At 37.7% G+C, this 122,031-nt stretch overlaps 5 protein-coding genes across 7 annotated transcripts; 2 read left to right on the top strand and 3 right to left on the bottom strand.

The window, feature by feature from the left end:
- Positions 1–3,202: 3,202 nt before the first annotated feature.
- LOC109159699 lies at positions 3,203–5,625 on the bottom strand. 2 transcript variants are annotated; one of them, XM_019307794.1, is made up of 6 exons: positions 5,453–5,625; positions 5,140–5,190; positions 5,016–5,055; positions 4,754–4,794; positions 3,728–3,787; positions 3,203–3,622 (listed from the first exon to the last, which is right to left on the bottom strand). In XM_019307794.1, exons 1-6 carry the CDS (start codon positions 5,516–5,518, stop codon positions 3,572–3,574), a joined length of 309 nt encoding a protein of 102 aa, XP_019163339.1. In that variant the 5' UTR covers positions 5,519–5,625; the 3' UTR covers positions 3,203–3,571. The 2 variants fall into 2 exon arrangements, with proteins under 2 accessions (XP_019163339.1, XP_019163338.1); XM_019307793.1 differs by having other exon boundaries at positions 3,261–3,622; positions 4,983–5,055.
- Positions 5,626–13,291: 7,666 nt separating this feature from the next.
- On the bottom strand, positions 13,292–15,070 carry LOC109159799 (zinc finger BED domain-containing protein RICESLEEPER 1-like). The gene is made up of 3 exons (XM_019307910.1): positions 14,927–15,070; positions 13,625–14,270; positions 13,292–13,572 (listed from the first exon to the last, which is right to left on the bottom strand). Exons 1-3 carry the CDS (start codon positions 15,068–15,070, stop codon positions 13,292–13,294), a joined length of 1,071 nt encoding a protein of 356 aa, XP_019163455.1.
- A 3,998-nt stretch (positions 15,071–19,068) lies between these two features.
- LOC109159676 (rhodanese-like/PpiC domain-containing protein 12, chloroplastic) lies at positions 19,069–24,970 on the top strand. The gene is made up of 8 exons (XM_019307756.1): positions 19,069–19,369; positions 20,435–20,551; positions 20,732–20,823; positions 21,839–21,939; positions 22,021–22,131; positions 22,461–22,569; positions 23,333–23,383; positions 24,660–24,970. The coding sequence occupies exons 1-8, from the start codon at positions 19,135–19,137 to the stop codon at positions 24,738–24,740; spliced, it is 897 nt and encodes a 298-aa protein (XP_019163301.1). The 5' UTR covers positions 19,069–19,134; the 3' UTR covers positions 24,741–24,970.
- A 25,973-nt stretch (positions 24,971–50,943) lies between these two features.
- On the top strand, positions 50,944–54,891 carry LOC109160097 (calcium-dependent protein kinase 17-like). The gene is made up of 8 exons (XM_019308250.1): positions 50,944–51,793; positions 52,122–52,265; positions 52,368–52,520; positions 53,015–53,130; positions 53,325–53,492; positions 53,590–53,717; positions 54,486–54,585; positions 54,680–54,891. Exons 1-8 carry the CDS (start codon positions 51,109–51,111, stop codon positions 54,782–54,784), a joined length of 1,599 nt encoding a protein of 532 aa, XP_019163795.1. The 5' UTR covers positions 50,944–51,108; the 3' UTR covers positions 54,785–54,891.
- Positions 54,892–58,618: 3,727 nt separating this feature from the next.
- On the bottom strand, positions 58,619–101,705 carry LOC109160096 (proteasome-associated protein ECM29 homolog). Of its 2 annotated transcripts, XM_019308248.1 has the most exons (35): positions 101,410–101,637; positions 100,464–100,631; positions 100,245–100,334; positions 100,025–100,161; positions 99,845–99,935; positions 99,576–99,658; positions 99,333–99,439; positions 98,310–98,462; positions 97,709–97,773; positions 96,917–97,004; positions 96,748–96,826; positions 96,537–96,645; positions 96,400–96,459; positions 96,191–96,309; positions 89,188–89,572; positions 88,888–89,072; positions 88,709–88,781; positions 87,570–87,720; positions 86,789–86,958; positions 86,072–86,419; positions 85,677–85,844; positions 84,631–84,924; positions 84,156–84,332; positions 77,940–78,203; positions 77,021–77,119; positions 76,669–76,853; positions 75,504–75,839; positions 74,407–74,560; positions 74,162–74,272; positions 65,013–65,180; positions 61,894–61,993; positions 60,174–60,326; positions 59,976–60,088; positions 59,830–59,889; positions 58,619–59,046 (listed from the first exon to the last, which is right to left on the bottom strand). In XM_019308248.1, exons 1-35 carry the CDS (start codon positions 101,635–101,637, stop codon positions 58,843–58,845), a joined length of 5,475 nt encoding a protein of 1,824 aa, XP_019163793.1. In that variant the 3' UTR covers positions 58,619–58,842. The 2 variants fall into 2 exon arrangements, with proteins under 2 accessions (XP_019163793.1, XP_019163794.1); XM_019308249.1 differs by lacking the exon at positions 96,400–96,459 and having other exon boundaries at positions 101,410–101,705.
- Positions 101,706–122,031: the final 20,326 nt, after the last annotated feature.

Raw genomic sequence — 122,031 nt, 5'->3', positions numbered from 1 at the left:
ATTGAAGAGACGATGAAAGAAAGGAAGAGTACGAAAGATGGTTGAGGGCTTGTGTTTGCAAAATGGAAGTGAGTAGACTAGGGAAGAAAAGTTTATTTTTTCTTATTCACTGGACACTATTTTTAAGGTTTGGGTGTATGACAGTTGGTGGGCACTAATAAGTGTTGAGTAGTTGTAGTTAAAGTTAAGGGTAAAATTGTAAAAATAAAAATATATTGATGTTTATTTTTGGAAAGTGGACAATATTTTGGGACGGACAAAAAAGGAAAGTAAGACAGACAAAATGGGACGGAGGGAGTAATATTTTTTTATAAATGTATAAAATTAAAAATGTTACATTTTAACTTAAAATTATTACATATATGTTCAACACGAGACAGTCTTATATAAGATTTACTCAACAATACACGGATAGGTAAACAAAAATTGGATCATTTGATATTTTCAGGCGTGTAATCACTTTCCTATAAGCTTTAAATCTCCATCTATAAAAGCAACAAGGTTCAAGATTTAATCTTATGAGATACAAGAAGATGAATGAAATTTCAAGTTTTTGTTCCCTGTTGTCTTCTGTAATTTTGTTGTATTTCAAATGTATTACAGAATAAAAGCATTTTTTCCAACAAGGTATTATTTGTCTTATTTTATGTTTTTTCTTTCTTTCTTTTTCAGGTTGTTTCTTTCTTTTTGGTGGCGATGGATGCATGGATGGTGTTCTAACCGAGTTGGGGTAGACAGCAACGGAAGCTTTGAGGTTGTTGGAGCTGGAGTCCCCGTTTTGCCCTTTTGCTGCTGTCTTTGCCTATTGTTTGTCGTGTCGATGGAAGGCTTATTTGGTAAAAGTGCTCATAATGTACTCTGAAATTCGCAACAACCAGTCATATTGTAAATGTTCTGTCTTATTTGGCAGTAAACTTTTGTGTATGGTATTCAACTTGAGCCAACAGTATTAATTTTGATGAAAATGTGACTGTCACAATATTACCAATGGAAAATGGTTTGTTTAGTGATTAAGTTATAATAAATTTAGTCTGTGTTATAGGTTTTATCATTTTCAATCAATGACGGAATTTCAACAATTTTATTGACGAATGATTAAAAATGGTCACGTTATGATAATACTAAGGAGTTAATACCTCTAATGGTCCTCCGAGTATTAGCGATTTACCAACTGTGGTCATTCGAATTTTAAATGACCTCTTGGTTCTCTATGTTTTAAAAAATAACTACCTGTGGTCCTAATTCTTAAAAAAAAATCCGAGTTTAAAATGATCACGAGACGTCCTAAAAGGACCAGGGGTGGTTATTTTTTAAAACATGGAGGACCATTGAAAGTCATATAAAACTCGGATGATCATAGCTTGTAAATCGCTAATACTTGGAGGACCATTGAGGTTATTAACTCTAATGCTAAGACTAATCATTAAAGGGGATGTTTTGAAAAAAAAAAGGAAAAAGGGTTAAATAGGCCCTCGAACTTTAGCTTAAAAGTCAATTAGGCCTCTAAACTTTTTAAAGGTGCAATTACACACATCAACAATTCATTTAGGTGCAATGAAGCCCAAAAACAAGTTAATGACCTGCTATCACAGGTCATTAGGATTCATGCCACCTTCTGGCGAATTTTCCGACAAAAAAAAAGTGACCAGCAACCGACCCAGATTTGCCGAAAATTTCGCCGGTCACTTTTTTGTCAGAAATTTTGCTGGTCACTTTTTTTTTTTTTACCGGAAAATTCGCCGGAAGGTGGCCTGAACCCTAATGACCTGTGATAGCAGGTCATTAATTTGTTTTTGGGCTTCATTGCACTTAAATGAATTGTTGAGGGGTGCAATTGCACCTTTAAAAAGTTTAAGGGGCTAATTGACTTTTAAGTTAAAGTTCGAAAGACTATTTGACCCTTTTCCCAAAAAAAAAATAAATTTAAAAGTGGATCAACCACCATGATCAAGAATGTGAACACCTTGATATGAGACTCCAAAATTTCATACATGAACCAAAGAGGACACGACTAATCTCAAGGTCACCATAAAAAAGGAAATTGAGGAAGAATTTGCCGCTTTCAAAGTGACACTTTGCAACCACTTAAGAAAATGGAGGAAACTCTTGCCTTCATGATGAAAGAGCTCACAAAAAGAATTGAGATAGAAGCCCAAGCTATCGCTTCAAGAAGTGGTAAAACACTCCCGGAATCAAAAAGTGTCGAGAATGATCCCATGCTAGATAAAACTTCCGTACTTCAAGAGATTCCAATTCATGAGTTGAAAAATAAAAAAGGGGTAGAAGAAGAGAGTGAAAGTGATGAAGAAATTGAGGTAGTGTGAGAAGATGAAAAGCCAAATACTGACGACATTAATTATTCATGTGGTAAAATTCTTGATCCTACTTGTGTCACTACATTTGAAAATGAGTTAATACCCAAAATCGTCCTCGACTATAGTGATTTTTCTCAATTTCGTCCTAAACGACTTTGGTGACCTAATATCGTCCCAGACTTTTGTGTTTCGCTCAATTTAGTCCTCCATTTGTTATTCCGTCAAATTGGTGTTAAATAAAGGGACAATTCAGTAATGTCAATATTGATCTCTCTTTACTTTCAACTTGTGAAGTGCGAAATTCATCTTTCTTGTACGACTTACACCCAGAATTACTCCCGGACCTGCAAATCAAATTTTATATTTGCAGTTTTAGGAGTAATTCTGGGAGTAATTCGTAAAAAAAAAAAGATTTCGCAGTTCACATGTCTATGAGTAAAGAGATGCCAATATTAAAATTACGAAATTGTCTATTTATTTAACACCAAATGGACAAAATAACAAATGTAGGACTAAATTGAGCAAAAACACAAAAGTCTGGGATTAAATTGAGCGAAACACAAAAGTCTGGGACGATATTAGGTCACCAAAGTCGTTTAGGACGAAATTGAGAAAAACCACTATAGTCGATGACAATTTTGGGTATTAACTCATTTGAAAATATATGTGCTCAATCTTGTGATGATAATACTTGTGATTCTTGTGAGGATGAGTCCCTAATGAAAACCGGGCACACAAGTGTTTGAAACGCACAAATGGTCCTCACTAAAATATGCCAACAAGTGTTTCGATGGTCGTATAATTGACTAGTATTCTTATACTTTGAGAAGTCTGATTCAGAGGTGACGGAGAAAATTCACAACCTCTACCCCAAGGTATCTACTAGGTAAACCAAAGTCTAATTCATTGTTCTTCTATTGTTACCATATATAAACGACAACACCATTTTGTGCACAAGGTTCTTGTGTCCCATTTTTCCCACTCACCAAACACAAGACTCTCAAAGCATTCAGACTGGGAAAAATACAAGGTCAGCTAATACAGAACTAAACTGCGAAAAGCACCAATACAGACCTTTTTTTTTTTTACTAATAGTAAAAGATAAAACAGTAAAGTTTACATGTGATAGCCTAGTACAGCTATGATATGAAAGAGTAAAACAGCAAGAGAATGAATAAAAAGGATTGAAGAGCACACAAACAAATAGCTTCCGGAATTCTCGTCCCTAACAAGGGAAAACAGTGTCTAAAACCATATCATGATTTTAGAAAGCTATGAGCAGCATCTGAACTCAGTTCTTCATAAACCTGAACGCAACAAATAAGAGGTTGCGTCACTCTTACTGAGGTAATAATGTCCAAAGATTCCATAGTCAACCAAATAGCAAAAGCACTATCATGGAGTATACTTACAAGTTTCATGTAAACTTGCTGAAATGCCTTGCAAAACTTTTCTGCTTCCGCTGTGCCAACCTGTAAATTGCAAGGACAACTGCAGTTAAAGAGCCATTACATCTTCATCACATCATTTCAGTTCCATTTGCCAATCAATGGAGAGCTTGAATAGGTGTTTCTACAATAGACAATATGGATTGCAAAGCAAAAGCAAGAGGGAAGGAAATCAGGAAAATATTGCTTTTAGGTCAGGTGCCAGTGTTCTGTGTTCCTGCTACAATGAAGAGTGCATATGCACTATGTTCTGGTCTACTGCTAAGGAAGATGGAGTTGGGGTGAGTGTCTAATTTGATTCTTCCAGGGGTTTCTCTAGTTTTAAGTTTGAATGGTCATTTCTTGTATGGATCATGATGGGTTCTCTTCTTTGCAGGTAGACCTCCATCTATGATTGTAGATGGGTTTCACCTCAGTTTTGTGTTTTTAATGAAATCACATTACCATATCAGAATCTATGGAAGTATTCATTAAACATAATATAATAGAGAGACAATTCTGAGTTGACATAAGGAAATGACTACAAAGAATTAAGATATCATTTATAATTTTTTGCACCCACCCATTTCTCTTAGATGCCAAAAAGTAACACCCTGCTCATCAACGTTTATCTTTTCTCTGAATTAGAGGTGGTAGCATTGACTTATTCAAGTAGGAAAAAGAAACAAGGAATCTATCCCAGATTTACAACAAAGTATAACACAAATTGGAAAATCATAGAACGCAAAGTAGCAGATCATGATAACAAACAGAACTCATATCATCTGGTGGAAACCGTGGAATGCCTATAAATGAACAAGTGATTCATAACCATAAGAGTGGAATATGTTCTGTATATTGGACAGCAAAAAGTGATGCATTAAGAGCTAATGGTAGGTAATCAAAATAAGTTCCCCTATTTGCTAGTGAATGTTGGATTCACCTGTATTCCATAAAGACATAATTCCATTCATCAACCAAGGAATAAAAATAATGAGTAATAAGACAAACCTTTTGCTCTGCAACTGCCTTCAGTTTGTTCCAAAATGCATCTGTATCATGTCAATACATCTAGTTAACAAAAATTTCCAATTCATATGATTAAATGCTCATGTAGGCATTTTCAGTATGTATTCAAATACAAAGCAACAGTAAAAAACTAAAAATGCAAATACTTCAGGTTCACTCTAATTTAGAAAATAGAAAAAGAAATTGAACCCTTAATGGTTTACAAAAATACCATGGTAGTCAATTTCCCGAGTCTTAGAACTACCTCCATCAGCTCCATTCCCCTCATTGAGTAATTTCCTTCCCTAATGATGAAAATTTTGGAATCAGATGCTATAAAGCTATAATTTAACCAAGCTCCATACCGAAAGAATTCTATGTTTATCTACCTCCAAATTTCGCACCGACTGAGAAGCTGATGGCCTCGTCTCAGATTCAAGCTGAAAGTAAAAAAAAAAAACAAATGAATAAATAAATAAATAAAATTGTTTCAAGCAACTAAATATATCAATTACTTCAGCAACTAATTCTTTTCCTCTATAATCTAAACCTAAAATTTAACTTAAATTCCTGGAAAGTTAATATCAGCTAGCAGAGGAAAATCAAAGAATATGGAAAAGAGAACAGATAATAAAATATAGTGTAGTCTCGGAGAAATTTGTGTATATACGGTTGTATCTATCAGAGAGTTGGGAGGTTTACGTGAAAATCGCGAGATCTGACGACCGGGAAGAGCTCAAGAAAACGTCGGAATTCAAGCTCATCCATGGCCGAACTCCTGCCTTCTCCGAGTTGAACGCTCGAATTTCAACTCAATAGTCCTTGTCCTTTCAAATTGTTTTCTTCTTTAGAGTATTTTTTTTGTCTTCAATGGGTGATGAAAATTTTTAACTTTTAGGCCCTTAATAATTATAATAAGAATAAGAATATAATAAACTTCAACTTCTCAATTTATCAACAAATGATACATATATTTGAATGAAATTCCCGTGTCATAATGTTATTGATATAAATAAAATTAATGAATAAAAATTATGGTCAATAATTTTCTAAACGATACAAGCAAATCACATAAACAAATAATACAAAATATTATAATTTATAACACTTTTATTTGGTATTGATGAAGTGATTTTTTTTTTTTTTTTTTTGTATATTGATCGTTTTCTTTCAATACATCTAGAAAGAAATAATTTATCATACATTAATCAATTAACTTCGAGACTTAACACCAAACGAAATTAGACTCTCACCCTCTCATTGCAAGTAAATTTTAGAGTTAATAACTGAAATGGTCCCTTTACTATAGCGAAATTACCAATTTGATCATCGACTATTATTTTTACCCGATTAAGTCCTTAACTATGAAAACTTTATCCAATTTGATCCTCTGTTAGGTCAACTGTTAATTGACTGTCAAAATTGAGGGTATTTATGGAATTTCAATACATGCACCATTTCCACGGTCAAAACTCTTACTTCCAGTGCTGCTAGGAGCTGGATCACCATGGCCTCCACTTCACCGCCATCGCGCCCCGCCTTCCCCGGCGGCGTAGGAAGCACTAAGAAGCCTCTTGGCCTTTTTGCCAACGCAATGAAGAGAAAACACAACTTCATTCAATTCTTCGCGATGACCGGAATTCTTCTCTTGAGCGTGCGCTCTCTGGGCCAAAAGTACCGAATCAACGATCTCCAAGCATGGAAGCGCTGAAAGAAGAGCAAGAAGAACTTACTAAACGCATGAATCACATCAGGCAAAGCCTTCTAGCTGAAGCTGCCGTCGAGCCCACCGGCCGCTTCGCCTCCCGCCCCCGCCTCTTCTTCGCCCAAGACAAGATTAGGGTAGCGATTTCCCAAATTTCTAAATTTATTTATTATGAGTTTGTTTGAATGTTAGAAGAGAGCAAGAAAAGCAATTTGGGGTTGTTGTTTGTGCCACCATACAGAAGGTAGAGGGACCAGGGTGGGTGCAGACTGCAGAGAGATCCACTTGGGAAATTCTAGTGTATTTGTAGTTAGGCGAAGAGTGAGTTTTAATGGTTGGATGATGGAATATATTGGAATAAACATTTAAAAAGTATAACAAACCAACAACACTAACAACTGGTAATTGGTGAGCAATCTACTGTGGATTGGATACACAGTCGCCGAAGGTTTTACGATGCTAAATGGGGAAGGAGAAAAAGAGCCAGTAGAATTACAATTTTGTCCTCATTTTTGACGGTCAACAAACAAACAAATTAACAGAGGACTAAATTAGGTAAAAATTGTATAGTTAAGGACTTAATTAGGTAAGAATGATAGTCGATGACCAAATTGGTAATTACAGCATAGTCGAGGGACCATTTTGATTATTAACTCTAAATTTTAAGTAAAGTTTCTTATTCACTACTAATACCCTATGAACATCAATTTGTGTTCTTTATAGGAACGAACGAACTTCACAAGTCTTATTCAAGTTTTTTTGTGATAATGTGTATATGTGTCTAATTATAAGTATATGTAAAAATATAACTATATCCCCCAAAAATTAAGTAAGAAAAAATCAATTTATTATTGATAGAATCTAATATTAATTTAAATAATTTACAATCAATTGGTAAATGCAAAATAATTACAAATAATTGGAGTTGTGTTTCTCGGAAACTAGGTTAAGGGTAGGATTATCTCATTTTTGAAAGAGTTAATTTCATCAGAGGTCCATTGTCTTTGGTGGTAATTCAAAATTTAATTCAAAATTATTGTTTTTGTCATTTAACATTATAGACTTTTATTTTTTGGACATTTTTAGTCATTCTCATGACTTTTTCTTACCCCAAATACTTTTTCTCATGACTTTTTCTATTTTTAGTAAGGGCATTTTTGTCTCTTCATATTTTTCTTTTGTCATTTTTCTTGTTTCTGGTCAGCGCAGGGAGGTGACTTCACCGGCAGGAGTTTCGCGGCGAACGACGCCGATCAATGCCCACTAGGCTCTGATATCATGTTAAACAATGAACTCACCTTGTATTTCTATATATTTTGTTCATATGTACGCCTATCAATGCCCACTAGGCTCCGTTCGTTTGTGTGTTTGTCGATCGTTCCAAAACGTTACGGGCCTCTTCCGGTACATCTACGTAGTTGTCGCCTCTATTCTTCCTTGCCCCGTACCCTCTGCGTCCTTCCGCTGCTTTCTCTGTTACGAATAAGATTAACTTATACTGAAAGCTGGTTGCGAGCCGTTTCTTTAGGGCACCTATTCACAATTACAAATCAAATAAGTATGAGTTGAACATTGGTGATGATGCTTGTGACTTAAACTGCAGAAGTCTGGATGTGGTAAAATTAATTTAGTTGTATAGTCTATGAATGTGATGTATTAAGATTTAGGATTTAACAGGTTGGTGTTAATTTTTGTTTGTACAATAATATTGGATTTCTTTTGTACATTATTTTTAATATTATAATAAATATTTTTTATATTCTAAATAAAACAATTAAAATGTTTAATTATATCATTATACTTATTTTCCAGAAAATGGATCAAACACATTAAGACAGTTTTTCAGAATGCAACCAAACAATGAATATTAAACTATTTTTTGAAAAAATGACTCATTTTTCAGAAGTCATTTTCCTGATTTTTAAACACACCCTAAGAGGGCAATTTCTTCCCATTTTAAATAAACATCAGCTTGAGGACCAGTATATAATACATAACAGGTAAATGACTTTTTCTTTAATTGTTTTTCGAAGTGAAAATAATTGACCAGAGCATTTAAAATAGGAACTTTTCTGGGTTTGTTTATTTTTCTGTAGATAAATCCCAGATGTTGTCTATGAGGCATTTCTCATCTTTTTGTGGCCCGTTTGGTTCACGGAATAGGCCGAGAATTGCATAACATTCCCAGTAATAGGCCTATTCCTTTGTTTGGTAACCCTTTTTATTACCAGGAATAATATTCCTGGTAATAGCCTATTACCTCAAATGAGGTAATAGCTATTACTAGGGCCCCCCTGGTATTAGCCTATTACTGAACGCTCAGGAATAGATTTTAGAATCTATTTCTTTTTTTTTACCCATTTCTTTAACCTAATTTTTTTTATCCTATATATAAATTTATCCTATTTCACCATCGTCGTCACCACCACCACTATCGCCGCCACCACCACCACCACCGCCACAACCGTCGCCGCCCCCACCACCATTGCCACAACCGTCACCGTCACCACCACCACTGCCACCGCCACCACCACCATTACCACCCCAGCACCACCACCACCGCCACCACCACCATCACCACCACCACCGTCACCATCGCCGCCACCACCACCACCAACATCGCCACCATCACATATTCTTATAAGGGTATTTATGTCTTTTAAAACATATTTCATTTCTATTCCTTAAATCAACCAAACACTGTAATATAATTCCTAAAGTCTATTCCTTCCGCGAACCAAACAATAGAATACAATTCCTATTCTATTCCTTGCCTATTCTATTCCTTATGGAATAGCATTCCTATTACCTCAAAATTCATTCCGTGAACCAAACGTGCTGTTGGAGTTTGTCTCTTAAAGAGTTCTTAAATGAGATTTTTTTAGAGAAAGTCTTTAATTCGATCGAATTTGAAAATTTTCTCTATCTGAGAGTCTTAATTTCTTGCAAGACTCTATATGAATGAGTTATTCACCTAGTAGTTTTCTAGATAATAAATTAAAAATTTTATTTTCTTTTCCTTTAATATGTTCTTATTTGATTTTAAATCTTCTATTAAGAACAAAATATTTAAAAATTAACCGTCTATATTTTACATCAAAATATAAAATCATTACATTTGTCCTCAAAATATTACATTTTTCGTTATTAAAAAAATTTATTTCTAATTCGTATTACAATATAAATATTATTAAATTTTTGTATTGACTCTACGGACAAAATTTGCGACAATCTTTTTAAAGATTGGTTTCAAATTATTAAAAAAAAAAAAAGAAAGAAAGGAAAAAAACGAATGGTTTCAAAGAAAGAATAAAAGTTGAAGAGTGAAGAGAGATGACTTAACATTAGGAAACTAGGTAGTTAGCAGCATGGAACAAAATTTGCCCCCAATGGAATACTTTGACAACATGTCTAAGCTTCATTCTACTGCTACTAGGGGTGTGCATTCGGATAGATCGGATGGCGGGGAGGGTATTCCGATCGAATTTCAAATTTTAGTTTTGACAACCCAATTCGTTTTATTTTGTTGACTTATCCGTTCGGTTATAACATTTTTCGGATTGTATCGAATCGGTCGGATATCCGTTAGTTTTTCGGTTTTAAAACAATGTACAAATTAATTCAAAAATCAACATCATACGTTCATTGATAGAAAAAGTTAAACAGCTACCAATTTAGTATCTAACTGAGTAAATAACTTCTAGTGTAATAGACTAATACTATAATACTAACTTAGTAATTAATATTACTAAGTAGTCTATTAACTAACACTAACAGCATGTTTGGTTCATGGAATGAATTTTAAAGGAATAAGAATAGTATTCCATAAGGAATAGAATAGGCAAAGAATATAATAAGAATTGTATTCTTTTGTTTGGTTCGTTGAAGGAATAGAGTTTAGGAATGTTATTTCAGTGTTTGGTTGGTTTAAGGAATATAAATTGAATATGATTGTAAAAGACATAAATACCTCTATACAAATGTATTATTATTATTATTATTATTATTATTATTATTATTATTATTATTATTACATATGTTTTTTAAATAATGTTATTCTATAGCAACTACACTATTGTATAAAAATTAACATATATATATACACAAATATTACTGATAAGTGAAAGAACAACTGAATTTGAAAGCATCAGGGAGTTTTGTTCAAGATAAGAGATTATCCTTGATTCAAGGAGTCTTTCTACAACAACTTGTCAGATAATTAAGAGTCCTATCTTCCAAAAAAGGCTGAACCCCAACCCTAAGAGCCCCCCCACACCCCGGCCCGACAGAGCATTTGGGAGGATGTAAATCATGGTGACTCAACTGAACATGAACCACAGAGGCTAGACCGGTGCTCACTGCGCACAAGGAGCCCCCCTCACTTTGAGAGGTTGCTCCCCACTGTCGCTGGTGAGACTCGATCCCTGGTCATTCTTAAGACTCCTATCTTCACTATACAAGGAGATGTGATTAGTTCAAGCAGACGAGGAATTACAAGTGATTAATTTATCTATCTCCCTCATGCCATTTCACATAATTATCTCTAAAAGCAGAATTAATTTGTTTAATCATTCTATCATTGTTAGTGATCGAAATATATATATTAGAGAAGTCATGGCTATGTAAACCACTTGAAGCGGCACGGCGAAAGAGGACGACATGGTTCATCGGCAGCATTAATAACGGTGCTTCTGAGAATAGGTGAATTGTGGGTTGATGCAAATTCTTTGGAATTTAAGAATTTTAACAAGAAAAGAGAAAGACATTAAAGAGAGAGTTCATTGTTGGAAGAAGCTTCTGTTCAAGGACAAGAAAATTAGGCACTTGATGTGATCTTTGTTAACGATGATTTTGAACAATGCGGGTTAGCTTTCTGGCATTAAAAAAAAAAGTGGCTCACAGAGTTTTTTGTTCCCTTCTGATAATTATATATTTTTTGTATGCTTTCATGCAAAACAATATTGTTATCACCATCTTCTGGCCACGAGTAATGAAACGCATGGGATTATGAGTATTCTTTATTATTGTTGATCAATTTACTGTATAATAATCATTTGAAAATGATATTGTATGAATTGATTGTTACAAATTTCTTGATGCAGTGCTAATTTAATTTGCCCAGGAACATGGATTACTTACTATGAATATTCAGTATTAAATATCAATAATAATTAATTTGTAAAAAATAATTGATGAATTAATTTGTAAAAAATAAAATTGAGAAAATTACCTTTGTTTGAAGCTTTAATTTGATGTTGATGTAGATGATAGAAAGAATTGCAAAGATTGATGCAAAGAATCGAGGAAGGAATCGTAGATGGGGGAGAGAACGCAGAAAATGATAAAGGTTAAAATTGAAAAAAAAAATATTATATTCCTGAGGACTCAGGAATAAGTTAATACCAGGGGGGGCCCTGATAATAGCTATTACCAGGTAATAGGCTATTACTAAGAATATTAAGCCTGGTAATAGACATGGTTACCAAACAAAGGAATATGCCTATTACTGGGAATGCTATGCCATTCCTGGCCTATTCCGTGAACCAAACGGGCCGTAAGAGTCTTAAGTGTCTAAGACTCTAACAAAACTTACAAAAGTAAAGTTGATAGTGTTAACTGTTACAAAGTACAGACCAAAACTCCAAAATGATCAAAACTCTACACAAGTGTTAACTCTTAAGTGTAAATGATCAAATTTACAAAATACATAACTATTGAACACTTGAACAGTCTAAACTCTAAACTGAACTACTGAAGCACCAAAATCGGCAAAATCAGCAACAATCAGCAAGTGTCAACTCCTAGACTTTTAGACAATTTGAGGCTCTTCTTCCTGTGAATTGTAACACAACTGACAAGTTAGTGAAAATAATTATTACACAAGCAAGCATTAGAATTCTAAAAAAATGAAACACAGAGAAGGGATTATATCAATTTTGGCTCATTAAGCATTTTTTCCATATCATTTAGATTAAGGGCAAATTGCTTCGATATAACTTAAGTATAGAGCAACTCACCAACTTAATCCTTTTCTTTTCAGATTAAAGGTGGAAGCTTCATCCTTACCAAATGCCAACTTAAAGGAAACAAACATAATAAAATAGACAATAGTTCATACATTACCAGCCAAATGCCCAAGGGACTGGACTACTTGAGGCATCAACTTAGTAAAAGTTACCAGACCTTCATACTTACAGAGTTACAGTCTTACAAATGTTCAAGCATTCAAGCATTCAAGCTAGTAACTAATAACATCAGTCATTCAGTCACAGTGGGCTCAAAAAATACCAAGTGAGATTAGTTTGCAATTGAGTCAAATACTGTAAAAGATTGCAATAAAATCAAGTAATGTCAAGAATAACATTACAGGAATTGTAGCAAGTGTAGAACCAAAAGACTTCCCACTTCCACCATCACCACTTTAACTCTGCAAAATAAACATACAAGTATTAGTATAAAACAGTAAAAAAACTAATGACTAAACTACTAAAGAGTAAAGACCTAAAGTTATACCTTTTTCAAACCTCTCCAACTCTTCTAGATTCTCCTCAATACATAAAGGAGTATTTTGCATTCTAAGCCAATCTTGTGTACACACCAATGCTTCCAAAATTTGTGGAGTTAATGAACTCCTAAAAAGATCCAATACTCTCCCAGATGTACTGAAGGCAGATTCTGAGGTAACAGTTGAGATTGGAATGACTCGGACATCCCTAACAAGCTTAGACAGAACTGGAAACCTAGTAGAGTTGATCTTCCACCATCCAAGTATATCAAAAGATTCTTCCTCTTCAACTATTGCCTCACTCAAGTACATATCCAACTCAGTTTGTTTCTTACCCCGAGACTCCAATCTTTGTTTTTTTAATTTGGGACTTGAGTAAATGTTGTGGCTTCCCAACAGAAACAGAAGAGGCAGATATAGCATGAACAGAAATAGGCACAGAAGAGACAGGCACACAAGGGACAGAACTCACACTAGAAGAGGCAGATGTAGAATAATCATCAAATAATTTATCCAGAGCAGCAACTACTTTGTCATAGAATGGTTTACCCTTTACCTCACCATAGAGATGATTAAACTGAGTAGACATATACTCTAACTTGTCTCGAGGGTCTAGAATGTTTGCAAAAAAAAAAAATCATTAGATTCATCTGATCAACATCACCCCAATACTTCTCAAATTTTGCCTTCATATTTTTCCCCATATCACCCACTGCCCCACCAGCTTCCACCATGTCTTTCAATAGGCAGTACAAATCAGAAATCTCAGTAAAGAATGTGTTTGAGGTGACATATAAAGAACCAGAAATCCAAATGGTCATGTCATAAAAACACTTCAGTAACTGGACCAAACTGCCAACAGATTTCCAGTCCATAAAATCAGGAATTGAATTACCCAAATCAGACTTGAAAGAACAATCAGATTCCAAAGATTCAAACACTTTCTGGTAAGCTAATGCAGACTGCAACATCAAATAGGTAGAGTTCCATCTGGTTGGAACATCTAAACACAAAGAAGACCTTTTTTTAATACTCAACCAATGAGCCAAATCCCCGAACTTCTTAAGCATAGCAGGAGAGTTTCTAACATATCTGACCACCTCCCTAATCTTCTTAACAGAACTATCACAATCTTTCAGACCATCTTGAACTACCAAGTTCAAGATATGGGCAATGCATCTCATGTGAAGATACTTTTCCCTCGTAGTAGATGATCCCCAAGACACTAGTTTTTTCTTCAGAAACCCCATAGCAGTGTCATTTGATGAGGCATTATCAACAGTCACAGAAAACACATTTCTAATCCCCCACTATAGCAAACAATTTTCTAGGGCTTTGGCTAGATATTCACCTTTGTGAGAGGTAACAGGGACAAATGCAAGGATTTTCTTATGAAGCTTCCACTCAAAATCAATGAAATGGGCAGTTACTACCATGTAGTTAATTCTTTGGATGAATGTCCAAGAGTCAGTAGTGATACTAACCCTATGACTGCTTCCACTTAAAAATGACTTCAATTTTAGTCTCTCCTCTTCATAGACAACTAGGATGTCCCTACTTATAGTCCACCTAGATGGAACTATAAACCTAGGGAAAGCAATAGCTATGAACCTCCTGAAACCTATTCCATCCACAAATCTAAAGGGGAGTTCATCAATATTATCATTTCAACCAAGGCCCTCCTAATTGACTCTTGATTAAATACCAGGTCCCTATTTCCCCCACAGTATGTCGTGCAGAATCAGATGATGTAACAACTTGAAATGTTAAAAGAGATTGCCTAGTATCCTTAGAGTGAGGATTTTTTAGACAACTCATCATGTGGTTTCTACAGGAAGATGTAACATGTGTTTTTGACTCACCCAGATACACTTTTGCACAGTAAATACACTTGTCTTTTACAGCAACACCATTACTGTCAAGAATTTTCTCAAAAATGATCCCATACTAAGGATCTAGCCTCAACCTTCTTCCTCTTCTTTTCAGGAACTGCAGCAGGAGGTTGCACATTCTGCTGTTCATTATGCTCAACAGTTTGGGCTTCCACCCCTGAAGGTCCCTCTATTGAAGAGTTGGGAGGTTGACTACTAGGCATACTGATATTTTCCATCTAAGAAATGGTTAACTATCAATACACATAAGTATGGTTCATATTCAAGAGAATAAATGAATAATAGACAGTCTCAGTGTCTCACAGTCAGGTGAGTAAGCCATACAATTACACATTTTTACACAATTACACAGAAGCACAGAGCATGAAAGCAGAAACCATTCCAGAATCAGACACATTTTGTGTCATCATTTTCAAAGAATACATAATTATTTTTTTAAGTAATTTAGTTTGTGTAATTGTGTCACCATTTTCAAAACCATTAAGGGCATACATCCATAAACTTGACATTTTTTTTTTACTGAAATCCAAATTCAGGGTTTTAATTTCCCTTTCAAGAGAGGCAGAGACTGTTATATAGCTCATGGCCTCATCTTCATCACTCATCAGGCATCATTATCTGGATTTCAAAACTTGGGGACTTTCACCACATCAGTATATCACAATTTCTTATACATTAGGGGCAATTAAGTGAATGACATGCAATCTGCAAGATTGGAACTTCTCAGTTCTCAAGTCTCAATAGATGCACACTTCATAAAAGCTCAACATTTATATGGATTTCACACACATGGGCTATGGGCTTCCACAAAAAATACAGAAAAATCATACAATCACAACTAAGTGATTCTAAAAATTCATAAACAAGGGACAAGTGAGTAGTGACATGCAATATGGAACTTTTCAACAGATTCACATATTCACAGTCCACATAATTATAGATTCATAGAAACCCGAATCAAAATATCAGAAATTCACAAACAATGGACAAGTGACATGCAATCTGGACCTTCTCAATAGATTGACATTATCACAGTCCACAGAATTATAGAAACCCTAATCAAAGTATCATAAATTCACAAACAAGGGACAAGTGACATGCAATCTGGAACTTCTCAACAGATTGACATTATCACAGTCCACAGAATCATAGAATCACAACTAACAACAACGTATCACAATCTATAAGACTATAATATAATTATGTATAAGATTAGGGTTTAGAGATTACTTCGTTTTTCCAAATTAAACCCTGAGAACAAAGGGCTTCGATTCCGAGCCAGCAATCTACAATCCACCGCACCGGTCGATAACACACCGAATAACAGAATAGGGCTTCCACCGAACAATATTAGCTTCCATCGGAGACTCACACTCTCAGTCTGTAAGTCTAGAACTCTAGAAGAGACTCAGAGAGACCGAGAGAACTCAGAGAACTGGAGAAGAAAGAAGTAAGAACTAGGGTTTCAGAGTAGAGAGAAGAGAGAACGGGACTACGAAAGTCGAGAGAGTTCTTAGGAAGCTGGGCAAATGACAAGGGTTTCAGCTACAAGCTTTAAAACGCAACATATATACTAAGTTTACACGACGTCGAATACCTAAGGGTATACAAAGTCTTAACCCTAAATCGGTTTGTCGGATGGGTTCGGGTGGAATTTATAACCCCCAAACCTACTTCTTATAACCGGCTTCTGAGAACGAGATCGGATCGGGTAAGCTTCTTCGGTTTCAGATTCCGCACCATTGCTTCTCCTCTGGTTCGGGTCGGTCGGGTTAATCGGGTTTCTCGATTTCTGCACACCCCTAACAACCTTTGTTACTCCAAATAAAAATGTTGCTTCTAGGATTCAAACTTGAGATCACCATTCATGCTACTATCTTTTCTACCTTGTTTGACTTTACTTTGGGTATCCTTTGCTACCAACTTTGCTATTCCAAAAAAATCCCACACCATATTAAAAACAATTTAAGAAAATTATTTTCCTTTCTTTTTCTTGTCATGAATAATTTTTACTCTCCCCCTTTACAATTTAAAGGCTCTAAATGACTCTAGAAATCTTCTAAGATACTAAAAATAAAATTAGGGATTCTAAATATTTCTTAAGATACGTTTTTAGATAATCAAAATTTTACAATTATTCTTAACACGTGTTGAAATTCGAATAAAACAATAAAAGCTTCCTTGAATAAAAAACATATGGCTATAATAGACTAAAATTAGTAGATAAGAAATAATTATACATAAAATTATAAAAAACATTTTAAATAAAATATAAGTTAACTAATAACATATCAAATAAGTTTTGAAAAAAATAAACTAAAATGCTCAAATGAACTCACCATTTCTCACAGAAGATATTGATCGGTGGGTACAATTCTCGACCATTTTACTACAACTTGAGTTTTTTTATCGAGGATGTATCAAATGGGTAAAGAATGGTTGTTTGAACCAATTTCACATTTGAAGATATAAAAATTTGATCAACATATTGAAATTCAATTTTACAATTAAAATACACTATGATATACTAACCATTAGTCACCATGCTCACCGGAGTAGATAATGAACCTTGAAAGACACCATAAATACATCGTTGACTTGTTTTACAGGGTACAATATTGGATGAAGGATAACAATTTTTTACAAAAAAAATATTAAATAAGTTACAATTAAGAATCAGTAGATAAATAAATATAAATAAATAAATAAATAAATAAATAAATAAATAAATAAATAAATAAATATATATATATATATATATATATATATATATATATATATATATATATATATATATATATATATATATATATATATATATACACACACACAGAGACACACACGAGCCTTGTTTATAGGAATGAATAAAAAAAAAGACAACGCAATAACAAAGTATATGGCAAATTATACTGTGGGCCACGGTCCACAATGCATTATGGTACAGACATCAAAACAGTGTCGTTTCTTTTAATGAAAAAAAACGGCACCAGTTCCGCGCCGTCTACAAAAAGTAATTTTGATTGTATAATATATTCAGTTTCATTTTGTATACACTGCAGTTTCATTTCAACACAACTACAGTTTCATTTTGTATACACTGCAGTTTCATTTCAACACAACTACAGTTTCATTTTCGGTATAACTATAGTTTTATTCAATATTATACACTCAAATATGTGGAACTATTATTCAGTTTCATTTTATATATACCCTAAAGTTTCATTACAACACAACTACATTATCATTTCGATATAACTACAGTTTCATTGCACAATATACACTCAAATATGTGAAATATTATTCAGTTTCATTTTATATACACTGTAGTTTCATTTCAACACAACTACAGTATCATTTTGATATAACTACAGTTTCGCTGGAGAATATACACTCAAATATGTGAAATTGTTATTCAATTTCATTTTGTATATACTGCAGTTTCATTTCAATACAACTACAGTTTCATTTCAATTCAATTGTAGTTTCATTTGATAATATAAAAATAATATGTAAGGCAGTGTCAGTTTAGATACACTGTAGTTTCATTTGGTAATTAATACACAAAAATACGCGCTCCGTTAAGTTGTAACGACTGCTGTTTATTTTACTTAAAAAAATGGCGCCGTTTTCAGACCATGGTCCATAAAACTTTGTGAACCGCGGTCCAGAGTATAATTACTGCAAAATATATATAATAGTCTATTTAGTTTCTACTAGAAATAACTATTCGAATAGAAAAGTTGCACACAGAAAATTTATATAATTTAAACAGGTATAGAAATTCAAATACGAACTGAAAAGTTACATACAATAATTTTTTTTTTGTTTTTTTTTTTTACATGAACAAACTAATTGAAGGGAAAAAACCCAGACACTTTACAATAAGATATTAACACTATTCTGTTAATACAAATCTAGGCATACCTCTTGGTCATGAAACACACACTCCTTACATTTGATCTATTCACTACCTCTCCTTTCTGAAATTTCATAAGTCCGCACACACCAAACCTTGATAGCATTGCTAGTTTTCAAAGGAGTGATTTCACGTGCCAAAATGTATAGAGGTACCATGTTTATGGAAGTTTGAATTGGTATTGTAAAGTATATATACTTTTTTGGTAATTTTAAAAAAACTTGTGACTTTATCATAGTAAAGGAAAGGATAGGAAGTAAAAATTTATCTTGAATGAATATATTCTTTCTAATTTTACCGCTTTGGACGTAGAAAGTTGAAACCATTTCGGCGAGTCTTCTTCTTTTGTGCGGTCGGCAAGGCAAAATGCTAAGAGCTGCAACTTCTCATTCACCGGCGATTGCCATTCCGGCGGCTCTATTGGCTCTCTCTGCTGCCAGAATCTCGCCCTCTCCATCCTTTCCCAGGCTCTCCACTTTCGCCCTCGCTCTTGCCGGAAGAGCCTCCTTGCACTGTACACTCAGTCGCCGTTTTCCCGTCCCCGGGAGGGTCAATCTCTCAGTCATGTCAGACCGGCTTCCTGTTTCTAAAGGCATCAGAGGTGCTTATTTTCTCCGACATTTTTGTGTGATTCTATCTATACACTTGTGTTGCAGTGATGATTTGCTTACTCCATTTTATTTGTTGTGAACAATGTTTTCATGGAAGCCGGAGTTTTGTATGGGTCAGGGTTTAATAGGTGAAAACCTTCCTGTGTATTTCTACGAAGTTTTTGGCTATTAGAGCCGGTTATAGTGGAGTACTTTTTTTTAAAACCTTCCTCCTGTGTATTTCACTATTTCTTAACATTGTCTGTGAAAGAAAACTCAGAAGAGACACGCTGCCGACATTCTGGATATTGCAAGTTTATTATTCGGATCAATTTTGGCAATTGTTGAATTAGTCTATGAGAAAAGTATGATCAGTTGTTTTCCTTACTCTTTGTGCAATGCCTTTGTTAGTATTGTCTCCTGCAAAGAGATGAAAAATTACAGTTGCAATGCTTCTATTCCATTTCCCCTTCAAGGCTTATCTTTAAATTGAGTGAAAGAAAGCAGAGTCAGAGTTGTGGATCCTATTTTTGAGAATTACTTCTTGTGTATGAATAATTGAAGAGACTGAGCAGTGCTTAATTCCTATCATAGTCTTAACAACAGGCACATTTCAAGAAACAGGCCAGCAATAAAAATGCCTCTTACACCCATGTCTCTTTGCCAAAAATGATATCAGGAGGGCATTTTTGTCACATGACACTTTTTTTCTTCTTTCCTGAACCAATTGTATATAATCAAAATATCCCACCCTTTTCATTTTTTGTAAGGAGGCACGAGAGTAAGATCCATTGAAAATTTCCTTACACATGCACAGATTTGGGTATGGGTATTTTTGTCACTTGATTGTTTATTCATTTTTCATTCCTTAAACCAATCTAACACTTGAATATAATTCTCTTTGTATTATTTTCTATGAACCAAATAATGAAATAGTATTTCTATTTTAGTCCTCCTCTATTTCATTCTTTATTCAAACCTATTTCTATTCCCTCTGTTTTCGTTTCACAAACCAAGATTAAAGTTTCTTATCATTCACTTATTGCTTATACTATATGAAACCACATACTTGTCAGCTTCATTTAGTTCTGGAAGCAGTTCAGAACACAATAGGGAAATATTAGTTCAGCATTTGCTCGTGAAAGAAGATGACCAGAAGCTTTTGCTGGAACTTCAGAAAAGAATTGCACAAGGTTTGTTTCCATGCATTTTTTTATACTACTGAGTAAATAATTGGTAACAGTGTTCATGTGTTAGAGAAATTTGAGTTGTACTTCTAAACTTGGGTTATAAACCCTGGTTACTAGATCCAATCTTCTCTTTTTTCTGGTCCATGCAAGGTTTTTGCTGATGGAATAACTTGTTATATGAAGGTGAGGATCTTAGTGATTTGGCTGCTGAATATTCAATTTGCCCATCAAAAGAAGGAGGAGGAATGCTTGGTTGGGTGAGAAAGGGGCAAATGGTATGCCGCATTTATTACTTGTCTATTTTGATTTTTGACCTTTTGGAGCTATTTTCCCTCCTAGATGGTCCTTGTGATTATTGAAATCAAAATGTTTTCAAGGCTGTGCTTTAGTTTTAAGGCTTAATCATAAATTAAAATGTTTCATTTGGAACTTGCAGGCTCTAAAATTTTAGAAACCAAGACTGCAGATGCCTCACAATTTATAATTTACTCTAAAAGATGATGTAAGAATGCTATTATGAATTATACACATATTTGGGTTCAGGAGATGATTAATCAATTGTGGTTTTATTTTCCCCAGATAAATGGGATGCCAAACTTAAAATTCCAGTTAACTTTCAATAATTTTCTACGTATTTCCTTATCCTTTTCTATTTCTGAATATTGAACTTTTGCAATTGTCATTCCTTTAACATCTGTCATGGTTTTGTATCTGGTAAAACCTTTCTGTTATACCCATAGAACTACATTCTTCATATACAAGGATGGTTCAATGTGAAAATTTGACAGAGGTTGTAGAAATCTGTGTTGCTTTGTTTATGCTTTGTTTATAAACACCCAGAAAGAATGGCCTTCTCTTTCCTGTTGCCAGAAAAGGATGCCCAGGGATTAAAGGGGCAGTTGTTTGAAAGCTATTACCTTGCAGATAAGCTAGTTCTGTTTTAGTAGCACTAGTGGTTTTAAATGGTTTTTGGCTGGTAAAACCTTTGCTCCTGGGTTTTGAATGTTTTATCTTGTTTTAAAGGTCAATGGTTTTGTTCATTGTTAGTGCTAAACAATGTTTAGCCTGAGAGTGAAGGATTGGCCGATTTGGCCCTAGCTGTTCTTCTTTACCAGAACAAGGCTTTATTCTCTAATTGGGAGTTTGGGGCTTTTATTAGTGTTTCCATTTCTCTTGGATCACATGCTGCATTATGCAGTCCTACATGCCAAAATCAGTTGATAACCTTTTTTTTTTTTTTGATAAGTTTCTACTTGATTGATGTTTCTTAACTTGGTAACTTATATACAGGTGCCAGAATTTGAGGAAGCTGCATTTGGTGCACCCATTAACAAGGTTGTCAGATGCAAAACAAAGTTTGGATGGCATTTATTGCAAGTCCTATCTGAGAGGTAATCTGAGGACTCGTCATCAATTGAAACTCCTTTAGTATACACATCTTGTTTCTTACTTTTCTGTTTTATTATGTCCAGGGAAGAATCCATTCTTGAGCATATCCAACCCAATGAGCTTTACGTGAAATTGCACGATCCCACTTTCATGGAAGATGCTCAATTGGTTGATGTTCGGGAACCAGAAGAAGTGTATGAGCTGACTTTGTTAATTCAGAGTGATTTCCAATTAAAGCTATTTTGTTTCTGCATTTCAAATATCAGAAGTAACTGTTGAAAGTGGAAATATAATGAAGAAATAAATATTTCTTGGAAGAGGCCTTAATCATTGAAAAGTATAATGTTCATATGTTCACATGAAATTGATCAAAATTTTGCAGGACTAATTTCTAGTTTTCTTTTCCTAACTTCAGCAACCCCCTCTCTATTGCTTGTTGAAGTCTGGAAGAAAGTAGAGAAAATGTGAAGTACTATTCTTATTCACTCTTTTTACTCTTTCTGTTTTATTTTTTCTTGCACAGAGCCAAAGCACATCTGCCAGGCTTTCAGGTTCTTCCACTTCGCCAATTTGGAGAATGGGGACCCGAAATTACAACTAAGTTTGATCCTCAGAAGGATACATATGTCCTGGTTCGTACATATTTCTTAGTAAAGCATAACATTTGGACTTAGTTTGGTCTTTGCCTAGGTTGTTGCCAGGTGGCAAGCCCTTGTGGGAAGGGGATGTTAACAGCACTTTCACCCACTCCAATGTGTGAACTTTCACTCACTTGATTGTCACTCTTCAAAGACCAGTTGGTCTCTGAATTAAACTGATAATGTTATCTTGCATTAAACTTGTCATCTGACATGCAACACTTGCCATTCTTCCTCCTCTTATCTTTTACTACTCTATGTCTCTGTACAACAAGGATTCTTATCTGTATTCTTTCTGTACTTGCTTCATTCTTCATATGTAATTGATAATATGTGGTAATGGCTTCCAATTTCAAGCTTTCGAGATCTCACTGTAACCAAGTAGTTTCTTCCACGGTTCCACCGCTGGACTTGGGTATTTGATCATAACGATTCCGCCAACCTGACTGGTAAAAAGTGGGCCTAATCCTTGATAAAGTTGTAATACATCTAAGAAATTATTTCATCAAAGTTATTCCCCTTGGGGTACCTAGCAACATGTACTAAATTCCCTGTCCAAGCAAAGGAGCTTATGCCAAAGAGTCTTGACAAATGATGACTTAGCTGAAATTCAGCATGTTTGAACCATCAACCATGAAAAGCTTGCTTTCAACTTTGATTGCATGCTCATTTCTTTGTCTTCTAACTTTGTAATTAATGTTTGTTTCTGAATGTTGAATACCCCTCTTGTTAAAACCAATATCAATCTTTTCTGCAGTGTCACCATGGCATGCGGTCTTTGCAAGTTGCCAAGTGGTTGCAGACACAGGTAAATCAATTGGCATTTGCTTATAATTTAAAAGATAGCATAGTTTATCTTCCATGTAAAAACCTTTGCTCATTTGAAAAGCAAATAATTGTCACACACAGGAATACATAAAACATTAGTTTAAGGAAAACTGTTAAAGTTGCTCAAGACTTATAACATCAATTAAAATGACTAAAATCTGAAAGCTGCTCAAGTCCCAGGTACCGTCTGCCATGGGATAAAAGGGCCTAATATTTGAAAGAATGGAACTAAAAGAGATGGTATTTGAGCCTATAAAAAATGGCTGTAGGCTTAATAATAAGTGCAGTATCTTTTATTTACTGATATGATGAATTCAAATGGAAATAGCAGTTTTGTGAAGCATGTTGAACCTAACTTGCTTGAGCTCTGCAATCATTGGTTAACTTTCACTGTTCTCTTTAAATGCTTTTTCTAAGCATGAAATCCCCATGTTGGGATGTTTAACTAGTAAACGAAATAATCATTTATATTGTGTATGTGTCATGCACCTCTATCTGCATTTCCATTCTCTCAAGCCTAATTGTGTCGATGCAATTGCTCTATTGGTTCTTTTATGCGGATGCTTCAAGTATCTATCACGAATACTTTGATTTGCTTTTCCAAAACTTATTTTGTAACTGTCAACTAAAGGGAAAGAAACCTAGAGAAAATTGAGTAGATTATATGATGCATTGACATTGAAAATGGATTGCTTTTAGCCTTTTAGAGTAAGGTGGAGTGTTTGTTTTAATCAAAGCTTGGAACTTCCTAGATGTTCTAACTTGAGGGAGAGTGTTGAAAAACAAAGAGTTGTGTCTGTCCTATGTCTGTTTATGAATAGGTGCTTACTTAAGAGTTATGTGTCTCTATATATATGTATGATGTTTCTTCATTAGAAATATAGACTTGTAGAAATATATTGTAACCTTTTAGTATTATAATACATTGTCTCATTCTTTGATTCTTCATCTTTGCTTTTGTCTAACTGGCGGGTGGTTGTTATTTTCAACCCGCCAGATCTTTTGATCTTTCAAATTGTACACATTTTTTTTAGTCGTACTCTAACCTTAGATAACTTTTTTTTTTTTTTTTCAAAACCCCTTTGCTCTTATATCTTGTTACATTAAAGAATATAATTATTTTTCAATTCGAAAGTACATGTACAACATGGGAGTCCATTCACATAGGGTTATACTTGTATACTTAACAGTACCCATTTCCTTAATGTATCACATTGACAGATTTTTGTTTGAGCTTCTGAATATTGTGTTTTCAGGGTTTTAGGAAGGTGTTTAACATAGCGGGAGGAATTCATGAGTATGCTGTGAAGGCTGATCCATCAATCCCAACTTATTGATGCAGGGCTTTTCTCCCTACCTATCCGGTTTTCATTTTTTGGCGGAAATATATTAATCAGATCTAGAACAGTTTTTATTTTACCAAATATATATTTTTTTGGTATTATGATCCCAATCAATTTTCTGAGGGAGTGCAGTCACACAGTGGTATACATTGTAGTTTTACTGTTTTACATTTAATATGATTTTCCCATCTTTTAATAATTATATATTCTTGAAATGATTGTGTCTGTGATAGAATGAGATCATTTGGAGTTCAATGAAAGTCCTTTCATTTTGGCCATATTTGGTTATTAGCGGATCCCTTAAAATTTTAATGAATTTGCCAACTTTGACGTTTTGACTATAGTTAAAAGTTAAAACGCCAAAGTAGATGGTTGGTTAGCCAGCGGATTGCTCTCGTGTTTGAGCTTAGTGTTTTGGGGAAGATATAATTTTTTTCAAAACGCCGTCACTTTAATTTATTAAAAAAAAAAAAAAAAAACTAAACGGAGAAGCCTTTTTAAGGCTTTTTAAATGAGAGCCTTTCGGCTTCTCAATACACAATATATTCTTGTTTTGTATTATTATTATTATTATTATTATTATTATTATTATTGTTGTTGTTGTTGTTGTTGTTGTTGTTGTTGTTGTTGTTATTATTATTATTATTGGTAGGGAATATCCCGACCGACATAGCTCCACCACGACCGAGGAGTCTTTGTCTCTTTCTCCTTGTCTTTGCAGGTAAAAGGTCGGGCTCCTTGAGAAGAACCCGGTCGGGAACCGACCGGGAGTTGCCCGAGCGATGGTGTCAACCCCGAGCGGTAGTCCTTCGGCGAGAGAGCTGACTAAAGACACGTGGCGGCTCTTTACATCGACAGGCAGGGCACCCAGGAGGATGGCACGTGGTGGCTACGTGGAAGACATGCCGAGCGGCTGGGATCTTGTCTCCGGCACAGCGGCTATAAGTGCCCACAGTAGCTACAGCGTAGAGGACTTTTGGACGATCGATAGGTTGTAACTAGAGACTCCCGACCGCAGTCAGTCGGTACTCAGTGCAACCAAGTAGATTGTACTTAGGAACTCTACCTTGATCAATAAAGATTTACTTGCTTTACTTGGTCTTGTGTTATTTATATTGCTTACGTAGAATTAGCAGTATCATTTTGGCGCCGTCTGTGGGGACCCGTGCAAGAAAGCTACGTCTTGACGAGCACCCGATCACCATACCAACATGTATCCGTGGGCACACAACAACTTCGCCGACGACCAGGCGGATGCGGCAAGCTCCTCCGACCACTATGCTACCCAACAGCAGCGTCAGACGATGGATCTCAACCTCAACCTTTCACCACCGCATCCGTCAAATGCATACCCGGCCGCCCAGCAACCGGTAAATTACATACAACCGGGATACCCACCACCCGGTCTGCCATACCAGCAGCAGCCGATGATGTATCCCGCCCAGTACCCGTACCCGGTCCCACCTCCACCATACGGGTATTGGCCAGGTCAACCGATGTGCTACACCTCCCCGGTTGGTTATCCACCATATACGCCTGCCTATACAGCTCCAGCCGCCGCCCCTCCAGTACAACCGACCACACAAGTAGAGCCGCAGCGTCAGTCCACTTCCCGGGCTCGACGCTCGGCTCATTCGCGGTTGGAGTCGGGGGGTGCTGATGCGATGGAGGCACCAGCTCAGGCCGTTCAAGCGGAAGACCCTGAAGAGGTTGCCCGAGCGGTAGCTTTTGATCGTCTTCGACCGGAGATGCGCCAGCGTTTGGGACCCCAAGACCCGAACCGCGGGCAAGAGGACGTACAAATGCAGGAAGCTAGCCACGAGGCCTCATCCGGGTATAGCGGGTCGAGGTCTCACCGACGGCGACGCGCTCGGGATACTGCCCAAGCCGTTCAAGCCGCCGAGCTCAACGAAACCCGAGGATTGCTTTACAACCTCCAGGCGGAAGTTGCGCAGCTCAGGAGTGCATATCCTACAGCACCCCCGACCGACCGATCGACCCTCCACCAGACGCCTTTCACAGCAGCGGTAATGGCTCAGCCTTACCCGCTCGACTTAAAGGTCTCGGGAGAGAAGAGCTACGACGGTCGGACAGATCCTGAGGCTCACGTGAATGATTTTTTCAGCAATATGATGCTGAAGGGCGTTTCAGACGCCGTGATGTGCAGGGCCTTCTACTCAACCCTCACCGGTCGGGCGGCAGAATGGTTCCGAACCCTGCCCCCGGGATCGATCGACAAATTTGAGACCCTGGCGATCAAGTTTGTACGAAAGTTCATTACTTCCAAAGTGGTGAGGAAGTCTTATATGTACCTCGAAAAGGCCAAGCAGCTCGAAGGGGAAAGCTTAACCGACTTCCTCATCAAGTGGAAGGCAGCGGTCGGGGAGGTCGAGCCCATGGATGATGCGACCGCCACTCACATGCTTCACATCTCCCTCCGGGCGGGGTATCTGTACCAGGATTTTATCCTCCACCCCCCGACCACATATGAGGAGGCCCTCCGAAGGGTCACTGATTATGCTAACGCAGGTGAGGCGAATGTCGTCAAGCGCTCGCAGGAGGTCGGCTCTTCCTCCCGTAAACCGGCCGGCCGGGCGGAACATCGATCGGGAGATGACAATCCCCGACCCCGCACCAGGCATGGCGAGTTTACGGCCTTGAACCGATCCGCAGCGGAGGCCATGCAATATGCCCAGTCCTGCAACCTCATCAAACTCCCCCATCCCGATCGAGATGGCCCTGATAAGAGTAAGCACTGTGCCTACCATCGATGCGCCGGGCATGATACCGAGGAGTGTACCCACTTGCGCCAATTGTTGGAAGATTTGCTCAATTTGGGAAAATTGGACAAGTGCGTGGGAAAGAGAGAGGAAAGCAAGAGGAATACCGATCGGAGGGAACACAGGCGATCTCATCACCGCTCCGATCGGTCGGGTCAGGACCGAAGAGACGATCGAAGGGACGATCGTCATGAAGACCGACGGGACCCTGATCCCCCGACCAGCAGTCGCCCGGTCGGCAAGCCCACCATCCATGTCATATTTGGTGGCCTAGAAGACGCTTCCCAGCCGAGGACGAATTGCCCGGTTGCGATCGTGGACTCCCGAGAGACCGGGAAAAGACAAAAAATGGAGCCCATAACCTTCACCCTAGAGGACCAACCTAGCAGCAGTGACCACGGCATGGAAGCGCTCGTGGTCACGATCGACGTCAAGGGAACGGACGTCCAGAGGGTTATGGTGGACACGGGTAGCAGTGTGAACGTCCTATACTTGGACGTGTTCGAGAAGCTTGGCCTCGACAGGAAGGAGCTGACTCCGGTCGGTGTACCACTGTCGGGATTTACCGGGGCCCTCATTTACCCCGAGGGCAAAATCACTCTCCCGGTCGAGATCGGCACCCCCCCGAAGTCGATCAAGACAGAGCTTGAATTCGTTGTGGTCAACCTCCATTGCGTCCACAACATCATCCTAGGCCGACCCGCCATCATGAAGATCGGTGGGATAATTTCCATGCCCCATCTCTGCATGAAATTCCCCACCCCCAATGGGGTCGGCGTGGTCCGTGGCGATGTCCAGTCCGCCCGGAAGTGCTACACCCGAGCGGTCAACAGACGCGATTCCGGTCCGTCTTCCCGGGTGAATACTATAGCCAAGGAAGAGGCTAAAGAACGGAAGGAGCAACCCGAACCTTCCGAGGAGATAGAAGAAGTTTCCCTGTCCGAGGACCGCCCGGATAGGAAGATTAAAATTGGCCGGGCCCTCACCCCCGAGCTCCGAGCAGAGGTTCTGAGCATACTCAGGGAGTATGCTGATATTTTTGCGTGGGGACCCGAGGACATGCCCGGGATCGATCGATCGGTCATTTGCCATAAGCTAGCCGTCGATCCCGCAGCGAAGCCGGTCGTGCAGAAGACACGACACCTATCTTCCGATCGCCGCGAGTTTGTCAGAGAGGAGGTCAAGAAAATGGCGGCGATCGAGCACATCCGCCCGGTTATTTACCCCGAGTGGGTGGCAAACATTGTTCTAGTTCCAAAGCCCCCAGCTTGGAGGATGTGCATAGACTTCACGGACCTCAACAAGGCCTGTCCGCTCGACCCGTATCCACTACCAAGCATTCATCAAATGGTCGACGAGACGGCCGGGGCCGAGTTGATGAGCTTCATGGATGCCTTTAAGGGGTATCACCAGATTATGATGCACCATGAAGACGAAAGCAAGACAGCCTTCGTGACCCCGGACGGGCTGTATTGCTACCGAGTGATGCCGTTCGGCCTCCGGAATGCAGGAGCGACCTACCAAAGGATGGTCAATATGCTCTTCACCGATCTATTGGGCCGGACGATGGAGGCTTATATTGATGATATGCTGGTCAAGAGTCGGGACCGATCCGACCACCCTCGAGACCTCCGGGAGTGCTTCCAGATCATGAGGAAGTACCAGTTGCGGCTGAATCCGACCAAGTGCACATTCGCGGTTCAGACCGGCAAGTTCCTCGGCTACATGATGACCAAGAGAGGAATTGAGCCCAACCCGGCCAAAGTTAAAGCGATTCTGGACATGCAACCACCTTCTACCGTTCGGGAGGTCCAGCAATTGACCGGTCGGTTGGCAGCCCTTAGCCGGTTCCTCTCCAAGTTAGCCGAGCGCGCTCTACCTTTCTTCAAGGTATTGCGAAAAGTTAATGGGTTCGTCTGGGACGAAGAGTGCCGAGCAGCTTTTGACGAGTTGAAGGAGTACCTCATGTCACCTATTGTGCTCTCAAAGCCCGAGCTCGGAGAAGAGCTAGACGTGTACCTCGCCGTCTCCGATCGTGCAGTAAGCGCAGTATTGTGCCGAACCGATCCGGAAGGGGTCCAGCGACCGGTGTACTATGTAAGCCACGCGCTACATGGTCCCGAGCTCCGGTACTCCCGGTTAGAGAAGGTCGTCTACGCCCTCTACGTAGCCGCGAAGAAATTAGCTCCCTATTTCCAAGGTCGAGCGATCCGCGTTTTGACCGATCAGCCGATCGGACCAGTCCTCCGAACCGCTTCATCATCAGGCCGCCTAGTTAAGTGGGCGTTAATGTTGACCCAGTACGCGATCGAATACCGACCGAGACCAGCAATCAAAGGTCAGGCTCTGGCAGATTTCTTGGTCGAGTGTACCGCCCGGGATACCCGACCCCCCGAGGTTGAGGATCCCGAGGCCGAGTGGTGGTCGCTAGCTACTGACGGGTCAAGTAGCAAAAAAGGAGCAGGAGGAGGAGTGGTAGTCACGAGCCCAGAAGGATTCAAAGTCTATTTTGCTCTCATGTACCAGTTCCACCCGACCAACAACGAAGCCGAGTACGAAGCATTCGTGAATGGCTTGCAATGCGCTCGGGATTTGGGGGCTGAATACATCCGAGCCCAAACAGATTCTGCGCTCGTGGTCGGGCAAGTTCTCGGAGATTATGAGGTTAACGGAGAACGTCTACAACTATACCGAGACCTCGCCATGGAGAAGCTTGCACAGTTCCGGGGGTACACCGTCCGACATATACCCCGATTGGATAACGCCGATGCGGATATCTTGTCCAAATTGGCCCAAGATGCCCCGGAACACATGTCGAAGATAGCTCGGATCTTGGTGATCCCCAAACACAGTATCCATCGCCTGCCGGTCAATCCAATCCAACCGGTGGAAGATAGCTGGATCACCGATCTGAAGGAATACCTCGAGCACGGTCGACTCCCAGACGACCCGCAACGTGCTCGAAAAGCCAAGCTAAGAGCCCCGAGGTTCCAAGTCGTGAACGGTCGTCTCTATCGGCGATCGTATGGAGGCCCCCTTATGCGTTGCTTGACCGCATTCGAAGCCGAGTTAGTCATGAAGGAGCTGCACTCGGGAATCTGCTCCTCACACCAGGGAGGTCGATCCCTGGCCCGTCGTATCATGCTGATCGGGTACTATTGGCCGTCCCTCCAGCTAGACTGTGAAAAGTTAGCTCGGGAATGTGAGACGTGCCAACTGTACGCCCGGATGCCTGGGCGACCGGCAACCTTCTACCAGCCAGTCACGACCGCAATTCCTTTCGCTAGGTGGGGGGTAGATATCTTGGGCCCCTTTCCTCAGCTGTCCGGTCGGAGAAGGTTCGTGATCGTCGCCGTTGATTACTTCTCTAAGTGGATAGAAGCCGAGCCCTTAGCCACGATCACATCTCAGCAGTGTGCTCGGTTCCTTTGGCGCAATGTCGTTTCCCGTTTTGGCGTGCCCGTACATCTCATCAGCGATAACGGTCGCCAATTCGTAAGCCAGTACTTTCAGAATTTCTTGGCCACGATCGGGACGACTCACGTCCGGTCGTCGGTCGCTTACCCGCAGGGAAATGGACAAGTGGAGAATGCTAACCGGACGATATTGGAAGGTCTGAAAAAGAAGTTACACTCGGTCGGTCGTAGTTGGGCCGATGAGTTGCCATATGTCTTATGGACTTATCGGACGACCCCGAGGGAGGCTACTTTGGAGACCCCTTTCGCCCTGGTTTATGGAGCTGAAGCCCGACTCCCGATCGAGGCTTGGATCCCGACCGATCGAGAGAGAACCTACAACGCGGAGGACAATGAACACGCCATGGCTGTGGATCTCGATGCGGTCGAAGAAAAAAGAGAGCTAGCCGCTCGGCGTATGGCCGAGTACCAGAAGCGCGTCAAGAGTTCGAAGGACGTTCGGGTCAACCCTCATTATTTTCAAGTCGGAGATTATGTCTTACGACGAAGGGAGGCCAGTCAACCTTTAGAAGGGGGAAAGCTAGCTCAGAACTGGGAAGGGCCGTACATCATCAACGCTGTCATCCGGCCGGGAACGTACCGACTAGAGACAACGACGGGTCGGCTAGTAGGGGGGACTTGGAATTCCGAGCACCTCGTTCTTTTTAGGCATTAGCCTATTTTTTGTATTTTTAGACGAAGTGGGGGCTAGACCTGCGAGTTAGTCCCGGTCGTTATTTCTATGTAAATTTTATGGTTGTAAAATTAATTCAACCGCCTGCGAGCGGGAAAGTCAATGTATATACGATCGGTGATTGCTCGACCGCTTGTATGCGTCGGCCCGATCGGTTGAATCTCCTATCTTTAAGTGCATGCAGATCAATTCATCTTCAAGCTACACCGACCGGGCGAGTCTATCGACCGGTCAGATGCGGTCCACATCGGCGGACATTAGAGTCACGCCACCGATCGGGGAAGCTAGGAGCTCTCAGCATAAATCCCCGATCCGTCCAACTTCTTTCCACGACTGCACCCACTCGTGCCTCGAGCGCACAATCGTGTGGGGGCTGGGATGAAGGAAGTGTTTGCAGGCCCGTCGCTCGGTTACATCCCGACCGAAGAGGCTTGCGTATTTTTCAAAATTTCGTCAAGGCCTAAGAACCGGGTAATCCCGCTCAGGTTGGCCAATTTGACGGCGAGTACTTACGGGCCCGTCGCTCGGTTATAGTCCGACCGTAGGGGCTTATGCATCTTCACCATCCTCGGCAAAGGCCTCGAGATCGGGTAAACCCGGTCGTGTGGCCAAGTTGACGTCGAAATCTCAAAGCTCCGATCGGGCCGTTGGGCCATAGGATCGGGTCTCGAACAAGTCGAGCTATGCAAGACCGGGCCATAAGGCCGCAAGGTCGAGCATTAAGGATCGACATTTCTACGTTGTTTAAAAGGAAAAGTACGAAAGGGAAGGCGAGCGGCGTAGCTTAAGCAAAGTAACTTTGCATTCATAAAAAAGATGCCCGGTACAACTCGGGACCGGGCTCCCGACTAAGGTCTCTTACAAAAAGAAGAAAAGAAGCCTAAATCTACTTCTTCGCCTCCTGAGCACTGGCGGTCGCCTCTTTCCCGCTCGAGGCAGCCGCTGACGAAGCCCCAGGCTCGGTTGCCTTGGCTTTCGGGGTAAAGGGTGAGGGACCGGGATCTGCCACGTCCGGGGGTAAGGCCGACAAGACCAGTTGGAGATCATCGGCGTCGAGGGCCTCCTCCAACCGCTTGCGGGTGCGTTCAAGCATTTTCTGCTTCCCGGCCGTAAAGGCCCACTTCCCGAACGAGACGATCAACTCGTTCCCGACCTCGTCTCCTCGGGCTGCTGTTAGGAAGGCCGTGCCCAGCTCCTTGTCCTTGAAGGCTGCCCGCACCAGCTCGCTCGGGTTCTCGAGCTGAGCCTTCAGCTCCCTGGCCTCCCCAATCGCCCGGCTGGCGACCTTCTCGGCCAGCACCCGCTCCTCGTCACCCTTCTTCAGGGCCTTCTGCGTTTTCTCCAGCTCGGCCTGGAGTTCCTTGATCTCCTTTAGACGACGAGCAGCCGTCTTCTTGTGGTGATCAGCCTCCTCGGCCAGCATAGCTTGACCCTGAAGAAGTTGGGTCGCCCGGGAGATCTGCAATACAAAGAAGGGTATTCAAAATTAGCCCGATCAAAGATACTAGGGCAATAAAAAATTAAAAGTTGGGACTTACCTCAGCAAGATCGTAGCCGATCCGCTCAGCAACCTGGGTCGGGGTCATCTTCCCCAGGTCCGCTCGGGCTGGCGCGGCATTGCCGATCCGTGCCAGCACGGATGTAGGCTCCCTCTCCCGCCCGACCGAAGGGGTCGGGCTGTGCTGTTCGCGGCGGCGCTTCAGGCTGCCCACCTCGGTCGCTCCCTGGTCGGCGACCTTCTCCTTTCCCCGGGCGACCTCCACCCGAGTGACCAGGACGTCCGGCTGCTCCACGATGAAGCCCTCGCCCGACGTCACGGTCGAGGCGCTCAGCGGTCGGGCAGATGGAATCTCCTTCTCCCCGGCCACTTTGGTCTTGGCCTTCTTCTTCCCGCCGAGGGAGATCTTGACCGGCGGGGGGAGGGCGGTGTCTTCATCGCCGAACTCGGCCATAGCTGCAAAGCAAAAAAATTAGTTAGATCGAGGTAATAAGCCAGGTCGAGAGAAGTAGCTCGTGCCAAACCTTTCTTCTTTCGTTTTGACGGCTTGGCGACCGTCACGCCCATCGGAACGGGCAGGTACTTCTCCGGCAGCTCGTACGTGGGGGGCGGGAGCATGGCAGCTGCCAGACTGTCAGCCGTCCGGAAGATGGTGTACTCATGAATCTCGCTCGAGATCCGAGCAACCGTTTCCTTGAGCGCCTGAGTCTCGTCCGGCACCACTTGTTTCCGAAAATGTGTGCTCCAGACGCGATCGACCGGGAAGATCCAGGGCTCGTACTTAAGGGAGAAAATCCTGTTTTTCCACCCCTTGTTGTTCCCGGGCAGCCCCTTGATTGCACACATGTCGGCCCGGGATTGCAGCATCAGGAACCCACCCCCGTAGCGGCCCGGGAGAACCTTGATCTGGTAGATGAAGTTAAACAACTCCATCGTGCACTCAGCCTCGTGCCGAGCGCATATCTGTGGGAAGCAGGCCAGGATCCGATGTGCGTTCGGGCAGATCTGGGCCGGGACGACCCGGTAATAGGCCAAGAAGGCGTTCAGGAGGGGGGTGAAGGGAATGGCGATCGGGGCCATCAGGGAGTCGTAGTGCATCCCGATCCACTTGCCCCGATGCCTCTCAATCACGTTTCCCAGTTGCCGGCTCGTGTCGAATTCTGCCCGACCCCGGAGTATTTCAGCAATCCGAGCCGCCTCGCCTTTGGACAGCAGGCTCATTTCTTGCTCGACGCTCTCGCTGTTCAAGAACTCGAGCTCGACGGCTGGTGTGGCTGGCCCGGCCGGGTCTCCTTCGGTCTGCTCGGGGGTATTTTCTCGATCACCCCCTCGAGGAGCAGCCTCCGGGTGGTCCCCAACCACCCGGGTAGGCGTTTCCCTAACGCCCTCGGTTGGAGAACCCCGCCCGCTTGACGTGGTCCTCTCTTCCTCTTCTTCGCTGGAGCTCCCCGATCCGCTCGAACTCGAGCTTGACGATCCAGAGGAGCTTGATGCATTGTCTCGCTCGGCGGCTTGCTCGGGGGCTGGCGTCGCTCGGGGACTGGCGTCCGGGGTGTAGGACATAATGTCCACCTCCTCGTCGCTGATGTGCTCGACCCCCTCGTCGTAATCAGCAATCGAGGCGTTTTGACTGTCTGAGTCCGTCATATCGATCTACCTAAAGGTCGGTCGGAGTTAGTAGGGACTTGAGACGTCCGGGACAGTTAGTTGACCTAACAGTTCTACCTATAAATGAGAGCCTAAAGTAAAGAGGAGGGTTAAGAGCTTACCGATTGGAGGAAGATTGAAGTTTGAAGCTTGAAAGATGAAGTTTGCTTGTTCGGCTGCCTTGCTAAGCTGCTCTGCTCGGGACTCTCTGAGGGTACCGACTGATGCGAAAGAGTGAGGAAAGTTCAAATGAGGGCCTCAATGGCCTATTTATAGGAGGGCATTTAGGCGGGAAATGGGCCAACTTGCCTGACACGACCCGCGCTGAATCCGAGGCGACGGATGGGATCGCCGAGGCCGGCATGGGCCGACACGTGGTATAGAAGGGAATGACAGCTGGCAGGTCGGCTTGGTGGCTGACGGTTGGGCTTCTTCATCCCGTCCCGTTTTTTCCCGACTGATCAAAAAGGCCCGGGCTGGGGGGCTCTTGGTAGGGAATATCCCGACCGACATAGCTCCACCACGACCGAGGAGTCTTTGTCTCTTTCTCCTTGTCTTTGCAGGTAACAGGTCGGGAACCGACCGGGAGTTGCCCGAGCGATGGTGTCAACCCCGAGCGGTAGTCCTTCGGCGAGAGAGCTGACTAAAGACACGTGGCGGCTCTTTACATCGACAGGCAGGGCACCCAGGAGGATGGCACGTGGTGGCTACGTGGAAGACATGCCGAGCGGCTGGGATCTTGTCTCCGGCACAGCGGCTATAAGTGCCCACAGTAGCTACAGTGTAGAGGACTTTTGGACGATCGATAGGTTGTAACTAGAGACTCCCGACCGCAGTCAGTCGGTACTCAGTGCAACCAAGTAGATTGTACTTAGGAACTCTACCTTGATCAATAAAGACTTACTTGCTTTACTTGGTCTTGTGTTATTTATATTGCTTACGTAGAATTAGCAGTATCAATTATTATTATTATTATTGTTATGTTATTGTTGTTTTTGTAATTGTTATTCTTGATGGATAATATACTAGGCTTGGGCCACATGGACCGACCCATAAAAATGACTAGATCAAGGAAGCCCAAAAAAGATATATGATACAGAGCAATCCAAGAGTTTGTCAACAATTGTTATGCTGTGCATTCGTATGCACCGTGCATGGTGCATACGGATGCAAAAACGACGTCGTTTTGACGTCTAACTTAAAAAATAATAATTCAGAATTGCATAACTACACATCTATAATTTCATAACTATACATCTAAAATTACATAATTACACATTCATAATTTCATAACTATAAATCCAGAATTCCATAACTACACATCCATAACTTCATAACTATACATCCAGAATTGCATAACTATACATCCAGAATTGCATAACTATACATCCATAACTTCATAACTATAAAATCCAGAATTGCATAACTACACCATGCATAATTACACATCTATAATTTCATAACTATAAATCCAGAATTGCATACCTACACATCCATAATTTCATAACTAAAAATTCAGAATGAATGAACTTAAAAATGAACAACATAATGTTGTTGCTGGGAAGCGAAACTGTTTTTTTTTTAAGAAGGACGCGCGTTTTGATGCAAAACGACGTCGTTTTTGCATTCGTATGCACCAGGGATGCACAACATAATTTGCCGTTTGTCAAGGATTGGGCCCGTTCTTCCCAATATATATAATTAGAATTGAACTCATTATTTATAGTATAATAGAATTATGTCTTATGATGTAACTAAGATTCCCAATATGGGCAAATTATTGTATGGACCATGGTCCACACAATGTTATGTGGACCATAACAAAAAGTACATTTTTAATATACTAAATGTACATTATTTTTGTACAGAATGTATATTATACAATATAATGTACACTCAGAACAAGAATAATGTATATCCCCTGTATACAATATACATTATCTTTGTACTGAATGTACATTATTTTTGTACTGAATATACATTATTTTATAGTAGACAAAATATGGTCCACATAACTTGTATGGACCATGGTCCACACAATAATGATTGCCCAATATGAGGCAGTCTAGAATTCTTATTCCTTGTAAGCCTCTAGGCCCAAAATATGTATAAATAGACCCCTTACATAGACGATAAATGGGACAACTTTCTCTATCCACGAACAATATTCATTATTAATACAAAGCTCCTATAATTTCTCCATATATTTTTTCTATATTCTCGTTATTCTAACGGTAGTGTTGGCTTGCCGTAGACTGTCCAAAGTCATAAAACCAACATTTCTAAATTTTATTTTATTGTTACATAATAATAATAATAATAATAATAATAATAATAATAATAATAATAATAATAATAATAATAATAATAATAATAATAATAATATGAATGTCCTTTAGGTCATTTTATCTATTAACCGCTAATCTAAACAACTAATTTTACTAAACATTTTTTTTTTTTTATAAACCGCTGAGACAATTCGTTGATTAAATTCGCTATCTATATGATATCTGTTAACGGCTAAATGCTAATATCTTCAATTATAGAAAAAAAATAATATATTTTTAAAAAAATTTCAGTACAACAGGAGTATGATTAGATTAAGACCTCTTGCAGGAGGCCTAAAATCTGTCACTAAATCACGATTTCTTTAGCAAATTTGAAAGAATTATGACAATTGGCCATTTGGTAACGTAGCTTATTAGTCATTTCTTATTTCTATAACTACTATTAACTGTTTAACTTTGTTAAACAATTAATATGAGTATTTGATTGGTTAATTAACTTTTAATAACAACTTATTATTTTAAAACGTTAAAATTTAAAAAGCTACTCAAAACAGTTTTTTTTTTCAATCAACTTTTTGATAAAGTAAATTATACCCTTAAAGGTCATTATACATGTAATCAGTTATCAGCTAACATCTAATTTACTAAACATCTTTTTACAACCAGTTAATGTTATCATAAATCTGCTAACGGAATTGCTAACAACTAACAATCTAACATCTATTTGCTAAACACCTGACTGTTGGCTTTTCTTTATAGAGTTATAATTTTTAAAAAACTCTTTAAAAAAAATCTTAATTTATCCGTCGGGAGATATATATATATATATATATATATATATATATATATATATATATATATATATATTCTCTTGTTACAAATCTTTGGTTGAATAATCATCAAACTTGCATAGTAGATTAATCTTTTCAAGCTGTTCTTCCCAATCATGTGGTCACTCCTTTTTAATTAAGGCTTGATATGCCTCTAGTATTAAGCTGATTTCGGAACCTCTTATATGGGTCGATACGTAATAATAGTGCCTCAATTTGAGCATTTCAGGTTGAGAGAGATCGGAAATAACACTATTAGATCAGAGTTGGTTTAGACCTATGTGGCTATTTATTGCAATTTGGATCACTCTCATAGGTACTCATTTTCATTAGGTTTGTGTGGATTGTGTCAATGTTTGAAAATTTTCACTTATCATTACTATAGTGTGTTGGATTCGTGTTTTGTTGTGTTTGTCTCATATAAGGATTAGGAATATGAGTTTGTCTCATATAAGGAATATGAGTGAAAGGGAGATTATATGCCTATAAATATAATCAATGTATCTCATTACCTGTATCACCATCACAAATAATAAGAGAATACTTTCACTCCCGTGGATGTAGGCACATTGCCAAACCACGTAAATCTTGTCTTCTTTATCCTTTACTGCCATTATTATTTTTCTTGTCCTTGTTAATCTCAACAAATTGGTATCAGAGCACCGTTGAGATGACCAGTTCAAGCACAAAATTTGAGGTATCAAAATTTGATGGTACAGGGAATTTTGGGTTATGGCAATCTAGGGTAAAGGATTTGTTGGCACAACAGGGTCTTCTGAAAACTTTGAAGGCGGATAAGCCAGCTAATCTGGAAGAGGATGATTGGGAAGATTTGAAGGAGCGTGCGGTAGGAACCATTCGGTTATGCCTAGACGATGGAATTGTGTATCACGTTATGGCCCTGGAAGCCCCAAAAGAAATTTGGGATAAATTGGAAACTCAGTTCATTGAAAAATCTCTAACGAACAAACTGTATCTAAAGCAAAGGCTTTATGTGCTTAAGATGCAGGAGGGTTCAGACTTGGTGCATCATATTAATGTCTTCAACCAGATAATCTCAGATCTGGCCAGGCTTGATGTCAAGATTGAAGATGAAGACAAGGCGATGATCTTGCTATGTTCATTACCTTTTTCCTTTGAACATCTGGTGACTACTCTAACATACGGGAAAAACACGATTAAATACAGCGAGATCTCTGCGGCCCTGTAGGCTCATAATAAGCGCTTGCAGAGTGTACGAGATGGATCGTCTGTTGGTGAAAGTTTGTATGCTAAAGAGGGTCAGGATCGTGGAAGGAAACAAGAGAAGGGTAATTCTGGGAGGAGAAACTCTAGGTCTAAGTCCAGAAATAGCAGGAAAATCCAGTGCTACAAGTGTTATGAGATTGGGCACATAAAGAGAGATTGTCCAAAGTTGAAAAAACAACAAGAGGCGGCGAACGTGGTGCATGCTGATGACTCAGATTATAGTGAAGGTGATGTTCTAGCAGTTTCATCGAGTAAGTTGTCAGATGCTTGGATTCTAGACTCAGGATGCTCTTATCATATTACACCTAACAGCGAGTGATTCACAACCTATAAGTCAGGTACTTTCGGTTCTGTTTTTCTGGGTGATGATAGATGTCATAATATCATAGGTATTGGTGATGTTAACATCCAGATGTATGATGGTATTGTCAGAACTTTGCATGATGTCAGACATATACCGGGATTAACTAAGAACCTGATTTCTCTTGGCAGTTTGCATGCTAATGGTTTTATTCATAAGTCTGAGAGTGATAAGGAAACCATTAAAATTAGTAAGGGTGCTTTAACTGTGATGAAAGGGAAAAGGACCACATGGAACATTTATAGGTTGTTGGGTAGTACTGTTGTAGGTGGAGCACATTCTGTTGAGTCTAGTGATGATACTACTAGATTGTGGCATTTACGTTTGGGTCACCTTGGTGAACGTGGTCTGTCTGATTTGCACAAAAGGAATTTGTTAAAAGGAGTTAAATGTTGTAAGCTAGATTTCTGTGAGTTCTGTGTCCTTGGGAAACAGACTAGAGTCAGTTTTTCTACTGGGCAACATAAAACTAAAGGGATTCTGGATTATGTGCATTCTGATGTTTGGGGACCTACCAGGGAACCTTCAATGGGTGGCTCTCGATATTATGTTACATTTACTGACGATTTTTCTAGGAAAGTCTGGGTGTATTTCTTGAAACATAAATCTGAAGTGTTTGAGAAATTTAAGTTGTGGAAAGCTGAGGTTGAGAATCAGACTGGAAGAAAAATCAAGTACCTGAGGTCTGACAACGGGACAGAATATACTGAGAAAGAATTTCAGAAATTCTGTGCAGAACATGGAATTCAAAGGCACTATACAGTGCGTAAGACACCACAACAGAATGGTGTTGCTGAGCGGCTGAATAGAACCATTGCTGAGAGAGCAAGGTGTCTCAGATTGAATGCTGGGCTCTCTAAGTGTTTTTGGGCAGAAGCAGTGAACATGGCATGTTACTTGATCAATAGATCACCACGGACATCACTTGGTGGCAAGGTTCCTGAGGAGGTTTGGTTAGGTAATCCTGTAAGTTTTGATCACTTACGAGTTTTTGGTTGTCCTAGCTATGTTTTTATTCCAGGTGATGAGAGATCAAAGTTAGATCCCAAGTCGAAAAAGTGCATCTTTTTGGGTTACAAGAAAGGTCTAAAAGGATATAAGTTTTGGGATCCTGCAACCAAAAAGGTGGTGATTAGCAGAGATGCAGTGTTTGATGAGAATTTCATGTTCCAGCCAAAGAAAGAAGATACACTAGTTGATGGTTCTAGCACAGTAGAAGTGGATATGGATCGTATACCTTTGAGTGAGAAAGTAGTTAATCCACCTACGATTGAGACTCAAGAAGTTGCAGATCCTACATCTGCAGCAGGTTCGAGTTCAGAAAATTTACAAGATTACAGTTTGGCTAGAGATAGACCGAGACGCACCAATGTCAAACCACCTAGTAGGTATGGGTTTGAGGATATGGTTTCTTTTGCACTTCTTGTTTCTAATAATGATCCAGTTACCTTTCAAGAGGCTATTTCTAGCCAGGAGAAAGATAAATGGATGGCAGGTATGATTGAGGAGATGGAGTCTTTACATCACAATCATACTTGGGAGTTAGCTCAACTTCCTCAAGGAAAGAAGGCTATAGGGTGCAAGTGGGTCTATAGAAAGAAGCCACCAGTATCAGAAAAAGAAGGGGAAAGGTTTAAGGCTAGGTTAGTTGCGAAAGGGTTTTCTCAACAGAAGGGGATAGATTATGATGATGTTTTTTCTCCTGTTGTTAGACATACTTCTATCAGATTAGTACTTGCTTTGGTAGCCATTTGGGATTTGCATTTGGAACAAATGGATGTGAAAACTGCTTTTTTACATGGTGATCTAGATGAGCAAATTTACATGCATGAAGCAACCTGAAGGGTTTGTTAAACCCGGAGGTGAGCATCTGGTTTGTCGACTCAAGAGGTCTTTGTATGGGCTGAACCAGGCTCCACAACAGTGGTACAAGCGGTTCGATGCTTACATGATTCAAATTGGCTATACACGTTGTGAGTATGATTGTTGTGTCTATGTTAAAAGCCTCGGTGATGGTTCTTTTATTTTTCTGTTACTGTATGTGGATGATATGTTGATCGCTGCTAAGAGTATGAATGATATTACTGCATTGAAAGTTTTGTTGGGCCAGGAATTTGATATGAAAGACTTAGGAGTTGCACAGAAAATTCTTGGCATGGAAATTCACAGGGATAGAGGTGCAAGAAAGTTGTGGCTAACTCAACAAAGTTATATAGAGAAAATTCTTGACAGGTTTGGGATGAGTAAGTCTAAACCGGTTAGTACCCCTTTGGCTAATCATTTTAAACTCTCATCCAGTCAGTGTCCTCAAACAGTTAGTGAGATTGAAAATATGACAAAGGTTCCTTATGCTAGTGTAGTTGGCTGTTTAATGTATGCAATGGTTTGTACTCGACCTGATTTGGCTCATGCTGTTAGCCAAGTTAGTAAGTACATGTCTAAACCTGGGAAGCAACATTGGGAAGCAGTTAAATGGATTCTCCGGTACTTAAGGGGCACTATGGAACATGGTATTGTATTTGGGAGTCAACAGAATGAGCATGTACTCATGGGATATGTGGATTCTGATTATGCTGGTGACATAGATAATAGACGTTCTACAACAGGGTATGTTTTTACTCTTGGGGGTGGTCCTATTTGCTGGTGATCATCAGTTCAGTCTATTGTAGCTTTGTCTACAACTGAAGCAGAATACATGGTTGTGACTGAGGCAGCTAAAGAGGCTTTGTGGCTTTCAGGTTTGATTAAGGAGTTGGGTATTGAGAAAGATGGAGTTCAATTACACTGTGACAATCAAAGTGCCATTTTCTTAGCTAAAAATCAAGTATACCATGCCAGAACCAAACATATTGATGTAAGGTTTCATAAGGTCAGAGAGTTGGTTGTTTCTGGTGAGATTTTGTTGCAGAAAATTCATACAAGTGAGAATGCAGCAGACATGTTGACAAAGGCAGTTACTAGTAACAAGTTCAAATATTGTTTGGACTTGTTGGGTGTTTTCAGATGTTAAATGAACATGGTGGTCCTAAGCCAGGGAGACTATGAGATGAGTTTTTTCTCCTAAAGGGCTTATTTGCGAAGGTGGAGATGGTTAGATAAGTATTTTCTCCTAAAGGGCTTATTCGCCAAGGTGGAGATTTGTTCAGTTATCTTTTCTCCTAGAGAGCATATTCGCCAAGGTGGAGATTTGTTGTGTTTGTCTCATATAAGGATTAGGAATATGAGACAAACACAACATGTTTTAAAATTACGCTTACTATTTAATATTTATATATTAAAAAAATATGCTGTAATATTTATAATATAATATATTATTGATAGAAAATTCTTGTATACAATTGGAATGACTTATAAAGACTTTTTATGTGATAGCGAATGATATTTTTCCTTAAACTAATTAAAACTTATTGATAAATTATATTTTAATTATTATTATTATTATTATTATTATTATTATTTATAATATAATAATTATTATTTTTAACTTATATAATCCCAACTTTGTCGGACTAATCTTAACCCACATGACCCTAACTTTAGAATCATTAGGGAAGTAAATCGCGAGTCGCGCAATTAGCCCACCAGTCATATCTTAGTTTTTATGTGCACACAAAGGATTGAATTCAGACATTTCAGCATCTTTGGTCTTTTTTCCATATATGTTTTTAATGAGATACTACATGTTAAAGATATATGTGGTTGATATCTTCTCTTATTATATTTAGTCCTATTCTAGCTCTAGTTATTAGGCTAGTTGTTGTAACTAATAGCTATCTTCTCTCTTTTGTAAAGCTATTTATAGCTGCCTATAGTTTCATCAATAAATCACTTGTTCATAATTTTTACATGGTATCCAGAGCCTAAAATCTCCTACGAAAGAAACTTTTGTTTTTTTGTTTTGTTTTTTTTTTTTTCTCTCTCCCTTGCTTCCTTCCTACTCAATGGCGTCCACCACCCAAACTACTGCTCCGGCCACCACTGAAGTCATTCAGCTTCACGCTACTACACACTTCCCTATCAAACTCACACTTACGAATTTCCCAGTATGGCGCCGGCAAGTCCACGCTACTCTTGTTGGACTTGATCTCCTGGGATATGTTGACGGTTCCATCATGGAACCAGCCAAGTTCACCGATTCTGCGAACACCGTCGCTAACCCGAGCCATTCTGTTTGGTATCGCCAAGACCAAACTATTGTCAGTGCACTTCTGGGCAGCTGTACTGACACAATCCAGCCGGTCATCTCCTCGGCCACAACAGCCCGCAATGCATGGCAACGTCTCGAGGACCAATAATTATTTCTATTTATACTAACATGTTTTGAAAACAATAATGACAATAGCGCGATCCCATGTCTTCTTAATTCAACATGCAAATTATATTATAAATTGTTGTTTGCCTCCATCATACTATATAGAAAACATTGTTTTCGTATTTGTGAGATTTTTTTTTTCCTTCGATTGGTTGTTGAGATTTGCATATAATACTGGTTGCTGCATGGTGGAAGAAGTAGAGCTTTGGGAATCCATGTGAATTTGCAATTGGATTACGAGAAAGGTTTTTTGCTGAATTGTGATGTTATAAGACAATAGTGGGAAGTGTGTTTGTGGTGTATTTACAAGGATTAGAATAGAGTGGTTGATTTGCTCGTTAATTCTTTTGTCATGCATGTTCGGAGCAGACTAAGAGTTATTGTAGATCAACCTCTGTGCTTGGTATATTTGATCATTCGATTGTTACTACCCACGATAAGTATATCATCCACATATAAATAAAGAATGACATAACCATCTATAGTTTCCTTAACGTAGACACACTTGTCACTTTCGTTTATATTAAACCCATTGGTTAACATCACATGGTCAAACTTCTTGTGCCATTGCTTAGGCGCTTGTTTTAAACCATATAACGATTTAACCAATTTACAGACTTTCTTCTTTTGGCCAGGAACCACAAAACCCTCAGGTTGTTCCATATAGATTTTTTCATCTAACTCACCATTCAAGAAAGCTATTTTCACATCCATTTGATTAACTTCCAAATTCCGCAGTGCGGCTATGGCAAGTATCATCCTTATGGAATTTATTCTCGTTACGGGAGAATACGTGTCGAAGTAATCAAGGCCCTCGCGTTGCCTGTAACCCTTAATTACAAACCTAGCCTTATACTTCTCAATGGAACCATAAGGTTTCAACTTCTGTCTAGAGACCCATTTGGATCCCAAGGGGCAAGGGCTTACTACCCGGAGGAAGATCAACCAGTTCCCAAGTGTGATTCTGTAGGATAGAACCCACTTCACTCTTTATAGCCTCTTTCCACATTGGTCCTTCCGTAGAGGTCACAACTTCTACATACGTTCGAGACTCATTTTCTAACAAACATGTCAGAAACTCCGGTTTCTTTTCTAGTAGACAAGTTAGAATATGCGTATCACATTCTAACATGTACATAAGAAAATCTGGACCAAAGAATTTTTTCATCCTCGCTCGCTTGCTACGTCTAGCTTCGAGCTCGGGTTCTATTTTAGACCCTCCACTGCCGTTATCCACAGCCTCATCGAATGTTTGTTTCGACGTACTAGGTCCCTCACTGGACCTACACGGAAATACATCGTCAAAGAACGATACATTCCTTGATTCAATTATCATGTTCTTATGTACGTTCGGATTATGAGACTCTTGTACTAAGAACCGATACGCACTACTGTTATGTGCATAGCCAATAAAGATACAGTTCACCGTTTTAGGACCTATCTTTATTTTCTTAGGTGTTGACACCAATACTTTGGCAAGACACCCCCACACTTTCAAGTACTGGTAGGAAGGTTTCCTACCTTCCATAACTCATAAAGATTCTTATGGAGCTTCTTGCGGGTATTCCCGAACTTATCAACATCGCATTCATCACCTCTTTCAATGTGCGATTTTTCCGTTCGGCAACACCGTTCGATTGAGGAGCGTAAGGTGTCGTACGCTCGTGTATAATACCTACACTTGTACAGAAGTTACCACTAGGTGCTTCGTACTCACCACCTCGGTCGCTTCTAACCTTCTTAATCCTCCGATTAAGTTTATTTTCCACTTCATTCTTATAAAGAATGAATTTATCGACGGCTTAAGCAAATACACATAGCAATATCGTGTGTTATCGTCGATAAACGTGATAAAGTATTTATTACCACCGCGCGATTGTATTGATCTAAAATCACATACATCGCTATGAACCAACTCAAGTGGTTCCATTTTCCTTTCAATTGATTTAAAAAGAATTTTCGTTTGTTTTGCCTCAACACAAATCTCACATTTGTGCTTATTAACTTGAAATGCAGGAATATGGTCCAAGTTAATTTATCTACATATAGAATTGAAATTAACATTATCCAGTCTACCGTGCCACAAACACGAAGACTCAAGTAAGTAGGTTGAATTAATAACGCTTTTATTAATCACGGTTATTGCATCTAGCTTAAAAATCCCATATAGCAGATAACCCTTGCCTACGTACATTCCTGATTTTGATAAAACAACTCTATCTGACTCAAACACTAACCGGAAGCCATTCTTGTTCAACAATGAACCAGAAACTAAGTTCTTCCGTAGCTCCGATACGTACAAAACGTTGTTCAGAGTCAGCTCTTTCCCAGAGGTCATTCTGAGAACCACTTTGCCCATGTCTTCCACATTAGACTGAGCAGAGTTTTCCAGCCATACATTCCCAATATTAGTCGTCTCAAAGGTAGTAAACAACTCACGATTGGAACACATATGTCGGGTCGCATCCGTATCAATGAACCATTTCGTTTGGTTCGAACCAACCAGGTTTACCTCGGTCACCATTGCCGAGAGGATGATTTCAGACTCTTTCTAATTGACCTGCACCACGTTAATTAGATTTAGAATTGTTATTCTTCCCCATAAGTGCTTTACAATCAGTCCACTTTCTGTAGAATTGCTTCTCATAATTCTTGAAGTCCTTTTAGCCCAAAGACAACAAATGGATACCAGGTTCCACTTGAAAGACTTCACTTTCGATCATTCCTTCGTCTACTTGACTCAAGACGATCCTGGAATCCACCATCTTGTATTCAAGTAATTAGCTAACGACAATCATTTTTGCCTTAGCGTCATCATTGTACTTTAATACTTCAGGTCCAATGATTCCCACAACTAGTCACACAAACCATTCAAGACATAGTTTAGGCATAGGAAAACCAAATATTCCCAAATCCTTACTATGCTAACGGTTTGAGCGTTAGACTCATGTTCCTTTCCACTAGGAACCATCTCGGTCAAGAACCATGACATGCCGAGAATCATTAGGTTGTACAACATTTTAAGTTGCAACCCTTCAAAATTCAATACTTTGAATTTCCATGGTCTTTCGACCAATCCACAAAGTACTGTCCCACGTACCTTCATCGTAGGGACATACCCTTTGATGCCACCACCGGTCTCCGAACCAAAGTCCACTGGAGTTTCAGAATGTGCAACGACGTTGCCGTTCCGACCATACAAATGTGCACCACGAGCAACATTCATGCTACCACTTTCAACAATAGTGGGAGCCATCGACCTTAATTCACCAAAATAATCGGTTTAAGATTGTTAGATATTGGTGAATAAATCGATACACAAAAAATATATATAATATATATTTATACCGAAAAATGGAAATTAATTTGTAGAAAATTAATTCCACAACCAATTTTGGTACAAAACCAAAATTACATATATATATATGAAGTATATATATTAACAAAATAGGTATTTATTTTAACAAAAATAATCTCACCACAACTAATACGAAACTAGTACAAGGGATTTAATCTTTACGAGATTAATCCCACCTCTTTGTACGAAACCAAGAAAAAAAAAACAAGAAAGGGTTTCTAACCTGAGGTTTTAACCCAACGAGAAGAAATAGAATAAACAGAAATCCGAGTCGTGTGTACACACACTCTCCTTAAAACCGAGTCGCCACCTCCCGAGGGTGCTAGGAGCGTTGTGGCGTCAATCTCCCAGGATAAAACGAACTACGACTTTGGCGTTCGAGCACTCAAACCCAAAGCCCAGCGAACTAGAACACAAGTTGAGCACTCTTATATTTTACGGAATTATGTTGGCTGACAATTTTCTCTTTGAAATCAAAGGATGAGAGTTTGAGAGTTTCAAAAACGGAGTTGAAACAATCTGCCAACACACAAGCTTTTTGTAGGAGAAATAGGAATAAATAGCCTATTCATGGCACATTAACCAACCTTAATCCAATTTAATAATTGGATAATAACGTTTGAAACGATCGTACTTATTATTGTAATAATATCAACGGTCACGAACTTAATATTCGATTAATTCGTACCGACCATAACGACCCGTTTCAAAATATCTGAGTGACCGAGAAGTCCGTACTTACAAAAGGTTAACGAATTGGGACCAAAAACCACACCCGAGTGGTGCAAAAGTGCAGCACGAATCAATACATACAACATTGATTCATGCCCACCGATTCGTGTTCATAAGCACGATTTGTACTTCTTTCACTCAATCCACATGCACCGAATTGTGCATTAGTTCCAATGCTCAAATTAAGCTTCCAAAGCTTAATTACACAACAACTTTCGTATAGCACTGAAAGGAGCTCAAATCTCAATTCACTAATTAAGCTTCCAAAGCTTAATTACAGTTAAGCTTTTAAAACAACTATCGTGCAGTGCAACGAAAGTTATTAATATGCTAATTTTAATTAGCATCTAAACTTAAGTTTTTGACTCTTCTCAAATAGGTTCACTTTGAAAATCAATTTTTCATTCACCTATTACCCATTTTGAGCGTACATTATATCAAATTTTTCGTCTTACTACGAAGAACCCGAATCCACTTTGACTTGATCCAAATTGGGAGTAGACGTACACACATATATTTGTACCACAAAATAGTCACCCAAAATATCAGTTTATGCTAAAAATTCCAACATTATGTGCTTATAACCTACATTCAGGCCCGGATTTTGGGCTGTGCAAGCTGGGCTACCGCACAGGGCCCCAAATTTTAGAAGCTCAATATTTTATTTTTACCTAGTCAGTTTAGAAATAAAAATTAAAAGTTTTTAATTAAACTTAAAAGGCTTTATAAAGAAATGGTAGGAATATGCTTTTATTGTATTTTAACTTTGAGGTCTAAGGCTCAAAACTTGTGCACACTATTATTATTATTCCATAATATGTCTATTTTTACCTGTGCGTTGCACGGAAAATATTTGTTATAATCTTTAAATTATAACAACGAATATTATATAGTGCAATTGATGAAATGAGTTGTATCGATTATTATTATTATTATTATTTTTTATGTTATCCTTGTTTGAATTCGAGCAAATAATTGCCCAATTATCTGTGCAGTGCGCGTGCAATGTACGTGCGATGCACGGATAATTTTTTTTGTTATATATTTAGATAATAAAATTTCAGTATTAGTTTTAAAGATTTTAATTTTGGTAGGACCTTATTTATTTACCTGAACATGGCCACAAAAATCAAAAAACCGACCCTGCCAAAACATAACATTGTCATTCATACACCTCAGCTCAGAAATCACAACTTTTCAATTAATATTCATTCATTCATAATAAAAATATTCTTACAAATTCGTTTATCCTAATCTATCTTACAACAAGCCAAGAGAATACGGCATATACTAATGCCAGAATACTAAAACATAAAAATATCCATTCATTCAATTTACATACTAGGCTAGGAATTATGGGAATCAACATCATAAGAACAAATTGACTACAAATGTACTCCATACTACGTCCTACTCTCGCCACCTCCAAAGGATATGATATGCGCGAGCACTCCAACCATGAGGACCTCCTACTATAGCAAGAGAGACATAGCTGAGTATTATAAGAACAAAAACTATTATTTTGTATGTATGCTTTCATATGTCGGTCTCAGCATTACCGGCAAGTCTCAAAACTATAGTCAACTCCAGCTGCAATACAAGAAATTATATATATATATATATATATATATATATATATATATATATATATATATATATATATTAATTAATTAATTAATTATAGTTTTACACGTTCTGAAATTAATTAAATATAATAAGTAATATAGAATAATATTTAAAATAATAAAATACCTGACAAATTGACAAAGTCAGGCAAGATAGAGCGACCATCATCCTTCTCCCAAAACGTGGGATGAGATAAAAAGTACAAATAATAGTAGTAACAAGTACAACTATGCCCCCTACTAGAAAAGAAAGAAATGACAAGGAGAATGGCAGGGAGCCTGCCCCTATAGATTCAAAGGAAAAAGGGACCAAGACTAGTGGCCCTAACCCTAGAAACTAGGGAAACATAGAGGAACCAATCCTATGTAGGAAGACAGACTGATGTGAGTGCATCAACACCATGAAAGGTCAGTACGGCTCAATAGTGTGTCTAGCAGGCCCGGATTTTGGGCTGTGCAAGCTGGGCTACCGCACAAGGCCCCAAATTTTAAAAGCTCAATATTTTATTTTTACCTAGTTAATTTAGAAATAAAAATTAAAAGTTTTTAATTAAACTTAAAAGGCTTTATAAAGAAATGGTAGGAACATGTAGGGTTGTATCGATTATGTTTTTTTTATGTTATCCTTGCTTGAATTCGAGCAAATAATTGTCCAATTATTCGTGCAGTGCGCGTGCAATGTGCGTGCGATGCACATATATATTTTTTATTATATATATTTAGATAATAAAATTACGGTATTAGTTTTAAAGATTTAATTTTAGTAGGGTCTTATTTATTTACTCGAATAGGGCCACAAAAATCTAAAAACCGACCCTGCCTACATTAGTCTTTGAGAAGCATTAGAACTTTGCTTTACTAGCAGCTCAAAATAAGTTGATAGTTTTGTTTTGTCGCAATATAATGAGAGGTTCCAAAGTTTGATTTTTACCAAATTTTTTCAAAATTGTACCTTTTTAATTAGCTACCGTAGAGTGTAGGGTTCGGTCGTTATTACCAAAAACCAAGAAAGGATGGTATAGAAATTGAATGGTAAAAAAAAAGTGAGATATGAGATGATTTTAGCTTTGTTATGTAGAAGCATGTGGATACCTTGTTCCAATACAGTCGAGACACATAGAAGTCGATGGATTGTTTGAGAAGCATTGGCCGGAACAGTAGAAGAAATACATAATATTATGGAGAGATGGAAAATAAGAATAAAATTGCACGGGCATGGCAAGAACACGTAAGATGCATATAATATATATAGTGATAATAGTGGTAGCTAAAATCTCTCGCCATCGATCGATCGTCTCCTCCGACCTAATTCGCATGCGTCGTTAGTTCCATCTCATTGATCTACCTCAACGTAACTGCACCATTTCTCTCGCTATGAAACCATTTGGTTGTGAGTCCCAGCAGCCTCCAATAATTTCTCTCTCTCATCCCATCCTCGATTATTTCTCTCTTGTTCATCATCACCGTCCTCGATCACGTACCCATTGCATTCTTCTTCTTCTTCCTTCGTTCCCCGCCCATCTCCCCTATTCCAATGGGGAACTGTTGCGCTCAGGGTGATTCCTCCGGCGATCCTCAGAGCGCAACAAACGGGGACTCACTATCATTATCATCGTCATCGTCATCGTCATCGCATAACAAGAATAATAACGGGTGCGATAATGCCACGACACCCCCGACGGCCGCCGCGGCCCCGTCCGCCGGGAAGGTGGGGAAGGTGCTGGGGCGGGCGATGGAGGACGTCCGCGCGACGTATAGTATTGGGAAGGAGCTGGGGAGGGGGCAGTTCGGGGTGACGCACCTGTGCATTCACAAGAAAACGGGCGAGCAGTTCGCGTGCAAGACGATCGCGAAGCGGAAGCTGGTGAACAAGGAGGATATCGAGGACGTGCGGCGGGAGGTTCAGATTATGCACCATTTGTCCGGGCAGCAGAACATTGTGGAGCTGAAGGGGGCGTATGAGGATAAGCACTCGGTGCATTTGGTTCTGGAGCTCTGCGCCGGCGGGGAGCTCTTTGACCGGATTATCTCCAAGGGGCATTACACGGAACGCGCCGCCGCGTCGCTGCTGAGAACCATTGTGCAGACTGTTCATAGCTGCCATTCCATGGGCGTCATCCATAGAGATCTCAAGCCCGAGAACTTCCTCCTCTTGAATAAGGATGAAAATTCTCCTCTTAAGGTTACGGATTTCGGCCTCTCTGTCTTCTACAAGGAAGGCATGTTCATTCATTCCCAACAATTTCAATTCGTTCTACATTTAATTTAATTTAATTTGAGAAATTATAGAATTTCCGACCACCTGGAGGTGATCTTATATCAAGTCGAAAGTAAAAAGTGGTCGGAAATTGCAACAAAAGTTTTTCCGGATACCAAAAGTGGTCGGAAATTGCAACAAAAGTTTTTCCGGATACCAAAAGTGGTCGGAACAAGACTTTCAACTTGATTGAAGATCATTTTGAGGTGGTCGAAAATTCAATAATTTCCAGTAGTGTGCACTCATCCAATCTTCTTATATTAATATGTCTTTGTATTTATTTATTTCAGGAGAAGTATTTAAAGACATAGTAGGCAGTGCATATTACATAGCACCAGAAGTGTTGAAAAGAGGTTATGGACCTGAGGTTGATATATGGAGTATTGGAATAATGTTATATATTCTTCTTTGTGGAGTTCCCCCTTTTTGGGCAGGTACGTATATATATTGTTTCCCATGCATTATATAAACCACACTAAATATATATATATGAAGCTAAAGACATGGAATGGAATGGAATGATTGATGTGTTTCAGAATCAGAGAATGGAATCTTCAATGCAATATTGCGTGGTCATATTGATTTTACAAGTGATCCATGGCCTTCAATTTCACCTGGTGCAAAGGACATTGTTAGGAAGATGTTGAAGTCAGACCCAAAGCAAAGGTTGACAGCTTTTGAAGTCTTGAGTAAGTTTTCTTAGCTAGCTTTATATATATATATATATATATATACACAAGAATATTATATATATATATATATATATATATAGAGAGAGAGAGTTAGGTTCAGGTGCGGCGGGTCCTCCCATACGAGGTCACCAACAGTTGAGCGATTATCATCAACGTTATGAAATGCACCACAAAAGCACACACAAATTAAGTATGTATTACCAAAAAATACACCATTAGATGTAAGTAAATGCACCATACAGTGTTTGGAAATACACCATTAGAGATGTGAGTTATATGGTGTATTGTTTTGGGTGTATCCTGTATTTTTTGGTGTTTTTTTTTTTTTTTTTGCATTTCATTGTGGTGTGTTTTCTTACACTGTTGGTATATTTTTGGAACCCCGCACCGCAAGCCCCGCCGCAAATGAGCACTAATATATATATATATATATATATATATATATATATATATTATTTTTCTTAAAAAAAATATATATGGTGCGTGTACAGATCATCCGTGGATCAAGGAGGATGGAGAAGCACCAGATACACCACTAGACAATGTTGTCTTCGATAGAATCAAACAGTTCAGAGCCATGAACAAGTTCAAGCAAGTTGCTCTTCGGGTAATAATATTAATTTTATTTAATTAACACGCACATGGCACATACATACTCATCATGCATGCCTTCCCTAGCTACCTTATTCTTTTAATTTGGATCTCTCAATTGTTATAGAATACAAGCATATATATTTTCCAACAGGATATGATATGATATGATATGATGTTGGGTTTGTTGGATGATATACATATATACAGGTGATAGCAGGGTGCCTGTCAGAAGAAGAAATAATGGGATTGAAGGAAATGTTCAAATCCATGGATTCAGATGGGAATGGCACTATTACCCTTGAGGAGCTAAAGCGAGGATTAGCTAAGCAAGGGACAAAGCTCTCAGAATATGAAGTTAAACAGTTAATGGAAGCTGTAAGTTAATTAATTATTCATGATCCAATATATACATATATATTGCTAAGAGTAGATCGATAGAGTTGAACTACTGACACATATATATGGGGTGCAGGCTGATGCTGATGGAAATGGACTGATAGACTATGAAGAGTTTATTACAGCAACAATGCACTTGAACAAACTGGACAGAGAAGAGCATCTCTACAAGGCATTCCAATACTTTGACAAAGACCATAGTGGGTAAGTCATCCAAACTCACTATACTCTTGCTTATTACTTATTCCTTCTTTTTAATTTAAACTTCTCCATCTGAGTTTCTCTGAGTATAGTGATTTTGTCACGTTTAATTTAGTACTAAAATTTAAATTGATAATTTGTGATCCTTCGACTTTCAAATTTAATCATTTGTGGTCCGTCCGCAACTTAGGCACCATTGTGCCGCATTCGTCCGCAAGTTAGGCACTATCGTGCCGCATCCGTCCTCAACTTAGACACCTGCTAGGCACCTCCTTCCGCAACATAGGCACATCGTACCCACCTCCGTCCACAACTTAGGCACCTCGTACCCACCTCCGTCCGCAACATAGGCACATCGTACCCACCTCCGTCCGCAACTTAGGCACCTCGTACCCACCTCCATCCGCAACTAATTAGGCACCTCGTACCCACCTCCTTCTGCAACATAGGCACCTCCCTCCGCAACTTAAGGCACCTCCTTCCGCAACATAGGCATGCACCTCGTACCCACCTCCGTCCGCAACCTAGGCACATGCTGGGCACCTCCTGCCGCAACATAGGCACCTCGTACCCACCTCCTTCCGCAACTTAGGACCATGGCTAGTTAACTTGGATCGTCAAATTTAAATTCGAAGGATCACATATGATCAATTTGAAAGTTTAGGATTAAACCTGACAAAAATCACTATATTCGGAGGATTTCATGTGATATTAACTCTTTTAATTTAATAATAATAATTGTCCATTATATATATATATATATATAATCAGATTCATTACAAGAGACGAACTGGAGCAGGCGTTACGAGATTTTGGTATGAGTGACGATAATGATATAAAAGAAATCATTTCCGATGTTGATGCAGATAATGTAAGTAATTAATTGTAATAGTTAATTTATAATGAAGGTAAGGTATATATAGTATATTGAATATAATGAAATGGGGGTTGATTGGTTTGTGCAGGATGGGCATATAAACTACGATGAGTTTGCAGCGATGATGAGGAAAAGCGATCCGGATGTTGCCGGCAATCCTAAGAAACGGAGAGATGTGTTTGTTTCGGCATGAAATGAAATTAATTAAAAGATGGAGATCAGAGGGAATAGATTAACTTCCCGCCCAGTTTTGTGCATATTATATATAGTAGTGGAGGGAGAAATCAAATTAAATTAAATGTATTAGCCCTTTTTGAAGTATAGGGTATATATGTATATTTTACAATAACGCCTCCACTAAGGCTTGAACTCACAACCTTCCAAATGAAAGTCCAACCCGAATACCATTAGACCACATAATCTTGGTATGATTCACCATTTTATTGTATTGAAAACTTAAAAATTATATAAGAACCAATAATACTAAAGTTCTAACAAGGTGTAAGGGTCTACCCTTCGAAGTGTTGCAAGAACGAATAGTAAAGTCAACCATTCGTAACCGAAAAGTCACAAGGGTCAAAGAGTAGGAAGAACCTACCTTTCGAGCGGTATGTAAAAGAAACGAGTGGTAAGGTCAACCATTCATATTCGAGATGATCTAAGGTTCGAGGCGTTAACCTAGTTAACCACTCGAAAAGTCTGCTCAAGACATTCTTTGAGCTGTACAGTCTGACACCTTACAAAGATGAGCAAATGTGTACAAGGTAAAGTGAATCCTAGGAACACATCCCAAGGTAGATATTTTCCTTTAAATGCCCGACATTTTGTGCAGAACAAAAACCAATGTTCAGCGCAAATTAAGTCTAAAGAAGATGCCCTGACACGCTCTCCTACCCTTCGAATTGCTCGTTGGTCTCTACGCGTTGATCCATAGGTGTTTGAAATTTGTTCTTTCCTCCAACATAATCATTTCAACATGCCTATAAATACCATCTTCCAAGTCTGAAGAAGCTAATGGTCATTTCAAAATTCTTAAGTGCTAAAAGCTTTCAAGTGTTCATTTAGCAACCAGTGTTCAAGTGAAAGAGAGACAAAAGCGAAAAAGATTTATATCCGGATTAATTACAGAGACTTGTGCTGCTCAAAACATCAAGATCAAGATTCAAGAGCCAAGTCTCTACTAGGAGAAGAAGAAAAACATTTTCTTCAACTTTGTAATCTCTACTCGGTAGTAGTAGAAACAGGCCGAGTAAACTCGGTCAAGAGTTGAAAAACTTGGTTGTGGAGTTCACGGCTAGCTTGGTGTTCAAAGCGTGAACGTCTGGGGATTTTGTATCGGAGACAATGCAAACCTCCGTAGGGTTTAAGGAGAAGAGTGGAGTAGGATGGTTATAGCCAAACCACGATAAAAATCTCTCTCACTCTTTAAATTATTTATTGCATTATCAACTAACTTTCACCAAACATAAAATTTGACAAGATTAAAAGTTAAAACGACGTGCAAAGAATCTCAAAAGGGTTAACAAATTTCTGTTGTGCCTGAACGAGAAGTTAAAGTCATCTCTCAATTGCTTTAACCTTTTGAAATGATTTCAAAACTCAACAAGTCTACTCCCCCTCCCCTCCCCTCCCCTTCTAGACTTGTACCCTAAATCTCACCGGGACAGCGGGACCAACAAAGTCCAGATATGGGCAACATTTTATTCAATCATTATTCCATGGACCATGGTTCACACATTTGTGTGAACCATAAATAAAAAGCACATTTTTAATATACTAAAAGTACATTATTTGTATACATAAACTACATTATTTGAAAGTACATGATTTTTTTATATATTATCAAATAATGTACATTCAGTACAAATAATGTATTTTTAATATATTAAAAAAATATATTGCATTCATGGTCCACACAGCTATGTGAACCATGGTCCACACAATAATTTGTCTATTTTATTTGATCCAATCATTATTCTATGAACAACTGTGTGGACCACAAATAAAAAGAAAATACATTATTTATCCAGATACGGACACTATTTGATCCAATCATTATTCCATGGACAACTGAGAAAATACATTATTTGTGTACATAAAGTACATTATTTGAAACTATCTTATTTAAATACTGAAAATACATTATTTTGTATACTATTAAATAATATATATTTAGTACACAAATAATATATTTTTAGTATATTAAAAATGTATCTTATATTTATGAAAAATATATTATTTGAGTACTAAAAGTACATTATTTTATATAATGTATATTCAATATTTGTAAAATGTCCTTTTGATATATTAAAAATGTACTTTTTTATGATCTACATAGAGTTGTGTGAACCAGGTCCACATAAAAATTTGCCTATATAAGTTAATTAAGCAATTATTGTGAACCCAAAACAAATATGAAAATATTTAAAACACAATTTATGATGAGACCCTGACATGGATCTAATTTTATAAAGTTTGAATTTTGAAGCGCTGTTAATTTGTTATATATTCTTATCAAAGCATCTTATCTTATAATATCATTTAAAACAGAAGCATATATCTAGCCAAGTTAGTTAGGATGTTAAGTTGATAACTATAAAGTTACAAGTTTAACTCAACAAGAATATCATATTGGCATTCTGATTTGAATCAGGTCAATTAGCTATGAATAACCTAAGTTGATTCAATCCTTTGTCAGATAGCGACACAAGACGGAGTTTACCCCGTGCACACTTTTGGATAGTGATTGTGCAAAAAACAAAAAAAAAAAAAAAAAAACAAAAAAAAAAAAAAAAAAAAACAAAAAACAAAAACAAAAAACAAAAAAAACAAAAACAAAAACAAAAAAAACAAAAACAAAAAACTACAAATAGACCACTGAACTATTTGGAAGATAGCAACTAAGCCACCGAACTCAAATAAGCTCCACATTCATCCCTGAACCCAGAAAAAAAAGAGCAACAAGTATTTTTAACAACAAATTTGCACTGATTGTGACATTATGTATATATTTTATATTTTATTGTTATTATTATTATCCTACTAAGCATTTGACCCTATTCTTGAATGTCATGTTCTCCTAATTTTATTTCCAGACGTGTCAATTACTATATTTAAAAATAATTTTTAAAATTTTATTTTAATAATTCTAAATAAAATATAAAATAATTATTTTAAAATTAAAAAAAAAAAGTCTGGGCAAAGACGAAGGGGATCCCTTCATCTCCATGGCCGGCCCATCGTGGGATCATTCGTCTCCATGGCTGGCTGCCCGGAGACGATGCGAGGACCGCCTCGTCTCTGGCCAACCATGGAGACAATCCCCTTCATCTCCATGACTGGCTGGCCAGAGACAAAAGGTCCCCTTCGTCTCCAGCCAGTCATGGAAGTTTTTTTTTTTTTTTTTTTTTTCAAAATAATTATTTTATTTAAAATTATTATTATTAAAATAAAATTTAAAAATTATTTTTAAATACAGTAAACAACACGTCAAGAAATAAAATCAAGAAAACATTGCATCTAGGAAGAGTGTCAAATGCTTAGTAGAATAATAATAATAATAAAATATAAAATAAAATATACACGACACCCTAATCAATGCAAACATGTAGTAACTTGCTACAAATGCTAATTACTCTTTTTTTCTAGATTCATAGACAAATTCGGAGCTTATTCAAGTTCGATAACTTACTTGATATACTCAAATAGTTCAATGATCTATTTGTACATTTTTCCAAAAAAATAAAATAAAATAAAATAAAAAATACACACACTCTCATATTCATTAAAAAATATTGGGACAACCCCAACCAAGTTGATGAGACTGTTTAACTGGTAACTATAAAAATTACAAGTTCAACCCCAGCCGAGAACATCCTTTTGACTTTCCTGATTTGAGCCAAGCGAGTTAACTATAGATATCCTAAGTTGGTTTACCTTTTTTTGGTCACTTACCAACTAGGGACACAATGCCTGATTTATTCAATACACACCCTCGAATAATGACCGTATGTTTCCCTAGTCACTCGAAAAAAACAAAAGCATATATTGATTAACTACCTCTTTTAATCCTTACAAAGCATGAATATAAAATCACTGGAGTGTCACTGTCTAGATCAAACGTTTTACCTAGTGCATGTGCAGCTACATATAAGATCTCATGGCACAATATCGGCATTTCAGATATTTTTAATGGAAATTTTACCAATTAGTGATCTGTGTAGCTGAATGGGCATCAAACTTTCAAAGCTTTCAACCGGATATCCTACCATTTTCTTCCAGAGTTTTTAGGATATCAATACATTTCTTCAACGTAGACTTTGCCTGCTCATTTTTTTCCATTTCAGCCACTTGCAAAAGCTCAGACCTAAATCCAACTTCTCTCAGCTGCACCGCTGGAGCTCCCGCTAGCAGATCTATGATTTCAAAAAGACACTCCGATGCAGATATATGGACCTGTGTTTATACAACGGTAAAAGTGATGAGTCGATTAATGGAAGAACATATCATATACATGCATACAAACGACATAGCAAGTATGTAGTTATAGACCAGAATATTTGTGTGATTGGCTAAATTCACAGCTTTGAAAATTAGAGTTTTCTATGTTTGGTTCATGGAAAACATTTTTCATTGGAAAATGTTGAATGAAAAATGTTTTCCTCAAGAATGAGGAAAAATGTCTTCTCCTTCTTCTTCTTCTTCTTCTTTTTTTTTTTTTTTTTTTTTTTTTTTTTTTCCTTATGGAATAACGGTCAAATAGGCCATCTAATTGAACACGAGAATGCAATTAGGTCAGTGTACCTAAAAAAATTACAATTGCATTATCGTGTGTGAACTTCGATGGCATACCACCTATATCACCCTTATTCATTTTCTTCTTCTTCTTCTTCTTCTTCTTCTTATTATTATTATTATTATTATTATTATTATTATTGTTGTTGTTATTATTATTATTATTATTTCCCAATAATTTCTTTTTCACCAACCAAACAATGTAATTAATTTTCCTGGTAATTTCTTTTCTATGAAATTTCAATTCCATTCCTCCTCAAATATTTTCCTCAAATAAATAAAAGTATCCAACAACTGTGTAGTGCCATCCTGAATCATACTGTCAAAAATATAGTGAATGTTTGGCGACAAACTTAATTGAGCAAGGCATTGACGATACTAGGTTGACAAAATGCAAATTGTAATTTGGTAAGATAAAGAATGGATGAAGAAGACTAGATATACCTGGGCTATTTTAATTGTTCGTATACACTCTAGCACTTTGGAAGATGTCTCGAAGAACAACTGTTATTTAGCAGAAGAGTAACTTAGAACTCCAAGATCACAAATAATTTTTAGGATAATAAACAAAACCATGAACTCTAAATCACCTCATGAACAAAAGAGATAATGCTTTCTTGAAGAGAAGAATCTTGGGCGTTGTTAATTGCATCCCGAAGCCTTGAACATAGCTCTTTAATTGATGTGAAAACTGAGATTTTAACTGTCCAAAACACAGTGCATTATTGCAAGAAAAAGAATGACTCACGTGAGAAGAAGAGATGAGCATCATTTGATTTGACAGTTACCTATCCATGGAACACTAGCTGAAAGTGAAATTGAGAAAACATTTAACAACTTCTTCTGCTGTTCAAGGATATCATTCAACCTTGCTACATGTATGGCAGCAGTAATGCAATTCACAATTTTATCATGTCCTGTGGACCAATTTTCTTCCTCATCTGCAAAAATGTAGCGATTAAACCAACTACAAGAAAGTAAACTTCTTACATACTCCTAGGAATGGGGACCTGTGTTACTTCAACAACGCCAATCATTTAGGCCTAAAACCTCTTGGGAGTCTTGGGGCATTCAAACCAGATCACACTATAGCCAAATTGAACATCAGCAAAGCCTTACTGAGACTAATAGGCCAAAAGGAATTAGATTGATCCCAGGAACCAAGTCTAAGTGTCTAACACACATGATGCTATTGCTGATAAATAACAGCATAGGATGCAAATGCAATAACAAAAAGCCAGAACACAAAACTCACATGTTTGCAGTTTGGGGAAAGAAGCTACGTGCAACCTACCTCTATTATCAGAGAGGATGTCAAATATTGTCAATTCATCTATGCATTAATAAAGTGTAAAAGTGCTTCCATGTATTAATAGAGAGGATGTCAAATATTGTCAATTCATCTATGCATCAATAAAGTGTAAAAGTGCTTCCATGTATTGCAAAAGTATGCACTACTGATAATTAATGAAATGATTTTATATTTAAAAACTTGACTATAGAAGCACAACTAAGGAATAGAGCTAACTATAGAACTTCTATTGAAAAGGAAACCAGATGTGCCACAAGTCCACAAGCAGAAAATAGCTTCTAGCATATGAACAAGAAAAAGTAAAAAAACGGAAAAGTTTAGAGGACAATGGAAAAACAACTTCTAACAGCTTGTTTAGTGCAGAATGCTTTTAATTCCAGTATTCTGTATATGGATTTGTTAATCAAATCAAGCACAACATATAAAATTTCAAGCAAGGGAAGGTCAACTGAATTTTTGAGTGCAATATAAACTTAGTCAATATCCCTGTTTCAGCCAATACATCCAAAAGAAGTGAATTACATATAACATATGTAAATCCATTGTCTGATTTGTCACAAACAGTTGCTCAATTTTCACATCTGTCTACATACATATGTTAATGGAAAGTTTTGAAAATTAAGTTGTGTGTGCATCCATATTCCTAAGATGCCGTAATGTCACTAGATCTAAACCACAAATTTAAAAAGCAATCTAAGTCATGAGCTCTGAATTATAGTCATTTTCAGCGTCATTTAATGTACATGCATCATGCCAACATGCAACAATAAGACTTCCTGATGGTAAAATAGGAAAGGAGCCTATAGTGCAGGTCATAAGTAAATTGTCCTTCATCAATGACCAGATTAAACACCTAAGTTAGAGAAAGCATAAAATTATATACTTGTATGTGTGATTTGATATAATTAGACATTTAAAGGTTAGAACTTCAGATCAGTAAGAATTACTTTTAGGTCAAAATAGAGGTAGAAAATCTGTGATACAAACTCCATATGCAGTAAAGCAAATCTTCATCTATCATGGATCAAGCTCAGGGCACATATTATTATACCTACTCCCCTAGGGTCAGATTAAGGTGTTATTTTTTAATTCTCAACAAGTTTTGTCATTGTTTGGAAAGTGTTAATTAGATTTCATAGTTTTCCTATTAGACCCCTACTTGTATTAGAAGTTAACATAGTAGCTAAAGTAAATACCTGGTTTAACATCACCAGTTGAAGTTGTGGAGCAGCACATTTCATGTAATAAGGGGAAAACCTTGCTGAAGAAGTCTAGAATACCAAATGCTTTAATAACCTAACAATAATATCAGATGGTGAAATTGCATCAATAACTAACACAGAATGACGAAAGTTCCAAAGGTAAATAACAAAACAGAAAGTCAGAATCCTATGCTAAGTAATTATACTAAAACAGAAAAGAATGTACTCCAGCCACTTCATTTATTGCCTATTTAAAATCATGCTACAGTTAATGTACTCAAACCACTTTACTAATCACCTATTAAAAGCACAGTTAATCTAATCCAGAAGTAATATTAGTGTTACGAAAGTAAAGAGAGAGAATTTCTAATGTGCTATCATATATTATATCAAACTCTCATAGGAATAGAAAATACAAAGCCCTATAAATAGGTACTAGAAAACTACGAATAGGAAACAAGTTTCCATATGTCCTACCTACCTAAAACCCTAAACTGCCTAATATATAGAGATTCTATATATCAAATATATATTCCTTAACACTCCCCCTCAAGTTGGAGCATATATTTTAATAATGCCCAACTTGTTACACAAATGAGTAATAACCCAAAATAACTAAATAACTAATAACTCAAGTCCATTTAGGACACTCCTTTGACCGAAGACCGAACAAGCTTGAGATTGGATACTCATACTCCCCCTCCAACGAAAGCTTCGAACGCCACGAATCCCACGAACAATGGGTGAACACAAAGTGACCGAACAAGCTTGAAATTGGATACTCCCCCTGAAACGAAAGCTGTGAACGCCACCAATACCTACGGACAGTTGGGTGAACTCAACGTGGTAGACCGAACAAGCTTGGGATTGGACCATCCCCTGAACAGGAAGCTTGGACTCCACCAATACCGCAACTCCGGGTGAACCAAAAGTGGACCGAACAAGCTTGGACACACAAAGTAAAGAAGACAAACTCCAAACCGGAGGACACAAATTCTTTACTAGCAAAAGGGAAGTATCTTGACTAACAAAAGGGAAGCATGCTCCAATCAACGAGCATAAAAAAAGAGACAACACCAAAACACAAAACGAGACAGTACTAAAACACAAAACAAGACAGCACCAAAACGAGACAAACTGACCGTAGAACAAAAGGCAATGGTCCAAACTAAGTCCAGAACCAAGACAAACAGACTTAGGCGACCCAGAAACAAGTTGACCAAAACGTTTTTCAATCGTTGGAGGAGCCTCACGTGCCGGGCAGCACGTGAGGCTCACGCGCTAGTCAAAACGTGACGACAACGGAGCGGAAAAAAAAAAAAAATTATCGTAAAGGCTCAGATACCATGTTACGAAAGTAAAGAGAGAGAATTTCTAATGTGCTGTCATATATTATATCAAACTCTCATAGGAATAGAAAATACAAAGCCCTATAAATAGGTACTAGAAAACTACGAATAGGAAACAAGTTTCCATATGTCCTACCTACCTAAAACCCTAAACTGCCTAATATATAGAGATTCTATATATCAAATATATATTCCTTAACAATTAGCAAACAAGAACTACAACCACTTATTTCCTGGTAGATGAAATGAGGCAGTAGTTTGCTTTAATCTGATGGAAGTGTATCATCATTATTAGCATAAGACCAAATAACAGAACAACAATCCAGAATACATTTATTCACATAGGACCAAATGGCAGGAGATGATCCATATTGATAAGCCCTAAAGAATATAAATTACTATTGAAGGCCTATAACCGATAAGGTAGGTATTGATAAAGATACCAATTACTATCAATAGAAATATCAATTTACTTTGTATGTTCTTTCAGTTTGAGAAAGTAGTAATTTATCTCCTCAATTTAATGTTCCTTCAACTAGAAAAGGTTGTAATTCATATTTCCTCTTTGCTCAAGTAATGTTTCCCCTTATAATTCCTTGGTGAAAAACTGAAAATTATCTACAACTTATTTAATACATTTCCACTCCAAAATGAGTGCTCATCACTAACTTGTGTGATTCTTATATCATTTGACCTTTGTGGAACACAATGCCAACAACGTGCTCAGCACAAATATGAATATGGGAATGTGTAACTTAGGTAGAAGACGTTCTTCCCAGTTTTACTAGTTGCAACATGCAAAACACAAGGAAACATTGAATCAAAGCATGTTCTGATTCTGTACCCAAAATAATCCAAGGAAAGCAATTTTTGCAATCAGGGTTATTGGGGAGAAAGACAAATGGGAGGGGGCTATTTCAAAATCCTTGGGTAAAACAAGAACAGCCCCCACATCTAAACCCCCTTTTTAACATTAGTGTCTATATAAGAGCTCATTCAGTACAAGGGGTAAGATTGACAATCACTCTAAACCTTATGCTTGGTTTAATTTTTGTTGAAATTGAGGGATTGAAATTTGAAAGGCCTGGCAGGTGGAGAATAAGCACCACCCGCCAGTTAGGCGGAAGCAAAATATGTGAGAAACCAAAGAACAAGGGAATATATTGTAATGAAAGATTACAATAGATTGTATCTCCTATGTGTATCCTCTATATATACCTCTTAAGAGTGTCCCACATTCGTAAAATAAGTGAGAGCATATGGGTTTATAAGTCCATGGGTTAGACTAGCTAATTGGTTGAATTCAATCTTTTAGTGTGGTTTGGCCCATGTGCATTATAGCCCAGTTGAGTGAGCCTAGCCCAATCTTAATTTATAAGAATACTAAACTATATACTAAAAATTAGTCCTAATAGGAATAGGAAACTAAGACAGCAAAGGTTTCCTAAATCCTAATCTTCAAACAAAGGTTTCCTTATATTTAACCGTTTTGATACTTTGGATAAAATCAGGGATCACTCCTAAACATTTAAAACCAAAAAGTATTATTAGCCATTAGCCATCTTAACATATAGAAGTTCATTCAACAAAATTCTTGCCTTGGGAGTCTATGAGTAACTCCATATCTGCTCTTTTTTTTGGCAAGTAATTCCTACACCTGCTATTATCTTCTTTCTTTACTCCATATTACTTTTCACTGTTCTATTCTTTTAAGTATGTAATTTAAGCAGTATTTGAATTTGATCAAAGCTGGTGACAGTTTACCTGCTCAAGACAGTCAAAGGCAGCTTCACGATACTTGCTTGCTTTTCTAGTACATGCAGAAGATAAAAGATTCAAAATGGCAGTTGGTGTGTCAGGATCAGCAGCAGAAATTGCTTCATGGCATGATTTACAAAGAGAAGATAATGCATACAGTAAGGCCTCTTTACCCTGCCAAAAAAATGCAAGAATTTTATCAGGTTAAACAGAAGAAATGGAATATCCTAAGAACAAGCATAGACCAATCTATTGTTCATCTGAAGCATCAAAACTACGAAACTAGAAAATTACAAGGTGATATCATTTATTAAGAAGTACCACAAAATTCGCTATGCAATAATTCCACACATGCTGCTAGTATGCTTTTTGATTGGTTCCCTTTGGTTGTCAAATGGGAAATGACTATTCTATCTTTCCTTCTCTATAAAGCCCCCCTATCCACAAGAACAAAAACAAGTACTACCACAACAAAGGTTTCAGCACTGGCATTACCCCCGCTCAAACATTAGTTCCAAAAAAAGCTGATATTGCATCAACAGATCAACACGATGGTGGCCAAAGCCACTTGTTTTTTACTTATATTTTATGATTTTATCTGAAACTTTTCTTTTACTAGTAGCTTTATCAGAAATATATATATATATATATATATATATATATATATATATATATATATATATATATAAAACCCAAACAGGGAAACGTTAAATAGCTTAGACAGCGAGATAGAAGTTTACTAAGAACTTTCCATGAAAACAGATATTTTACCCATTGTTGAATATTAGGAAACTTTTATTGAATATTAGTGTTGAGACTCATTATTATGCTTTTATTATTTCCAAAGACTGTTCAGTTTCTATGTCTATTAGTATCCCTAGGGCTATGTCTGTTAGTGTCCCTAGGGCTCTATTAGTATTCCATCTTCTACCTATATATATGGTACTGTGTATTTGCTTGTAGACAGAGTGTAAATAACAAGACAATACTTTATTCTCCAAACTCCTTCAACATGGTATCAGAGCCACCATTGGCCTGAATCCCTTTTTATTTCCGAGCATGAACAGTATTTTCGAGGATGAACAGTAGCAGTGCAGGGTCTGTCTACGCTTCCTCTTCGAAAACCCCTCATCGCAAGTTTTCATAAAGTTCCGAAGAACCACCGCCGGTCTGGAAGTGCAGGCGACCCCCGCCGTGGAAGTCCCGTCGCAAACCGCCGTTGCACGCGCCCTCACGCGCCACCTTACGCGCTGCCTCCCGCCGTCACGCGCCTCCACGCGCCGGCGCGTGAGACCTCCTCCGGCAATTTTTTTTCCGGCGAAATTTTCCAGTTCCATTTTCGACCCTCCTCTGGCTTTCCTGGTAATATTCTTCCTTTTTATCAACCATGTCTTCAACTGGAACCGAGGAAACTTCTACCAATGTTGAAAATGCTATTTCTCGCTCAGTGTTTGTGCCTAATTTATCTGGAAATCCAGTTATTACCTCTGAAAAATTATGTGGGTCACAAAACTACCACTCTTGGTCGGATGCCGTTGAAATGTGGTTTATGGGCCAGGGTGTTATTGACCACTTGGAACATGGGGTAGAAACTGAGGTACCAGAAAATGAGAAGGCAATTTGGAAAAGGGTGGATGCACAACTTTGTAGTCTTCTATGGCAATCCCTTTCACCTGAGTTAATTCAACTATTTAGAGTTTTTAAAACATGTGTTGAGGTATGGAATCAAGCCAAATCCTTGTACACTAATGATATTTCACAATGTTACACAGTTGTTGATAATTTGGTTAATTTAAAGAAGGATGGTATGAGTATGGAAGCCTTTCTTGGGAAAACTCAAAGTTTATTAACTGAGTTTAATAAGCTTTTACCCGTTGGAGGGACACCTGATGAACAGATTGCCCAACGTGAAAAGTTTTTTGTTGTTCTGGTTTTGACTAAATTAGGCCCCAAGTTTGAGAATACTCGAAACCAGATTCTTGGGGATAAAGGTGTGCCAGGGGTCCAAGAGTTGTTCAAACGCCTTCTTCAAGTGGCCTCTTTTCCTGGTGAAACTTCTGCATCCACTACAGAACAATCTGCTCTTGTGATCCAAGGAAGTCGTGGTAATAATCTGGGCAACCGGAATAAAGACCGTAGTGGGCAGAAAAATGCTAGATACTGTGATTACTGCAATAGATCTGGACACACACGGGACCGATGTTGGAAACTGCACGGGAAACCGTTGCCTGCTCCTACAAATGTGGCTCAACTCAAACAAGAAGAATCAGGTTCTAAAAATGTCTCTCTTGCAGAATATGAAGAGTTTGCACGGTTTAAGGCTAATGCCCAAGCTACTGTTTTCACTCCTTTGGCTCATACGGGAGAGACTCATGCTGCCCTTGTTTCTCAATCTGGACCTCTCGGACCATGGGTCCTTGATTCAGGTGCCTCCGAACATATATGTGGTAATTCTTCCTTATTGACACATCTCACAAACTCTAAGTCTCTTCCGTCCATTGTGTTTGGTAATGGATCCATATGTTCTGCTAAAGGAGTTGGTAAAGCAAGACCTCTTCCTGATTTACCCTTGTCATCAGTCTTGCATATACCTACTTGTCCTTTTAATTTGATTTCCATTCGTCAACTTACTCATTCTCTTGATTGTCTTGTCACCTTTTCTCCTGATTCGGTTATTATACAGGACCGTCGTTCGGGGAAGACGATTGGCTCGGGGTATGAATCAAAAGGGTTATACCGTCTATCCACTCCTGCTTCCGTTGTCTGTAGTGCTACTATTTCTCCTTCCCTTACTCATTGTCGTCTAGGTCATCCAAGTTTGAAGAAACTACAACAACTTGAACCGAGTCTCTCAAAGCTGTCTTCACTAGAGTGTGAATCTTGTCAATTTGGGAAACATTCAAGAACCTCCTTTCCTGAACGGGTTAATAAAGTGTCCTCATCCCCTTTTTCCTTAGTTCACAGTGATATTTGGGGTCCTTGTCGTGTCACTTCTGTGTTAGGTTTTAAATATTTTGTTACTTTTATTGATGACTTTTCGCGTTGTACTTGGGTTTTCCTAATGCAACGACGTTCTGATCTATTCAACATCTTTCAGAAATTTCATAATGAAATCAAGAATCAATTTGGAGTCTCTATTAAAATTCTTCGAAGTGATAATGCCAGGGAATATTTCAATACCCCTTTGTCTACCCTTCTTGACTCTGAAGGTATTCTCCATGAGTCTTCTTGTCCAGATACTCCACAACAGAATGGTGTGTCTGAACGAAAGAATAGGCATCTAGTGGAAACTGCTCGGACTATGCTCCTTCACTATAAGGTTCCCTCTTATTTCTGGGGAGATGCTATCCTCCATTCATGTTACCTTATTAACCGTATGCCATCGTCTGTTCTACATGGCAAAATACCTTATAACATATTGTTTCCTCAAGAGCCATTACACAAGCTTCCGCTGAGGGTTTTTGGTTGCACTTGCTTTGTTCGGGATATTACTCCTGGTCGTGATAAACTGTCACCCAAGTCTTTGAAATGTATTTTTGTGGGGTACTCTAGGGTTCAAAAAGGGTTCAGGTGTTATTGTCCTGAGACACAGCGATTCTATGTATCACCAAATGTTACCTTCTTTGAGTACACTCCGTTCTTTTCATCTGACTCTATAAGGGTGGCGGATCCTTTTCCTGATGTCCTACCAGTTCCCTCATTTGAAGGAGGGACAGAAATACCAATATCTCCTGTTGTCCTACCTCCCAATCCATCACAAACCCACACTGTTTCTCCTTTCCAGTTCACCTATCATCTTCGGTCAAAATTACCACCAACCACTACTGCTGCAGACATTGAACCTGCTGATTCATCTCCTGAGCGGTCTCTTCCCTCGGATTCGGGTCCTGCTCCAATCTCCAGTCCGCCCATTGCTAGTCGGGTAGGTAACCGGTCTACTCGCAATCCCTACCCTATATATAATTTTGTCTCTTATCACCGGTTTTCCCCTGTTTACAATGCTTTCATCTCCAGTTTATCATCTGTTTCTGTTCCTAATTCGGTTAGGGAAGCTCTTTCCCATCCTGGTTGGCAGCAAGCTATGGTAGATGAAATGGTTGCTTTGCAATCCTCGGGAACTTGGGACTTGGTTCCATTACCTCCTGGCAAAACAGTTGTTGGTTGTCGTTGGGTTTATAATGTCAAAGTTGGGCCTGATGGACAGATAGATAGACTCAAAGCTCGACTTGTAGCCAAGGGGTATACTCAAGTGTTTGGCGTTGATTACACTGATACGTTCTCACCCGTTGCCAAGATCTCTTCTATCAGAATCTTTCTGTCTATTGCTGCCATCCATCATTGGCCTCTATACCAGCTAGACATCAAGAATGCCTTTTTACATGGGGATCTAAAAGAAGAGGTGTATATGGAGCAACCTCCGGGTTTTGTTGCTCAAGGGGGGGAGACTGATTTGGTTTGCAAATTAAAACGTTCTCTTTATGGATTGAAACAGTCTCCACGTGCCTGGTTCGGACGTTTTAGTACAGTTCTGCAAGAGTTTGGGTTAGTCCAAAGCAAAGTGGATCATTCTGTATTCTACCGGCATCGACATGGTAAGAGCGTTTATCTTGTTGTTTATGTCGATGATATTGTTATCACAGGAGATGATGCAGAAGGAATACTCCAGCTAAAGCAACATCTTTTCCAACATTTTGAGACAAAAGACCTTGGAAAATTAAAATACTTCTTAGGGATAGAAGTTGCCCAGTCAAAGCAAGGGATTTGTATATCTCAACGAAAATATGCTTTAGACATATTAGAGGAAACAGGTATGAGTGATTGCAGACCTATTGATACTCCCATGGATCCTAACATTAAGCTTGTACCGGAACAAGGGAAGCCCTTTTCAAATCCAGGAAGATATCGAAGATTGGTTGGAAAATTGTTGTACTTAACCGTCACTCGCCCTGACATCTCTTTTGCAGTTAGCGTTGTGAGTCAATTCTTGGCTTCTCCGTGTGATAGCCATTGGGAAGCTGTCATTAGGATCCTACGATACATCAAGAAGTCTCCCGGGAACGGTGTTTTATACAAGGATCGTGGAAATACAGAGATTGTTGGTTATACTGATGCAGATTGGGCTGGGTGCTCTTGGGATAGAAAGTCAACATCAGGATACTGTGTTTTTCTCGGTGGCAATCTAGTATCTTGGAAAAGTAAGAAGCAAAATGTGGTGGCTCGATCAAGTGCAGAGGCAGAATATCGGTCAATAGCCTTGGGAACATGTGAACTAATCTGGTTAAAGCATCTCTTGACTGAATTAAATCTTTGCATGAAAGGGCCTATTAAACTGATGTGCGACAATCAAGCAGCCTTGCATATTGCATCTAATCCTGTCTTTCATGAGAGAACAAAACACATCGAAGTCGATTGTCATTTTATTCGCAAAAAGATTACATCCGGGGAAATCGTTACCTCATTCGTGGGTACAAATGATCAGTTGGCTGATATCTTCACCAAAGCTTTAAGAGGTCCCAGAGTTGAATATTTGTGTACCAAGCTTGGAGCTTTTGATATTCATGCTCCAGCTTGAGGGGGGATGTTGAGACTCATTATTATGCTTTTATTATTTCCAAAGACTGTTCAGTTTCTATGTCTGTTAGTATCCCTAGGGCTATGTCTGTTAGTGTCCCTAGGGCTTTATTAGTATTCCATCTTCTACCTATATATATGGTACTGTGTATTTGCTTGTAGACAGAGTGTAAATAACAAGACAATACTTTATTCTCCAAACTCCTTCAACAATTAGGAAACTCCTAGTAGGGTGGACTAAGTTTCCTATTCCTATTAGGGTTAATTTAGTATGTAGTTTAGTATATATAGAGGTACGTAGACACGGGAGATATAATCTATTGTAATCTTTCATTATAATATATTCTCTCTTTCTTCTTCTTTGGTTCTCATATATTTTGCTTCCGCCTAACTGGCGGGTGGTGGTTGTTATTGTTGAAAATAAAGAGTTAGTTTTATCTATAGGGTTGTGTCTGTTTATGAATAAGTGTAAGTTATGGGTAGTTATTTACGGTTATGTCTTTGTGTATATATATGTACTGTGTTTCTGTATTAGAAACAAGGAAGACTAATATAATTTCAGTCTTATATTCATTTCCTAGTCTTGATTCTTCATATTGCTTCCGCCTAACTGGCGGGTGGTATTATTCTCCACCCGCCAGGCCATTCCATCTTCCAAATTCAACATGGTATCAGGGCCACTTTCCTAGGGCATTTTCCTTACATTTTCCGGCATAAATAGTAGCCCTGAGACTGCCTCTTGAATTCCGACGTATCTATGGTGGTTTGCTTCAAAATCTACAACCACAATCACTCTCGGAATCGCGCGGGCGCGGGAGCCCACCTCCGACGTGATTTTCCGGCGAAATTCTCCAGAAACCTCCTGCCCGTACCCCGCAACCCCATCTGCGTGGATTTTGCTGTGGTGTATTTTTCCTTGTGATGTATTCTCCGGTGAAAATTCCAAATTGTTGTTTTGCCCTTGGACCTTTTGGTGAAAGTTTGAAGGCTTTTTGGGTTTGTTGCCAAACCTCTTTCCGGGGTGTTTTTGGTATTACCGTATTTGTTTCTTTATATTCGGTATACCATACTTAGTCCCTAGGGTTTTCATGTTTAGCACCTTGTTTATTTCCGAAAGCTTCTTTTGTTATTCACTTATCCTATAATAAGAGGTATAAACAACAATCATGAGGTTTTCTCGGTATTCATACAACAATCATGTGGGCTCTACTACCTCCCATTTGCTGCTCAGATTGGTTTGCTCTGTCGTTCGTGATGAAGATTGTTGTTGGCAAATCCTAGAGTGCTTATGTTGCTGTGAGGGTGTTCGTGTCAGTTTGTGACAAGCTTCGTCCCTGGTGCCTTCATTCCCAAGGGTTGTTTATAGCATTGTTCCTCCGAAGCCATCCAGCACTGTTATTCTCTAGCTGCTTTTAATCTTCATTTGTAATTTAAAGTAAGGTAGAGTGTATGTTTTAATCCAAGCTTGAAACTTCCAGATGTTCAAGCTTGAGGGGGAGTGTTGAAAATAAAGAGTTAGTTTTATCTATAGGGTTGTGTCTGTTTATGAATAGGTGTAAGTTATGGGTAGTTATTTACGGTTATGTGTTTGTGTATATATATGTACTGTGTTTCTGTATTAGAAACAAGGAAGACTAATATAATTTCAGTCTTATATTCATTTCCTAGTCTTGATTCTTCATATTGCTTCCGCCTAACTGACGGATGGTGTTATTCTCCACCCGCCAGACCATTCCATCTTCCAAATTCAACAGCTATTCTCCACCCGCCAGACCTTTCAATCCCTCAATTTCAACATGTTATCAAAGCCTACTTTCCTAGGCTATTTTTCTTCCAATATTTCCGACAGCACTTATTTTCCGGCGAACCAACGACTGTTTTCTCCTATTCCGACCTGTCTGGTGGTTGTTCTCCAAATCTTTCACCACAGGACCCCTTGGAACCCCGTCGCGAACCTTCGCCTGAAAACCCATCACCATCCTCCGCCGCACGCGCCCTGACGCGCCGCCACCGTCGCCGGAGACCCCATTTGTTTCCGGCTAGATCTCTTCTCCGGTGATTTAGTTATCTCACCTCTTACACCGATGGAATCCACTGCCGCCGGCGCCATGCGATGGCGCGTGAGGCTACCTCCGGCGAGATTTTCAAGATTGTTGTTTTGCACTTCTTTCGACTTTTTGGTGAAATTTGAAGGCTTCTTCGGGTTTGTTGCCGAACTTCTCCCCATGGTGTTTGTGTTTTGGTATAACCGTTTTTGTTTCTTTATCTCCGGTATGCCTTATCCCATGGGTTTTCAGTTTCAGCACTACTATAAAGACCTTTGATTATTTCCCATGTTTCAAGTAAGGGGGAGTGTGACTATCGACAATCAAACGCTGTTCTATTTTACTTATTTTAGTTTGTTTTCCTGGTTATCTTCATCTTGTTGCTTTGGGTTTATCTTCATTACTATGGGCTCTACTGCATCCTTTACTATTCGCTGCTCCCTTTCGCCTCTACTGCTCTCAATGAAGACTTTGATGGTAAATCCTAGAGTGCTTATGTTTCTGTGGTGGTGTTCGTGTTAATCTTCATCCTTGGTGCCTTCATTCCCAAGCTTGTTCGTGACAAGCTTCGCCCCTGGTGCTTTCATTCCCAATGGTTGTGTATAGCATTGTCCCTCCGAAGCCATCCAACACTGGTATTCCCTATCCTTGGTGCGTTCATCTTCATTCCCGAGGATCATGTTCAACTTCGTACTTGGCGTGTTCATTCCCAAGTTCTTGTTCAACTCCATCCTTGGTGTGTTCATTCCCAAGATCGTGTTCAGCTTCGTCCTTGGTGTGTTCATCTTTATTCCCAAAGATTGTGTTCAGCTCCGTTCTTGGTGCATTCATCTTCATTCCCAAGGAAGGGGCACACATAGCGCATCTCTTTTGAAGCCATCCATCATCTAGCTGCATTTAATCTTCATTTGTAATTTTGAGTGGGGTAGAGTGCTTGTTTTTTGTCCAAGCTGAGAACTTCCAGATGTTCCAGCTTGAGGGGGAGTGTTGAATATTAGGAAACCTTTATTGAATATTAGGAAACTCATAGTTGGGTGGACTTAGTTTCCTATTCCTATTAGGGTTAATTTAGTATGTAGTTTAGTATATATAGAGGTACGTAGACACATAGGGAGATACAATCTATTGTAATCTTTCATTACAATATATTCTCTATTCTTCTTCTTTGGTTCTCATATATTTTGCTTCCGCCTAACTGGCGGGTAGTGGTTGTTATTCTCTACCTGCCAGGCCTTTCAATCCCTCAATTTCAACACCTATCAAATACATCATTGGCTCAAACATGTTATGCAATATACTTGACTAGAACCTTAAATTCTTATTATACCACTGATTCATACTAGTAAGTTAATTTCATTCATGCAGCACTTCAATGGATGAAAATACTGACTTCATCAATTGGAAAGAATATATATCACGTGATGAAGTTCACCCAAAAAAAATAAAAAGGAAAAAAATCTAATGCAAAGGCAAGTCAACTTGTTTTCTAGCAAGGTAACACCCAGAATCATACTAACAAAGTAACACCCAGAATCATACCTCCCATAAACGGCCAGGAATTTCCTTCATAAGAGACGTGAGCAACACATGATGATGTGAAGACACTGAGTCACCAAGGACCTCACAGAGTTTACTAATTGCCTGGGCTGCCTGCAGGAGAGCCAGTATTCGACATCAGTTAAAAAAACAAAAAACAAAAAAACAAAAAACAAAAAACAAAAAACAAAAACAAAAAACAAAAACAAAATAGCAAAATAGCAAATTCAGGAAAAAATAGCAAATACCTTCCTTTTACTTGACCATGAGGATGACATAATCCCTTCACTTGCGAAATTCACAATTTCACCCAAATAGAGTTGAAGAGTTATTCGCTCACTATTCATATTCTCTTCCCACATTTCTTCATATAGACCAGAAACTGTCTTATCATCCTCAAATCTGCAGAAAATTCCACAGCTCCATTTACAAATATTGGTAAGCATGACATGCAAGTTGGAACCTCAGAGTACAAGAGAGGATAAAGTTAGAAATCATTCTGGTTTTCTAATCAATAACAAAAACATGGTAAATAATTACAAACAGAAAGAGAAGGTATTAGCAATTACAAACAGAAAAAGGTATTGGCAAATTATGTTTTAGTTTTACTGCAAAGGTATTTGAGAAAGCTAGTTACTTTTGACAAGATTCATTCTTGCTGTGCATATTCTTAACTATCATTTTGTACAATGAGAGAAATCTTGTGTCACCAATCTGAACCACATCAGAATATATTCCTCTATTACCTATTTACCTAGATTATGACACGTTATAGATTTCTCAAAAAAAAAGAATTGTTCAGCTTTGAATTTAGTAGGTTATCATGGAGTGTAAACAGTCAAGAATTAAACATTTTAGCTTCAGTTTACTATGCTTCTATCGCTCATAAGGTTTGCTTCCTAGATTAATCTGAATATGACCTTCCAAACCAAGAACTGGATATCTGAGTTAGACACTCTAGGGTGATGAAACCTAAACTAAGACAAATCAATGCATCAAGTTTACAACTGGAATTTTTTCAAATGCAACAGTGAAAGTGGTGCTTCTGTAGCAAAGTAATGTATCAAGTGGCTTTAAATGTGTAGCATTCAGAAGTCAAAATTATAAGAACAATGTATCTAGTTTGGAAAAATACATAACAGCTATTGCATATTACAACACTGCAAGAAAGACATAGATAGGTTCACTTACAATCATATGGGGGGTGGGGGGTGGATGGTGGGGGACGGGGTAACGTCTATACTTTGAGTTACAGTGATTAAAAGTAAAAATTATGCAATAGCAGTAGAAAGTTCAAAGCAAGAAATGGTAGACTTAAAGCAAGAAATAGGTGCTTGAATTTGACCTTGAAATAAAAATAACAGGCACAGTTACGGCACTATATCCACTCAAAATATCTGTAGCATTGGATGAGTAGCTTTTCAAAAGAATTGCACATGAAATCTGAGCACTTCTATCACCACTTTGCAAAGCAGCAGTATCCTCAATTAATTTCTGGGCCAGAGTAGGAGTAGCATATTTCAGTACTGTTGCACAAGCACTTGCAAACCCACGTTTTGCAGTAGCACTTTTTTCGTCCTTAACTGCATGAAATAGGAGCTTCAGTAGCGTGGGTATAAATGGCTTGATATCAGAACCAACTTTCTGAACCAATAAGCTTAAGAAACTCGCTACACCAACCCTGCAGATTGGAAGTGACCATCTTTATTAGGGTTATAGCTTGAATGGAATCACAGAGTAGTTGTGAACCTATCATTCATTTTATATGGTGATAATCTTTATTCAGGTTTTAGTTTGAATAGGATCAGTTTAGACAAACTGCTCTAAAAATATCATGCTAGTGGTGCTAGTGTGCTACATGTGCAAGCAGAAATCAGATAAAATGGTAGTCAGAATATATAGGTAATAAGCCTAAAAGTAAATAATCCAATCTTTCAATGAGGATGAGAGATATCTCATACTGGAGCTTAGAACAAAATACATGTGACTGTTGATTGAATAGATAAATGCACTGATTTCTGATAACACTCGGGCAAATGTCATTGATTATCAGTGATATACTGAACTAGGCCATAACCCCACCCAACCTAAACAGGATATGCTACAAAGATTATATTTCTCCATTCAATATTATTAAATGAAAAATCTGTTATAAACCATTTCTTTCTAATAACTTTAAATCAAGTATGTTTCGATCAACCTCTTATCATGTTACCACACTTTCTAACTGGTACAATTTAACTGACTAACAATTTATGCAAAACTGTGTAATAAATAAGATTTAAAAGGCCATGCCTAGCACATAAAGCTCCAGCATCTCACAAGACCAGAGGAAAAAAGATGTAAGATACCTTAATCCAGTTTTGAGAGAGGGGTTATTCTAGGGTTTGAAACTATTCCCCAACAGTCACTTAACAACAAAACTACAAACACACAATTGTTATGACATATACAGATATACTCTATATAACATACATAAAATTCATAAACTGATAATATTTAAAATATACCTTGTGTTTAAGCCAACACCAATGCGAACCAGCTGAGCAACACGAGGAATCAATAATTCCAATGAATGAGCATCAATAATATCTATACAACGCTCAAGTGTTTCCCACATTGGAGAACTTTTGGCTATTGATATGCGTATGTTTTCAAGTTTCTGTGTTTGTATTCCAACATTTGCAGCATGTAACTGAAAACGCATACAGAAAGAAATTAATTGATACAGACAATTCTGAAACATAAAGTCATAGTGAATTAGTGATTCAACATGAACTATTTTACATCCTCACGCCAACTAAATTTGAAATAAGAACAAAAAATGATAGCAACACACAGATTGCGGAAAAATCACCAAACCTCAACATAGTTCAGTCCTTGGTCTTCCAGGCTTGATAAGCTTTCCAGCATGCAATAAACCAGGTCAGGCAAATGTGGGCGAAGTGAGATACCAGCACTCTGCAAATATTATACAATCTATCAGAACAATGTGGTAAACTCGTAATGTTTGAGCACCTACTGAAGGAGAATATATGGAAATATTTTAATAGAACATGAAAAAATATGGAATACAGAACATGAAATTCATATTACCCAGCCTGCCCCTCACCAAAGGCACCTAAGTCGATGTGCACCTAAGTAAATGCAGAATATAGGTAAATTGCATGTAAATCCTGAACAACGTTCATCAATATTAAACTGGAATATCTGGTACAATATTCTGTGTTACACAAGAACTTTCATGACACTTTTTCAAACAAATCAATCACCAAATTTGACAACGAAACCAACAATCACCATGACAGTGAAACCTTCAATCTCTTATATGAGCCAAACCATTGCCAGTGCTCTATTTAATAGATTACTTTAAAAGTAAGAGCTGGTCAGGCTATGCATGTGTAGGTAGTTATTCAGTTGTACTTCGAATCTTGTATCTGTGGCACACATAGGAAATGAATGTAGCAAAATGCATGAAAATGAAAACAACTTTGGATCCTTACTTGAGTGGCATCTTAAAGACTGTTGGAGTCAAATTAAATGAATTAATTCAAATGGACAAAACATCACATTGCTCTTTCTCCCATCAGTAATTTCTCAAGAAAAAGTAGATGTAAATAGCATAAAAATTATTCATTTTGTTCTGCTGTCAACTTCCATGTGAAGGATTCACATATGCAATGAATAAATTAATTCAGAAATAAAAGGGACCCCAAAAACAATTTTAAGGAATAAGAAATATGATGTTTACTCAGTAGCCATTTTTTAACAGTTACTTAACCTTTGCTAGCTTTGTAATCACTCCAATGGAGGCCTTGCGAATGTTTTCAACTTTGCTCATTATACCTTCTGTAATCAACAAGGGCAATACAATATCCATTGCTAGTTTTGCATCCACGATCTCAGTGAGAGAGACATCGCATAATCTCTGTGTTAATGAAGTGACAGCACGGCATAATCTATCACCAGCATTCCGTACCGATTCCTTGATGTCATCCATGGCACGAAAAGCAGCACTCCATATTCTTCTCAAATACTTCTTAACCTTCAAAAAAAATAATGAATAAATAATAAATAAAGGAAAGTTTTAACCTTAAAAATGCAACCCAAAAAAAAAGTATAATAGAAAAAATCACAAGTATACCTTGAGATTCTCTAGATAAGATAACAACCAACATTAGAGCTCAAAAACCAATATTAAAATGTCATAAGTTCGTGAGTTATTATACACTGCAGTATTTTTTTTAAATGGAGGGTGCTTATAGAAGTGTAACTAAAGATTTACAATGAAGCTCATGACCTCATCAATTTCTTTATGGATCCTATACCCCACCAAAATTGAAGTTTCTTAACCAATTGTGTTTCAACACATAAGCATTTGATGTTATCTCCTCAAAACAACCTCATGTGTCTCCCTCCAAAGTAGTCAGATTCAGTACTACAGCATTACAAAAGATGAAATCTGAATGACAAATTGTTGCTCATGGATGCAAATTATGAAAGCGGATGGTCACAACAGATTCAAAATGACTAAAATGGGCAAAATTCTATATGGGCAACAAAGAATTTGAACTAAAAACTGTTAGAAATAAGCAGTTATAGAAGATGAAAGGCATAGAAATAAATAGGCTAGGAGGTGAAAAGTCTGTGAAACTGTCCATTGTTGTAGTATATATATCTGGGTTGTAAGCAGTCAAGGGACACACACAATAAACAGAGAAACAAGGAACGAGGTTAGTGTCCATAGCTTCTTCCTTTTTAGTTTTCTACATGGTATCAGAGCGGGTGAGAGTGAAGTAGTGGGCTTTGCTCGGAACGGGAGGACGACGCCGGAGCTCGAGTCGCGACGTCACCGGAGCAGCCACGCGCCACCGTCACAGACTGCTCGCCGACTAACGCGCCGGCGCGTGAAGGGTTTTCCGGCGACCATCTTTGACGGCGGATACACCGGTGGGCTCGCCGTGAAGTGTAGAGTCCGTATGAGTGGAGAGAAAGAGGTTTCGAGCAACTTCATATCCTTCGCGAGAGAGAAGACAAACCTGCTGTGCGGTAATATTGTTTGCTTTTGCCTTTTGGAGTAGTGTGTGCCTTTTTTGTGCCTTCTGGAGTGTTGTTGAATATTGGATACTGGAAATTCAGTACTGTGGTTCAGTACTGCGGTAATTTCATATCCAGCTTGAACTTGGAGTATTGCTGTGTTTTTTTTTTTTTTTTCTGGGCACGTATATTATATGGCAGAAAACAAAAATATTACTGTTGTGTCAACTCCATCTAAATTAATTGATGTAGTTCTGGCTGCTGATGGGTCTAATTTTGCTGAATGGAAATTTTTGGTCAAAATTAATTTGGATGGAATGGGTAAAGGTGACCATTTAGATACAGATTGCCCTCCAGATAATAAGGAGTGGGAGGCAGATGATAAAGCTTTGTTATCGCGGGTAATTAATTGTATTGATAGGAAAGTGATCTTATCAATGCAACATTGTACCACGGTTAAAGCAGTGTGGGATCTAGTGTCTGAATGGTTTAGTGGGTCAAGTAATTTGAGGAAACTGTATCAGTTGTCCCAGGATGTCTATCGTCCTAATCAAAAGGGTCGAGATCTACGAGATTACTATTATGATTTCAAAAGTTTAAGTGAAGCTTTATGTACTGCGATGCCTATTACAACTGATGTAAAAACAATGAAAGCACAACGTGATCAATTAATTGCCTTTAGCTGGATTTCTGGACTTGACAAAGAGTATGAGGTTCTTAGGTCACAATTGCTGGGAAACAAGGAGTTAGGATCATTGGATCAAGTATTCTCCCAGATACAGAATGCATCAGTAAGTACTGATGAACCCCCCGAGAAAAACGTTTTTATATCACAAGGCAGCAATAACGAAGGAAGTACGTTTGTGTCGCATGGGAGGTACACTAATGAAGGGTACAATAGTCACGGTGGAGGTGGTCGCCATCGAGGACGTGGAGGAAGGGGCCGTGGAGGACCAAGGGTATGTTTCAATTGTGGAGAACCAGGACATTTCAAGAATCAATGTCCTAAACCACCAAGACAGCAAAGATTTGCTAACACAACCACTGGGCCTGAAGGACATATGGTGGTTATGACAAATGAGGAGTTAGCAGCATTCAATCAACTGAAGGGGTCTTCTCTTATGCAGTCTCCACCCCAGTTTCCATCCAATCAACCGACTTCTTTTGCCACCTTTGTCCAAACAGGTAATCCTGTTGCATGTGTGTCTTCTTCATCTACACAATGGGTCATTGACTCCGGAGCTAGTGACCATATGACAGGTAATTCTAAAATTTTTTCCCCATATTCTCCATCAAACCCTGGGGCCATGGTTACTCTGGCGGATGGGTCATCTGTTCCAGTTTTAGGTCGAGGCAGTGTTGTTGCAACCTCCTCATTACCTCTGTCATCTATATTATATCTTCCAAAGTTTCCCTTTAATTTGCTTTCCATTAGCCAAATCACACGGACTTTGAATTGTTTTATCTCCTTTTTCCCGGGTTATTGTTTATTTCAGGATCTTTTGACGAAGAAGATTATTGGTAAGGGGAAGGAAATCGGAGGACTATATGTTTTGGAACAGTCTGTATCTCCGCCCAAGGCCATGTTGAGTGATACCTCTCCTCTTCAACTACACTGTCGGTATGGTCATCCATCACTGTCGATCCTAAAGAAGTTGTTTCCTGGTTTAGAGTCATTGTCTACTTTGCAGTGTGAGTCGTGTGAGTTTGCTAAGCATTGTCGGGTTTCATATCCTCCTCGTGTCAATAAAAGAGTACAATCTATATTTGATCTTGTTCATTCTGATGTCTGGGGTCCTTGTCATGTCACAGGGAAGAACGGGTTTAGATATTTCGTAACATTTGTAGACGACTTCTCTAGGTGTACGTGGTTATATCTTATGAAATCTAAAGATGAGTTGTTTACAATTTTTTGTAATTTTTGTGCTGAGATCAAAACCCAGTTTAATAAAAGTATTAAGTGTGTGCGAAGTGACAATGCACAAGAGTATTTCTCTAAACCTTTTTCCACTTATATGAGCCAAAATGGGATGGTTCATCAGTCCTCGTGTGCGTATACCCCTCAGCAAAATGGAGTGGCAGAAAGAAAGAACCGTCATGTGTTAGAAGTAGCTCGGGCACTTTTGTTTCAAATGAAGGTGCCTAAGGTTTTTTGGTCTGATGCTGTTCATATTGCGTGTTTTTTGATCAACAGGATGCCTTCATCTGTCCTTAAAGGTCAAATTCCTTATTCTTTGGTGTATCTAACAGAACCTCTCTTTCATCTCCCACCAAAAATATTTGGATGCACTTGTTTTGTCCAGGATGTTCGTCCTCAACGCAGGAAACTTGATCCTAAATCACATAAGTGTATATTCCTGGGGTACTCGCGTACTCAAAAGGGTTATAGGTGCTATTCACCTAACTTGGGACGGTATTTAGTGTCAGCTGATGTTACTTTCTTTGAAAACATGGTGTTCTCTGGGGATGTGGGATCGTCTGGGTATGGGTCTACTCCAGATAATGATTTCCTTACATATACTATTACCATACCAGTCGAGTCTGTTTCCAGGCCCCCCATTACACAGGTTTATACTCGACGGCCAAGAGATGCAGTGGCACTGCTTGAACCGCAAGTGGATACTCCCCCCTTACCAGAATCTTCGTCAAATGACCTGGATCTTCCCATTGCCCTTCGTAAAGGTAAACGTCGTTGTCAAAACCCTATTTCCTCTCTTGTTTCTTATGATCATTTGCCACTATCATCTCGCACCTTCGTATCACGTTTAGATTCTGTGTCAGTTCCAAACACTTTGAGTCAAGCAATAGCTCATGATGGGTGGAGACACGCAATGGAGGAAGAGATGGTTGCTCTTGAAGACAATCATACTTGGGATTTGGTACCTCTCCCGGCCAGTAAGACGGCAGTTGGTTGCAAATGGGTTTATGTTGTGAAAATGAATCCTGATGGGTCTGTGGCTACACTTAAAGCTCGTTTAGTGGCAAAGGGATATACACAGACTTATGGTGTTGATTATACAGAAACATTCTCCCTTGTCGCTAAGATAGCTTCAGTACGTATCTTTATTTCCTTAGCTGCGTCTAAACATTGGCCTTTGTATCAGCTAGATGTCAAAAATGCCTTTTTGCATGGTAATTTGGATGAGGAAGTCTACATGGAGCAACCTCCTGGGTTTGTTGCTCAGGGGGAGTCTGAGAGAGTGTGTAAATTGAAGAAGTCTCTATATGGCTTGAAGCAATCACCACGAGCTTGGTTTGGGAGGTTTAGTAGTGTGATTATTGAGTTTGGTATGCAAAGGAGTATGTGTGATCATACTGTCTTTTTCAAGCACACTAATGTTGGGTGCATTCTCTTGATTGTTTATGTTGATGATATAGTAACCACAGGTAGTGATGCAGTGGGAATTGAAGCTCTTAAATCTTTTCTCAAAGAAAAGTTTCACACGAAAGATTTGGGAGTATTGAAGTATTTTCTAGGGATTGAAGTTGCTCGCTCTCGGAGAGGGATATTTCTTTCCCAAAGGAAATATGTGTTAGATTTGCTTGATGATACTGGGTTGTTGGGATCAAAACCATGCGAGACCCCTATGGAGCAGGGTGTTAGACTTGTGGCTGGTGAGGGGGAGGCTTTTGACTCTCTAGAAAGATATAGGAAGTTGGTGGGAAAGTTGAACTATCTCACCATTACGCGTCCGGACATTTCTTTTCCAGTCAGTGTGGTAAGTCAATTCATGCAAGTACCTACACGAGCTCATTGGGAAGCAGCAGTTCGAATTGTAAAGTATCTCAAGAATGCGCCCGATAAAGGCATTCTATATGCTGATCATGGACATATGAGAGTTGAGGCTTTTTCAGATGCTGATTGGGCAGGTTCGTTGAGCGACAGGAAGTCTACAACAGGATATTGTGTGTTCGTAGGAGGTAATTTGGTTTCTTGGAAAAGCAAGAAACAAACTGTTGTGGCTCGGTCCAGTGCGGAATCTGAGTATAGGGCAATGACTCATGTCACATGTGAGATAACTTGGGTGCACAATATGTTGAAGGAGATTGGTGTGGAAGTGGTAAAGCCTATACGTTTATGGTGTGATAATCAAGCGGCTATACACATTTTAAATAATCCAGTGTTCCATGAGCGTACCAAGCATATTGAGGTAGATTGTCATTTTGTGCGTAAAAAGATTCAACAAGGCTTAATTTCTATGGCTCATGTTCGTAGTGGCGATCAACTAGCTGATTTGTTCACTAAAGGGCTCAGTAGGGACAGAGTTGAATATATTTCTAACAAGCTGGGCATGCTTAATATCTATGCTCCAGCTTGAGGGGGAGTGTTAGAAATAAGCAGTTATAGAAGATGAAAGGCATAGAAATAAATAGGCTAGGAGGTGAAAAGTCTGTGAAACTGTCCATTGTTGTAGTATATATATCTGGGTTGTAAGCAGTCAAGGGACACACACAATAAACAGAGAAACAAGGAACGAGGTTAGTGTCCATAGCTTCTTCCTTTTTAGTTTTCTACACAAAATTCTAAAGTTATCTTTGTAATGTTAAAACTGTTGTCTATATGGGCAACACAAGAATTTGAATAGGGATAAAGGAAAACAATGAGGCAGGAATTATCTCGCTACATTAGCAACGGTATTGAGAAAATCAGAGGCATTACTAGGACAACTTCCAGTGTTAAAGTAAAGATGCACCCCACACTGTCATGACACGAGCATATTCAAAGCATTTATTAAGTCCTATTAACAAATCCCTAAGAATTCCTTACTCCCAAGCACAATTTGCAAGTACCCTCAACATGTACCCCAATCTGTTTTCTTTCTTTATGATATGTGGGTTTTTTATAGATGTTTGTGCATTAGTAGATCACTAGCAATCCTAATTATCACCTTTCTAAAGAATGACCAAAAAGATAATTGCCACTTAATTCCCTGTCAACATAGCAAAACAAGATGAGAACCTGATCAAATTTTCTCCCTTGTATTATATCTGAAAGTGCAAGACAAGAAGCCTCCCTTGAACGCCAAAGTCTAGATCCACACTGGACCAAAAGATCTTCAATAATAAGGTCAAGATGTTCGTCAATAGTCTTCTTTGAATCTGCAACCAGCGATCTCCAGATGTGCATCATTGCATCCTAAAGTAAAACAAAAAGTGAGCCTTATGAGATAAAGTAACTTAGTAACCCCATCAATACTTGTCACACCCTTCCCCCAAAAACATAAATAAACAAACAAATAAATAGAAAGAAAGCAGCACTTAGGGTATAGACTATAGAGACAGAGGTGCAAATAAAGTAGAGCCAAAGGTTCCTAGCAAGTAATAACCTGATCAGATGACATATAAATTATTGATTTGAGAATAAGTAATCAACTATGACATTTGGCAGTCTTAGAATGCATGTGAGCTCCCAAAAGGTTTGAATAACCATATACCTGCACATTTTTATCAGGATCATATTGGTAGCGAAAAAGTCTTGGAATCAGAGAACGTAAGTATGGTTGTAGAGCATCCCCTGCATATTTGGCTATCTTAGAAAACCCAAAAGCAGCACCTCTTTTAGAATGCATAGAGGATTGGTAATTAGCTAAATCCATGAATTTGTAGATCAAGTCTGGCTGCCCCATCTCATTAGCCAAATTACAAAGTTCCTTGTAAGTACTCAGCTTCCCGCCAGTAGGACTTTCACCAATCAAACCTTCTTGAAACACTTCAGAATCTTCAACAAGCTAAAAAGGGAAAAAGAAGAAAGTGGTCAAAACTCAAAAGTAAGTCTATCGATTAGAGTTAACGTTAAAGAATGAAGCTCGGAGTCCATTAAGTACAACAAGCATATGCCAAGGACCTTGTAGTCAAGTGGCTTAGACATGAGACTCTATCAGCAAGTTTGGTTCACAAATTGGATTTTGGGGGAAAAGAAATTCTATTCCATAGCGCATAGGGAATAGAATAGGCCAAGAACAAAATAGGAATTCTATTCCATTGTTTAGTTAGCTAAAGGAATAAACTTTAGGAATTGTATTTTAGCGTTTGATTGATTTAAGAAATAAAAATGAAATAAACATAAAAAAGACAAAAATACCCAGATGCTAAATATTATATTATTTAAATATATAAACAAATACATGCATACGCGCACATGTATGTATGTATACACACATGCATACATACATACATACATATAGCGCGCGCACACACAAATATATTTGGATATTAATTAAATGAGGGCAATTAATGCACTACAAGAAAAAAGGTATTCTTGTGATTTGTGAACTCAGAAATAGCTAATGTCATGGCCCCGCTAGGAATGGCTATTCTCCTTGCAAGGGAATAGCTCGATCCAAGATATCCTATTTCATTACAGGCTTATTCTGTGAATCAATCATGTATATGAAGGTCTCAAGTTCACTCTACATTCTCCTCAGTTACACTGGGGAAAAACAAATGAAAAAAATAAGTACAAACAGAATACGATACCAACCTTAACTGCTCTTTTCCTCTTCCCCGAGCCAGTTAAGGTACCAACAAGAGCATCAACTAAGTTTTTCTTCATAGAAGCATCACCAATCTCATATACAATGCTAAGACCTTGAGATGCCAGCTCCTGTATGAGCTCATTCTGCTCTGCTAGAAGGTGTGAAAACGCCTCCTGAATTCAGTATAAGCAGTGTCTCAGACAATTCTTAGCAATGCATGATTGAGAAACTACAGATAGTGCATATACAAGTAGCTTAAGTCCTAGTTCCATCTTTTTAAGAATGTTATTTAAATAAATAAATAAAAAGAAGAAGAAGAAACCAACACATAAATATGGTGGCACAGTGTGGGAAGTCAGAGTGCAGGGTATTAAAGTTCAGATTACAAAAAACAATAAACCTGGATGTTTGGAAGCAGTTTCTGGATAGTTGGATGGTGGCCACAATATATTGTCAGTGATAGTAGCCATACAGTTCCAGCACAACGCTCCTCCTTTCGGCTACTGTATAATAGAACATCAAAGAGCTTTCTGGTAATTGCATCTCTAACAATATCACGAACATCATCACTTTTGTCATAGTCCATATTGATAGAACTTGGCAACGAGGAAAAGACATTTCCCATCAAAAAATTTGAACTCGTAGAAAGAGAAGTATAGTTCGTTTTAAGAATCATATCAACAGTCACAGGGACACCACCCCATAAAAATGCAAGAGCTTCCCCAGCAGCAAACAAGATATCTTCTACCTGATCAACTCAAAAATTAGGAAAAGACGAGGCTAAAAAAATAAAGCATTTAATATTTTATATTTATGCAGCAGTCTCCATGAAGTATGGTGCTTATCATCTGCACTTATAGTTGAAGAAACAAGGTTCTCTCCACATTTGAGAGAGAAAAGGGAGTTTAAGAAAGCAAATAAAAATAAAAATGCAAAGGAAAATCTTCAGGATAGATACTTGAAAGATTTCCACCAATCCTTTCTTTTCCAGAAAAATCTCATTAATGCTGAAGAGAAGTAATAGAAAACTAAAAAGGAAAAGGCATCTTCTAAAAAATGCTGAAAACACAAAGAAAAGAAAACTATCTACTGAGAGAACATGTATAATTTCACCTACCTTTGAGTGGCAAAGGCTAAAAATCAGATCAAGGGCATTATTTAAATGTGCAGAGGAACTCTCCTTAAAAGATAGATGCCCCAAGGATATAACAATCCGTTGAACAGCTTTAATATCATCACCGGCAAGAAGCTTGATCAATTTTGTATTCAAAACGGTCAATATGGCAACTGCAATTTAGAGTTTACTATTAAAACCTGAGGTTAACAAAGGGGGTGTTTGGTTCAAACATGGGAATCAGAAATAATAATAAAAAAAATAAAAATAAAAAAAATGAATACTTAGTAATTGGAATCGGTTTTAGTAAAAGTATGTTGTATATTCGGTAGTAAGCTAGAATCGGAATCATTACTGCAATTAATCTTTAAAAACAAAACAAACCCAAAAAATAAAAAAGAATAAAAAAGAAAAAGAAAAAAAGAAACACAAAACAAAAGCAACAAATCTTTACGCATATAGTCTTATTTCCATAACTCTAATGTAAAAGATAAACATCATTATTCGGCGTAACATGAATACATGATGTAAAAAAATCAAATCAACTGGTCAACATTTGATAACTGATAAGGAATGAATCCCAAAACGAAATAGCTAATGGATTTTTTTTTTTTTTAAATTTCAAGGGAAATTGAATCCCATTCAAAAGTGGTCAACCAAACATATTTATGACTTCCGTTCCGATTCCTTGCCTCTAAACTAATGAACCAAATAATCCCAAAATAGGGATCCCAAATCTATTATCTTTATGCATTCTCAAGATACATTATACATAGCAGCACACCTGGATTGGATCCATGAAGCAATGGAGGCAGTGGAACAGAAAGTCCAACATGACCTAGTGCTTGCATTGCTATAGAAGCCAATGAAGGAGTCTCCAAGTTGACAACATCAGTTAGACACTTAAGTACACTTTGAAGCAATGACTCAGGAATCTGCAAGAAAGAAGGGTGGAAACAGAGTAACCTGAATATGAGAATATCATAGTTTGCATAATCATTGTTACATTTTGGAAATGTCTTCCTACAAAAGATATGTATAGCCGTATAGGACTCAAAAGTAGGGACTAACTCTATAAAAAGCACTTGTCAACAAATGAAATTCTAGATCAAAAGCATTAAATCTCTCAAATGGTAACAACAGGAGAAAAGTTTCCTAAACCCAAAGTAAGCCTCAAATTACCAAAAGAGGCAGCAAGTAGATTCATAACTATATAAAAGGTCAGTTGTACATGGAGCTTAGAATATCAACATCTTCTGATCTACCACTAGGCTCTATTTTTACACAAAAAGATTAAGCTGCCAAAGAAGTATGTTTCTATCCATGAAAAGGGTTCATTAACATGATTATCTTCTGTTTCTTTCTTCTTAAATAGCTCAACATGAGACCAGGAAATAATATAGCATAAAGGTATAACTTGATTTCCAACCATTCAAGCATAGCAAAAAAGAAAGGGGAAAAAAAAATAAAAAAAAAGACTCCATGCTATCTGGTATTACCAAAGCATTCAAAAGTGAATACGATAATTTATAAATAACTCCTAAACCAACAATCAATTTTATCTGCTTCCATCTCATCCTCTGAACACATCTTGTAATCACCCAAAACAGATTGCATTAACCACTTAATGGATGAGACAAGTACTCTAGTTACCTAGAACACAAGTTAATAGAAATTGGGATTTGTAGAAACTTTATCTAGACTGATTGTTTCATGTCAAGCATCAAGGAATAAAGGCATGATATTATCTACCAGACACCATGTCCTACAGCTGTTTTCTTTCCTTCTTTTTCCCACAAGAAAAACAATAAGTCATGCTGCCTTTAACTATATCATATTTTTTAATATCAAGAATATGATTACATGTAACAGAGACGTGCATTCATTTGGTAGAACTGAAAATAAAATGGTTGCAGAACTTACAGAAGGTTTTCTTGACATGCAATTTGCAGTAATATATCCCAGAGCACATAGAAGTCCATGTTCCATCTCAAACCTAGAAAGGGATGACATTTAACTTTGTAATAAGTTTAAACTGTTGCCCCGACTATACAGAAATATTGTTAAAACTTAAAAGTCCATATGCTTTTAATTGCTACAACCTTAACTTAGGTGCTGCACTAACAGAGGATATCAAATCTTGAACAAGGTTAGATAAAGTGTCAAGAGGAAGTGCACAAGAAGCAATTCCAAGTAAGCGTGATATAGATTCACGTGTATCAAAGTCAATATGGCCCAGATATTTCTTCAACCAAGACACTTTGTCTGCATAGCGAGTTGCTATCACCTGTCAATTTAAAGCATACTTAAAGTTGAGCATGAAATATATTTCAGAATGAAAACAGGATGGGAATCTGTAACATCATTTTACAATTGTAAAGTTTATGCACCCATTAACCTACTTGGGGAATAGAGGAAGCAATTGTTATTAATGCCTTAGAGGCATTAGTGTGCAGCTCAACAGAGCCTTCATATGCCATTGCATGCTCTAGCAGCAGACAGAACCGGTCCACTGAACATGAGTATTCAAAATCTTCTGGCAAATGCAAATTATATTCTTCCTCTTCTGCCACAAAGCACTTCAACAAAAACTTGATCATAGCAATGTAAGATTTAGAAGGAAAGAGAAGCGCTGTCTCCCCAACACTAGTGGAATGCAGAACTGCTGGGTGCTGTGCAATTATATAGTTTAGCATATCAGAAAGTTTGGGGTAATGCAAATTGCTATTTTGGCTAACAGCCTTCCTTTGATCTTCATCAAGACCTAATCCTTCCAAAGCAATTTCCCTTTAGAAAAAATATACACATTTTGTCAGAAAAGTTGAATTATGTATAGCAATTGAACCCCAGAATCAAATAAAATACTGCCAACATACTGCATACAACAATTGGATTCAAAGTGATGACAGATACAGTGGCATGTTGTTTTATTATGAAAGGAAATATGCATTTTCCCTACAGTCAACCACACATCTGATCTTCCAGCTAAAACATAATATTCTGCATATGTCTATCTTCAAGTTTACTAGGAGTCCAAATTTCTAGAGTTAGGTAATGATCCCTTCATAAGTTTTCTTTTTCTGAAGGGGAAATAACACTTTTAGTCACTCAAGTGTAGTTGAGTAGATTTAGTAAGTGGCGGATTTGGTCCCTAAGTTTTAACAAAACCCTAATTAAAGTAACCAAATCTGCCACTTCACTAAGAATTTAAGGACTAAATCGACACCACAAATAACTAACAAACTAAATCTATACTATGGCCACAACTAAGGGACTAAAAGTGTCATTTTCCCTTTCTTGAAATTGAAAGGTTAGGCATTATGCCAATTTTTCCTTGCAGTCGCTTTAATCAAGGTTACAAAAATCGCTAGGCATTCCTCGGGCATCCAGGGGGCGCCTAGCGCCTAGGCACCCTTTTTTTTAATAATTTTTTTTTAATTTTTTTAAGATTTGATAATTATTGTTGGAATATGAGCAGCCTATCTTGGAATATGAGCAGCCTATTCTGCAGGGTTATTTATTATGCTTTTAAGTCTTTGGGAGTGGAATAGTTTTTCCTTGGGAAGACCCTTTATGTCCCTTCCCAATACTTGTTATCTTCCTATATAATGTCCTGTAATGTGTTGTTCTTTGTAAGATGGAATAACAAGAAGATGTTCAGGTTCCTTTTAGTTTCCTTTTCAACATGGTATCAAAGCCACCCTCTTGTGGCCTGAAAATCTTCTCTCCTTCACAGCAACCACTCACTGCCTACTTCTTCTAAAATATTCCCTTTTTTCCTGAGAGCTCCTTTGGCATAACTGGTGCTGCAACCGCTCACTGCCTACACTGTTTTTCTCACATTTTTCTGATCAATATGGCAGAAGAGGTAATCATAAACAGTACCCAAAATACTATCCTTCCTGTTCAGCCTAGAGTTTATGTTCCAAATCTTTCAGGGAGCATAACTATCACCAGTGAGAAACTCATTGGTTCCCAAAATTATCAAGATTGGGCATCAACAGTTGAACTATGGTTTATGGGTCAAGGAGTTGTTGACCATCTCACTACTATAGCAGAACAAATTCAGCATGAAAGAGATATTTGGGAGAGAGTTGATGCCCAACTCTGCAGTCTATTATGGCAGTCTCTTGCCCCTGACCTGATTCCTATGTTTAGACCATTTAAAACCTGTTTTTCAGTATGGAAACAAGCTCAATCCCTTTATACAAATGATATCTCTCGTTTTTATTTCATTGTTAGTGAGATACTAAATATCAAAAAATCAGAGATGTCAATGGAGAAATTTCTGGGAAAAATCCAAGGACTTATGGCTGAATTTAACAAGCTCATGCCTATTGGTGATCACCAGAAGAGCAACTTACTCAACGTGACAAGTTCTTTGTTGTCCTTACCCTTGCCAAGCTTGAACCAGAATTTGAGCAAGTCCGTAATGGTATACTTGGTGATGGAAATGTTCCAAACACCAAAGAAATGTTCAAAAGACTTCTTCAAGTCTCTTCTATTTATAAAGAAAATACACCATCCTCAACCATTGTTGATCATTCTGCTCTTACTACTCAAAGCTATCATAGAGGAAGAGGTCGTGGAAGTAACCGAGGGGGCCGAGGTGGAGGACGTAATTCCTCTCGTTTTTGTGACTTTTGCAACAAACCAGGGCACACCCGTGAGGTTTGCTGGAAACTCCATGGGAAACCAACTATGGTTAATATAGCTCAATCTGGGAATCCAAATACTGCGGACTCAAGCACACAAGTTATCTCAAAAGCTGAGTATGCAAAATTCTTGCAATTAAAGGGTGCCAAAACAACCATTTCTCCCGATATCTCTCACACTGCCCTTGCTTCACAATCAAACTTAGTTTGGGTCCTCGACTCTGGAGCCACCGATCACATATCTGGTAACCCTTCTCTTTTCTCCCAAATTGAGTTCTCGGATTCTCTCCCATATGTTACTTTTGGTGATGGATCAAAAGGAAAAGCTAAGGGGATTGGGAAAGCTTCCATCCATTCTTTCTCTTTATTGAATGTTCTTTACATTCGCGGATGTCCTTTCAATTTAATTTCAGTCCATCGTCTCACTCACTCTCTAAATTGCTTGGTTACTTTTTCTTCTAATTCTGTGGTTATTCAGGACCGACAGACAAGGGAGACGATTGGTACGGGACATGAATCACGAGGGCCCAATCTAAACAAGGTACTATCTTCTAGGTCTACCAATAACAACACAGCTTGCACCGCTACTGTTTCACCTTTTCTTAGCCATTGTTGCCTTGGGCATCCTAACATCAATAAATTAAGACAACTTGTTCCTGGCTTGTCCAATTTAAAGGAAATAGAATGTGAGTCTTGTCAACTTGGAAAACACTCAAGAGCCTCATACCCTAGTAAAATGAATAGGAGGGCTGATAAACCTTTTTGTTTAGTTCATTCTGATGTTTGGGGACCTTGTCGTGTTTCAACTACCTTGGGGTTCCTATATTTCGTTGTTTTCATTGATGATTTCTCTCGATGCAGTTGGGTCTTCTTAATGAAAAATCGTTTTGAACTATTTGATGTGTTTAAAAAATTCTACAATGAAATTGTGAATCAGTTTGGGGTATCTCTAAAGGTCTTACGAAGTGATAATGCTAAAGAGTATTTTTCTGACTCATTCACTTCTTTCTTCTCCTCACATGGGATATTGCATGAGTCTTCTTGTGCTAGGACTCCTCAACAAAATGGTGTTGCTGAACGAAATATTCGACATCTTGTTGACACAGCTCGCACCTTGCTCATTCACCACAAGGTTCCTAAGAAATTTTGGGGGATGCTATACTTCACTCTTGCTACCTAATAAATCGAATGCCTTCTTCTGTGTTGCAAGGGAAAATTCCTCTTAATCTTTTACTTCCACAGGAACCTCTCTATAAACTCCCGTTACGGATCTTTGGAAGTACTTGCTTTGTCCATGATAGCTCTCCAGGACGTGACAAACTTGATGCCAAGGCAATAAATTGTGTGTTCATTGGGTATTCCCGTCTCCAAAAAGGCTTTAAGTGTTATTGCCCTAAAACACACCGTTTCTACACCTCCTTTGATGTCACCTTTTTTGAAACTACACCCTTCTTCTCTTCCACCTCAGTTGACGAATCTGACTTCTTGGGGGAACCACTTGAAGTCACAGAAGTTCTCCCTGTTCCTACCTTTACAAAGCCCGTGTCCGCTACTGTTCCTGAAAGAACTATACCAATGCCAACCATTCAAGGACACAGTTCACCTTTCTTGTACACCTATCAGCGGCGCAATCGTCAAGGTTCCCAAGAGGATGGACCTTTAGTTGATTCATGTCCCACATCAACGTTGCCCACTGACACGGTCCAAAGCACCACAACAAGCTCTCCCATTGCCAGTCGAGTAGGTAAAAGATCCACTCGGAATCCTTATCCTATTTATAATTTTCTTACACAAAAGAGATTGTCTCCATCATATTGTGCTTTCATTACTAGTTTATCTACTGTTTCTATGCCAAAAAGTGTCAAAGAAGCATTAATTCATCATGGATGGAAGCAAGCAATGATTGATGAAATGGAAGCACTTCATTCTTCTAGGACCTGGGAGTTAGTTCCTTTACCCCTTGGAAAAACTGTGGTTGGTTGTAGATGGGTGTATAATGTGAAAGTTGGTCCAAATGGACAAGTTGATAGACTCAAACCCAGACTTGTTGCTAAAGGACATACACAGATTTTTGGCATTGACTACACAGATACCTTCTCACCAGTTGCTAAGATCACATCTATTCGTCTCTTCCTCTCAATGGCAGCTAATCGTAACTGGTCCCTGTATCAGTTGGATATCAAAAATGCTTTCTTGCATGGGGATTTGAAGGAAGAAGTGTATATGGAGCAGCCCCCTGGCTTTGTAGCTAAGACTGGAACTAACCTTGTTTGTCGTCTCAAACGGTCCCTCTATGGTTTAAAGCAATCTCCTCGTGCTTGGTTTGGGAGATTTAGTGACGTGATCCAACAATTTGGCATGAATCAAAGCAAAGCTAATCACTCTGTCTTCTATAGAAACCTATTTGGAAAAAAACATATATCTGGTAGTATATGTCGATGACATTGTTATCACAAGGGATGATATGGAGGGAATAAACGAACTTAAAAGACATTTGTTTCAGCATTTTGAGACAAAGGATCTTGGAAAGTTGAAGTATTTCCTTGGTATTGAAGTGGCCCAATCTAAACAAGGTATTTATATGTCACAATGGAAATATGCTTTGGACATCCTTGAAGAAACAGGTATGACAGATAGCAAGCCAGTTGACACACCCATGGATCCGAATGTTAAACTTCTTCCAGGTCAGGGGGAGCCTCTATCCGACCCAAAGCAGTTACCGAAGATTAGTCAGCAAGCTATTATACTTGACTATCACTCGTCCAGATATCTCATTTGCGGTAAGTGTTATTAGTCAGTTTCTACAAGAGCCATGCCAAAGCCATTGGGATGCAGCTATCAGAATTTTAAGATATGTGAAGAGATCCCCAAGTACAGGATTACTTTATAAAGATCATGGAAATACAGAAATTGTTGGTTACACAGATGCAGATTGGGCTGGGTGTCCTTGGGATAGGAGATCGACATCAGGATATTGCGTCCTATTTGGAGGGAATTTGGTTTCTTGGAAAAGCAAGAAATAAGATGTGGTTGCACGGTCAAGCGCAGAGGCAGAATACCGAGTAATGGCACTAGGGATTTGTGAACTAATTTGGGTTAAGCAACTTCTCACAGAACTCAATTTCTGCAAGCTTGGACCTATGAAACTTGTTTGTGACAATCAGGCAGCTCTACATATTGCCTCCAATCCTGTCTACCATGAAATGACCAAACATATCGAGGTTGACTGTCACTTTATACGCGAGAAGGTTGCATCCGGAGTCATTGTTACCACATTTGTTGGGTCAAACGATCAACTTGCTGATGTTCTCACCAAATCTCTTCGTGGACCTAGAATTGGGTATATTTGTAGCAAGCTAGGAGCATTTGATTTATACACTCCAGCTTGAGGGGGAGTGTTGGAATATGAGCAGCCTATCTTGGAATATGAGCAGCCTATTCTGCAGGGTTATTTATTATGCTTTTAAGTCTTTGGGAGTGGAATAGTTTTTCCTTGGGAAGACCCTTTATGTCCCTTCCCAATACTTGTTATCTTCCTATATAATGTCCTGTAATGTGTTGTTCTTTGTAAGATGGAATAACAAGAAGATGTTCAGGTTCCTTTTAGTTTCCTTTTCAACAATTATAAACTATTTAATACTTTAATAGTTAATACTAAAATATTAAATATTAACCTAAAAAACAACTAGAATTGTAAATTGTATAAAGAATTAAATATTTAAAGAATCAAAACACAATTCCACAAAGTCACAACTCAGAAAGTTTCAATATTAGAGTAGCTTATTTCGATTTTTTTGTTTTTTTTACATTTTTCGGGTTTGCGACCGATTTGAACGATTTAGGAATTAGGATTATTTCGCTCAAAATGGCGTCGTTATGAGCGAAATAACCCATTTAAAAAAATAATTGGAACAACAGCTAATCATAGACCGCCTAGGCTGCCTAGTCCGCCTCGACCTAGTAGGCACCTAGGCCACCTAGGCGGCCAACCGCATAAATCACCGATTTCGGTGATTTTCAAGGCGGTCGGCCGCCGCCTAGTGCCTAGGTCCGATTTTTGCAACATTGGTTTTAATTTAAATTGGAATAAAGGTCAAATAGGTCACCCAACTACACAACAAATTGCAATTGGGCCATCAAACTCAATAAAACTACAATTAGGTCCTCAAATAGCGCAAATTCATGCAATTCAAATTTATTAAAATAAAATTTAAAAAAAAAAAAAAATTTAATTCAGCAACCACCACGTCAACGTGTTGCTAAGTCAACAAGTCATTTTAGGTCGAATTGCATGAATTTGCGCTGTTCGAGGACCTAATTTAGTTTTTTTTAGTTCGATGGCCGAATTACAATTTGCTGTGTAGTTTGGTGGCCTATTTGACCTTTATTCCTTTAAATTTATAAACACGGTAGGGCTCCTGGCGAACTCCCCCCACCCCTTCTAAGTGTCCTTCATACATGCATATGTACACACATGTACGTATGTGTATGTACCAAAGAAAGAAAATGAGATAGATATCGAACGAAAATAGAATAATAAACAGCAGTTATGAGCATAAAAGCACAACACATGAGGAGAAGGAGAGAGATCTCAAATTAACATACATCAAATACATCATACTGAATAAAGCTACAAGTAAAAAGTGCAGAACAGTAATTAACAATAAACCCATTAAGAACTCAAATAAAAACTAAAGTTAAATATTCAAAAGTAATCTCGTAACTAAACACAAAGTATTTATTAGGATACCTTATATCCAGTTTTGGATCTGCTGCTCCAAGCATACAAATAAATCTGCTAGGACAATGTTGCATGTCAAATAATATTGTTGCCCATCTTATTGCACAAAAACGCACTTCACTTTGTTCCTTGCAAGTGAAAAGAATAAGGTATTATTATGGATGAGGGATTTTATACAATGGATACAAACCCATTAAACATATGGAACATATCTCTACCACTTTAGAACATTTCAGCAGAAGTGACTCCAAATTCTTTAAAACATTTGATGGTGCATCCTGAACACCAGATAGTAACCATCAGAAAACTAGGACTGAAAGCGAGGAGCTAAATAGATAGATAAGAAATTTAGAACCTTGTAAGCAACAGCAAGAGAATTGGTTGCTTCTTGAATAGTTAGACGGAGAAACTGGCCCTCTGATTGCAGAGCATCAAAAAGCCAGACAGCTGTATCAATTTTATCTCTAGAAGTATAGAAACAGAAGTTACAAACTCTTATTGAAAGTTGAGCAAACATTAGGAAGACAAAGATGGAATGAAATAAATAAACAAAGAAATAAGAGTACCTAAAGAGTTGAGGCATTCGTTGTGCAATCAATCCAACTGCTTGAAAGGCAAAAGCTTTGGTATCCCTAGCAACAGCATCTGGAAGAATGTGAATGTATTGATATTCTATGTTACAAGATAAAACAATTTATAACAAAGTTCAAACAGTAAGATCAGCCAGTAGGAAACCTGATTCTGGTGCTGAATAGCCATCAAGAGATTTATAAATCCCAGTCAAGATAACAGGGCCCATAAGCTTCAACTGGTCCATTGTTGCCTGCATTTATTATTTAAAAAATAAAATAAAATAAAATAAAACAAAATAAACAACAACAACAAGAATTATGCTCACATTCCTAATATACAAAGAAAAAGAAGAAAAGGTATGTGATCACACAAGGGAAAAGGATAACCCAAAAAAAAAAAAACTATGCTCACTTTCCTCATTCAGAAGACTACAAATATGTTAAATACCATTGTTCTTTATTCTTTATATTTTTTATAAGTAATTGTTAATGACATCACTGTTACCATCTTAAGCATCAAATGTGAGTCATATGATGATTATAAAGATTGATAATTCAAACATGTACATCACACAAAAGCAATTTTTTTCATTTTTCAGCTAAGCAATGCTTTACCAATTCATCATGATTAATCTTCTTTAAAACTTGAAAAGTAATCCACAGTTGGAATAAAAAGAGACAGACTGCTCTTAAAACGGTCATTAGAACATTTAATGATTTCACTGCCACAAGCATTTTCTTATACACAGTGCAGCTGAAATACTTGTTTTTAGGCTGCACTGATATTACATTAATTTCATCAGTAAACATTAGTTACGTTCCTTCTAGAAACTATTGTTAATAATATATTCATTGATGGAAAAGTTAGTTTATCCACAGCAACTTTAAGCTATGTGTGAATTGTGATAGATAACTGAGTGGTAAAAGAATACAACATAAATAATTAAATACTCACATATTTAAAGACCCATACTGTAAACTCCATTCCCAACTGCTTCAACCTTGAGGTGGTATTGTTTCCTACAAAGCAAGAAGATTAAAGCAAGTATCCTCCCACCCAATGAAAAAACAGGCAAGTACACTAGAAAGGAAGTACTAACATTCATTGATGGTGGCACATGCCCCCAATAAAAATTGTTTGAGATACCTCCATTTCCAAATTTTAGTTCAATAGACTATGGTTACTCTTTAAAAACAAAGCAATTAGATCAAAGCACAAAAGGTTTCCCAGAAAAAGTAAAAGGGTTCATCTCAACAAAGGTTCCCAAATGTGTCAGGAACTCTGTTAGTGTCAAACCCAGGGAAGATCCATGTTCTTTCACCAAAGAAAAGTAAGGATACCCTTTCTCACATTACTAGTTTTAAAAATCTTCATTTCATTTTATATAAATTAATGCATTACGTTGTTCTAACCTCAAAATCCAAAAGAAATTATGTGCTCCTTTAAATTTTATACACATGCATATACAAAATGAATAGTATGTGATCCTCTAAAGCTTTTATGTTGCAGGAGATCTGAAGAACAACTATGCTGCGATAAGAGAATATTGTTTTACCATATATGCAGCCAAAAATGCACTGTAATGTTGATGGGAAACTGTTTGCTGCTGAAATTGATCGGCAGAAAACAGACATCAGTCTCACTCTCAAAGATGCATTTGCAGGGGTGACTTTAGACTCTGGAGGAATTTGTTCAGAACCTGTGGTACCTATACATCGTTAACCAACCATAAAGTTGAGTTCACTGCAACTGAACCCAAGAGATAAAGCAGCAACGTTTTTGGATAGAGCCAGTGCAACTAAAACCAGTGTAATACAATTCAGGGGAGAAACATCCAGAAATGTTAGAAATGACTAGTAGATTGTGCAACTGAGATTATACTCTGCAAGCAACAGCATTCACTGAAGGTGTTTTTCATAGAGATCATCACTTCAAATGAGGTCATAAATATATTTTCTTGTTGTGCTGACAGGAAATCTCTAAGTACATAGATTGAGGAGTTTATTAGTGAACCTTGTTATGATGCTAGAAGGAAATCATGTTTCGCTGGATGATTTAACTGTCATTATATAATTAGATTGTTTCAAGATTATTTTTCAGTTACAACAATTCATTGAATATAAAATTTACAAGAGTGATGCTGAGTGAGTTTTATTATTTTTCTTGTTCTGGAATAGATATTACGAAGTACAATATTACAATGACCAAAATGACAATAGTCTATAAGAAAAGTATTTTGAAAAGCATGAGTGTTAAGTTCGCAATTTGAATGAGTGTTAAGTTCGCAATTTGAATGATTAATTAATTATGCTCTCTTTAGGTCATTGATATCATCTAATGCCTGTCAGAGAACCATGGCAAATCATAGTTGGCCACCCTTTTCATGTTAGAGAAAAGGTATATTTCTAATGAAATAATTTCATATCACCTAAACAAAAATTAGTAAACACCTGATAGACAAAGAAGGTAAAGGATCCTTCTGCCTTCAGTTTGGATATCATTCGGCATGCTGTCAACTAGGAGAGTCAAGACATGCAATAAAAGGAAGGCAGTCATACCAAAGTATAATTATTCATACCATTAAACAGCAAAAATAATTTTTTTATCAGGTTCACATCATCCAAGTTCACACCAGAAGTTTTCTTCTTCAAAAGCTCCTCCCCTTTCTTAACAACAGATTCTTGACTTGAGCAACAAAAAAAAAAAAAAACATAGAGTCGGGTGTTATTTTTCCAAATATATAAATAAAGTACATAAGTTTCAGGTTAGATTTCAAATGCATTAGCTACTTGAAAGCAGCTTTAGTGATAAAGATAACTACCTGTCAGCACAGGCAGCTATGTATAGTGGATAAACAAGTTCAGCAGCAATTTCCATAGCTTCAACGATATTCAAGATCCCTATCTGTGTAAAGGTGTAATCAGCATAATAGAGAATATATATATATATATATATATATATATATATATATATAAAGAGAGAGAGAGAGAGAGAGAGAGAGAGAGAGAGAGAGAGAGAGAGACATAACCAAGATAGTTTATTTACATGTAGCCACCAAACTTCAAATAAGCATAATGTTTAACTTCTCACCTTTCTAGCACGCAGTGTATCACTTGTCAATTGTTGTTTCCCAGTGACACGGTTGCATTGAGTAATTGATAACCCAGCTGGGCAAGCCCCACTATGAAGAAAGACCTCTTATCACTACTATATGTCTATACAAGTCAACTAGCAAACATAAGAGCAGTAAACAAATATAATTATACATACCTCTGCAGAATTGGTTGATATAAAATCATTTGAAGGCAAAACTCAAGAAAGATCTCATTGTCATGCAACCCACCGAGTTTCCTATATGTTGCAACAACTTCATCATTGAGATGACTTGAATGGCACTCGCCAATTACCTGAGATTAGTGCAGATTATAGTTGCTATGCATCAAGAAATTCCATAGAAAATTTCATCTTCATTCAGATAACGGAAAATCACCTTTGTAATAATTCTCAATAGTATCTCTTGATGCTGAGTAGGGACTTTTGAAATGCTAGCTAAAAGAGTAGGTGTCATGTTTTCCTTTTCCTTCAAAAAACAATGGAATAATTAACTTGTTATTTTGTGTGGTATAATTATCCCAGATCCATTTTGAGAAGAATCTCTGCTTTCTTCTTTAAGATGTAAAATAGCAGTATTGTAAATATTAATTCAAACCTCTTTTCGAACACGTTCTATTGCCATCTCAATATACACAATACAAAAGTTCCTGACCATTGAAAATGCACTAGATTCCTCGTACAACTGCCATAACTCTAATAAGGGCAAACCAATATCTGGTTGGTGTTTCACTCTTTTGTTCACATGGCTTAGGATCTCAATTACCTGCAATATAAATATGGAGTAAAATACGTAGGCAATTGCACTTTGCACATGAATATGAAGTCCAAATGAAGTCACATAATTCAGTCTCAAATACCCATCATACACACACTTCTGGAGCAAAATCAGTTAGCTCACAAACAGTTTTGGATAAGATGCAAGACCAAGGGATTATCACCCTCTCATTGTCTAATGCAGTTCAAAATACTTATAGATGCAACAATATCAAGCCCAAGGAACCATGTACATGAGTAGCAACATTCTGTAAATTATGTGATTCGCAAAATGTAATACCCATTCCTTGACCAAGAATTAACCATTATGCAATATATAAAAATAAATTAATTTTTAAAAAATCTAGACTGTAATAGGTCCGGTGAACATTATAAATTTAAATCTAGTCTTTCTGGAAATGTTTAACATGCCATTTTGAGCTCATCAATTACAAAGGTTGATACAAAATACAAGAATCTCCCAGATTATTTTTGAGGCACAAAAGTTCTTATGCATAAATTTCGATGGAAGGGAAAAAATGGCATGTTCAGTCTTGTTTTCATGGGAAATTTCTAGAATCACCGTCCCTATCCACTAACCATCTTCCACTCTATACAAAACTACACTCATCCTCATTTAACCGAGATCCAATTTTAGTTTAAAAACCCTCCAACTATTTTACTTGAACATCACTTGAATTCTGCTCAAATAATCAATCAAGCAATACAGCTAGAAAAAAAGCGATGTGTTTAAAGCATTGATGAGAGGAGAAACAGCGAGGTTATACTTTGTTGCGAAGAGGAGTGCAAGGAGAGGAGAGCGATGCGATAGAGAGAGGGAGAAGCTTGGAGAGCAAGTCTTGCAACTTCGAGTCATCGCAGAGCGCGAGCCTAGTCAGCTGCCGGTCGAGCATTTCCTCTTTATCTGCGTCCGTTTTTCCCGATAGCATAGTAGTCCAGAACGGTGCCGTCACCGTCGCCGGCGCTGATGATGAAGACGAAGACGAGTCGGCCATTTTGGTTACTTTTGTGTTTCTATTGTAGTCTGTTAATGTATCGCAACGGAGTTGAAATGGGGATGCAGAGAGGGTTGGGTACATCATAATTCGTTACGTGTGCTTTTGGTCCGAATCGACTTTGACTCTTACGAGGATGTATTCAATTATGATTTTTATAAACTTCAAAAGTTTAGAGATATTAATTTAAATATTTAGGAAGTCTTTAAAAGTTGGACTACATTCAATTAAGATTTTTAAAAAGTTTTTAAAAATTAAATAATATCAAATTAAAATTTTTAAAAAATTTTAAAGTTACGTGGTATTCAAAAATTAAAAAGTTATAAATTTTTATCGACTTTTAATTTTAGAACTTTTGTAAACTTTTCTTTTACAAATACAAAAAGTTAAAATCAAATCATCAACTCCAAGATTTCAAAGTTTTAGAGTCCCGACTTAAGCAATGGCACTCACCAACTCCACCCCTTAGTCCGGAGGGGCTTAACGGTTCCCGACATGAGCAATGGCTCCCTCACCCACCACCCTTAGGCCAAGGATCAACCTCGTCGACACAGCGTACTGTGTTTTAGTTCGGTGGGTGAGCGAACTACTGTTCACAACAGTAATTCGGGGTGCAAACAGTAGCACTTTGCTGTTTGCAGTCTCAAATTGCTATTGCAAATAATAGCTATTTGATTGATGCCTAGCGATATATCAAGTATAATTATAATTATATATATATATATATATATATATATATATATATATATATATATATATATATATATATATTATTTTTAAATTTTTTATTTTATGCAACTAGCAATTATATTTTTAAATATTTTATTTGAACAATTCAATTACTATAAATTTTAGTGATCAATATTGTTATGAATTTCATATGAAATATTTTTTTTGTTGTTGATGCTTATTAATAATATATAAGTAATTGGCATATAAGTTTCACCATACTATAAATTAAAATAATAATATTAAGAATGTTTATGTGGGTGAAGAACTATCTAATAAGAAGAATTTTATGATATATTATATTATTATAACATGTTTTGTAAGAAAATTATAAATGATAAGAATCAAAATCATTGAAATTTTGTAATGATGTATTGAATTTAGAATTTCAATGATTTTTATAGACTTTTTAGTTTTTAAAATAAAAAAGTTGATAAAAGTTTATGTATGTTTTTTATGAAGACTTTTATAGAGTGCTATAAGGATTTAAAAAGTTTTGAACGACTCTATGAAAATCAATCATAGTTTATTAAAATGTATCATTTTAAAAGTCTACAAAAGTTATAATTGAATACACCCCTTAATCCTAATCAACCTTTAATATTTTCAATAAGAACCCCAACACTTTTGTAATTTTTTTTGTAGCCCAACACTTGGCTTTTAAATATATTTTTTTGGGTGTAATATATGAAAAATGATTTTCAGAAAATGATTGAAAAATAATTTAATTTTCTAATGTTTGGCTGAAGTTCAGAAAATTATACTTTTCTATTTGACTAAACGTTAAGAAATTTCATTTTTTCTGTTTGATTCATTTTCCTGAAAATAAATATATTATTTGTTATAAAATAATAATAATAATAATAACAATAATAACAACAACAACAACAACAACAACAATAATAATAATAATAATAATAATAACTAGTGGTATGGTGGTTGTGTGGTGGTGTAGACTACAATGTGGTGGTGCCGGTCGTGTTGGTGGTGGTAGGGGTGATTGTCATGGTGATGGTAGTGTGGTGGTGGTTGTTGTGGTTGGGTGATGGTGATAGTGGTAGTGGCGATGGTGGTAATAATGATATAGAAATTAGCTTGAAAAGAGATGAGGAAGAAGATACATACACGAAAATATCCAAAAAATGTCTTCCGATTAAAAATCTAAGAAAATATTTTTTGCCAACTTGAGCTTTTTTCGATTGACAAGAATGAATATTTTATTTTGACTTTTTTTTTTTTGAATACTCAAAGATGACAAAATTTGGAAAATGACTTCCAGAGGTCATTTTAGGTTTCCAAATGAATCCTGAATCTTTTAGCAAAAACTTGTGTGTCTTTTAGCAAAAACTTGTGTGAGCCGAGTCGACTTGTAGACAACTGGGTGTGTAAATATCACAATTTCAGTTATAAGTATTACAATATTTATCATTAGTAACAAGTATCACAATAGTGTGACAAAGTTTAAAAAGTCTATTCACCCTGATCTAGACTTATATGTGAGACGGGTCGGGTCAATGTAGAAATGTAATACTTATACTAAAAAATATAATACTAATCAGGAATAAATTGTTTGTTACTTTATAAAGAAAAGTGTAATACTTTTACATTTTCATCTTGACACGACCTGACACGACCTGTCTCACGGACAATGACCCATAAGATAGTATCACATAAGGTTTTGCCTATTTCAAATTGGTATTATATTAATTTTCTGTAATAAGTATTATGATTTCTATCATGTTAGTCTCGGTTGAATGGTAAAAAGTCTAGATGGGTTGAATAGACTTTTGAAAAATTTTCACAATTACAGATTAACTCTAATGGCACGTTTGGTTTGCGGAATAGGCATGGAATGGAATAACATTCTCGGTAATAGACCTATTCATTTGTTTGGTAAAATCTTCTATTCCCAGGAACATTGTTTCGGGAATAGAGATTCCGGGCACCCCCTGGTATTAGGGGGTTCCGAACTCAGGAATAGCCTAAAATTACTATTTCCTATTTTACCCTCAAATAAATCTAAAACATGTCATTTAAAAAAAAAAATCTAAAACAGGTCACTGCTCTGCCCCGTCGAAGCCACCGCCGCTGCCGGACCGTGGAGGAGAAGGGTAGACCATCGTTGAAGCCATCGCTGCCGGCTGAACTCTGATTTTCAGACTGGCGATGAGTCTACGCCGATCCAATGAGAATCTGATGGTCGTTTCAGCAAGGCGGAGACAACCACCGTTTCGGATCGGCAATCCTCCGAAAAAAAATGGCGTTGAAAATTGCTTTTATTTCTCTCAAAATCGGCAGAGCTTTGGCGGCTGTAGATGAATATTGCTGAAAATGAATTACGGAGTTGCTCAGAAAATCGAAGACAGAGATCTGCCACCGCTCAGACATAAATAAAACAGATCGAAGAAGCTCAGAAATAAAAGAAAGTAGCGTCGTCCACATCCTCTGTCGCCCTGCTGCCGGAACTCCACTCTTCACTGACCATTGTCAAAGGTACAGAGATGATGGAAGGAGGCGGAGGTCTTCACTCTTCAGACTGACAGATTGCGATTGTGCGAAGCCGCAGAGGTCTTGCGAGTTCAGATTTGCGATTTGCGGAAGAAAATGATGGAAGGAGGCGGAGGCGGAGGTCTGGGGCAGCGGCGAAGAGATTTGGTATTAGATGTTAGTATAGGGTTATGTTAACTTAAGGAAATTGATAATTTAATACAAATTACTGGGCTTAGTTAACTTAATATAAATTACTATATAAACTTATTATTATTATTACTATTATTATTATTATTGTATTATTATTATTATTGTTGTTGTTATTACTAGTATTTGTAACCGTGCGATGCACGGCCATAGATAATAATAATAATAATAAACAATATAATGTAATAATAATAATTAAAAAATGAAGAAAAAACGGTTTTTAGCAAATTGTATTACATATTAATGAAAACTTCTTTGTATATGGTATTTTAAGTCGTACTCACATATTGTCCATTATCTCTACAAATCAAAATTTGTAATCTCTTTAGATTATTTATTATTGAAAGTGCTACGTATATTTGACCATGATTAAATATATGCTTTCTAAAAAACAAATCCACGTGCGATATCGAAATAATGATAAATATAGTATAAAATTATATGAATTTAATTCAAAAAAATTATAAAATAATGCTAAATACAGTATAAAAATATATGAATTTAATTCATATTATTTTTCAATTTAGAAAAACTTAACCAATAAATAATATATATATATATATATATATATATATATATATATATATGTGTGTGTGTGTGTGTGTGTGTGTGTGTGTGTGTGTGTGTGTGTGTTTGTGTGTGTGTGAACAAATATACTACTTAATATAATAAATTCTTGGACCCAAGTTTTAAAGTATGCAAAAAAAATGAAACCTTAATGAACATTTATATAGAACTTTAATAAAGATTAAAGTCTTGAAAAAATAAAACCTTAAATATTTACTATATGATATGTATATCAATCGTTATGCCATGGAATCGTGTTCACCATTCATGGTGAACACGGTTCCAACGGTGTTAGTACACCGTTATCTTTCTTTTTCTTTCTTTCTTTTTTTTTTTAATTAATTGCGTGACTTTTTTAGGCAAATTTCAGTTGCTTAAAGCAGATATTCATTCATATGCTGATATACTACCTAATAATGAACTACTACATATTCTGATATACTACATACATGGTCACTAAATCCAGCCTTAGATGTAATTACAAATAGTACCCTCCAGCATCCTTCTTAGCTTTAGGTAATAAGGAATGTTGATATGATTTTCCGAAACATAAACATTACATTAGTATACTGTACAAAGGAATAATTAACAATCAACTCCGAACTCCTCATGCCTAATGGATGTACAGAATTAATCCTGCAAAAAGTATCAAAAAAAAAAAAGACAAAAGTACAAAAAAGAATATGTAATTCTATAACATTATATAGAAGTTGCAGTTGAAAGAGTTTAAAATCATATCTTATCACCAAAATAATGGTGCTATAAGTAGCAGCATTTCAAAACCAATAACATTCATAACACTGCAACAATGCTACAGTGAAAAAGCTGTCCATCCTGATCATCAGATTCATATATGATTAACCTTAGCTTTAATCATATAACCTGAAACAGTTTACATAAAAGAACAAAGAAAAAAAATGATATATTTACCTTTGGTTCATGAAACAGGCATTCTAAACTTTTACTTGTTTGACTTCCTCTAACATCTGGAACTTCAAGTTGATCCTAGCTTCAATGAATCAATCTCCTCTCCAAACAAACATAAACCATAATTAAAAGTGAGCTCCCCGTCCCACACAAGGGATGGGACCAATGCCTTAAACTAAGAGATCCAAATCTACCTAACCACCCTTACGGAATAGCACTCAAAATTCATTCCGTGAACCAAACGTGCAGTAAGTGAATTGAAATTAAATCAAATAAGTATGAAGAATATTCAGTAGTTAAAAAGATTATAGCTTAGAGTGCATAGCGGAATAAATGTATGTGTAATAATTAATGATGATGGAATAAATTAACCCAGGTGGATCAAAGTAATTAAACCAATAATTAAAAGAATAAATAACAAAGATAAAGTGCCGGATAGGTAAGATAAAGATTTGTATTAGGACTTGTGTAAGATGATTACAATAGAGATTGTGATGATGTCTTAACAAGACAAATGGTGGAATTTATACTATGTTTGCCTAGTAACCGCCCTTGAGAAAAGGTGAGTGGTTAGTGCCATTTTAACGACGTCCGCACACTCCACCCAGCCTCGTGGTTGGGCCTTGACCAGCCGAGGCCGAGTGTTGAGCTCGGCCTCAAGGCCTTGAGGCCAGCCATAGAGCCAGCCTTGAGTCCTAGAGGTTGAGCATTAAGCTCGGCCTTGGGACCTCGAGGCCAACCGTGGAGCCGTCCTTGAGCCCAGAAGCTGAGCACTGAGCTCGACCTTGGGGCCTTGAAGCCAAACATAGGGCCATCCTTCGGTTCATGAGGCCATGACCCTTGGGGCCGACCTCGGAGGTTAGCTCAGATTTCCTTGACCCATTTCCTAATGTCCGTTTGCTCTGAACCCGTTCCAATATATCCATCAAATGTGTTAGAAAATTTCAAATGATTATGAACATTAAATCATGCAAGATGCGCCAACTACCATGTAATGTGATGACATCTCGGTTACCATTCCAAATGGGTGGTTATAGGTTCGAAGTCCAGTACTGCCTTTTAAAGAATCATGAGTATTCTTAAAAAAAATCATTCAAGATGTAAAGCAATAAAGTAAAATAGAGAGCAAGGATGTTTATAGTGATCTCCATAACGAATATGTTGGTCCCGGTGAGGGTTAAGAACGAGTCTAGAGGGGTGGGGGGCGAATAGACTCGTTGGATTTTGCAAATTTAATTTCTTCACGAATGGTTAAGTCTACCCAAGGGGTAAGGTTAACAAATCGGTCAGAGTTTTAGATGCGCAGTGGAAAGAAGTGGGTGAGAACATGAGTGGGTGGGTGAATTCATGCTTCACCTTCCACACTTTAGAAAAGTGGTGTGAGGTGGGGATATGGGGTGGAATGAATATGGCTATCAAGCATACATGTGACCAGTACAATACAAAATAACAACCACGCCCTTTCCACACTTTAGAAGTGCAAATAAGGTGCAGTTTCCACACTTTACGAACAAAGCAATGGGGTACCACAAACCAATAGTAGAGGGGAAGGATAAATATTCCTTGAAGGCAAGACAACTTCCCCCTTTTTGTCAATTCTCAAACTTCGGCCCCAACCGATCACATCATCCCATGTATCAAGATTAAAAAACGGTTTTCACAATCATCAGTGGTGCATGAAAGGGTTCACAACCAAAAGTATCAATGCAAGCGATGTTAAGGGAAAGACTATTGAAAAACTAATCAAAGAAAAAATAAAAGAAACATTTTTTTTAAAAAAAGTAAAATCTAGAAATCCTGGGGTGTCTCCCAAGAGCGCCACGTTTAACGTCTTTAGCCGACGTGAATGAAACATGGAAAACAAAAACAAGATGTAACAATATAGCAAATCAAAGAGACTACAAGGCTTAAAAGAAAAAAAAAAAAGAATAAAATTTCTAAAATGGGAAGTGTATGGGAAAATAAAACATGAAAGTAAAGCACTAAAATAAAAGATAAAGCGGGACAATCAACCGTCAAATCACGGAAACAATGGAAGAAGAGTGAAGGAATATTTCACAGCCCACACTGCCTTTCCCAGTCACGAACGTGAACGAGGTCGTGACCAAGATTCAGGCCCTGTCACGATCGTGGGGAGTTCATGACCGGGAATCAAACCGGGTCACGACCGTTCCCACGTTCGTGGGGAGGGTCCTGAAAATTTATCCCAACTTTTTTTTTTTTTCACAATTTCCCCTACGGTGTTCCATCTAAGTATGCCCCAGCACAAAGATAACTCAAGTACAAAAATACAAAAATAACAAAACAAATGTAAAATCTAATGAAAACACATTTTTTCATTTTTTTTCCTTGGGTTGCCTCCCAAGAAGCGCCACATTTTATGTCTTGGCTAGACACAACGTCCCCCATGCATTGAAACACACAAGGGTTGGGACCTTGCCATGCGTCCCATCCACATTGGCTTGAGATATTCCCCTAAGTGTCGGGCATTCTCAAACACATCCACAATAACAAAGTGCACAATTTCCTTCAAAAGCAAGCAAGGGATGGAATCAAGAATTAAACTCACTCCCTCAAGTATGTTTATGCACTCTCTCTTTCATTTCCTTTTCACTTCCTCCCTCATTATTTTTATCACACAAAGCACTCATATAAACACACACCCAATTATTTTCAATTTCCACTTTACACTCTCTTTTTCCATTCTCCCTCTTTTCTTTATCACTCATATTTTCAACTCCTTCACCTTCCCCAATCTCATCTACATCATATCCAACCATTCTACCCTCAACCTCCTTGACTACATCAACATTGTTGCCAAAAGTGGCAACTTCAAGAACTTCTAAAGCACCCTCTTCATCACCACCAACAATCACCTCATCCCCCCAATCAAAGTCCTCACAATCATAAAATACATCATAAGAACAAAAGGAGATATTATCACAATTACCAATAGAATCATCCTCTGAAGAATCAAGAGAAACATTATCAAAAGCATCAAGAGAATTATTACAAGACTCAAGGGAGTCATCTTCACAAAAAGCACAAGTATTATTATCACAAAATTGAACACATGTATTTTCAAATATAGTGACACAATTAGTAGGATCAAGAAATTTACCACATATAGAATCAATGGTGTCACCATTTGGCTTTTAATCTTCCCACACTACCTCAATTTCGTCATCACATTCACTTTCATTCTCTACCCCTTTTTTATTTTCCAACGCATTAGCAGTGTTTCTCTTGACTTGCAACTCAACATTCGAATCACCACAACCTCTCAATTGCGGGAATAACCAATCACACAATGCAATTGAAGCACAATCCTAATCCGTTTTTCTCTTATTTGTCTTCTATTTCTTCAAAGCTATTCATTCCTTGTTTCGTAACAATCAACTCTTTGCTCAACCTTACTTGAATCGAGTCACTCAAAGTCAAATCAACCTCACCGTACCTTTTTCCAGAACTTCCAAGTTGTCATTCCTTGAGTACGACACTCGGTGTGGTTCTCACTCCCCATTTTATATCCCTTCGTTCATCTTCACGGCCCTTACACACCTAATCTTTTGACAATGCTTATAAAAGAGAACCGTAACAAAAAAAAAAAAAAAAAAAAGATTTTGTCAAAATGACGCCATTAGTGGGTAATGGCAAACGGTAGCTTGAGCTTTTGAGACATTGAGGAAGTACACCCTTTGAAACTCAATTTCAAGTTTCTTTTCTTTTCTTTACAAATGTGGTTACTTCTAGCCAAGAGTGAATGCATTTGAAGGTTCCCCACCTACAGAACACATGAATAACAACATTAGACTCGATGAAGGAATACCTTGATATGCGGTAGGAAGGAATGCAATGGATAATGCACAAGGAGAAGGACACATGAGGACTATAGTGGAGTACATGACTCCAGAAGTTTCTATGCATAATTCCATCTACATTCAACCTATGGAAGGGATTAATTTCACCATCCACCCCTCAGTTATTAATCTGGTACAAAATAATCTGTTTAGTGGATCACCTTCGGAGGACCTGCATACCCATATGACTAGATTCATTAGATCTTGTAGCACGTTTAGGCCGAATGGAGTCCTGGATGACATCATTCGCTTGACCTTGTTCCCCTTTTCCGTTATCGAAGAAGCGGCAACCTAGTTAGACTCTCAGGACAATGAGCATTTCACATCATGGAGACAACTGCATCGGGAGTTTATGAATGAATTTTTCTCGCTTACAAAGACAATGAAGATGCACAAACAAGTGCAGGACTTTAAACAAAGATCGACCAAGTCGTTAGGAGAAGCGTGGAGAAGGTTTATGACGATGCGCAGACAACGCCCACCCGATTTGCTGCATCCCCAGGATGTGATTAGTTCATTTTATGGAGGCCTAACTGATGAAAGTAAAATGCTTTTGGACTCATCTTCCAGTGGAGCTTTTGTGTCGTCATCGCCTACTGATGCTGAAACACTGATTGAAAGAATTTCTTCTAACACCTCCTTTTGGTATAATAGAAGAGATAATAAAGTAGGGATGTACGAAGTGTTTGAGAACGTAGCCCACGATGCGAAAGTTGAGGCTATGAGCCATGAAATTAAGAAGCTGCAAGGTATGATTAAGAAAATAGAAGCAAAAAATCAACAGCGTATGACCCTTGCCTTATACTGCAATATTTGCGGAGGGGTACATGACGCGGCTATATGCACTTCGTCGAGCGGAACAGAAATATAGATGAAATAACCTATGTTCAAGGACAGCGAGGAAACGCAAGGTAATTATGGTTGGAAACCCACTCAAGTATGGAACCATGGAGGTCCATCACAAGGGAAACCTCAGAACATGCAAGGCAATAGACCTGCCTATGGCCAGAGTAAAGAAAGAGGTTCAATCACCTATAGCCCCACATTCTGGAGGAGGTAACAATGTTCTCTACCGACCACCACATGTTTCCCAAACCGATTTGCAACCCTATCAACCGGATATGAGAGAATCCAATGAAAAATTATCCCGAGCAATTCAAGAGCTAAAAAACGACAGAGTTCTACTAAAATAGGAGATCACTCAAGAATATAGAAAGGATTTGGCTGCCATGAGGCAAGATACACAAACCTCAATAAAAAATATGGAAATTCAAATTGCACAACTAGTTAAGTTGATAACTGAAAGACCATCAGGGTCATTACCAAGCACGATGGAGAACAATTCGAAGGAAAGAGTTAATGCAATATCAGTTCGTCTGGAACCTGAGAAAGAAGACATCAACAAGAAATCGAAAAAATCTGCTAGAGGTAAAGAGGTTGTGGAAACTACTGACCCGGGGGAAGCAAAGGCAGACACCAAACCGGTAACGTCTCGCTACCGCGCTCAAATTCCTTTCCCAAAAAGAATGTTGAACATGGCCGAGTTAGAATAGCGAGGTAAGTTTAATGCCTTACTAAGAAAACTTCATATTAACATGCTTGTTTTGCACATACTTAGAGAGTTACCTACGTTAACTTGTCACTTAAAAGAGCTAGCTAAGCACAAGAAAGAGATTCACCATGAATCTCAGGTCCACCTTAGTGTGGAATGTTCAGAGGCTCTTGAAAAGGGATGCCCCAAAAAGAAAGGTGACCCTAGTGCATTTGTTGTACATTGTGCGAAAGAAAGGTGACCCTAGTGCATTTTTTGTACATTGTGCGATAAAAGATCTTTCATTTGACAATGCATTGGCTGATCTAGGTGCTTCTATTAATGTCATGTCTTACTAATATGACCGTCCAACTTGCCGACGGATCCACTCGGTATCCGAGGGGCATTGCAGAGGACGTATTAGTTCGGATAAAAGATTTTGTGATACTTGTGGATTTTGTGATATTAGATGTTGGCCCAGAAAGCAAGAATGTGCCGTTGATTTTTGGTAGGCCATTTTTGGCCACCTGCCGAGCTATAATCGATGTAGGTACGGGTAAGCTTACCTGCGCATTGATGATGAAGAAGCCAAATTTGGCACGACTATCAAAGAGAACAATCAAAAGAAGGCAGCAAAATCAAAGAAGAACTCGAAGACTAAGGCAAGTTGCTCAGGTAAAGCAAGAAAGTTTGTCTGGAAAAAGAAATGGGTTTGTATGCAGTCAACTGGTGCTGAAAACGACTAAAGAAATCAAGAGGGGTACATTGGGCTAAGACGTTAAAAGCAGCACTACTTGGGAGGCAACCTAAGATTTTACTTTAAGTTCATTTCTTTACTTTTGTTTTTCTTGAATAATTGCAAACTTTAATTTTTGAATAAATTTTTCTTCGAGAACTAACCTATAACAGGAATTCATGAGATTATACTGGGAATATAAGGGCAAAGGACGAGCAAAGGAGACCAAGCCGAAGTAGACCCGTGATCACGCGTAACACACGGTGTAAAAGGGAATTATTTCCTAATTACGCATGGTATTACGTCGTGACCACGGTGTATTGGGAATTAAAAAGAAGACAGCATCCGTGAGGGAAGATTATTTCCCAATTACGCACACTGTCACGCCGTGACAGTGGCGTAATTAGGGAGTCGAACAAGCATAAACCCTACGGCTTTCTCCTAATTTTTTTTTCTTTTATGTGTTGTCTTCTTCCCCAACCAAACTTAGCACTCCTTATTCCCCATTTACGCGAAAGAAAGCTCCATTACGCAAGGTTCACTACACTCTTCATCATTTCTTCCATTTTTGAGCATTAGTTGCAAGAACACTCTAGCTCTCCCTCAAGGTAATCTCTAAAATCTCCATTGTTATCCTTTTTATCAAGCTTTTCTCTCTTACAAGTTTTGCATGGAGGAGTATGTTCTGTTGATTTATTTGCATAAATAATGCCATAGAATGCTGTTATGTACTCTTGAGAACACTTTCATGGTATAAAGTTTGTATATGCCACATTGCATTATTGTTGAAACCCATTTGGGAATTTGAAACCCTAGCATGAATGCTATGGAAAATTGGGTTTTCTTGATATTATTATGAAAGAATGAAATTTATGAATGAAAAGTGCAATTAGATGCTAATATAATTCACATATGCTTTTAGTTGGATTTTAGAACATTTACATTGCAAAATTCTGTGTTCAAGTATGCAAGAAATTGGGATATGTTGACTTTGACCATTAATTTGGAATTGTTTGCCTATGTTTCTTGCTTAAATATGTGATATCAATGATAATGTCAAATTGGTTGTCAACAATGTGTGCTTGTTTATAAAGTATGGAAAACATGATATTAAAAGGGGGTTGGATATCCGAAATTGTACATAACAAAGTGGAGAAATTTAGGCAAAAATATTTAAAATTTGTATTGTTTACCTTGTGGGTTAATTGCTAAATTGTTTTGAGAATGAGCAAACATGAGTTGTTTTTGAAATAGTTGCTAAGGAAGTTAGTGAATTATTACATGATGATCTCTTGAAAATCTTAATTGGTTATTTATGGCGCATATGCTAATGTGAATGGAATAAGGATATTACTCATTAATAGAATCTGTTCTAGGGGAAAACAAATGCTTTGTATATGACATACACTTGTTGATATAAAGAAATGAGACTTCAATTTACAGGATATCATGCTACGTACCAAGAAATTAGCTACGAAGGAGAAGCCCGAAAGGCCTAATGAAGGAGGATCTAGCCAAAATCCCAATGTAAACCCCAATGTTGACTCTGATGAGGACGAGGATTGGGAAGAAGGAATTGAGCGTGAACTGAATCTGACCTCCACGGGCAGCAAGAAGGCAATGGGACTGCGCAAGAAACCAGTCATTGGCGACAAGTTTATCGATATGTCTTTGTTGGATCATTACGGCTGCACGGAAGAGGTTACTCGACTTATGTCCCATTACCAGTGGTCCAAAGTCTTCGGATGGAGAGGAGCCACACCCCATTAATCTATGAGTTCATAGCCTCTACGTCATTCATCAAGGAAAGAGATTAGAGGAACACTTTTGTTACCTTCAAGCTCTTTAACAGGCTTTATTATTTTTCTGTAAATCAGCTTGGGGTATATCTGGGACTACACACGGAGGAAGAACATAGAAGCATCGCATACCTACAAAGTTCAACGGGATTTTGTATGTGAGAATGAGGCAGAGGAATATTGGAAGGAAATATCTGGCAACACAGTTCCATGGATTCCAGGGAAGAGCAATGAGGCTCATATTGTTAGGAATGAGCTTAAGATAGTATGGATTATCTTGGCTAGCACTTTTGGGGGTCGGACATCTAATGTGCACAGGTTTTATAAGGGTGGCCGCTTTTACCTGAGGAGCATGGATCGAGGTGAGTACATCAACATGGGTCTCGTCATCAAGAAATGGTTGTCCACTCAGCATCATACCAGAGTGGCTAATGTGTTCATTGGCCCACTATTGACTCGGTTATGTGAGGGTTTAGGACTAGATAGAAAGTTGGGACGAGATATTGTGTTAGCTGAAATGGAGCCTCTTACTCGACTGGACATCGAGCGAGCTAGGATCAATGAGGCAGCGGAAGACGAGAGAGGTAACAAGCAAGAGGAAATGCCACAAGCATCGAATGCCCCGTTTGAGATTCCTGAGCATCATGGCCCCGTATATAGCTAGGATTCACTTCGTAGGTTCCAGTATAGCTTGCACTTGGAACAAACAGCCAGGAATGATGCCCGCTGGGATGCCCTCCAGGCCCACATGGATGCTAGATTCGGTGGCCTACAGACCTACGTTGACGCCCGTTTCAACGCACAGTTTCCCCAGCCAGCGTAAGGCCCTGGTTATGATCCTGCAAATTTATGAATGTCTCATTTGGTTCCCGAACTCGACTGACTCCATGGATTTCTAAACTTATTGTTCTCGATTTTCGAAGCTTAGACTATAGGTACCCTACGCGTGCGGTGCCGACTTTATTTCTTTTACTTTTTACGCACTTTATTCTACCCGCACTTTACTTTTAATTGCACTTTTAATCTGCTTTTTAGACTGCCTTTCATGCTTTGAATAAGTGGTTAAACTCGTCCTTATCTATCTTTTAAGCCTATCTATCTGAATGCCCAGGTTATGTGCTTAACAGGAACAAACTATAATAAGTACTTTAAAGTTAGTTTTTTATCACTATTCTTATAGCCCTTTAAGTTTAAATATATGCAATTTACAGTAGACATTTATAGACCTTGAGTTTTAGAGGTGTAAAGTATTTGGAGTTAGATGTCTTTCCTTGTTTTTATAGTCTTTTAGGTTCACATTAATAGACTTTAGAGAACAAACTTATGCACTTGAAGTTTTAATAATATTCACCTTAAGGTACTATGTAACAATTTTCTTATAGTCTTTTAAGTACAGAGTTATGCACTTCACATAATAGTTATATGCACTTAAAGGTTTAATGATTTGCACCATGAGGAACTAAAAATAGATTGATGAACAAACATAATGAAATGTGCAGCAGAGTATGTTTGGTGAGATTGTTAAACTAACCTGTTAGTTTGGTAGGTTGCATCAAATGAAACTACATCTCCAAATACTTCACAATTTTTTCTTGAAATTGGATCTGCCCAAAAAATCCTATACTGCTGCTCATCCTCATCAACATCATGGGCAAAAGTAAAAGTTGGACAAGCCTCATTCTTCTTAAAAAGATTACGCACAACCATTTCTTCATCAGCACCCAATATGTATGCTTTGATCTCCCTTTTGAAGTTCTTAAAGTCAATAATTGTTGCAATGTTATAGTAATCTCCAGCCATTTCCCTATATAATGTAAATGATTTTGATGTTCCAATATTTTCTCTTGCACAATTTGCAATGAACTTTTGTTGTCTAACATCCAGACTTCTATTGACCTTTAGGAATTGCTTTGAAAGTTCTTATTTCATGCAATGATTATGGCGTTCTTCAAATACTGTGACTTCATAACCAGAATTCCACACAATTCTAGCTCTGCAACTAATCGTATTTGAAACTCTTTGCCTCTTTTGGAAGGAAGAACTTGTAACTTCATCTCCATTTGATGCAGAATGGGTGTTTTGAGTAGTAGTGTTCTTATACCCTTCTCTACTACAAACCATATACTTTGTAACCACTACCCCATCCTTAGATTTTACAATAGAACTAAAGCGTATATCGAAGCCAACTTTAGAAGCATAGTTCTTATAAAACTTTATAACAGCATCTAAAGAATTAAAGGTCATACCAATTGAAGGTTTGCTATCAGCTTTACAATAAGGGATCCAATATTGAGTGCCTGGAGATATAGTCAATGAACATCCAACTCCTTCGCTACTGGAATTTGTGTCAGAGATATTGATGTTTTCTCCAAAGTTGAAGCCATTCAGTAATGACTCTAAAACTGGAACATTTAAAACATCAAGTAAGTATATGGATTTAATTATTGGAGTGCTAAGTGTGGTGTGAAAAAAAAAAAAGATTAGCATTCTAGTGAATCATTTTGTAATTAGAGTGCATATTTTTTTGTCTTCAAGTGCACACTTTGTAGCCTTCGAGTGCATGGTTTAGTATCTACAAGTGCATAATTAAACTTTTACCGAAATTTTCCTTTTATTCTATTTTTTCCCCATTTGCCTTGTAGTGATGAACTTTATGCCTTCTAGTGCTCAATGTCAAGCCTACAAGTGCTCAATGTCAAGCCTACAAGTGCATGTTTTCTTGCTAATATGTATTAGAAAATGAAAAAAAAAAATAGAATTCTAGTAATCATTTTGTATTTAAAGTGCATATTTTTTGCCTTCAAGTGCATGAATTCGTATCTAGAAGTGCATAATTAAAATTTTCTCGAATTTTCCCTTTTATTCTATTTTTTTCCCTTTGCCTTGTAGTGCTAAATTTTATGCCTTCAAGTGCTCAACTTCAAGCCTACAAGTGCATGTTTTCTCACTAATATGTATTAGAAAACAAAGAAAACAAAAACAAAAACAAACAAACAAAAAAAACATTCCAATGAATCCTTTTGTACGTATAGTAGAGTGCATATTTTTAGCCTTCAAGAGCACATTGTGTAGCCTTCGAGTGCATGATTTATTTTCTACAAGTGCATAGTTAAATTTTTTTCGAATTTTCCCTATTATTCTATTTTTTTCCCCTTTGCCTTGTAGTGCTAAAATTTATGCCTTCAAGTGATCAATTTCAAGCCTACAGGTGCATGTTTGTCTTGCTAATATGTATTAGAAAACATTAAAAAAAAATTACATTCCAGTGAATCCTTTTGTACGTAGAGTGCATATTTTTAGCCTTATTGCACATTGTGTAGCCTTCGAGTGCATGATTTATTGTCTACAAGTGCATAATTAAATTTTTTTGAACTTTCCCTTTTATTCTATTTTTCTCCTTTGCCTTGTAGTGCTGAATTTTATTCCTTCAAGTGATCAATTTCAAGCCTACAAGTGCATGTTTATCTCGCTGATATGTATTAGAAAACATTAAAAAAAAATAGCATTCCAGTGAACCCTTTTGTACGTAGAGTGCATATTTTTAGTCTTCAAGTGCACATTGTGTAACCTTCGATTGCATAATTTATTGTCTACAAGTGCATAATTAAATTTTACATTCCTAGTGTATCATGAATTTCCTTCAAGTGCATGTTTCACTTACTACAAGTACATAACTGTGATGAAAATCAATACTATATGAATATGATTGCAAAAATTGTACAATGTAGACGGATTCATAATTGAAAGAATACAAGAATGATTTCAATGATCAAATATACCTTCATCCATTATGTTGATCAAAAACATGCAATTGAAGTGATTATCTCTTTGTAATTGTTGAATTCGTAAAGATTATGTTCACAATTGCTTGATTCTAAAATTTGAAATTGATTAAATTGTTCTTTGTTTGTGTGAAGCGAAACAGAGATCGCGGATCAGAACAAGTTTTGTTTTGAAGAGGCAGGTCTATGGCGGTTAACAAGAATAGAATTGGAAAGTAATGAAAAAGACTCTATTGCCCTTATTAGCGCATCCGAAATTAATTTTATGCCAATCTATACCGTTTGATCAATGCAAATCCAAAGGCCATTATTCAACTCTATTTTTTACGCGGCTAATGCTTTGCATAGGATCCCAAACATATATATATATATATATATATATATATATATATATATATATATATATGTGTGTGTGTGTGTGTGTGTGTGTGTGTGTGTGTGTGTGTGTGTCTGTGTGTGTGTGTGTGTGTGTGTGTGTGTGTGTGTCTGTGTGTGTGTGTGTGTGTGTGTGTGTGTGTGTGTGTGTGTGTGTGTGTGTGTGTGCGTGCGTGCGTGCGTGCGTGCGTGCGTGCGTGCGTGTGTATTAAGAGCATTTGATCTTAAATGAAACACTAATTACTAATTTTAGTTGAATATTGTAATCGTTTATGATTGTGTTGAAGATCATGTATTAAATTTAGTCTTTTCAATAATTGTTGCATCTTTTTGTGCCTTACAGTGCACATTTTTGCCTTCCAGTGCATATTATTATGCCTTCCGGTGCACATTGTTGTAGATCGTTAATGACGAATTTTTTTAAAAGATGAGTTGATCTAAGGCTGATATTCATTCGCATCACCACACATGCGGCCTTCACCGCACGACAACCTAAGCCTATATAAAAGGTTATGCAAGTTGTGTAGGCAGCTTGGAAGGGCAAACCAAAATTATGTTTGTGGGCCCATAAACGTTTTATTATATAATTATTGTTTGTCGGCTGGTCCATAATTATTGTTTGTCGGCTGGTCCACGCAATAACTATTGTTATTTATCGGCATGCATGTTGTATGAAATATTGTACCCAACAATCAATTGGTGTATTATAATGTTTGGTTTGGTTAAAATATTGAAATTAGAACAATAATGATAATCAAATATTTGGTAATGATAATAGGTTTAAGTAGAATGAATCTTTTTGTGTCATAATAAATATGAATTGGATTCAAAATAAATAAATAAAACACACACACACACACACACACACACACACACACACACACATATATATATATATATATATATATATATATATTAAAATCACATTCTTTTTAACTTAAAATCACATATTTAATGTATGAACAATGACCTTTAAATTTTTTTTATTCTTTTCTTCTTTATTTTTGATTTCATTGCTCAAAAGTATGGACTAGAAGGTTAATGAATTACAAAAGAATTTAAATCTAATAGCAGGATAATAAAAATAGGCACAAAAATAACATAATTATGAGTATCAAATTTCATTGTATACCAAACACCTGCTAAATGATAGTGTATAGGTATTAATAATACTTATTATATGAAAATAAAAAACACACATTGTAAGCTTCACACCCACATCTAATCAGTTATTGGCTAATATTACTAAGGGTACGTTTGAAAACCAGAAAAATGACTTTTGAAAAATGTTTTCCGAGTTTTCAGTGTTTGGATGCAACAGGAAAATCCTATCAACGGAAAATGTTTTCCGTTGACTGAGGAAAACGAAGCCATTTTGGCGGAAAATGACTTCCGCCAAAATTTGGGGGAAGTCATTTTCCACCAGAATGTTTAAACATACAATTCTACTCATTTTTTTTTTCAGAAAATAAACTAAACACACCAAGTTTTTCAAAATGCAACCAAATACAGGAAAAGAAAATGTTTTCTGAAAAATGAGTAATTTTCCAGAAAACATTTTCCAGAAGTCATTTTTCTTCTTTCCAAACGGACCCTAAATAGATCCACATTCATCCACTTTAAGCGGATGCAAATAGGTTTGAAACGAATTTGGCAAATCCAAAATCACATGTAGTGTTTTCAATCGAGAATTTAATTAACTCAACTTCTTACAAATATTTATTCATATTTCAAAAAAATAAATAAATCAATAACTATAGTACTACTTTTATCAATATAAAATAAAATCATACACATTGTTAGAATATGTGCGCATATTCCAATCAATTTTATGATGATAGAAAACGATGAAAAAGAAAGATAATTTTTTTGTCTCTCCATATATGTACCTTTGACTATTTATAACCATAAACTTACAAAAAGGAAACAAAAAAAATAATAAAAATATTATATCATTTCTCATAAATAATCACTATATATTTGTTTTAAAAAAAATATTGGAGTCAAAGCCTCTCCCCTTCCTTTTGCCATGTGGCAAGAGAAGAAATAAATGGGAGTTGAAAAATTATAACAACAACAACAAAAGAAAAGAATAATTGTTTACAAAAGATCTAAATTGTCATTATTCATTCGTAATAAATTAATATCCATATTATAATATTATAATCGAAAACTATGCGGCCTATGACATATATTAAAGATGAAATTGAAACGATTAAGATATTTTAAACACAATATCATTGTAAATTATTCATTGATAGAACTTAAAAATCACTTTAACAGTTGGTAAAACAAACAAAAAATGAAAATCTTAATAGTTAATAAATTACTGAATCCATTATACTTCTTTATAAAATGAACAACTCAGTTAAGTTGATTAGCCTGTTAACTTAACAATCATAAAATTACAAATTTAATTATCAATAGAAGCGGTCTATTAGAGTTAATTCCCAAAATGATTCTCCGACTATGGTCTTTTCTCAAATTGGTCCCTTGACTTTTAATTTCTCCAAAGTGGTCCTTTGAATTTTGAATTTTAAGCCAAAATCGTCCCTGCGTTAGCTTTGGCATTAAATTGATGTTAAAATGAAGGGTAAAATTAAAAATTTAGATTTTGCACTCCAATTTAAAGCAATATGTGATTCCTTTCAGTAGTCTGTTCACATATTTCTTCAAATTAGATTTTCTCTCTCCTAAATCTGCAATCAAAATGTGGGATAATCAACTAGAAGGCCAAAAATGTCCATCTTCAACTTCATCCAAAAACTTTCCAAGTCAAAGATTTCTGGTCTTCTAGTTGATTATCCCACATTTTGATTGCAGATTTAGGAGAGCAAAAACCTAATTTGAAGAAACATGTGCGTAGATTGCTAAAAGGAATCACAGATTGCTTTAAATTAGAGTGTAAAATCTAAATTTCCAGTTTTACCCTTCATGTTAACACCAACTTAACGCCAAAGCTAACGGATGACCATTTTGTCTTAAAATTTAAAAGTCGGAGGACCACTTTGAAAAAAAATTAAAAGTCAAGGGACCAATTTGAGAAAAGACCATAGGACCATTTTAGGAATTAACTCTGGTCTATTATCCTTCTTAGCTTGCTTTAAGCCAACAGAGTTTATCAAGTACAAATCATCCAATAATGATTGTTGATTTTTGAGTGACGTGTATTGATAAACCTTGAATTAGCCTATAATTATGCCTCGGTTGCACTAATTTCTGAGTGAATGCTAGGTGATTGTGCAAGAATGAAGCTTATTTGCCTTGTTTATGGCTTGAGGAAAGAAAATGTAGACATGGGCATGCAGGAGCTTAAAATGAGGACAAATTGAGACGATATTAAGGTAAAGTTCTTCAAAAATGGAAGGGCAAAAATCATAGCAAGAGTCAA

Source organism: Ipomoea nil, unplaced genomic scaffold (genome assembly GCF_001879475.1).
Source record: "Ipomoea nil cultivar Tokyo-kokei standard unplaced genomic scaffold, Asagao_1.1 scaffold2845, whole genome shotgun sequence".
Lineage (NCBI taxonomy): Eukaryota > Viridiplantae > Streptophyta > Magnoliopsida > Solanales > Convolvulaceae > Ipomoea > Ipomoea nil.
This window is presented reverse-complemented; position numbering and strand designations above follow the sequence as displayed.

Bases quoted from the DNA above. Each gene is read 5' to 3' on its own strand.
- LOC109159699 (XM_019307793.1), bottom strand. From the start codon at position 5,518: ATGGATGAGCTTGAATTCCGACGTTTTCTTGAGCTCTTCCCGGTCGTC. The intron at 5,056-5,139 runs GTAGATAAACAT...TTTCATCATTAG, and splicing joins AGTCGGTGCGAAATTTGGAG to GGAAGGAAATTACTCAATGA. The intron at 4,795-4,982 runs GTATTTTTGTAA...GACATGATACAG, and splicing joins TCGGGAAATTGACTACCATG to ATGCATTTTGGAACAAACTG.
- LOC109159799 (XM_019307910.1), bottom strand. From the start codon at position 15,070: ATGGAAAATATCAGTATGCCTAGTAGTCAACCTCCCAACTCTTCAATA. The intron at 14,271-14,926 runs GTTGAGGCTAGA...TGTTTGCTATAG, and splicing joins CTGAAAAGAAGAGGAAGAAG to TGGGGGATTAGAAATGTGTT. The intron at 13,573-13,624 runs GTGATGTTGATC...CAAACATTCTAG, and splicing joins AAAATTTGAGAAGTATTGGG to ACCCTCGAGACAAGTTAGAG.
- LOC109159676 (XM_019307756.1), top strand. From the start codon at position 19,135: ATGCTAAGAGCTGCAACTTCTCATTCACCGGCGATTGCCATTCCGGCG. The intron at 19,370-20,434 runs GTGCTTATTTTC...CATACTTGTCAG, and splicing joins TGTTTCTAAAGGCATCAGAG to CTTCATTTAGTTCTGGAAGC. The intron at 23,384-24,659 runs GTAAATCAATTG...TTGTGTTTTCAG, and splicing joins CCAAGTGGTTGCAGACACAG to GGTTTTAGGAAGGTGTTTAA.
- LOC109160097 (XM_019308250.1), top strand. From the start codon at position 51,109: ATGGGGAACTGTTGCGCTCAGGGTGATTCCTCCGGCGATCCTCAGAGC. The intron at 51,794-52,121 runs GCATGTTCATTC...TATTTATTTCAG, and splicing joins CTCTGTCTTCTACAAGGAAG to GAGAAGTATTTAAAGACATA. The intron at 52,266-52,367 runs GTACGTATATAT...GATGTGTTTCAG, and splicing joins AGTTCCCCCTTTTTGGGCAG to AATCAGAGAATGGAATCTTC.
- LOC109160096 (XM_019308248.1), bottom strand. From the start codon at position 101,637: ATGGCCGACTCGTCTTCGTCTTCATCATCAGCGCCGGCGACGGTGACG. The intron at 98,463-99,332 runs GTATGAATAATT...AACGATGTATAG, and splicing joins ATTATTTTTGCTGTTTAATG to GTACCACAGGTTCTGAACAA. The intron at 96,827-96,916 runs GTTTCCTACTGG...ACATTCTTCCAG, and splicing joins CTATTCAGCACCAGAATCAG to ATGCTGTTGCTAGGGATACC.